Source organism: Poeciliopsis prolifica, unplaced genomic scaffold, assembly GCF_027474105.1.
Source record: "Poeciliopsis prolifica strain line A6 unplaced genomic scaffold, Auburn_PproV2 SCAFFOLD004, whole genome shotgun sequence".
In the NCBI taxonomy this organism is placed as follows: Eukaryota; Metazoa; Chordata; class Actinopteri; order Cyprinodontiformes; family Poeciliidae; genus Poeciliopsis; species Poeciliopsis prolifica.
The window spans coordinates 243,861-388,039 of NW_026562379.1; the positions used below are offsets into that span (position 1 = coordinate 243,861).

General features: G+C 41.1%; 4 protein-coding genes across 7 annotated transcripts; 3 read left to right on the top strand and 1 right to left on the bottom strand.

Annotated features, from left to right (window-relative positions):
- Positions 1-26,219: 26,219 nt before the first annotated feature.
- npas1 (neuronal PAS domain protein 1) lies at positions 26,220-76,854 on the top strand. Of its 3 annotated transcripts, none has more exons than XM_055027994.1 (12): positions 26,220-26,713; positions 37,920-38,089; positions 41,310-41,548; positions 55,723-55,790; positions 58,530-58,619; positions 68,800-68,974; positions 69,116-69,231; positions 71,240-71,436; positions 71,694-71,800; positions 71,947-72,094; positions 73,634-73,746; positions 74,895-76,854. In XM_055027994.1, the coding sequence occupies exons 2-12, from the start codon at positions 37,995-37,997 to the stop codon at positions 75,962-75,964; spliced, it is 2,418 nt and encodes an 805-aa protein (XP_054883969.1). In that variant the 5' UTR covers positions 26,220-26,713; positions 37,920-37,994; the 3' UTR covers positions 75,965-76,854. The 3 variants fall into 3 exon arrangements, with proteins under 3 accessions (XP_054883969.1, XP_054883970.1, XP_054883971.1); XM_055027995.1 differs by having other exon boundaries at positions 69,119-69,231; XM_055027996.1 differs by having other exon boundaries at positions 68,800-68,959.
- A 7,363-nt stretch (positions 76,855-84,217) lies between these two features.
- tmem160 (transmembrane protein 160) lies at positions 84,218-89,697 on the bottom strand. 2 transcript variants are annotated; one of them, XM_055027998.1, is made up of 4 exons: positions 89,188-89,692; positions 89,048-89,072; positions 86,882-86,974; positions 84,218-85,577 (listed from the first exon to the last, which is right to left on the bottom strand). In XM_055027998.1, the coding sequence occupies exons 1-4, from the start codon at positions 89,401-89,403 to the stop codon at positions 85,261-85,263; spliced, it is 651 nt and encodes a 216-aa protein (XP_054883973.1). In that variant the 5' UTR covers positions 89,404-89,692; the 3' UTR covers positions 84,218-85,260. The 2 variants fall into 2 exon arrangements, with proteins under 2 accessions (XP_054883973.1, XP_054883975.1); XM_055028000.1 differs by lacking the exon at positions 86,882-86,974 and having other exon boundaries at positions 89,188-89,697.
- Positions 89,698-96,031: 6,334 nt separating this feature from the next.
- Positions 96,032-115,506, top strand: egln2 (egl-9 family hypoxia-inducible factor 2). The gene is made up of 6 exons (XM_055027997.1): positions 96,032-96,387; positions 97,994-99,394; positions 111,173-111,292; positions 111,488-111,624; positions 113,225-113,292; positions 113,372-115,506. The coding sequence occupies exons 2-6, from the start codon at positions 98,195-98,197 to the stop codon at positions 113,422-113,424; spliced, it is 1,578 nt and encodes a 525-aa protein (XP_054883972.1). The 5' UTR covers positions 96,032-96,387; positions 97,994-98,194; the 3' UTR covers positions 113,425-115,506.
- A 15,683-nt stretch (positions 115,507-131,189) lies between these two features.
- On the top strand, positions 131,190-141,661 carry slc1a5 (solute carrier family 1 member 5). The gene is made up of 8 exons (XM_055028497.1): positions 131,190-131,930; positions 135,941-135,983; positions 136,085-136,132; positions 136,248-136,414; positions 136,964-137,197; positions 137,284-137,478; positions 137,613-137,747; positions 138,734-141,661. Exons 1-8 carry the CDS (start codon positions 131,389-131,391, stop codon positions 138,960-138,962), a joined length of 1,593 nt encoding a protein of 530 aa, XP_054884472.1. The 5' UTR covers positions 131,190-131,388; the 3' UTR covers positions 138,963-141,661.
- The last annotated feature ends 2,518 nt before the right edge of the window (positions 141,662-144,179 follow it).

A 144,179-nucleotide genomic window follows, 5' to 3' on the forward strand; every position in this document is an offset into this window, starting at 1 on the left:
GACCTGCCTACGTGTCAATCACGCGCCGGGCATCCGCGCGCCTGTTTACTGTCAGATCCCATCTCTGTCTGTCAGGCTGCACTGCAACCGTCGCCCAGGGAGGGGGGGAGGAGGACGGCGGTGGGAGATGGTAAGAGGATGGCGTGGAGGGACGGAGGAGATCTGATCAGAATTAACTATGCTTTCCCCAGCAGACCGGCCGCGCTATTAATTCATGAAAGGGATGAGAGCAAAGTGGGAAGAGAGAGGGAGTGATGGAGGGACGAGAGCATTTAAAACCCAGAGCAGGGTCTCCTTTAGAAGTTTTCAGAGTGATGTTTCTTCTCTCGCTGACAATCACTATTCTTCTCCTGCTAACTTTCTTTCCTACTTTGACTCCTTTTCGAAGGTGTGTGCTTTATGTTATCAGCAACCTCCCTCTCCCCTCAAACAGTTTTTGACCCTTTTTTCTTCTTTCCTCCGGTATTGTTTTTAAAGTCGCACATTCATGTTTTTGTGTACTTTCAGTTCGAGCGTTAAGGTCAATTTATTTAGTTCTGCACATGCTCATGCAAATCTGTGTCTCTGTTCCAGTAGGTGTCTGGGGGTTTGTCTCCGCACCTACAGTGTGTGAATACATAATTCTGTTCTGACACCAAAGCTGCATCCTACCTTCACACAATGCTAATGGCTGTGTGATTGTGTGTATTTCTAAGTCTTTTTTTCCCCCCTTCTTCTTCTTTTCGCTAGACTCCCAGGTGGTGGGCCAACTTTGACCTTGGTGCCCCCGCTCTAATCCTTCAGCAAATGAGGGCTGTGCGGGGCTGAATAGGTGGTGTTTGGGGGTCTGCGCCGAGCCGCAGTTTTAGGATTAGAGGGACGGAGTGGAGGTCCAGGGGTTATGAGGGATGAAGAGGAGCCAAACAATGGATTGTAGGCGAGGGAACGGAGGGATATTGTCAGCACTGTGTCGGTCACCAGTGGTCTCATTACTTCAGCAAAGGAGGTTATCTTGTCTGCCGCTTTGTCTTACTTTTACTTTGCAGGATCAAAAAGTGCGTACTGGTCACAATATGCGGAAAGTTTGCATTTTCCCTTGTACGTTGTCTTTGCAGAAACAGTCATACTCTTTGCATTTTCCACATTATATCACCGTACAATTTCAAACGCTCATACAATTACTGCTGGAGGTGTCTCAACTGAGTTTCAAAATTATTCTTTGCAGGCTAGCTTATGTTCCAAAAGACTGCATTGAGAATGTATAGAACCCCAGTTTTCAAATCCTGCTACAGTTTCTCAATAAGATTTAAGGCCCGACATTAACAGGGTCACTCTAACATGAATATGCTTTGATCTAAATCAGTCTATTGTGGCTCTGACTGAGTGTTTGGGTTCTTGAAGCTCTGCCCACATCTCAAGGTTTTTTGTGGTATTAAATAGGTTTTCTTCCAAGATCATTCTGTATTTGGCTCCATCCATCAATCTCCCCGTTAACGCAGATACTCCCCCAGCATGATTCTGCCACCACCATGTTTCACCTTTGTAAGGATTTTTCTTTTTTTTTGTCTCACTGTATTTTAAACGTAGGCCAAAAGTTTCATTGCGATCTATTTTGATCAGAGCACCGTGGTCCTTTATGATTTTGTTTCTTTTCAAAAATATCTTTCTTCTTGCCATTATTCAGTGAAGTTCTACTACTCTTTCTTGTTTTAGAGTATAATTTAAACAGTGCTGCATAAGTTTTATTCCTAACTCTGCTATAAATTTCTCCATTACTATATCCCTGACCTTTCCAACATGTTTCTTGGTCTCTGTGATGCTGTTTGTTGACTAATGTTCTCTTATAAGCCTCAAAGGGCTTCACAGAACAGACATGTTTATATTGACGTTAGATTAAACACAGGTGGGCTCTGTATACTGACTTAGCAGGTTGCTGTAGATTTTTTTTAGGGGCGTCAGAGTAAAGTAGGCTGAACGCAAGCAAACAACCCACTTTCACATTATTACTCGTACAATATTTTAGGAGCCATGTACATCTGAAACTCTCTTGCAGGACATGTCTTTAAATCATCCATAACCCAGCAGCGCAGCCTGACTTCATTATATTTTATTCTTGTCTTCTGATTCCTAAACACGTCATTTACATTGTGTCTATATGATTGTCAGGTCGAATTAATAAATGTCAGTTTTTCCTCCACAAAAAACGTTTGTCAGCTTTCACCCAACACGTCGCTGACAGGCATACGTGTACCGTGTCATTCCCACTGATACCTGCGCCTTCCCTGCACTTGTCGGTACCAGACATATGTGAGTCGAACACGCCTCGTGTTTGTGTTTGCATTAGCGATGCGTTGCAGGGTTGTGTCTGAGACGCAGCTCAGGTGTCTGCTGAAACGACCTCGCTGCAGGGAACAGGCTATCAGGCTGAGAGGGAGGCTATCATGTTAATTACTTTACACACACCCTGCCAGCCAAGCGTGCAACACAACCGCTGAGCTCACTCACTCACTCACTCACTCACTCGCTCGCTCACTCACTCACTCGCTCGCTCACTCACTCACTCACTCACACACACACACGCTTCAGCCGTCTTTCTTTCATTTTGCCGTCTCTCTGTCTTCCTGCTCTCTCTGTTTGAAGGCCTTGGACATCAATTCCCCTTTGCTTTCAAGAAAGATTGTTTTATATTCTAATAAATTCAACTTCGTCCCGTGAAATTAATTGACATTCATTCAATGATTTTTAAATTCCTCTGAGGCCGTTCTTTTGTTTCGGGCTGTCAGTGAGCTGCAAAGTGAGATCGGACTAAATGTTTTGTCATCTCACACTCCAGGGTAAGCTGCTCCAAAGCGCCGGCGCCTGAGGTCAACTTAACCTCCTCTCTCATTCTCTGTAGAGCACTGGGAGGAAGGGATGGGAGCGGCGGAGGGAAAGAATCATGATCAGGAACTTTGGTAAAGGAAATTCTTCTCCGGCAGCCTTCATATGTTTCGTTTGGATCATTCTTTAAAGTGTCAGAGTCAGGAAAAGTCCGACGCTCTCAGGCCGGAGAGGCAGGGGAGCCGTATTGGCTGGGGCAGGCTGCTGCCGTTAGTTAAATGATGCTGGCACGCAGAGGGATTGCTTTGGGAAGTTGTCATCCATCATGATTTTTAGAATGACTCTAAGCAGCGCTCTGCATTTGGGGTTACGGTCTGGGATCTTTGATTGATGCATGAGGGTTGTTGTGTGTGTTGGGAGGGAGGAGTGAAAAGGAGACAGCATGTGCGCTTCTTGGCTGAAAATAAGTAATGATCGGCCTGCAGTGAAGACTCGTCCTCTGGAGAAGTTTGCTTAATTCTCCCTCGTCTTGTGGAAGCTAATGAACAATCTGCAGATTAAAGTCCACTTGGCATTACTGACCAGCGTTTGTGGGTTTTGCATGGGGGTAGATATTTGTACTCGTTTATCTTCAAACCTAGATTTCTCACAAGTAACTGCATGCATCCATTTTGTTTAGTTCAGCTTGCTGTTTCCACTAAGTACTCATGAAAGCTCACGGAGGAGCCATTTACAATCAAGGATTGCTGTTGCAATGAGAACATTTCTCAGAACTCCGGCTCTTTAACAAAACTAGTACTTTCCTTAAGAACCCACTACATCAAATCCTATGCTTGTCTTCTGCCGTGTGCAGGAGGATCGAAGTACTACATGTAGCCGATGCCAAATTCATTCGTCATAAAAGACGGCCTCAGACACCTCCTAAGAAGCAAATGTTTTCATAGATTTCCAAGTTCTACTTTTTGATTAGTTACAGGAAGTTTTAAGAAAAAAATAAATGTTTCAAAATTTGTTCTACAACGTATCATTATTCTCATTCATTTTCAAGTATTCACAATGTCTAGGTTTGACTTGTATTGTATGTTACAAAATAAAGACTGCAAAACATAAATGCCTGAACTCAGACTTGCCTGTATGAGAAAGAAGAAACTATTTTGATCAGGATATGTGAGCTCAAGGTCATGAAATGATGGTCCATCTGTCCAGCTGTTTTAAATGAAAATGTGTGACCAGATTGCCCACTTTTATCTCAGTACTTTGAATATTTTTCTTGACGTTGAACCATGCACCTTGACCTTATGTTAGGCCAGGCAATCCTGGGAATGTTCACCACTGTTCTGTTTGCTCCATCTTGCTATGGTTTGTTAGAGAAACAGCATTAGAAATGACATTGTAACCCTGCCCCCACAGAGATGTGTTTCTGCCCCATCTGTTCTGATTTTCTTTTCACTCAGGGCAGGAAGTGTTGCCTTTTGAGCACTCTCAGCCTACTTCACGTTGTCAAACTGGTGCTATTTAGATCGTTCCGTGCTTCTACGCATCTGGTGAACTTGAACTCATCTATGAAATGTGGTTTAATTCATCATTTACCAAAACTTTTTTTAAGTTTTTCCACAGAAGGCCAGTTTGATTTGATTATCAGTTTTTCTGTAATAAATGAAATAATCATTTAAATATTGCCTGTTGTATTTACCCTCAGTATGATTGATTGCAAAATTAGCTTGACAATTTGAAACATTGAAATGAGACAAAAAAAAAACACTTGAACACAGGCAATGAAGCAAATATTTTCCACAAACGTGTATATTCAACACATTCTCTGGAAAAATACAAATTTAGACAGTCCTAAAAACCGTTTTACTATACAGTTTTTATTTTTTACGATGCTAAATATTTTTGCTCTGCGAAGTTTGGCATATGAAATATATCAAAAAGTAAAAAACATTTTCAAGAATTAGTTGTTTGATGAAAGAGTCCATTTAAAAAGTTTAATTGTTAAATAACAGAATTATTACACCTTCATTTCCTGTATCAAGTGTTAAAGGATTAGAGCAACAGATGGAGGTGAGAGATGAAAAGACGGCAGCGAGAGAGAAGCCGGGGCCTTGAAGTCGGTGGACGTGAGCAGGGAGTGTCCGGGTCCGAGGAGGTGGGGCGTCGGTGTCACATGCTCAATCAAGCCGTGTGAGGACGGTGTAATTAATCCATTGAAGATGTCTGATTGCAGATGACTTTGGGAATACCATAGTGAGGGGCCGGGACCTGAGGGGAAAGCAGGGGGGGCAGAAGGGGAGGAGGGCAGCCAGGAACAAGATGGATGCAGGGAAGCAAGGAGAAGGAAAAGCAGGAAGGGCGAATGGAGGGAGAAAGTGAGATTAATTGAGACAAGGGAGATGCAGTACCTTTTAAATGAGAAGAATGAATTTCAGTGACAATGTTGGGGAAAAAGAAAGAAAAAAAAAAAAAGAAACGGGGGGCGAAAGCAGAAGAATTGATCGTGCCCAGGTTAGGTCGGACCATCCCTCACAGCGCCGTGGGGATAAAGACCACCAGCAGAAATTATAACATGATGCTGCTAAGTCATCCTCTAGTTAAAACACTTCCCTGCTAGATAAATGGCTGCCTAAGCTGCTCTAATGCTAACATGCTTTTAAGGCTCTATCAGCTGGCTGAGGTTTGCCTTTATTTAATGGACTATTAATTTGTTTGAATGCATTTGCTCCCTTTTGAAGCTACAGTAGAGCTTTGTTGTGGCTCCACCTCAGCTCCGGGACTCTGGGATCTTTTTTTTCTTTTTCTACAGTTTTGGAGGATAATCATTAACAATCTAATTAAATTTGATGAAGCCAATCACTCATCAGGGCATTTAGGGACATACTCATCAGATGATACTGTGATTTATTTGGATTATTTTCTTCTTTTTTTTTCTGTTGGTGAAGTTTTATTCACTTTGTTGCTGTGGGTGTTTTTGATAGCAATTCGACAGTTTGTATTTTTTCCTGGAGGAAAGTAAACGGCATCAGGCTTTCACAGGGTGTCGCGTCTCACACATGCAGGTGAAAACTGCTGACAATAGTTTGACTCCTTAAACGTTTCACTTCTTTCATGGTAGAGAAGTCAGGCGATGGAGACAAAAAAGCGCTTTTCCTCTTTTTGTAGCTCAATTCATATGGGTGAGCTCTCCCTTTTGAAAGGGAACAGTTTTGGCAACTTGCTTCTTTTTATTTGCATGTCTCTTCCTTGCTTTTAATGTAAAGCACCTTCTGATGTCTGGATGGAGAAGGGCCAAATTACACATACTTGATTGAGCAAAGTGGATTCTGAATAAGAACAATTATGATCTGATTAAAACCTGCTTTCACGTTCAATGTAAGTGTTTACATTCATAATGTATAAAACCGTCTGACAATTACAATTATTATAAATGCAAGTCTACATGATTACATATTGAGAGACAGAAGGAGAATAAAGATAATTAGAACCGCATTTTTGCAGTTCGTTTTTTAATTGAAGAAGTTCAATCATCTTGTAATTACTACGGTTTTTGGTGTTTCCTCTTGGTTTAGAGCTTTGGTGATGGGGAGTGTTAAACATTTAAATGTTTTTATTTAAGCCACAAAAGGCCAAGTAAATGTTTTTTACTCAAAATAACCTAACATGTTGATTATTGTCTTGTTATAATAAGGTGTTGTAAAAAACATTAATAAAACACATTGATAGTCACTGTTTAAAGTGAGAATCACTCATGACAGATATGATCCTGGTGTAGATTTTAGTGTTAGTTCAATCCTTAGTTTATTCTCTTATATCACTGTTACTCATTTACCCCTGAAATTGTACTTTCCTTTGTGTCGAGTTTAGTTCCCTCTGTGTTTGCTCTCCTCCACAGCTGTTCCTGATCCCCTGATTAGCTCACCTTGCGCCAACGTCCTTCTCCACTTTTATAACCTCAGTGGTTTTCATTTTTCCTTCACTGGTTCCTCTGCTGCGCTGCCTTTGCTAAACGTCCTGCTCTTCCAACGATTCGCTCTTTAGTCTTCATTGCTAAATGACTGTGACATTTAATGTTTAGACGACGTTTAGAAAAATCAAGAATTAAATCAACTTCATTCAAAAGCAGTGACACAAATTTGAAAAAAGAAAAACTACTATCCTGGTATGGAGTGTTATTGCCATGCTAAGAAAAAAAAGTAAAGCAAAATTGTAGCAGCAAAGTGATAAAATTGTGAGAATAAAGTCAAAAAATTAAGTGAATAAAGTTAAAATATTGTAAGAATAAACTTCTACGAGAATAAAGTCGAAATAATATGAGAATAAAGTCATAGTATAACAAGAATAAACTCGTAATATTACAAAAATAACAAAAATAAAGTCATAATATCTGAATAAAGTTGTGATATTATGTGGTGATGTGGTAATCATATGATTTTATTTTTGTATTAGTTTCACTCATACAGGTTTATTCTCGTATGAGATCTACCATGACTTTATTCTCGTAATTTGACTATAGTTTTTTCTTAGCCTGGCTCTATACTCTGCTGTAAAAAATAGTCGATATTTAAAAAATTTTTATTAGGTGAACACAAGGGTTGTAATCTAAAGCAAATTATATGGTATCTGCTGAATTTAGAAAATGTAAATGTGTTTGTTACTCAGAACATTATTGCATTTTGTCCCCTTTGTATTTATGGAGTAGTACTGGGAGCTCAACAAATTAATATAAGCAGGCCATTTTAATATTTAATATGTGATTTAAAAACACACGCTTAGGTATTCCAATAGCAGCGGGGGCCGTGTTCGGTGTTCTGATGGCCTCAGGGTAAAAACTGTGCTTCAGACGGTTAGTTCTGCTTCTCAGAGACCTGAGCGTCTTCCCTGATGGTACGAGGTTCCAAAGCAGCTGGCCAGGGTGGGAGGTGTCTGTGCAGATGTGCAGAGCTCTGGGCAGCTGATGATCTTCTCTGCAATCCCCGTTACCCTTTGCAGAGCTTTCCTGTCAGCTGCTGTGAAACAGTGACTAGTGAAAAGAACCCCAGCAGTTTCTCTCTAGCTGGTTCCTCCACAGCACCCAGAGGAAGCAGTGTCTCTGCCAGACCTTTTTCACCTACTCTGTTGTATTGGTCATCCAGGTGAGGTCCTCTGTTGAACTCAAAGGAAGCATTCTCACCTCACGTGCCCCACAATTGGTCAGTAAAGCCCGGTTCCCTTCTGAGATCAGTGACCATCCTTCTGGTCTTTGATGTGTCTGGCATAAGATTGTTCTTGGTGCTCGACTCTGCCGGCTTCTATTGTTCCGATCTCTATGTCATCTCGTTTTCACATAAATATATTTTTTTAGCAGTGTTGCTTTGCCAGGTGTGCACCTTGGAGATGGCTTTGGATTTCATAAAACACCAGTGGACCAACACCAGTAAATGACATGATCCACCAAATTATCACCGACAGTGAAAACTCATCACTGAACATCAAACAGCTCAATTCATTCAGGCCTTGATTTTTAAATGGAGTCACTGACTTTGCAGCAATCCCTCTTCGCCTTGAACAAACTTGGATCCGGCAAAGAGCTGACGAAACTAAGAGGTATTGAAGAAGGGGCCATCATCACCTGATAAGGAGCAAGTAACTGGCTGCAGCTTAGCATAAAGAACCAGGACACAGAATGTCACCAAATGAATACAGGCGTAAAAGGAAAGCTAAGTCGATTGAGCTCAAAACGATTTGCTAAACGTAAAACTCAACCAAACAGAAGGGAAGCACTGGGGGAAATAATTATTGAACACTAAGGTTATGTGAAAACAAAACATTTCTTAAATTACACCCTGTTTATTTCAAACACCCTTGAAAGCTCAGAGCTGAAGGTCAACACTTGGACCTAATTTAAAATCCAATTTACAGAACAGATCCAAACCAATGTAGTCACTGTCTGATTACTTATGAACTGCGCAGTACATTTGTCCACTCTCTGTCATCTTCCAGTAAAGATAAGGCAGAGAATGAACATCTTTCCTTTCCACTAAGATAAAAGTTAGAGGTTTGCTGTGCGCCTGCATTTCCCTTCCTCGATTCATTTACAGCATGAATTAGGATTAATAATTGATGCAAAAATGCAACCTTTAATACATTCAATGAATAATTGAGAATGAATATGATACGATTTAGAGTTCCCTTTTTATGCATCTGCATGCAAGGAACGGTCAAGGTGTATTGAAATTACCATGAGGGGAGAGTGCAAAAGCGTAACTGTAATATGGACTTGCATAGCAAAACTTAAGCTCCTGTAACTTGCTGCAAAAGTCACAAAGGTGCGAGATGACACGTTCCAATCACAATCCAATCACATTCAAATTGGATTGTTTCATCTCAATTTTCAGTATTTATTTGTGAATGTAAATGATTTTGTATGAAAATGAGATTTTGAGATTTATGAATCTCAGCAATGTAGTGAAAAATTTATACTTATATTGAGAATTGAATCAATCAGTAAAAAGTTACAGCAGCAATATACAACAAGTGATTTAGGGATTTGATTCAAATGTGTTGGATAGGGACCCAACCCGCAAAGCAAGGACAGGAGTCAACAGCTACGGATCTGATGGTTGGGTGAAATGGAAAGAGACTATTTTGAATCACGGTGCCGATTTTAAAAAGAAGAAGGAAAAAAGCTTACTTGAAACAGTCTGGCTCGCTTTAGGCTCAAACCATTTGCAGTTCTCATTTCTGCACCAGGAACTGCTCCACTTTTGCAATTACTAACTTAAGTAATTGAACCGAAGTTGATGACGGTGTCTGTGCAGATGTGCAGAGCACAAAGTCTGTGCAAAGTCCATACAATTAATAGAAATATTGCTTGTTCTTAATTTGACATTCTGATTTTCAAAATGGCCCAAATGTGAGGAGATCAATTTGAACATTTTCATTTAGGAAGTCTGAACATGAAAGTCATCCATAGGACTATGGTTCAGTCGATTACAAAAACTAAACAAAAATACCATGTAGAAGTTTAAAGGGGTTTTTGTATTTAAGAGACATAAAAGTAAACAGAATTGTGCAGAAAGCTTGTTTACTGTGTGACTATAAAGAACTTACAGCCAGTCAAGATTATTTGTGCTTACACAGAAACATTTTGTAGTAATCTGAGGATTTTGTTTCTATTTAAAGTTGTTTTCTCCACTCATACAACATTCTTTACTTGCAACCGATTGATTTGAATCAGGCTTTTGACTCCGTGACTCCAAACTTTCCATCAGTTTAACCGGTGGGCCTGAATTGGCTGTGATAACCTAATTTCTAGACGGGCAGAATTGTAGCCGCATGGGAAACAAAGGTGAACAGAAAGGGGGCAAAATAGAAATTAGCGCGGGGGGGAAGATAAACAGAAAGATGACAGGCGGGAGACGGAGCGATAGAGAGATACGAGTGGTTGCGGAGGAAATTGTTCAGAAAGGAGAAGAAACAGTGACAGGCGAGGAGCGGTGTAGAGTTAGAAATGTAACAGACAGACTTGGGGAGAGGCGTCGGAGAGAGCGAGACAGGCGGAGACAGACAGAGGGAGAGATAGACAGTGACAGAGGGCGAGATAGACGAGCTGTGTGAGGATGCAGAGAGTGTCCCCCTCTTCTCGGCTGCTGCCAGAGGCAAACAGACAGCCTCTCTGCTGGCGGAATGCTAATGCAACAAGCTGCTTCTCTCTTGTCTTCCCGCCCTTCTGTACCTTTCTTCTTCTTAAATCTCCTCTGTGCAGAAAAGTTTAGAGACTGCATAGACTTTGATAATGGAGACCCCGACTCTTTCATGTTATTTGCACTTTGCACTGTTCTGTAAATTGGGGGATTCTTGTCAGCCGATTAAAAAAAATAATTTAAAAAAAATCACACGATTCCGGAGATCAGCTGTGTGCGAATATGAGTGCATGTTTAACAGAATCTGAATTTTATTATCTGCTCCCCTCCAGCCTTTGCCCTGACACTGAGCCTGTTTGTATCTCAGTTGCATCAGATGCCAGCTGTGGGTCAATCAGCCGACCCCACTCTGTCTGTGTCAGAATGGGCCGACTCCTGACCTCAGACTCAAAGCCTCGGCCAAAGCAAGACAAAAAAAAAAAAAAAAAAAAAAAATGCACTTGTTCGGAGTTGATAAATGTCTCCTGACTTTAAAGTCCAGACAGGCCGCTCCTCCATTATACAGGAGCATCAAATGCAGAAATGCCAGCGGGTAAAGACAACGACTATTCTTCCTGCAGCGCTCATTGCTCCAGAGCTTCAGGTAGCCGTGACACAACCTTGAACGGCAAAAAAAACACGCAATCCAACTGCTTGTTTGTCTGTCTGTCTGCGCGCACATGTCAGCCTCTGAGAAATCGCTGCACACTCCTGAGCTGCGATCCATTTAGATAGCAGCAAGGGTTTGCTTCTGCTACACGTTTGTGCGTCCTGAGCCTGACGCAACAAACAGATGCAGGCGGGACTCGACGTGCGCTCGCGAAGACACGAGAGCGTGCTCGTCGGCACCGGGAGACAGAAACGGATCACTCTTTCCTCTCGACAACACACACACACACACACCCACACACGCACACACACACGCACACACACACACACACACACATATGATGCTTCGTCTCTTGGTGCACACTTACTTGGTTGACAAGTCATCTCAGATAAGCCTGAGTGGCAGGTAGGGAGCGTTGACTACTAGTGTGTGGAAGATTCTCCCGGATATCACTACTTTATGATTATTGTGTCATATATTTTTAATCGGATTTGAATTCTTTCTCTTTTTTTTCCAGAAAAAAAACAACAACCCTGAATTGATTTCTAAAAGCTTTGGAGAAACTCTGTTTTTCCACGTTGCGCTTTCTTTTAAGACCATTTCTTTTCAGATCTTCTTATAAGACATTTCTATCCTCCATTTTGTCTCAGTTGTTAATTTTCCTGCCACCGTTCTCTATCTCTGCTCAAATATATTGCACCAGCTCTGTCATCGAGTGGGAATCTCATCAGCTTTTTGGCAGCAGATGTATTCCGAAGCTATATTTTTTTGGGGGGGGAGGATTCAGGCCTTGTATAAACACTCGTTTACACTCAGCTCCTCTCCTTCTATATCCCCAGGCCTCTCCTTGCTCCATTTCTCTATTTTCTTATCTTCTTTCTTCTCCTGCTTGCTCCTCCATGTCATTGCCGAATCTCTCCTGTCTGCTTCTTTTTTTTCCCCCTGCCTTCTCCCCTATTTCTTTCACGCTTCCTTTTCTCTCTATCAGCCTCTCTATTCTGTTACTGCGCCGACTGCCCCCTCCCCAAGTGGCACACCGTGTCGTGTCCCTAATTTATTTATAATTAGTGCTCTTTGTCAGGATGCGCAGGGAATGTTAAAGTACACGCCACCTCGCTCTGGGTACAAATGGGCTGGTGTTCCTTCATCCTTCCCGCGTGCCCCTGCTGCCCGGACGACACGGCCGCTGGGATGGTCGGACCTTACATCTCGAACTCCAGAAATGAAAAATGACTCGATAAAGAAAGAGCCTGGAAATTGAAAAATAAAAAAAAAAATTAAAAAATCATAATTTATGGTAAACAATTTGCTTACAGTTGTTTGCAAAGGCATGCGTTGTAATTGAACTTGCTTTAGCTACAGCTACAACCCAACATTTAATTGAATTTTGTTGGGGTTTTATGAGACAGGCCAGCACAAAGCGTGCCATAATTATGAAGTGGAAGGAAAAGAACATGTGGATTTCAAATTTTTCTGCTCCAAAAAAGTCTTGCATAACCAATCATTCTCATCTATTTAAAAATAATCTACCGTTGTATTATTTATTCAGAGAACAAACACAGCTATGAAGCCCTCAGAAGTTTTGCTTGTGGATGCTGTAATTAATGACAAAGAAACACAGCAGGCAGGTCAGAAGTAACATTTCACAGAATGTCTCCTGCCTAAACCCATAGAGGACAGGTGTCAAACTCCAGGCCTCTCGGTCTGCTGCCCTGCAGTTTTTGGAGGTGCCACAGGTACAAAACCCTGGAATGAAATGGCTTAATTACCTCCTCCTTGTGTAGATCAGATCTCCAGAGCCTTGATAATGACCTAATTATTCTATTCAGGTGTGGTGTATCAGAGACATATCTAAAAGTTGCAGGACACCGGCCCTCGAGGACTGGAGTTTGACATCCTGGCCATAGAGAGACTAGAGGAGGGAAGTCATCAGAGAAACGTCGAAGGGCTCATGGTTTATGTGGCGAACCAACACTGATCTACAACTTAGGTGGAAGAAATGCACTCCACAAATTTGTCTTTATGCAGGAAAATGTGTGACATGTAACACACAAACTCTTGAACTCGTATCTGCAGCGGCGTGCTACGGGGGACGCGCTTCATTAACGGGCACAGGGGAGAAAGTCCCTTACATCTCGGGACGCAAGTGACTCAAGTCCCGAGATGTAAGAGTGGATGGGAACAAATTAAATACATGATGAACTGGAAAAACCTCAAACATATACCGAAGTTCATCCTCCAGCTGGGCAATGATTCTACTTACAATCACACTGAAATGGTTTTGATCAAGTATATCCACGTGTTAGAATTACCCTATCAAAGGAAACCTTTTTACTAGCAGAGGTTTCCACATTTTACCCACTCACTCACAGTATAAAGGTCAGCATAATATTATATCATGTGACCTGTTTTTATTATTTCTAACTGCTCTGTATGTTTTTAGTCTCTGCTATTCTTTCTCAAATCCAATTGAGATTTGCAGTAAGACTTGAAAACTGACCTTCATTATTTAGCAAAGACGACGTCGCAACAATTTCAGTCTATCCACTTTATTCCGAGCCCCCATGAGGCTTTGCGTGATTCATGGGCGCAACTTCCACCGCAAACCGAAACTGCCATTTGTTTACATGTTAGCAACTCGCTAACTGGCTTTCCACAGAGACTTTAGGCTATAAAATATGTGGGCTCACTGCCTGTCAGAGCTTAAATGTGGCAATATTGTTTTACTGCTACCTGCAGCTATTGCGGGGAGGGATGGCGACTTGGAGAAACGGCTACAAGTAACCCGCACTACCATATGTAGCTACTTCACTGACTCAGTTGCGGGAGCAGATGCGGGTTTTCTTGAACCGAGGACACATAAAGGATTTTGGGTTCTCTCTTCAAGTTTTGAGTTTTCAGCCAAATTGATTTTGTTTCCTTATCCGTTGCTTCCCTTTTTTTTAAATAAAAATTTTTCCTGGCCCAAACATTATGGCAAGGATTCAGATCATAAACTTTATCTTTTTTTTTTTTTTTTAATTAAAATGAAAAATAAAATTCACATCACATCAAGCTAATATTGTGGAGCTTGATCCCAGCTGTCGGCACAAACCTGCAGCTCAGATCTCTGACCAGCTTCTCTGTTTCTCTCTTTATTGCTGTCGGTTCTTCAGAGAAACGAGCTGCTAGCAGCGCGGCTATGTTCCTGTCGCTCCCCGTGATTAGACTCCTCTGTACTGAACAGCTCTCTAGCTAGTAGCAGACGTAAACAAGTTTTACTATAAATATATTGTACAATAACTGAAAAGAGATATGTAACTTCTATCATGAATATAGACTAGCAAAAAACCCTTCTAGTTACAGTGAAGTACTGCTACTTCCGGTGGGCGCCGGAAGACCCCTAATTGTTTCCCACTAAGCCTCCCAGGAATACAGAAGTGTAAAACTGTTTGAGACAATACAGCAGAAGACGAGGAGAATCCACACCACACTTTTCAGATTTTTACTTTTAAAGAGTTTTAAAGTTTTTTTTTCTGCCTCCCATTTCACAACCATTATCTACTTTGTGTTTATCTACACATAAACTTCAGAGAAAAAGAGATTGTAGTTTTTGGTCATCACAGGGTGGAAATAAAATCAAGAGTTAGAAATACTTGGCAAGGCGCTTTGAGGCATTACTAGATTATAAATAAATCGGGTTTTCTAAAAAAAAAAAAAAAAAAAAGTAAACTGTCCAAGCAGAGGTATTTCAACACACTTGTTTGAAGAAAATGCAACTAAACGACCACATCTGCTGAGACCCAGCTGTCCCACTTTCGGCTGAGCCGGAACACAGCGCCTAAAGTTAACAGGATGGGACAACCTGTAATCTAAGGGTGTGATTTATTCAACATACTGCTGAATTTTAATGCCCATCACTTATGACAAAGGTTTGTTTTCCAGTTGCAGGAGAAAATATATTTTATTTCTTATCACGCCACCTTTAACGTCAGTTCGGTTGTCATGCATATCGTACATGACCGGGAATGACGCCGCTGACAGAACTCGCATCGAGAGATCAGCGAGGAAGAGCTTTTGTCCTTGGGCTGAGAGGGCACCTGGCTCCTCTTCCTGTCCTTGTGATCTCTCTGTTCCCCTCTCTCTCATGCCGCTCTATCCTTTCTCTATCCATCTCTTCCTCTCTTCTCTCAGCTCAGATCCCTTCATCCCTCCCATCCACCCCCACCACCTTCCCGCGCTCTCCCTCTTCTCTGCCCAAGGCGATGCCGTCCTGCAGGCTTTGATCAGGGGGCCAGGGAGGAGAGAGGAAGTGGGTCAGAAAGTTGTGTTGGAGACTGCAGGAGAACAAGGCTGGAATATCGAGTAGGTGAGGCTGGGAGAGGAGAAGGGGGGTAATCTAAAGTGATAGAGTGAGGGAGGGTGAAATGGGGCAACGAGAACTAAACGAGTGGAGGGAGATAAAAAGAAAATGAAGAAAGCAACAGGAGGAGATAGAGGAGAAGGACGTGGGAAAGAAGAGGAGTCTTCATTTACCAGGAGGAAAAAAAAACAGACAACACATTTGTCTTGGACGTGACGTTCAGCATTTAAACAGCAGGTTGGAGGATAAGGCCCTGTTTTAACTAATCTACACGGCGCAGGACAGATAGTCCAGCTCTGTGGATGTGTGCATTTCTGCAAACGTATGTGTGTATCAAGGCAGTATAGTCCTGGAGGTGGCTCTTTGGGTTTTTTTTTCTCTCTCTCTCTTTTAATACATCATTAAGATGCACAGTTTATTAATATCCAGCCCAAACCATTAATATTCGCGGTGTGTTTTTGCTCTCCTTGTGTCGTCAGCTCACCTGGGACTGAGGAGGGCAGAGGGGGGAAGAACGGATTTGAAAAAAAAAAAGGGGGAAAAAGAGGAGGTGGGATGATGGGGGGGGGGGGGCAGATGTTAGAGGCGAAGGTAAGGGTGAGGGCAAAAAAAAAAAAAGTCAAAGGGGTAAATGAAGGAGGGGAACGACAAGACGAGGGACAAAGTGGAAGCGATGGTGATAATTGAGGAGGACGTTTGAAGATGAGGGGAGCAGAAGGTACGGCGGAGGTCCTGGAGAGGGGTCGGGGCGATTGTGATGGACAATCTGGCGGTGCACAGAGCTGCCGGGGAGGCGCGGGGAGAGGGGGCTGTTTGTACGGTTCACCGCTGGGACCGTGAGGTGAAAGGGGTGAGGGATTTTAGCAGAGAGATGGGGAGCTGTGGGCCTTCGGTTCTGGAGTAATTGGGCCAATGGGAGAGAAACCGTAAACACACACACGTAAATTACAAGCACGAAAACACACATGTCCACTTTGTTTCATTTATATTTTAAAACAAAAATTCCCCTATTTGCATGCACACAGCAAGCTTTTCAGCGCGCTATTAATACCTGCAGATACACCCCTGTGTTTGTGTTTTGGAGCTGAAAATGGTGATTAATTATTCCTTTAATGAGAAAATTACCATTTTTCACGTTAGAAATGTCACAAATCATTGTGCTCTAGTTGTGTTTTTTTCTTCTCGTCCAGACACATTCAGGTACGAACAAAGACAAAGAGCAAATAATCACATTCGACATGCAAGAATCCAGGTCTGTGTGTTTATTTCTGGCTAATAAATTAACAATTAGTTAATTAGCCGCAATTAATTATGCGAAGGCGTCCACATTATTATCTCCACTATGCATACAAGGACCCACGCATGTTGCCAGCACTCCAGTCAGATACACTGAGGCACAAAAGCGGACAGCAAATTAAAGTGGTAATTACTTTTAAGCCCAGAAAGGTGAGGGATTGTGTGGCAGGGAGCAACGGGTCACTGTTGAATGGAGAATAGCAGCGCAGGCAGACAGTGAGAGAGACAGATATGCATCTCAATGAAATATGGAGGAGCACACTCAACAAAAGGGGAAATGGCTCCATAATGGCCACATGCCCTCAAAGAGATATTGTCTGATAGATTTTGGAATATTATCTGCCACTCCTGCCAGTAATCTTTAAACAACCTTTTATGCTTATCGTTCATGTGAGCCACTGTAGGGGCGGACGCGGAAAATGCAAGTTGATAATGTCTTTTAGGTCCAGCAAATGCTTTTCAACGGCGGCGCTCAGGTCTTCATAAGCAGAACGGATGGAAATTTACTGCAAACAAGGACCAGTTATCAAAATAAAAACCCTTCTGATCAAGGTGTCACATTACAGCCAAAAATCTCAATGCATTGCGTTGGACATTTTGGGAATGCAAGCGCCTCTTTGGAGCTACAGCTGTATGTTCTGCTACATGAAAAGGTTAAAGTTCAAACTCCTGCATTGCTTTGCATTCATCTCCATCCAGCTTACCATCAGTTTTCCCTGCTGAAGAATTGAAAAAGCTTCGCACATATTTACTTTCCCTCGATTTATTTTGTACTCGTTACTTATATGTTTTTTTTTCATTATTATTTTAAATCCTTTAAATACCAGGCGTTGCACTGAATTTGATATTTTTATCTATTTAAGTCATTTTTAAATATCTAATTAGTTGTCCTGGCAAAAGTTACTCTGTGCGTAAGAAGCATTTTTTTTTCTTGGAAAGTCACTTTTTACTTTTACTTAAGTAAATATGTGTTGAAATTGTGCTACTTTTAATTGAGGACAGGTTTTGGCTTCTTTACCCACATCTGTTTAAATCCCACATTACTACAGCACATCATCATCCCTCAAGGTCAGCTTGTTGGTTTTAAAATCTACTGTTGCAATACTTTCAGTAGCTTATTTGGTGCATCGGCATCATCTTAAACCCTCCCAATGTCGCTTCCCTTTTAATGGCAACGATTCAATAGCAGGTGTGCTCGAGCCTGTGGAGAGACTTTTTTTTTTTATGTCCTGCCACCCAGAGGCCTGGAAATCAAGCATCCGGCGCCTGTTTTCAGCATTTCCTTTTGCGTAGCAATTTTGATTATTTCATTCTTTTAACCTCTTGAACTACAGTATTTACCCGTGGAGTCTTTAAGAAAGCTCCATATATGTTGGCCAAAGCTGCTTCAAAAGTGATGTCCTTATGAAGCTGCAGCCCTTCACCCTCAGCGATACACACAAGCTGAATAAAGGCGACTCGGTAGCGCATCCGCGTGTGCTTACACACAGCAACCCTGTGTTGAGAAGGCAATAAAAAGACAACAGCTGTGCTGGTTGGAATTGCTTGGGACCCCACTCCTCCCTGTTCACACACTGATGCCAGTTCGGCTCTGTGTATGCTTGTGTTGCTGGCTCCGAGGCACATCAAACAGAGATCAACTTTAATCTGTAATTTTGCCTCTGGACTCTCAGATGCTCTGTTTTTTTGTTTTTTTCTTTCTTTTCTTCTGACTCGTATTCAATTAACCTTCCCAGTTGTGAACTATTTATGTTAATTTGCTGTATTCTCCTACCGTTTTGCTGATGTTTTCCAGTGGGTTATAGTCCGGGTAAATGCAAAAAGCAGTTTTCAAATGATGCTTTAATTTATTGAAAGAAAATAAGCAATCCACACCAATTGGGCCCTATGCAAATAGCAATTGCCACTCTTGTGCCTATCTTGGCAAAAGAAAACTCGCATCAGGCACTCGTGATCGCTGTCTGTTAGTCTTTTTCAGGACTGTGGAGGAATTTTGGCCTGCTCTTCCTTTCGTAATTGCTGGAATTCAGTCCCATTTGAGGAATTTCCAGCACAAATACTCAGTTTAAGGACATGCCACAGCATCACAACTGGATTTAAGTCCAGGCTTGTATATGGCACTTCAAAATCTGTTTTTTCAGCTGTGGAGGTTCTGCAGTGCCTCTGTTCATTGTCATGCTATATAATCCATGTGCATTTGAGCTTAAGATCACAAGCTGTTGAAGGATTTTCTCTTTTAGGATTTTCTGATGAACATCAAAATTAGTGTTTTTCTCACCTCAGGTTTTCGCTTTATGCTTCGTACAACTTGATGTGTACTTTCCAAAAAAATGTCCACTATTGTCTTATTGATCCATTGAATATTTCCTGAAAAGTCTTGGGGATCACCTTAATGTTTTATTTTTTTTCTCAAATGTGATAAGGGCTTTTGTGTTCTTTTTCCAGAGCACCAACCTTAACTAAATGAAACAAGGCCAGTACAGTTTCAGATGTAGGGCTGACTGTGACTGTCCAGTTGTGTCCTCAAAGCACTTTTGGGGTCATTGTAATAGACAGTCACTCTTGGGACGGTTCACCACGGTTCCATGCTTTCTCCACTTGTGGATAACATTTAAGACTGACAAAAAATATATATATACATAACTGAAGAAATTTGTAAGGAAGCACTGTGCTTTCCATGTAGACGTGACGTCTTTCTATACTTAACAGAGCAACTTAATTTTCATTCACTGCTCTAACACTGTTGGTTTTTACTGTAAAAAGTCTGGCATTTTCATTGTGTTTACTTCCCACACGAGATGTGGTGGGTCAGAGGACACATTATAAATTGAATCAGTCTTGAACATAAAACTGCCAGATGCTTCCCCCCTTTGTGTAGTGACTTGTGCCTAAACGGCTCCTATAAATTCTCAGCGTTCTTGTCTTTGAGTAAATAGTCGTCCCCTGTGATCTCAGAGTGAACTTAACTTCAAATGCATGCAGGTCCGGCTGTTGATCTCTCGTTCGGCATTTCTGTTGCGACTGGTGCGTGAACTGTGAGGTTCGCTCCGTCTGTCAGCCATGTGTTTCCCTTTGCCTTGATGCCAAGGCTTTGCATAAGACTTGTTTCATATGGTAGTGTTTTGAACAGATAGCGCTGTTTTTGGTGACTAAGAGGTGCACTCTTTCAACTCTCAAACGGTTGTTGCACAGCCGTCTCATACGGCTGTGCAACTACGTCCTTTAACATCTTGATGCACGATGTAGCGAAGCATCTAGTTTTAGATTTTCTCTTAAGAAAGGCAAGAGGCATTAGTGACCACTGTCAATCAGTCTTTAACATAAACGGTGGAGGGAATTTGGCCTGCCGTTGGTGGATCTTGGTGAATTTTGGTGGTTTCTGCACCTCACTGGGTCCAGTCCTCCAAGCCTTACTTCTCACTTTTCCTCTGGATTCTCTGTGTTCTTCGATTGTTCTCCTCCCACTGGCTTCCTTCAGCTATCTTCCACCTGTCTGCTCTCTGACATACACTGTTCAGGAAAGAAAAGAATCACACACTGGCCACTTACCTCCTTCACACCAAAGTCTCACTGTCGAAGCGTAAAACCATACCACTCATCCAAAGTTCTGCATTCCCGTCATAGCATTACCATTTCTAATTGCTTCTGTCATCCCCTTCAGACAATGCTGAAAGAATTAGAATCCCAGCCTCTTTGTCATTTGGACATTTTTGTTTTGCTCTGTAAATTAAACCTTTTACCTTTTAAGAAATGCCTCCAACTTTTATTGCGCAAACGGCGTCAAGAAAATTCCTGAACTCATGATGCCATCAGTATTTCCTCCTACAGAACAAAATTCATGTTTCCATCAATTGCTGCAAGTCGTCCAGATCCTGAAGCAGCAAAGTCACCCTGAGCAAAGTCATCACAACACTATTCTACCGCATGGCTTTGGTGCTTTTGATGTCTTACTGCAGTAAGTAGCAAAACATCTGTTGGAAAAAAAAGTCAAAAAGTATTACATTCTTGACATGTTATCATTTACAGGTTTTATTGCATTTAAAATGGCTGTGTGTATTATGTTACCTGCTGTTATTGACTGCCACAAGGGGTTTGTGATAAATTGCACAAGATTTCAAATAGTTTTAACGAATATTTCAGGGACGGCGTTGAAATCCAGAAAAGCCCTATGTTCCATGTCTTATGCAGTCTCAAACTTATTCAACCTTCTGAACAGATTTCTTAAGAGCAGACATTTGCAAATCAGGTGTGGTCTTACGCAAACCTGATGTAACCGATCCAGGGCTTCATTAACTGCACCAGGTGCCCTTGAGGGCATGAGCACCCACAATATCTGGACTGTTGACAGTAGCGCTATTCTGCATGTTAGAAAAGCGCCACTAATGTGGCTTTTCTAACATGCAGAAAAGCAGGTAGCTCATCCGCTTTGACAAACAACGCTAAGGTCAATTATGACCTACGCTATGAATCTCTATAGGTTTTGCGGCCCTAAACTAGCGCGCTGCTTGAGGATGAGGACGTTTCTCCTTCCTCCGGTGTGTTTGCATCGCTTCTCGAGGAGCGCAGCGTCCCGTCACGACATCGGACTGACCACAGTCGATAGCATGTGTAGACAGGCGGAGAAACAAGGTCAGACATGGGTGTGACTGTCCTGCTGACTGCAACAGACAGTTACGAGCAACTTCAGGAGAGTGTGTGCGCATGCACACAAACACACACCCGTAGAAATAAACTGACTCATGATTTTATCTAACCATTGGGTTTAATTACATTACTTATTCATTAAGCTGGGTGATTTTTTTCCAGCTCTGTGGGGTTTTTTTTTGTTACTTGAGGAGCGCCGTGGCTTGTGAAGGGAACACCTGTAGTACAGCTCCGCGAGGCAAGCCTCGGGTACTGAACTGAGCCCGCGTGAGCTCAAACAATGTCTGACGCACGCACGCACGCACACGCCGAAGCACGCGCGGAGTCAAATATTCTCCGTAAGTCTCCTTCAAGGACGCCTGGGGAAGACTTGGAGGACAAAATCACACACTCCCTCTCCCGGCGTCTCAGACGTGCTGCTACTTCTATTGTAGGCAGAAAGCCTCCTCCAAAGAGACTATAGTCACACACACTTACCCGCACTTAAATACACAAACAAGAAAAAAAAAAGGCCCTGCCACCTTTCCGTCAGAGTGAGAAAAGTGAGGCGTTTCTGCTTGTGTTTGTTTGTCTCGTTCTCGCTCACTCCTTGCTCTCAAACATCGCGGGGTTTATTCAGTGTGCGCGTGCGTGTGGAAGTGTGTGTAAAAGTAAAGGGGGGCTCACTGGGATTCTTTGACAACCTCATTCACTTCCTTCTTACCCCCAGCTCCACCCCCCAGTCTGTGGCAATGGCTCACAATGGGGCTGAAGGGGTGGAAATCGGACCCCAAAAAAAAAAAAAAAACAGTCACTGTGTCTTCATTTGCCTCCACTTTTCACACATCGTTTCCCTTTTTGTCGCTGGCTGCCAGTTCACCACCGCGCTACAAGCACTCCGGCCAGTTTCCGCTGGCAAGACTTTTCCTCCTCCCCTCATTCCCTCCTTTCCACAATGTTAAGCCCATTTTTAGCTTGACATAATCTGAAATGCTACTTAAGTGAATTTATGTCTACCTCAGTGCATTAACTTCTGCTATTTCTTCCTTTATGTTGCTGGGGCTTTTTTTTTGTGTGGTGTGTATAGCGAGTGTAGCGTCACAGGGAGCAAAGAGGGAGGGAGAGATTTGAAACTCAGACCACGAAGTAGACAGCCTATCAGTATTCAGCAGAGAAAGTGAGTGATGGAGGGAGAGAGAGACGGAGACAGGAGAGAGAAAGGAGGAGGGGGGTGATGTATCAATATTCTGAGTAGTGTTTGAGGGCAAGGGGAACGAATAGAGGAGAGGGGGGATGGATGGATGGAGGGAGGGAGAGAGAGAGTACTTGAATGTGTCTCTGAGTGTGATTATTTGTTCACGTATAAGCCAGCATGTGTGTGCATCCTTGATCTCGTCCATGCGTTACATTTCGTACTTTTGGCTGTGGAAAATACCAAAGCGCATTTATTTAGGTTCATGCACAACCGGAAGCGCCTTTCAAACCAATTTAAAGCGGGACGTGCTGCAGCTCCTGAAGGGTCTCCAGCAGAAGTCGTTTCATCTTAAAAAAGCTGCGCCATAAATTGAATCACCTCGTTAACAGGAGTGAAACTGTTTTGTTGTTTCCGGAAGCCAGAGATACCTAAAAGGAAAACTCAGTTTTGCTCACGTTTCACCATAGACTGATGGTCTGTTCTGTTTTTTTTTTCTTTTTAATCTAGTTCTTTTTCCATTATAAATCTGTTTGACTGCAGATTATTTTTCTAAATCTTCAAATTCAGCATTAAACCAGTAGAAAGCGACTTGCTGGATTATGTGCCTGAATGGCAGGTGCAGGCCCTCTCAGTGAGAGCCTCTCAATTGCAATCCCTCTGGTGGCTGGTGGACAAAATGCACATTCAGTCATTTTACTGGTGTCAGAGAGTGAAGGAAAATGTCATCTTGTACGCGATGTAGCAGATATCTACTATTACTGTCTATTAAAACAGATGAATTAAAAGACAAAAAACATGAGACAAAAATAAAGTGCTTTTTTTTTTCTACAAGACAAACAATTCCGATTCTCAGCTGCATGCAACCTGTATTGGAAAGCAATCAAAGAAAATGCTTTTTTGTTTAAAAAAAAAGGTAAAGTATTAAGAATTAAAAGACAATAATTTCTATACATCTCACAAGTATCCAAACTAATTAATCTAATTCAGACTTTTATGACCCCTTTAAATCGTAGAAAAGGGATTAAACCCCAAACTCTAGAGTTTTTCTCTGGAAAGATTATTCACAATAATTTTGCTATCAGAAACACACAAATCATCAACCAAATAAAAACCATAAGCTGAACAGTTTTTACGTCTTACCTAATTGAAATATAAGTCTTACTAAAAAAAAAAAAACATATAAAATATATATGTATGTGGATGTGCTTCAGTTTAATCAATGGATATCAGAACATCTTCTCTGTAGATTAGCAGGGCAGTGCTGTTCTTGCTTCAAATTTCACAAAAAAAGGATTCTCTTTGACCATGAAAATGTTATTGAATGCCCTTGGTTTACGTCTTACATGAGAAAACATCAAAATGTGAAACTGCACGTCTACTGAGCTTATCATGCAATCTCAGTCCAACTGTTTTAAGCAGCGTGATGGGAAGCTGTGTTGAGATGCCGTTCTGAAAGGTGGCGTGTCGGAAAGAGTAGGAGTCATTTAACACCAGCACCAAGGCCTTAAATTACAAAGTCTAATTTCTTTGAAGTCACGTTAAATGTTCAGCATTTTTATTGCAACTGCAGGTAACATAGATACTTGATTGTGCTATGAAGTGGCACTGTGTGAAAATACATAAACAATTTGTTTGCTGCATTGCTTTCCGTAACATTTGGTCACTAGAAACTTTTCTAGCTGTGTAACCATAAGACTGAGATCCGTTTTGGCAAAAGAGATCCCGAATCCTATTTGAACGTAATGAATAATTCATCTATTTTAAGCACTGATCATAAGTTTTTTTTTTTTTTTTCTACTTGTTAAAGTTGATTACTTTTTGAACGTTTCTGTTAAACTTTCACTGCACTTGGCAATGGTGTGCTCTGCAGGCTGTGCAGACACGACATTTTCTAATTTCTAATTTCTGGTAACCTACGTTAGTTCAGCTCTGAACAGTGTTCTTGTCTGACCGCATGAATATCCATTTTGGCCACAGTCCCCCGTCTGGGCATGATTGGCTGGTCGCAGACTTTGCGGACACAGATTGCTCAGAGCTATGGGCATTAATGTGATTGGCAGTGGAGGAGCACGGTGAATTACAAACAGCAGAACCAATCAACAGCAGTTAAAAAGTTGGGCACATAATGAAACTGTTTGACAGGGATGCTACCTTTTTGTCCCTGAAGATGGCACGTAACAAAATTACTTAGATTTTCAACATAAGGGTTTAATACTAAAACGAAATATACAGAGACCTGCAAAATTCCTATTGGACATTTCCACAGTGATTAGCCGTAAACTCTGAAGTGTTTTGTTGGGGTTTTGTGTGATAGGACAACACAAAGTGGAACATAATTGTTAAGTGTAAGGAGAAATATACATAATCCATTTAACTTTAGTCACATTGGATGGAAGGTGTACATGTAGTTTCAAGTCTTGCTTCACATTCGACTGCGGCACTGTAACACAAGAAGATGTTTTTATCTGAGCTATATGCTTTGTGTCACTAATGTCTGTCCCAGTCCTAAGACTTTTGCAGCCCTGACCAATTTTCTTTCTAAATTTATTTCATTAATCTTCCAATCAAGTCATTCCCACGTCATGATGCTACCACCGCCATGTTTCACAGTGGGGATGTTGTGTTCAGGGTACGCTGCAGTGTCAGTTTTCTTTCAGACGTAGCATTTTGCTCTGAAATGATTCATTTTTGTCTCATAAGCCTGTCATACTTTTTCAGATTTGTATTTGAGCCATTCCCGACCTAAGAAAAATGCAAATCGTTTAGTTGTGGCTGTAGCTTTGTGATAAGATGTGGAAAAAAATGAAGAACATCTGAACATTTTTCAAGTCTGGCACTTTTTTTTCACAAAAATTTTGAACTGAAACAGGGATCAAAAATCGGAAAAACAAATGACCCATTCTCATTTCTCGAATTTCTCGAATTTCAAAGTAGTCAAAACCGATAGCAGACCCTCAGAAAAAGTTTTAGATGAGAAGATTTTGACACTGGAAACTGTTGAAATACAATAAAGCAATTTCAATTCAGAATCTTTTTTGACGTTGGATTGAAATGTTGGATGCAGTTAAGTTTCCAAAGAGAGTGAATCTTAAATTTTCAGAGCAAAATGTCCTTGTAATTCATTTTGATGCTCTAGCAAGTGTCCAGTGAGTGTGGAAGCCCCCCTACAGTGACAAAAACAAGTGTTTACAGAACGCCAGTCACATTGTGCAATCTGTTTGAATGTGATGGAATCTCCCACTTGTTTCAGGCATCCTCTCTCCTTCCTTGTGTGTCTCTCTCTCTCTCTCTCTCTCGCTCTCTTTTTTTTTGTGCTGCTAATCAGCATTTGAAAGGCAGCTTTGACAGTGAGAAAGAAACTGAGAAAGGGGAAAAGAAGAGGGGGGGGGAGCTTGTGGAGGTGGGGGTAAACGAAAGCATGAGACACAGCGAGTTAGGGAGGGAGAGTCAGAGGGAAGCCGAGGCGAGGGGCTGTACAAGCATGCCTTTTATATTTACTAGTGACTGAGAGGGAGGGAGGCAGGGAGCAGCTGAAGGCAGAGACAACTGGTGTGCACGGCTTTCCCAAGAGGAAATGAAAAGAAAGAAGCTCAGCGAGGAGAGTGAATGAGTGAGCGGCAGAGAGGAAGGGTGGGAGGGAGCGCGCCGGCTGGAAGAAGGGAGGGTGGGAGGGAGTTAGACAGAGAGAAAGAGATTCTCACACTGGCTGTGTCCTAATCCGAGTCCATCTCCAAGACGCAGCGGAGCAGAGTGTTAGTGAAGTGATTCCGAGAGCCGGGGAGAGCCGCATCAGACACACACACACGCACACACACACACGCACGCATCCACACAGTCTCCGCTGTCACAGGCACACACTCTTGCAACAGGATGCGTCCGGCTGCGCGGCCACGGCTTTTGTGAAAGTGAGGGGATTGGCGGTGCCCACCCCTTCCTGACTGTCCCAGCCGGCCCCCCCTTTTGGCTCACACACACCGCGTCTGTTTGCTGTGTCTAAGCTCGGGGCGCCGCTGCTGCTTCTGCTGCCGGAGGAGGAGGTGGAGGAGGTGGCGGTGTCGGAGGTGGGGTGGGCACTGCCAGGGCAGAGAAGGGGGCACCTTAGAGGAGAGGAGGAGGGGAAGGAGGAGGAGAAAGAGGAAGACAACAAAGTGGATCAGATCAACCGCACGCGGACTGGAAATGCCCGTCAGGTGAGTAGATAATGGATCTAACAACTTACAGTCCACACACACACACGCACACACACACACACGCATGCAGGCGTGCGGCTGTGCGCACACCGTTGCCGGATGCGCGCAGTTGGACACACTTGCAAAGTTATTCTCATCCTTAAACTTTCAGTTTCAGTCAGAAATGTGTTTCGATCTATTGATTTGTTGTTCAATGCAAGTAGACTGAGGCTCATGAAAACTTTCAGGCATCAACAAACTTCTTTTTTTTATTCTCAAATGAGAAAAACTTGTGAGCACAGAACTTTTTTTAATGGATTTTTATGAATAAATTGTAGAAATTTCAACAACTATGACCTTCATGTTAAAAAGTTTGATGTTCTTTCCATATAACTGAGTGAGAGGATGGGGCTCATTGGGCACACATGTAATCAGAAAAAGGCTTAAAGTAATAAATTAACATGAATGCATCATTTGATGAAATTTAACCAAACTGTTGTCCCTTGGAGGCACAACATCCATTTTTCTTTTCTTCACTCTCTATTTTAATTTATTTTTTATTTTTTCACATGAACTTCTTTGTGCGTTTCATCAGTTTAAACGAGCACACCAAATTCATTGCTGTTCAGATAAGCCAAATAATCGTGTGCGTTTATGTTCGGCGTGCTTGTTTGAATGCGTCTGCTGTTTGGAGATAGGAAGGCTGAGAGTGAACGGCATGTGTGCCCGTCTCCACCTGCAGAGGCTGAATTGGTCACAGCTTACTGGCTCGGTAGCATTCGCTGCCTTCAGGGTGTTTTGCAGCAGGTGGTCCAAATTGGCAGAATGACTGTGACAAACAGGCAGCATTTCACTGCTGCTGTAAAGTAAATAAGAGCATCAAGCCATCACATAGAAAACCCATGTTTTCATTTCCCCCACCCACCTCTCTCTATGCCTTTTTTTTAAATATTATTTCTCTTTGATAAGTGAAGCAAAAGTCAAACTCGATTACATTTTGGTAACGTTTCCAATTCGATCCTGTTTAAACCTATGCGTCGATCTAAATGTAAATATGTGCACGCCCATCCGAAAATTAATGTTGTGGGTTTTGTGTAAATTGTGCTCTATTTCAAGCACCGCCGACAAGTTCATTTGCATCCACACCTGCTGAGGATGCAGGTGCCTTGCAGATCCATTCCCCCCACAACATAAACTCGCTCAGACGTATGTGGATGAGGTGTCAAAAAAAGTGTTTGGGGAAATAAAAAGGCATTTCAGGACAAGTTTCCTTTTATTTTATTTTTATTTTTGCGGTGCCTGACCTCGTCGTAGAAATATGTACTTTAAGATTCATTACACCGTGAATGTTTCCACTTTAAGGATTGTAATTGCTTGAGCACAGATTGGCTTCAAAAGGAGCCAGAGTCCAAAGCGAATCATTGCATGGTACGCTTTATACCCCAGCCTCCTGAGCCTCCTGAGCCGCTGAGCCTCTCCATCCGTTTCAGAAACTGCATGTGCAGGATGTTTTGCTTGCGACCTCTCTTTAGGCCCTTTTTATGAGACCCAGACACAAGTTTATTTCCTTAGCTTTTTTTGTATTTAAGGAGGTGCAGGTTTGTGCCAAAGGCAGAAGAAGTGAACTCGGGTTAAGCTCGCGGAAGATAAAATATATCCTGACTACGCATGGAGTATGAGAATCACATGGGATGATGGCCTTGAATAAAAACACAAAAGCCTGACAGTACAAAACTGAAAAAAAACAGGATGTTTGACATGATGTGTTCCTGCTACTTTATTTTTGATCATAGGTATAATAATGATATGCATGACATTATCCAGAGTGATGCATTGTACTCCTTTCGTTTCAATGTCATGACTTGTTTTTGTAAGCAAGAGAAATGTGTAAAAGTAATCTTTTAGCCAGCTGATCGGCAGTGTGCAGCAACAGGTGAAGGAGGGACAGGACTGTTCTCCACCCACTTTTTCTGGAATTCGATTAAAAGGACTTTAACAAGAAAGGGAAGGGGTATGATGGAAGATTGTCGCTGTTTTAGAAAAGTAACTTTTTTTGTTTGAGGTAATTGGTCTTCAACAGTTACCTGCTGCGGCCGTTACGACTTGAAATGGGATTTAGTGCCATTTGTAAGTTTGTTTCTTTCTTTTCTGGCCTAATTTTTCAACTGCTCGCTTTTTGTGACTTATAATCGGCGTCTTCAGCTCGGCAGGTAAACACCCCATCTTCTGCTCGCCTTCTGTTTCTTTTATCTCTTGATATTTTCTCCTCTCTCTGCTGCTCTCTTAGAAACACACACTCTGAGGTGGTCAGTGTGTTGACAGACAGTCGCTCGCACACTTCTTTGCTCTGGCCGTGCAAGAGATTGTGTGTGTGTGTGTGTGTGTGTGTGTGTGTGTGTGTGTGTGTGTGTGTGTGTGTGTGTGTGTGTGTGTGTGTGTGTGTGTGTGTGTGGGTGTGTGTGTGTGTGTGTGTGTGTGTGTGTGTGTGAAGAGCGCTGACAGACAGTGTGTGGGTCTGTGACAGAGGGTGTCAGCGCGGTGTCAGGGAGATGTGTTTAGTGTCACACTCTGCTGACCTGATCTCCGGTTGGACTGTCCACTCCGGCCCCGCTGTGGCTCCTTACATAACCCCCGCTGTCATTCACACAGATGCCTGAAGGGATCTGTGCACGCTCAAACACACGCATGCTTTTGGAGATTACAGGAAATGTAAAGGCATGCAGATTCCCCCTTTTAAGTCCAATATCAGTTTTGCGGCTTGTTTGAGTTTTCAGCATTTCTGGGATTCCGGAGCATAAAGCAGAAATTAAAATATTCAAACAAAGCAACAAGTTTCAAACGCTTTTCTTTCAAAGTCGGTTTTGCTTTCCAGAAGTGAACACCCACACAGCTTGTGCAACTATCATCAGGCTTTCTGACATGTTTACCACACTCATCAGCATGTTCACTTAAGCATGTGTGCTTCTTCACAGTGTGTACTTTTAGTCCTGAGTCAGTGACCCCAGGCCGTTCTTTGGCCTGTGGTTATTTGGAGGTCAGCGCTGATATAGTGAAGTCTTGCAAGAGTGGATTTACAATCTACTGCGCTGGATAGAGGATTGAATCCATTTGGCTGACTCCTTCACATACCAGCAAGGAGACTTTTCTGTCAACTTTCTTATTTTTTTTCCATGTTTGTTTGCTTTTACAGAAGCTCTGAAATGTACTTAACCTCTCATTATTGTCACATGTCATGACATATTTTTATTTTATGGCTGAGTAAGTTCGACCAGACCTCATCATTTTTGTTGCCCAGACAAAAAAAAATGTTTTTGAAAATCAGTTTTCGTTTTTGTTTTTATCAGTCCTATCCAAATGTGTCTCAACAAAGACAATGAACGTCCAACTTTAAGAAACCCATAAAGTCAGCCCTAGCCTCCTTCGATTTACTTGCAGATGTCGGCGGATTTCTTTATCCAGCACTATTTTTGCGTTTCACTTTTACATTGCTTAGGCCTGGGGTAAAATAATTATTCTTATGTCTGGGCAATGAAACATTTGTGGGTTGATGTCATCTTTTACATGTGTTCTCTTTTAACAATGCAGCATTTTCATTAGTAAGCAAAGAGCTCTTAGACGCTACTTGAACTCATGATGAAATATTTAACGGAGCAGCTCTTCATAAGGTTTAACCAGAGTGTGTGCACCTCCTTAAAAAGTCTTAAATTCAAGTATCTAAAATGAAGCCCCTAAAAAAGTTTGCCTTTAATATGTTAATTACACACCTTAAATTTTATCTTGGAAGAACAATTCAGTCTCATATTTTCTATACGTTATTTTTCTTCTTTTTTTTTTTCTTGCAGGGCTTTTTTGTTTGAATAGCACACGCGCATCTTCATTGCTTTTTTTTGACTTGAGGTTACTGGTGACTCATTGCTAAAATACCTTCACTGGCTAGTTAGATTTTTTTTGTGTCTGTAGCAGTTAAGTGCAGATTTATCTCCAGTCGTCTGGATGAAATTTGTACATTTCTGTGGAAATGCAGGTCTTAAATTTCATTCATAATAGTTTCAAAAAGTCTTACATTTGAGTTGGTAAAACCTGCAAAACTCTATCAAAACCTTAATCATTACATATTGACAAACAGCCTAATAAATTGTTTTGTAAGTTGAATGTTGAGAAGTCTTTGCAGCCAGCTGACTGGCAGTGTATGGCATCAGGTGGGGGGAAAAGGCAGGCAGCCACCAAACCACCAAAGAAGACTTTTGTCACTGTTAGTTTCTCTTTAACCCACTGAAAGGACTGTAAACAAACAGCATGACTCGTGAAATGTAGTCATACCATTATTAACCGTGCAACTCTTATTTCCCTCAAACATCCATCGTGAGACAAAGTCCACCCATTTTTAGTCCACTTCTTTTTAAGTTTTGAAAGACGTGAGGGATTTTTTTTTTTTTAGATGACTTAAGACAAAAAAAAAAACTATTCTGCACACTTCTTGTTTCGGCATCGTAGTTTACGTGTGCAGGTACAGCTGGGGATTTCTTGTGTGTGTCCTGGGCTGTAGAGGACGATAATTATGACATTCTGTGTTGCTGCACGCCTGTGAGGAGCGGACATCAAAGCATGCACACCAAAGCTCTCCGTAATAAAAGAAGAGGCGGGAATAGATATTGATTACAGAAGGTGAACATTAGCAAATCCCTTTCTCTCTTCTTATTTGCCAGCGTCCTCATCTGTTCATCATTTCCTTTCCTGTGTTTCTCTTTTCTCCTTATGCTTCCCCCCGTCCCCTGTGTGCTCTCCGTCCGCCCCTCTACCCCTCTTTAATCATTTATTTATTTGCTGATCTCTTTATTCTGCGCTCCTTCAGTTTTAGGGATGCGGCTCCCTGTGCTGGCTGATATCATCGTTCCTTCACGCCCAGCCCAGAGCAGCTCCTCCTTTGCTCATCACTGCAGAGATACCTGGGGGCGGGCGGGGTCACGCTGGTCAAATCTAACGGCGTATTGATTCCATTAGATAATTAATGACCCAAGCAAGGGCCGCGGAGGAGCAAAAAAAAAAAAAAAAAAGAGGGGAAGAGGGGATGCGGATTGTAGATGATGGGAGAGCGAGATATTCTTCTGGGGAGGGGGTGGCGGACACCCGGGCCCCTGGGAGTTGGAGAGAACCTTGGGTTGGGAATCAACCAGAACTGTCAAGGTCAAGAGCAGCCGTAGCTTCACGACGGAAGCGGAATGCCGAGCGAGTCGGAATAGCGGGAGGGAAGGTGGAAGGAGGGGGGGGGGTTAGATCTTCATGTCCAGCAGCTGTCGATTGATCAGCGGCTGAAAAATTGTACATTAAAAAGTGTTTTGACTTCCAAATCCTCAGGTCCAACCGCGGCCGTAATGCATGATAAGTAGTTTTCAAGCCCTCCAACCAGAATACCAAACTTCATCTCCCCGGACGCTCCAGACACTCATTTACAAGCACTCAACAACATGAAAGGCAAAGATAGAAAACTAAGTACATCAAATATTCTGCTCGTGTTACAGCCAACCATGTTTTCAACATCTTCCATGATATTGAGCGCTCTGTATTTGATAAGAAATTATTCAAAGGAATATCTCACACTGCTGTTGCATGTGTGTGCCGTTTTCACTTTTTACGTTTGATGTAATTAAAGAGGAATGGGCAGCAGAGAACCAGGGGAGAACTGTCTGCAGACCCTCAGCAGTGAAATGTTTCTATGATGATGAGAATTTGAACAATGCTATTTTTTACTTTATTTATGCTGGTAAAGAAACAAAGAAAAAGTACCACTACATCAACCACAATTAACCACTGTTTTGAAAAGAAAATAGAAGTTCGTGTCACCCATACATAGACAGCATAGAATATTTTTGATGAATAATTCTGGAGAATTTTTGACAAAAAAATTAAAAGCAAAAACCTTCAGGAGCAAAATCGTTGCTGTTTTCTGCAAACTATTGGCTTGCACAGACTTGTTTCTGCTCTTCACCTTTGCATGACTGCAGTGTGCATGTAATCTCTAGTGGGCAATGAGAGCTCCTGTGCCTCTGCATTCGCAGTCTTGGCCAGACTCTGTATTGGGCCCCAGGGGTTGTGGAGATGAGGCATAAAACAACCATGCCCCTACCTAGGGGAGCTGGTGGCAAGGCGGCGGGGCTGTTGTCTGTCGGCGTGCTGTTTGACTTAAATGTGTTCATTTGCCTTAACTCCTGACTCCCTATGGGGAGGGGCAGCTTGGGGAAGAGGAGGGGCGCGCTAACGAACCTCTGACAGCTGGAGGCCCTAATTAAACGTCCCAGCTGAAAATAAACAGAGCCGGAGCCAAGCGGGCAGCAAAGAGCGGCTTGCGAGCGAGCGTTCGCTCGCGGTGCGCTCCTCTCTGTTGCTGTTGACACTTTGCCAAGAGAGCATGACTTTATAGGGCGGGGGTCTCAAAGGCACCCTCACATATACACACATACGCAATACTAACAAGTATATAGCACAGCAGCAACACATTTCGAGCACCTGCGGTCACACTTGATGGAAGTTGATCTCCACAGCTGTGAACACAGTATGTATATATTTTTTTTACTCCTGGTGGTTACAGGAATCGCACCTTGCTTGACCTATATGTTTCCTGCTGCGCAGCGGCAGAGTAAAGCAGCCCGGCTCCATTGGGGGGGGCTTTCACACGCCGTCTAGCTGGATGACATGTCTGACATTCAGCCTGTTGTGCTGCAACGGCTAGCCTGAGCATTAGCAGTCAATGTGGCGGGGTCCATTTGAGCGAGTGCATTAATGGGCCGCCCAACCTGCGACAAGGTTATGAGGCTGATTGAATAATTACTGTGGAGGCTCCTGTCCATTACGGCCCCGTGTCCGCTCAGATAGAGGCAGACTCAGTGAGAGATGCGCAGATAGTTTGAGACAGAAAGATGGGGAGGGCAGATTAGATAAGCACAGATAGGGTCAATTAAGAGATAAACACACAGGTATGGGCTCGAGGCTGGCTGCGTATGTGTGTGTGTGTGTGAGCGTGAGGCTGTGAAAACGGTTTCCTGTCTGTGTCTCCTTTTGATCCCTCCGTCCAGCCCCACACAGCCTAATTTGGCATGAAGAGCATTTATCCAGGTGAGGCAGAAAAGGTGACAAAGGTGAAGTTGTTAGACAGAGGTGCCCTGCCCACCGCTTGACCCTGTCGACTCTCCCAGATTCCCAAGGAAGAGATTTGTCGGCTTTCCACTTATGGGATTAAAATATATAGGTTCGCTGTAGGTGAATGAATATGATGGCAGTGGGAATACTTTGGAAAGGGGCTTAACATCAGGCTGGAAAATGAACCACGTTTATCAAACAATTGTACCAACATGACATAGGCCATTGTGAAATTGGTTTATAGTACTTTTTATGCCTTAGAACCAACCAAAAAATGTGGGATCAAACACTAAATCAATCGAGTAAGTTAATTTCCAGTGTTTATTGTGCAGAACATTTCATTTTATTTTCTAAAACTTTGCAAGCATGCCAAGATGTTATCAACTGAGGTATAATAGGAGTGATTGGTTTCACTGCTTTAGCTTCTAGTCTATGCCTATCTCTGTTTTTATCATTGTCACATTTTTTCCAAACAGTAAAATTGAGTTTTTCTTGTAAGCGAGGGAATAGTGAAGCACTGGCAGGACCCAGCAGCAGATGACGGCTTCCTCACTGTAAACTCCACAAAGTTGTAGAAAACTTGATCTGGTCGGTCTGCCTCTCTTTTTGGCAACTCACCGAAAGGCATTTCAGTCGGCTTTTCAAAGCCTTAGTATACCTTGGTTCTGAACCGGACACAATTAAATTTTATAAATTTTTTACAAGATACTGAATGTAATTTCAAAGAGAAACAGCACAAACACCAATCAATTATCATTCAACTTCAAAAATATCTGAAGAATATCGCGATTACTTTGCAGAGCTTTTTCATGATTTTCGAAACTTGAATTAATTATTAGTTTAAATTACAACAGGTACTAGACGTTATGAGATTTTCTCTGGATGCTAATGGTGAAATTAACAGTTTCATATTATTTACAAAAAAAGCTCAATGTATAATACTGATCAGCTTAATTTGCTAGTCGTTTTCACATCTTTTTGTGATTCTGCTCTTCACAGAGTAACTTAGCTCTAATCAGCTGGTTAATTGGTTGAGCTATCTGCTGTGGTAGTCAGCCTGCAGTCCCTCCACCCATCAGTTGGAGTGATTGGTGGTGGAGCCAGAAACATTTGCAAACTACTAATTCTTTCTTTCTCACAAAGAGCTAAACGTGTAAGATTGTTGTTCCTGCCAGCTGGGTGCCAGTGCACAGCAACAAGTAGAGGAGGGGCATGCCACCCCAATGAACTCCAGAAGTTTCTCCATTATCTAGATGTTGCCATTTCTCTTTTCTTATGTGTAGTTGTGTGCCACAGATATGCAGGTTTATTATGCAACGTTTTCATACACAGCAGGTCTCTTCAATGTGAAATAACCAAACTAAAGTCAGGAAAAACTGAATACCCCGCTCAGGTAGTTCACTTCTCTCTGTATTTTGTGGATTATTAAGCTCTGTTACTGTATGTCGTTCATACGCTGAAGATTTTAAATATTCATGTGAATGCATGCAACATCTGTGCCCACAAAGGCCAGCTTTTACATGGCTGACCTCGGATCGTGTTAGAAACAGCACATCCTACTTTTCTGCTCTCCGCTTTAGCTGCTTAAAGACAGAATAAAACAATGAAAGATGACCCCATCTCTGTCTTTCTTTGTGAAACTGATTATTGACTTGTCTGCCTTTGAAATCTGTCCAAGCAGATTTCTCGCTTGCATTTAATGTTGGCTGCTTAAGGTCAGATTTGTGACATGATATCTGCCAAACCTGCCCGGCTTCTGCTGACCCCTCTTAGCCGAGGTCAGCATAGCCATGCTTGAACTCAAGACATAATCCATTTTCCTTTGCCCTGGCAAAGCTCTACTGGCGTGATTGTGCTGACCCAGCCAGCCTGAAGGAAGAGGGAGATAGAGGCAGAGAGAGAGAGAGAACGAGAGAGAGAGAACGAGAGAGAGAGGGGGCATGTGAGGCCCAAGGGCATGACACCGAGGTGCTGGGGGCCACAGCAGCCCTTTAAATGTCAACACAGCACAGAGGGGAGGCCAACTTTTGAGGAGCAGAGCGGTGTTTGAGGACCGCGGAGAAAACTGTCAGATTCTGTGACAGAAGTTTTGAACGTTGGCACAATACAGCAAACGGAGGAAGTGGACAATGTGTTTTGTCCGTAGAGATATGTGGTTGAAACCACAGTCACTAGTTTGGAAACTTTTTTTCTGTGAATGGGGCATTTAGTGAGGTCATTCTATGCATATTTGTGAACGCTTTTGTCGCTTTGGAAATGTATACCTATTCTATTTTCCTTTAGAGTTGATAAATCAACACAAAGTGGTGCGTAAATGTGAAGTGGGAGGAAAATTATGCTTTTTTGGCCACGTTTTTTTACAATTAAAACTGTGGAAAAGAGTTGAAGACAAAATCTATTTTTGAAAGAAAGACAATAAGTCCAATTTTCACTTTGTCATGAGCCAGGAAAAAGGGCAAACACATGGAAGAAGGTGCTCTCGTCAGATAAGAGTGTGTTGGCCTACATGCAAAATGCTACGTGTAGCAGAAAACCAACACCAGACTTTACCCTGAACGCACCATAATGATGGGAAACATGGTGGTGGTAGCATCCTAGTGTGGAGATAAATTTTCTTAAGCATAGACAAAAACATCGTTTATAGTTTATGCAATGTGCAACTGTTACATTTCTGTCTCTCTCTTTTTTTTCCTCTTTTTATCTCTCGTTCTCTCTTTCTTGTCCAAGATTATCCCCATACATCATTTCCATCAAATGACAATACCCTTTATCTGATGTTTATAAAATTCAAAACACCAAGAACATTCTGCATGAAGATCCAAACACAGAGCGAATAAAGTATGTGTTCGTTTTCCGATTGCATTTGATAAAAATGTGGAAAATAAATGTTCATTTTATTATTCCACTTCCAGAACAACAGCTAGAACTGATGAGAGTAAAACCCATCTCTAATCACTGATCAATTGTAAACTGTAAGAAGTTTTGTCGACCGGCTGCCCATAACCTTCAGATGTTTATTAGCTGATTAGACACAAGCATGTGTACATGAATAAAGTATCGCTTCAAGTCGATATAGCCACTGTGCTTTTTGAGAAAAAAAATGAAAATACATGTATTTTGATAGAATATTTCCAAAAGTAAAGACAAAGTTCTCTTTTTTGTTATGTCATTTGTTGCACAAGCCTTCTGACATTGTTTCAGCCTGTTTGTTTGTTTAAATGTACAGATGTGCAGTCAAGTTCTTGAACATCTTAAAGAAAACCTGTTATGTTTCTGTGAACAAATTAGGATAGGTCTATTCACTGAACAAGACATGTTCGTCACCTTTGTTTGCTAACATTTCTCAGATCCTGTTTGGTGCTGTGACTCTTTCCAGTAGCACTAAAGACCCAAATAAAAGTACAAGAATATGCAAAAATAAACATTTTGCATAAGAGGTCCCCTTTGAAATAGTTAATGCAAACATGACGAATCTTGGGAGATCTTGCAATAACTTCCAGGAAAAATAACCCCCCCCCAAAAAAAAGAAAAGAAAAGAAAAAGGGGAAAACATCAGGCCTAGAAAAGATTGTCTGCAGCAGACGAACTGTATTTTAAAAAGATTTCCCGAAGGAATATCTGGGAAAAAATATAGTGAAGACCTGAGACAGGACCTAAGACATGCACCTGGCCCTTCACTTCATCCATCTACTGTATGCCAAGTTTCCAGCAAAGAGTCCTTCGGGAATCACCATGTAGGTGCAAAAATCCAACCTCCACGTCTGTCAAAGTGTTATTTTGAGTATTTTCTGTAGACTCAGCAATAATAATTAAGACAAAATATATGTTTTTGTTATTCGTAACATGCCAAAAGATCCAAGTAAGTGTCAGCTCTTCCCTGGATTGATACTGATTTGGAGTAATTTCAGTACTTTTGCATTTTTAGACAAAAACACAAAAGCTTACAGTATGTAATACATTTCAGATCCTCAAACTCGAACGTGTGCTCTCTGCTCATAAACTTTAAGTAGATCATGAGGATTTTATGGCAAATATCGATGACTGAACCAAGGGCACCTGGTTCATTTACTTCTTACATTTGACCCGTTTCCAGGTCTGAGTCTGTCGCAATCCGAACCGATCGCAGCCTTCGTTAAGGAGCAGCGCCAGGCGCTGGATTGGAGCAAGCATGGCGAGCATGCCGTTTGTCAGCGAGGGGAAATGTGTGAGTGTGGAGTGGGATTTCCTTCAAGGACTTCTCGCCAAACCTCCTACGCTACCCTGGTAAGATCCTCCAACTCTCACTAACACACACATAGCAGCTCTATCTATATATTTCTATCTTCACTCTCTGCAAAAGCATAAGATCTCACCAAGCGTTTCAGTTTCTACTGCAGTTATATATGTAGATTTGAAATAAGATAAAACTAATTTAGAAGTAACTTTTCAGAAGTCACTTCTGAAAAGAAGTGCTTTTGTTGCTTGTTTTAAGTCGATATCTTTTTATATAGATGAGAAAGTATTAGTTCAACTGGCAGATTATTTTTCTTATTATATGTTCGACTGGCTCATAACTAGTACTTTTTCATCTTCATTAAGAAATTATTGACTAAAAACAAACTCCTATATTTTGCAGAAAAGTTACTTGTAAGTTAGTTTTGTCTCAATTTAAGTGTCTCAAGCTATTTGTCCAGAAACTGGACCAGAAGTACTCAGTAATATATTGTGTTTTTGCAGTGAAGGACTTTGCATTGACTTCCACTAATTTTTAATTAATTTCTGTAGCCCAACCCTGGCCCAAGCCCCAAACATCACCTAAACTTAATTTGCACCCGAGTCATAAACCTCACCCCCAACCCAAAAACAGCACCTCGCAATGTAAGTATTTGTCGGACAAATGGGCTTTGCAAGACGAGAAATGCTAACACACACACACACACGTATAAACACGCATACACACCCACACAGACCAATATAAGCCTGGGAGCATGCCCATGAATTAATCTCCACAAGGTGAAATCCATGGGTTGACACCCTTGCACATACTGACAGCCTGATAAAGAGTTCCCCTTCAGTGAAACACAATACAGAAGACGTAAGTCTATTCTGCTCAGCGCCACATTTCACCTGCGCTGGTGCTCACCTGCCAGTCCTGTCAGACACGGGACCCCCTGCACCTTCCCCTTAAAGGAGATTAAGTAAATTTGGCAGGAATTATTAATGGGCAGTCATTTACAGGCGGATATAAAAACTAAGCAGAATCAATGTGTGCGTATTGATTGTTCTCGGTGGCTGGGGTCGAGGCAGTATAATAATGAGATGTTACACGGGCTGGCAGCATGAGTCCACACACACTCGCAGGGAGACACACCGATTTCACTTGTTAGGGCGGGCGAAAAATACAGCAGCTGTGCCACCTGATTAAGATATAACCATATCTGCACACACAGATTTAACACACTTTTTATTGCACACGCACGCTGGAAATCTGGGCGCGAAAACCCCATAGACACAGAAGAGAGTATCACGCCCGTGTACACACAAACACTTTATTCCAGCGCTGCACTGACACAAATTGTGAAGTGGCTGTGACAACATAATTCCACCACTCAGGCCCCATTGAGGAGAGTCAATACCCAATCACAGAGACAGGCTACCTGAGGCCCAGCTCCCTCCACCCAACCCCCCCGCTCTCTGTCACTCTGCCCCTCCCTCCACTATTGATCCCTCAATCACAGCTACAGCTCACTAGCCCGGGACCAGATGAGGGAGAGGCAGAGGATTTAGACGGAGGCAGGGAGGGAGGGGAAAGGAGCGATAGGCAGGGGAGAAATTGTGTGCACAGGTTCACATATGGATTTTAGAGCAAATAGTATTATTAGGACTCTGGTTGAGTGGATAAAAGAAGAGGAGAGTTTGTAATTATCAGGCTCGTCTTCAGGTGATAGTTTCTCTGCAGCAGCTGGATCCAATAAAACTCTATGTATTAATTATTTTTTTTTGAGTACAAATGTGGACATACTGATTCATTCATTCATTAAACTTGTGCCTGTCCTAAACCGAAACCTTGGAAAACTTTAAGATTCTTCAACACTTTTTTTTTCACAACTAATGTTGGTTGATGAGGGTTGACGTCAAAATCTGATTCATCACATCCTTTTATAAAGTTTAATGTGTTTTGTTAGCTAAAACTCGTATTGCAGGGAACTATTTCAGGTTTAAAATGAATATTGCACAACCAGGCTGGAAGTGTTGAATGATCCATAATGCACAGTGTGTATCATAAAACAACTGCTCTAACTAAACACTGACACAGACTGGAAGACATCAGAAAAAAGTGGTCAATTTATGGCACATCTGACTCAAATGACATTCATTTTCTGCGCTGCTTTAGACTTGCAGTCCTACTGTAGTTTTAGCAATAGCAAGATGGAGTGAACAAAACCATGCAGATGATATTGACTTTACATCATCAGTAAGCTACCAGGCCTCGAGCGCATTACCTACGTCACAGACAAACATCAGCGATTGGATAAAATTTAAAACCTCAACACAGTCCACGCCACGAGGAGGCAATCGTTTCTCAACAGCCGAGAGCCCAGACCCTCTGGACGAAGCAAAGTGCACTACAGGGGCAACTGATAAAGTCAATCATCCAAAAATGAAAACAACAACTCCCATAATCCTTATATAAATGTGCAAACAGGAAGAAGAAGTTAGTGTAAAGCACTATATGTGATGAAAATAATAGCTTAAAGTACCCTGAACAGTCCATCCATTGGTGAAAGATTGCTGTAGCTGCATTATGCTGGAGGGATTCTTTTCTTCATCAGGGACACAGAAGCCAGCCAGAGCTAATGGGAAGCTAAATGCAAGACAATTCTTGAAGAAAGCCTTTGAAAGTGGTCAAACAGATTGAGGTTGAAGTTCATTTTCTTGCTGGAGAACAACCCTAGACGCACGACAGATTAAAGTAAATGTGTGTGTTAGAATGGCTGCCCAAAGTCCTGACCTAAAACCAAGTGGATTTCTGCAGGAAGACGTGTTCACAGATAATCTGCATACAATTTACTGAGCTTAGGCTATTTTCCAAAGAAGAATTGATCATAATTTCAGTCTCGCTACAGTATGTTTACAGCTGGTGTAGACATATTGCTAAACACTTGCAGCTGTATTTGCAGAAAAGGGGAATTCTGTAAATTGACTTTGAGAGCCTGTTAAAATGCATACCACACTTATCAGCTTTTGTGTACAATGAAACCAATCTAAGTGTTAATGGACAACGAGTTGAAAAGCCTTATGCTACCAGATCTAGAACTCAAACCATGTGGTTGGAAAACAATATAAATGGACAAAAAGAGATATTCACGCTAGTTGCTCTGATTTTGAACGTCAGTTTATACATTTTTATGTTTTTTTTCCTCTTGATGCATTTATTTGTCCATTGTGTTTTCTTTAGTCTCTTACTCAATCTACTTGTAATACACTCGTGTTTGTTTCTCAGTCTCCAGAACCTGCGTAAAGAGAAATCTCGCAATGCAGCTCGTTCTCGACGGGGAAAGGAGAACTTTGAGTTCTTTGAACTGGCTAAGATGCTGCCTTTGCCAGGGGCCATCACGAGTCAGCTCGACAAAGCGTCAGTCATTCGGCTGACTATCAGCTATCTACACATGCGCACTTTCGCTAGTCAAGGAGACCCACCGTGGAGCCCTCTGCTGGAGGGAGACAACAACTGCAACAAAGGTAAGTTAGAAACCAAGAAACCTAGATTAAACCTAGATTAATACCAGACTCTGTCGTGTTACAGTTGCGAGTTTTGAAACTGAAAGGATTTATTAGTTCATCTAGTGTCACTATCCAGCAACTTTTGGATGTGTCTCCAACACACCTGAATCAAATGAATGGTAAATGACCAGGACTTTGCAAAGCTTGCTGACGTGCTGCAGTTCAGCCCTTTGATTCATGGTTAGAGCAGGAAACGTTACAGGACACTATGCATTTCCATCTACGTTTATTTTATGTGCATTTCAGGAACAGTTGATGGTACAGGCAAAATTGTAAAGATCTTGCTCAATTTTGCAAAAATATTTTTATGGCTGCTCGAGGTGGTTTTAGGCTTTTTCATAAAAAGGTGATGTGCAAAAGGGAAAATGGAAACACATATACCGATTAAGTTCTGACGTAACAAACTTTACCTTCCACTGGTGGGTTTGTGCCCCATAGAGACACAAAACTGTGAGAAATGTCACTCAATGTTTTCTAGATGAGCACTCTCCATTTTTCTGAGATGTGTGATTCATGCTAGTTTACAACTTCTGCGTCTTGCTCATTACACCTAACCGTATCATCAACCTCTGACACAAATGTATGCTCTGCTTAACCTGGCGGATTCGCTCCAAACCAGTAAATGGAAAGACAGCTTATTTGCATTTTCTTTCTTCCGTATTTTGTTCTGTTTTTGACATTTGAAAAGTTTGCATGACAATCTGACGGAAACAAAACTTCCGGCATGCAAAGGCTGGAGTTGCAGACCCCTGACCCAGAAAACTCAAACTCAAGAACAGAACATGCAGTCATACCCCTTTGTTTCATATTTAATGTATTCTTTGTGTAGGGATAAAGATGAGTCAAAGTCGATGTGTTACATTTCGCAGCCAAGGCAGTAAAAAGGTCAAAGTGGCTTATCCTTGTGTGCAAGCCAGAAAAGCAGTCCAAAACATGCAGCTCCAACCAGCAACCGTGTTGCTGCAACTCTGACTGTTAGGAAGGAGACTCCTCTGTTTACAGAAGAGGTCAAAGATTCCTGGTACTGATCATTTCAATTTGTTTTGACTGGACCCCCTAAGAAGATGATTGGGATCGAATCTAGACTTTTACAGTTTTTACTTCACCATACTGAATTAGTGAAAATCTGTTAGTTAATTTGTTTGTGACTGTTGTGAACTCGCTGTAATCAAATCTGATTGCTTATTTTTTGCTAAATTCTCTGCAAGAACTTTCTCATCAGAATTAAATTAGTAATAAGCCGAGCACTAACGAAAACAGCAGTCTGGCCTTCCAGATGTGCAACCTGTGGAGCCTTTGGACCTTGGATGAATTCTGGTTAGTTCCAACCAAAAAAATTGTATAATTTACAAGCACTTTTTTATGAGATGAATAAATTAATTTATCAGCGAGCAGTTGCTAATTTTGCTTCCATAATTGTGAAAGTTTGCACAGTCTCTTTCCTAAAATAAAAAAAAACAGAGACAATTGTGCTAACAGAGAATGCAAATCCTTTTGAGTATGTTTTCTTTGGCTTGAATCTCTCTCTTGGTCAGCTGGTCATTTATTCAGTTTAGCCATTTTAATTACAAACATGCTCCTTTACATGGCTTCAGGAGCACCACATGTGCAAATGAAAATGCATACTTTTCAAAGCAGTGCATGAGTATCAATCTAATTTATGGGTTATATGTTTGAAAGAGGAAAAAAGAGGAAAGCAGATGACATACAGAAAGGGAGGATACGATTGGTGCAAATTGTAATTACAGAAATTAACTACATAACGAGGACAGTGTAATTATACAGCCCATTTAATTGCTACCATTACTGAGGGGAAACGATGTAGCTACAATACAATTAGAAATGTGTGTTTGTGTGTGTTTAAGTGTGGGTCCTCGTCTGATCAAAATTAATTGCAGTATTTGAACAAACGCTATCCGTGTTAGCTTAAGACGTTTTTTTTTTTTTTTTTTTTTTTGCAGAGGCATGTAGGATGTCGTACAACAATCTGTACTGCATTTTTTTTTTTTTGAGTAAAGTCAGTAGAACAGTAACAACCAGCACAGTAGTGCTTCACATCCTGGAGCAGCTTGGAGAAAACAGATTTTTAACATAATTCTATTAATTCTTTTAAAAATATTTCATCGACGTACAAGAAACAAAGCTGATGAATTTTCTATATCTGCACTAATGTTTTGAAAAAGAAAACATTTTTCTGCTCAAGTATAAAAGAGGAAATGTTCTTAATTTGTGCTTCTCCTTTGCTCCTCGGACATTTGACCAGACTTGTCTGAGGCAGTTTTCAAGAAAGCACCCCCGATTAGAATTAAGACTAATCAGGTTCTTGGACCGTAGTTCACTTCATCTACACCCAGTTAATGGCCAATAGAGCAGAAAGTGGCTGCCGCTACAAACTTCATCTGTTGTGACCATTTTATCTTTAATTTCTTGAGTTAGTTTTCTCTTTATCCTACTTTTTTACGGCCCTTTGCGTAAAGTAGCTGTTTTGTAAAATATGCTTTACAAACTCTCTAGACTTGTCCTTGCTGACAAACCAACCTACAGTTGCATTGATATTCCACTTTAAAATAAATATGTATACGAACATAAACAAATGAGTCTCATAATCTTTCAAAAATCAGCCAAAAATCATTGTGCCATTGAACAATCTCCATCACAACTATTTACAGCAAAAATACAGAACAATAACTAACAAGCCCTGATGTTTAGTAACATATTATATTGATGTTAATAATTATTGCTATGCTATAGCTTGTTAGCTTTTGCTGGCTTTGCAAGTATGTTTTGTGAGTTTGCTCAAATGTTCCACATCCACCTATAGCTCATGTCCGAAAAACGTGTTTAATCTATCAGTCACGTTTTCGGAGGGACTGGCTGCGGGAAGAATCGTTGTCTTACAATCACAAAGTTGATGGTCTGATTCCAGCTTCCTCCTCTGGCACATGTCTCTGTACCCCTGGGCAAGGCAATTAGCACCAAGTTGCCCACTGCTCTGCAGATCTCTGTTCTGTTGTGCTAAATGGCAATGCAGTTAGAACCAAGTGCGCCAGCGTGTCAGTATTTACTTTGAAGATCAACTCTGAATCGAGTCAAAACTGCTTGGGAGAAAAAAAAACATTTTCTTTATTATTTTGTTTTCTTTATAGAATTTCAGCATAATCACATCAATAAGTGGCATTAATAACCTGTCCATCAAATATAAGTTTGATGTAAAATTGAACACATATAGATCAATTTAATACATTTGAATACGAGCAAAAATATAATTTATTTTAGGAACTTTATCACTAAGTTGGATGTTTTCAAATGAAGGACAGCATGTCAGACAATGCTACTTGCTAAGGACAAAGCAGCCGTAATTTTGTATGTAAGCTTTCTAAAAACAGGCAAGGGTTTTTTTTGTTGTTTTTTTTAAAGGCTTTATTCTGTTGCTGAGAGGAAATTTTACTACTTGTTTATAATATTTTACAGCATATTTTTCACCTGATGGACATAAAGTGAGACCACAGTTGTAGCCTCAGGACTCTGCACTGTCTTTGCTCATAAGCTGCTGTTCAAAAAAAGAGAGATGAGAAAGAAACTCCTGAAACAAAGTTGACAAACATTTTAGAGTAAATACTGCATAATGCATCTGCCACATGAACGTTATCTGCTGTCAGGGAACTTCTGCAAACAAGATTCCCACTCGGAGTTTCTCTAACGTCCACTGTCTACGTGGCCAGGATCTGATATCTGAAATATGTTTTTTTAATGTTTGAAGAGTATTTCAAGCAGGCTGCCGTGCCATGAGGTCAGCACTAAAAATGGAAAGCTAATTTGGACATGAGTTCCAACAAGTCTACCCAGGATGCATTGGCAGGGTTTTAAGTGTGATGCATGACTTTAATTCCGTTAGTGGAATGTGGTCGGAGATGTGGCTGAAAGGGAAGCGAGGCCGGAGAGGAGGGGAAGGGACAAATGTGGAGGGAATAAAGACAGAAAGAGGCTGGAGGAAAGAGGGGCGGAGGGCGGCGGTGGGGATTGTGAGAATGGAGGTGGTGCGGGAGGATGGGGGGGACGCATTCCTCCACATTCCCTTTCGGATGGATTCTGGATGGACGAGGGCCAGCGGAGAGGGAAGTAAGGTGGAAGGAAGGCTGGAGGAGAGAAGAGGGATGGAGTGGGCAGGAGAGGAGGGGCCAGAGTGGCTTTTGTCTGCTTCCCACGTTTCAAAGCCAGTCTTGAAAAATGAATAGACAGAGGAAAATCAATTGCATGACCTTCACAGAGAGGAAAGACAGAAGGAGAGATTGAGAGAGCGACGGAGGAAGAAAGATGGAGGAGAAGCAGAGTATGGAAGGAGTAAACAAAAAGGAAAGGCTAAAGGCAGGAAAAGTAAAATGACCCTTGATGTACATTCCTGCTGTGTGTGTGTGTGTGTGTGTGTGTGTGTGTGTGTGTGTGTGTGTGTGTGGGTGTGCGTGTGTGCGTGCATGTGTGTGCAGTTGTGACTGCATGTACATGTGTACATTCAAGGACTTGTTGAAATCATTTATATCTCAGTAACACTTTATTGAATAAATTTTGCTTTGGGGGACACTTTTCCTCTATTTCCTGCTTTTTTATAAATGTCCCATTCTAATGAAAGCCAGATTTATTTCAACCAAAACCTTTTCTAATATTTCTGGGGTTATTGAGAGCACAGTAAAGCATCAGCATCAATAACCCATTAGTGGTTCCTACAGAGATCTAAGATTAAAATTAAAGTTTCATTTTCATCCATTTCCCCTTTGACTTTATGTTCAGAAAAAAAAGGTTTTCTAAAAGAGAAACAATCTGGAAAGAAAAATGGTTTCTAAGATATTTTTAAATAATTTCTTCAAATTCAATGAGTTACATGGACTAAGATTACTGTGTGTAAACAATTTGATGATATTGGTTATAAGTTAATATGGTACATTTCGTGATGTTTCTGAAGGAAAGCATCTTAAACGTATTGCTTCCCATTGTGATGTCCTGGAGAAATCTTCAAAAAATCATCCAAGATGTATGAAAGAGGATTAGGGTTCTCCAGATGTTGTTCATCCTGGGGCACAATGTCCAGGAACCTGAAGGTGCAAAGTTCATCAGTTCCAACAATAAACAGCGTGATGATGTCACACCATTATCATGTTCAGGAAGAAAATGGGGATTGAGTTCAAGGGATTTGGTTCAAAATATGTTCTTCAGCCCTAGAACAAAAACAAACCAGTGCAAACATTTGCTTGAAGCTGGTCAGAGAGTTTCATTATCAACAGTGAAACTGATGTGAGCTAGATCAGAAAGGGATATTTTATTACTCCAAAAGCAACATAAAAAGCCAGAGTGGAGATATAAATGTGCTCAGAGAACGTAATTTCTGGAGAAGTGTCCTGTGAACTGATGAAATCAAAATTTCAGTGTTTGGCCATGATGGCCGCTGTTAAGTTCGGAGGACTCACTAAGTAACAACTAACAATTAATAATAATCAATTATTGTTCACAATTAACAATAATCCATAATTTATTGTGAGAGATTTACAGAAAGGCTCCCAAAATATTTGAACCACATCATCCTGACGTGAACGTCTGACGTAGGAGGAAGTGGAGCCAAAAGCTCAAGAAAAATAGACACTTCCTTTTAGCAGTTCCAGTTGAAAAATGAATATGTCAGTGTGACTACACTAATGATATATTTCCACTTATAAATCAGATCTGAAAGATCTGAAGGAAAGTGCTTTGAAATTTCACTTGTTGATATTCCCAATATGAGTTTACTGAAGTGAAACTGAATCCACTGCTGTAGAATGGGAACAGAAGTTTTGTATTTTCTCATACGGTAAATGAAACGGTTTAAGTAATTTTAATAGTTTAAAACACCCCATTAGATAAATGTTGATTTGCATAGGACTCAGATATATATAACTGCATAATCTGAAGCAGTTTTGTGTGCATTTGGTTTGTGTGTGTTTGTGTGCATGATGAAATAATTTGGCGTTGGATTGAAATCTTCAATTAAAAGTAAAAATTCTTTAGAGAAATCTAACTTCAGCTTCAGGCTACATAGTTCCATCTGTGTGACATGTCTCATTAAGAACCTTCCCGAGAAAATTAACAGAAAATAATTTTACTTTTAGCACCATTTGTCCCCTTTACTTTACCCACATAAAATGTTAAGAGAATGGATTCATAATAAGTTGAATAATAAACCCAAATCAGGCTAAAATAAAGAACCGCCCACGGAATAAAAAAAATGGAGATGAATAAAAATAAAACTGGATATCTTGTTTTGACACTAGATGTACAAGGTGACAGTGTTGCAACTTGTTCAGTTTACTTTTTTCTTCTTTTAAACAGTTTAGACATTAAGCATTCAAACATGGTTGTAAATATTACATGTGAGGTTAAGAAGCTTAATCACATATAAAACAAGAATTGTGGTGGTTACTTGGTTTGCTCGCTAAATGCTCCTATGATTTATCCCCAAACTCACAAATAGATACTCTTTTCTATTGAGTCATAAAAGTGTTACTAACATATAAAAACAGAAACGATGAACTAGAAACAGACGGGATGCATTGCAAATCACCCAAATGTGGTGATTGAAAAAGACAGACTTATGTTAGTCTGCAACTAATAGTTGATTATTTTAGTAATTGATTATTCTGACAATTAATCGATTCGCGGGATAAAAAAATTGGCCACTTAAGCCATTTTTTTTACTAGAAAGGCAAGTTTGTACACTCCTGGGACCAATCAATTACTAAATTCCTTGACAATTATTTCACCAATCCATAAGTAACGTTTGCTAATATCGTTTCAGCCTTAATATTGTGTAAATTTGTGTGTAAAATAATTTTTACTTTATCTGACCCATAAATTCTTATGCCGATGCATTGATCCAGGGTAAATAAAGACATTCAATGATATCCGTAGATGGACAACTTGGTGAAAACTCGAGAGAAAAGCACAGGTTTTCACAGTTTGTACATCTTAAATGAAGCAGAAAAAGAAAACAACAGCACAGCAGCAGCTGGAGAATCCCCTCGTCTTTACAAAATACAGTACAGTGACAACTCACTGGCAGCAACAGGGCCGGCTGAAGTGCTTTACTGTCTCCGCCAGTGAGGTCAAACACACCTCTCTGTTGCCTACACTGACGACATTGACTTTCATGCTGTCTCCTCTTACCTCCCTGCGTCTCCCCCAGCCTCTTCAAGATGTCCCTGCGTCTGCCCCCCCCCCCTAATTCACAGTGTTTAAAGCAGCCGGGGCTTTTAAGGGAAGTTAATTGCACTCAAATTATGTTCGACCGCAAACGGAGCGAGGGAGTGATTGAGAAGGGACCGAGAGATAGAGGGGAAGGAGGGAGGAATGGATGGCAGAGCGAGAAGATAATTGTGCCAGAGAAAGACGCCACGATTAGGGTCACTTTCTCTCACTCGTTCTGTCAGTTGGCCTGGAACGTCACATTTGGGTTGTGGCAAACGGCGAGACATGTGATCAGAGCCGTTCGTCTTTGGGAGAAAAAGATGAGTAAGGAGACGGAGAGAAAAACGAAAGACTAGATCAGTGTTTGTTATATGCTTTGTTCCAGTAGTCACTCCCTAACCTGGTTGGAAAAGGTTCACGCTACATGTGTTCACGTTCGTGGAGTGTGTGTTCAGGAGCATGTGCTGCCGATCCTCGTGGACTTAACTGGGACTAAATTATGTATTAGACAGCGATCTAATGAAAATCCTTCAAATTTTTCATTCAGTCATTCAAATCTTCTTCTCGTGGAGCACCGAAGAGACCCGAGAATTGACCTGCGAGTCAGACTATAATTAACGTGTCCAATCACACCCCGACCCTTTCTGTCTCCTATTCCCACAATGAAATTAAACCTCAGAGCCGAGTCCTGGGGAGCTAATGAAAGGGGAGTGTGACAGAACGATCAAAGATCTCAGCTGTACTCGCCCGTCTACGTCCAGTTCTGCACACAAAGGTGTATCTTGTAGATTTACATAGCCGGAAGTACAAAACGTATTAAAGGGAGCCACCTTCAGACATTTATTTTGATTTACATTCTAATTTCTTAAAGGAATTTGAGTATTATACCAATTCTGTTGATTGCTTGGACATAGTTGGACAAAAGCTGCTCTTAAGACATCAGTTTCTGCATTTCAGCTGTGGGAACCTTTTCCACGACTGAATCCCGGAATAAATCAGACATAAGCAGTTAGAAATCGGCCTTGAAAACAGCCCTACCAAGTAGGTGCAGCTGTTTAGGAGAATCCTGAATAAAAATAGGAGCTTCACTGTGGAATAACCTTTGCCATTGGTTGATGATATAAGATTCTCATCCAGTTCCCAGAGAGAACCCACATATACACACATACAAAACTCAACGGAGCATTAAAAGTACACATCAAAAAGAAATTTTATTAAGCCCATATTTAAACTAAACAATCTTCCAAAAAGATTTAGTAGTTTTAATGGTAAATTCAACTTTTATGTTTGAGTTTGAGCTAATTCTGTTCTGAGACAATGATAAACCTTTCACACAGAAGTCTGATTGAAGTCACATTTAATTTGTAGTATGAAAAGTGATCATGCCAAAAAATCAGATCTCAGCAAAAGATTTACGTTGGGCATCATGACCTGCTTAATGAAAGTAGGCTAAGGTTGTTTTCGCACCTGATAGCTTGGTAGGCTCGTTTCGACTGGGGGCCAAAATTGCAACATTTGCTGTATTTCCATTGTACGATTCGTTTTCACACTGCACTCAAACACACCAAACCTCGTCTGAGGTGACGCTGGATCAAGAACCACTGAAGGAAACAGCAAGAAAACATCTGAAGAAGACACTGAGCGCAAGATCCTTCTTCACAAAATGTAAACAAAACTCAAGTGGCGTGAGATTTCAGTGTTTGTAGGATTTCTCTTTTGACTTTGGTATCAGACTAGGAGCCATTTCTCCCGCTAGTGCTGAACTCATGCATTTGTTGGTTGTATTTACGTTGTATATCCGGCCTTATAGTCCACTTCTCCGGTCCGCTTGGCGTTCACATATCCATTTGAACTGCACCAGACACCTAGGTTTGTAGGAGGACCAGAGTTCGCTTGTTTGGTCTGCATCAGAGTTTGATTGCTTGCTCACAGCTGTGCTATAAGACTACACTTTAGAGTTCAAGAATAAAAAAACAGCTTTTTCGAACTTCTCATGAAAAGGATCCCATAACTCAGTGATTCATCCGTTCAAATGGGTTCATGTTCGAGGGTTCAACTCAACATGTTGGTATGCAAATGATGAAAAAAGTTTAACTTCTAAAGACTTAGACTACATATTTTCTTCATGAATTGTTTTTTTTTTTCTATTTTAATTTTTGATATTTGAGTTCAAGGTCAGGCATTTTTCATGGAGTTTTAGAAAAATAGAATACAGTGTACACAGCCAAGCATGTCTTCGGTCCTAACCTAATGCGTGGAGATAAGAAAACGGATCAATGAATACTATAAGCACTATCTAGGCATTAATTGAGAATATAAACAGGTGGAAAACATAACAAAGAATATAATTATAATAAAACCAGCTGGATCTGGCCATTTACCGTTTCACCATTTTGTACTTTTTTATCTTTGTGTCTGGCTTTTTGGGAATGAGAAGAATAAGTCTGCTGAGGAATATTTTGTATGAAGCATGTATCAGTTCATACCTGCCTGCAGCGCTGCTCACCTGGCAACTGAACTCTGCTGATTTTCAGCTTGAACCGACCTGAGTGATGACAGGCAGAACCTCAAAGTGCAAATACGTTTTCAATCAGTGAACGCACCATAGTTTAGCACTATCTGGTTGTGCTAACGACAGCCAGCACTCTATAGTGCGGACGTTTTTATTGGAGGAAGGAGACTCTCTGTCAGCAAGGAGTTTATATGTAACAATACACAGAGAGTCGTACAAATCCCCTCCGCACAGACGTATAAGTTCACAGCACCACTACAGAAGGATCTTTGTTCTCGGGGTGAGATACCAACACTGCTGTGAGTTCACACATGTGTGCAAGAACACACACACCAGGTCCAGTGTTTTGGTTTCCTGGCCAGCCCTATTGTGCCATGGCAGTCTGTAATAAATGGACCTCTGTGTATTTGTCCGCAAGCGTGAGTGTGTATGCGTGTGTGTGTGTGTGTGTGTGTGTGTATGGGTGTAACTCATCTGTCAGCCCTGCCGGCCTCTTGTCACTTCCAACGTTTCCTTCTCCCGGCTGACGCTACTCAGCGCAACTGATCACCCACCATCACCTTCACCCCTTCAGGGATCTGTGGCCTCAAAGTTGACACACTCACACATTCCAAGTATTTTATGCACCAACTCAGATCAGGAAGCGTGTGTCTGTGTGATGCATTGTTTTGAATCTATTCTTATATGGTCACGAATAACCCAGCGCTGCAGCTCCAGATGGGGGCCGGACAGGAGGGGAGGAGAGGCTCGATGGGCTCCTCCAAACACCCCCTCTCTGTCCGTGAAGCAACTGACTAGGCTGAAGGGTCCCAGCACCCAGACCCCCTTTCACAGGCCTGAATGGACTTGCCTTATTTATATTCACACTCTGTTACACAGAGGGGACCCCAATCTCACAATGCCACAGTGGCTTTGTCCAGCAACTCTGTATTTATGTGTGTGAGAGAGAGTTTGCGTGTGCGTGCGTGTGTGTGAGTGGAGGGGACTATTTGTGTTGTTTAATCGCAGATCATGCTGTGTGTATTCCTGAAATGTGTGTGTGTGTGTGTGTGTGTGTGTGTGTGTGTGTGTGTGTGTGTGGTTGGTTGTTCTGCTGCATATCTGTGTGTGTTTATGTGTTCTGAGTCTCCCTCTGTGTTCAGTTGTAACCCAGAGCAGTGCTTTCATTTTCCTGTCATAACGCTTATTGATTTCTCTCAGCCTTGCAGCAATACACACACACACACACACACACACACACACACACACACACACACACACACACATACACACTCACGCATACAGTTATCAGATGATCCTTAAAGCCATGCATACATACACACACTCACACCACACACACACAGACTCACGCCTACACAATCATATGCACACTCACATTCACAGTTTGCCTCTGCTACGTAGGGAATGTTGTGTTCTAAAGCATCCCTGTTGGAGTGAGATTAGTTTTCACATATGGTTCCCACCCTGTGAGGATGTGAGTGTGTGTGCGTGCACCCTTGCAGGTGCTCACACACACGATCCTCCTGCCACACACTCTTTCTGACATAAAACAATAAAGATGCCTGATTGCTAAATTAATCTTCCACGTCACCACAGCCTTCCCTGTCGCCACGTTTGCTTTGGAGAAAGTGATCACTCTCGCCTTATTTAGTGTTTTCTCATTTTCCCTCCCCTCTCACTGCTCTTCTTGCACCTATCCCCCCCAACTCCTCCACCTAACCACCTCCAACTCTATTTGTATTGTAATTGCCTTGGTAAACAGCACCACTTTGGCACTGAAGCAGCTCTGATAGCTTGTATTTGGGATGCATTAAGAGTTGTGATGCAGACACTATGTGTGTGTGTGTGTGTGTGTGTGTGTGTGTGTGCGTGTGTGCGTGCGTGTGTGTCTGGCAGAGATCGAGTGGTGTGCCTCACATCCCACTTTTGGCACATTTTTTCAGGGTTGATTCCTCTCTAATCAGATGGAAATTATTTTCACAAATTGCAGGTTTTTACAATCTCAGGTGAACCAATTCTTACATTCATCTGTAAGGGAAAACTTTCAGTTAAGATTTCTTTTCTTGGATATAAAAATAAATGTATATCTGTATTTTATTTGCTTTTACACATACATCATGTGTTACGTCTAACAAATTCACAAGGATTTCATGCGTTCTGACAGAAGACCAGCTATAGAATATGCTGGGAAATTTGAAAGATATCACTATTTAGATTTCCAGAAAACAAGTAAGATAATCAACCAAGTCTGACTTGAGAGTTATTTATAAAGTATCCAGTTAGGTTAAGACCTTAAAGCCCAGTTCTAGTCTTTTTGGTTTTACTGATATTTTAACTGAATACATGAAACAGTGGAATCATGTGGTTTGAAGTTGGTTTTATTCACAGCTTTTCAGACACTTGGACTAAATTTGTGATCATAACGGGTAATGGGTCTCTGGCAAAAGACGGGATGAAAGTAGTTGCTGGACTTCCTGCTGTTTTGCTCAGAAGTTCACAAGAGTTTGTGATGAATGTAAAAGAAGTTTAGTTATTGAGTCAATAAAGTTACGCATCACTTGCTTTTTGCAGTAGAACAGAAACCTGCCAGTGATTTTACCTGTCAGCAACACATTTTAAAATACTGTTTGCAAAAGTCCAAACACGACAAAATGATTCTCAGGTATTTGTGAACCAGTTCTTATCATGAACATGTATTTTGTTCATGATGCATATACACTGACCGGTCACATATTTAGTTGCTTGAATGCAATCCGATCCACAATCTACATGGTGAAGACAAATTTGCTGAAGTTCAAAGTGAGTATAAAAATAAAAATTGCATCCTTAAAAATAAGGATGAAAGGAGATTTAAGTGACTCTGAATGTAAGGTGGTTGAATACTGCTGATCGTCCAGGGTTTCCACAGGTATCATCTCTCTGTAGATGAGCTGGTGTCTAAGAAGCAGTGGTTGGAAAAGAGAACATATCCAGTGGGCAGCTTTTGTGCAGACGGTCATGTCAGAGTTCAGAGGTCCAGTGTAGGTAGCGAGCTTCACACTAACTAATCTCACGACAGCCCCATTCACCCGGTTACACTGACTACTGCGCACACATTCATGCACCAACCTGTGTTTCGCTGTATAAGTGTTTGCCAGTTCAAGCGTCAAGCATGCAGGTGTGAGGCAGTCTCCATCAGCGGAGAGAGAAGGCTTTTATTGTGTAGCAAATTGCTGCAATATTTTTGCATCGGTCTTTAGTAACTTTTAAAGCAGTGCTGCAGAGTTGTTATATGTTGACATGCACAAAAACTTTCAGGAAGGTTCATTTTGTTAGAGACTACAATCTGTTTGCTTCAGGATCAAATGGTGATGCAGATGAAGTGATTTGCTCAGAGCTGTGCATCTTTATATACTACAGAAAGCAAGACAGATATAAAACGGTCATCACTACAAAAAATCATTTCCCAGCCCTGGTTCATTAAACAACATGATGTGTCCAACCATATTCAGCCAAATTACCTCTTTGATATTGCTCTATGTCTGTGGTTTATATTTTTAAAGCAAGGCCCACAGCTGTGGATATACAGCATTATTTACTGCTTGTTGAAATACAGTCTAAATTGTTTTCTTACATATAGTCACTGTAGGATTGCCTGTCATTTTTACTCAGGAGCTGTATTTCCAAGTTCTAAGTAAAAGAACAAATATATACGTATATAAAACAATTTGGACACCCCAAATGTCAGATTTTCTGCTTTAAAAGTTAAAGGTTTCTCACTAACCAATGTGTATAAAGAGCTCTTCTAATGAAGTGTTTATTTGCACTTCAGAAAATGTCTCTCTTCAAAATACATGGGGTGTTGCTCATGTTTCATCTTGCTATCAGACAATTTGCAAATCTCTGGTTTTCTAATTTACAACAGAATAAACACTAAAGTAAGTATGAAGTTATTCCCATAGTTAAATCCAGTCTTTGAAGTAAATATATAAAAATATGAAAGTCTTTGAAGCTTTTGGACTCCCTGAAGTCATATAGGTCACTTTGTGTTCACAGGATCAAAACTGAACAGGCTGAAATGACTCGAGAGTCAGGAGGTTTCTGGATTGTCGGACAAACACTATAGTGCAGCTACAGCAGTCAGCCCATTAAAGGCAGCACTCTGAACATCCCATTTTATTTTATTACAGTGTAATATTTAGAATACAAACAATATCCAAATGACAATGTGGTAGAATTTGTCATTGTAATTTAAATCTAGATTTTTTTTTTTTTTTTTTTTTGGACTTTATTCATTAAAGCTGGAATTTGTTTCCTCCTGAACAGCAGTGAAAACGCAGCTGGACGTAGAATATTAAGAAAAAAACATCTTTTCTTCATCGTCAAAATGTCAACATTTACACTGATACGTGTTTGTCTTTTTCTTTTGCAGTCAGACGATCATCCCATTCGCTGGCCACTGATATGTTTGAGCAGCACCTTGGGGCTCACCTCCTGCAGGTAACAAGCAAAACAAACTCAAATCGTTTTTGTTTCAACTGCAGTTATCAAAATGTCATTGTACATAAAATAAAAAGAAAAACAGAAATCACTTAGTCCATATTTTCAAAATATGTATCTTACAGTCCCTACATTGCACAATTTACGGTACCTAGAGTACAGAATTTGAACCTTCCTAAGTTTTATTTTGGTGCTACATTCACAGATTTATTGAATTTATTGAAATTGTTTGAGATGCACAAACATAAAGCGCCATCACATGTGTTTGTGAAGTGAAGGGATAAATAAATACATATGGTTAAACATAACAATCTGTAAAGATTTTTATGAATTTTTTAGTTAGCCCCCATTACTGTGATGCTGTTATAGACCTTCCAGCGTAATACAGTGCCTGTGACCAAGTTAATAAACAGTAAGGACTTGTGTGATTTAGTGTCAGTATAAACACAAAGCCTCTAAAAGACTGAATGAGTGAAACATGAGAACCATAAAGATCAAGGAAGGTAATAGAGAGTTTTAAAGCAGGGCTGGGTTGTTAAACAATATTTCAACTTTTGAACGTCTCACAGGGAACTGAAAACAGAAAACACGGCACAGAGGCAAACCTACCAATAAATGAACCTAGAAAAAAATGAAAGAGAAAATCTGTCGGTGAAGCAGCCACTCTGTTCATCCAGTCCAACTGAGCTTCAGCTGTTTTGGTAACTCTGGAGGAGTCGTAACGGTCTCCAGCTCAGGTGGCGGCAGCGTCATGCTGTGGGGATGCTTGTTGGGAGCTGGTCAGAGTTGGTGGAAGACACATGGGGCTAAATTCAAGACAATCCCTGAAGGAAACCTGTCAGAGGTCTTCTTGAAAAATGCAAACAAACACATCCACATGCAAAAAACGCACGTTTTAGAACAAAGCAGTTTTGTGCTAGAATGACCCATTCAAAGGTCAGAGTGGAATTCACAGATCATCCGTGTCAAGACTCAAAATGTAATGTTGAATGATGCTCTCCATCCGAAAGGACTGAGCTTAAACCATCTGCAAAGGTGAATAAGCAAAAGTTTCATTCTTCAGATGTGCAAAGCTGGTGGAGACAAACTCCAGAAGAAATGCTGGTGTAACAGCAGAGAACGGCGGTTCTATTGATCTATTTTATAACGCATGCCTCACTTTTCAGATTTTTTTTTTTTTCACCATGAAATATGTCATCCCCTTTACAGTTCTGCACCACGTTTTGTTGGTTTCTCACCTAAAATCCCACTAAAATACATGCAGGTTTGTAGTTGCAACGTGTCAAAATGTGGAAAAATTTCCAAGGCACCGGAGCGGAGTTTATTTAAATGGCAGGTTTCAGTGTGTTCCTCAATTTAATATTTCCAGGCAGACTCCCAAGTGAATTTGTATACACAGACGCAAACATCTGATAAAGCTCAGGCACTCGGACACTGTTGTTGTCTGCCTCTCTATTGGATCGACTGATGAATGGAGCCTGAGGGGCATTTGGGGCAGGAGGGAGTAGCAGGAGTGATGAAATGCAGAATGTACAAAGACTCAGAGGAAGTGCAAAGAAGGTGGTCCTGCAGCTTTTTGCTTTGGACTAGGAGGGGGTTTGGGGGGAAGGAGGGGTAGAGGAATAAGTGGGAACAGATAAAGAACTGAAATTGGGAATTTAGAAGTGAGGAGGCCGTGTTAAAACAAAGAAAGATCGCATGTGTCTCCCCTCCTCTGGCATTTTAAAGAGGCTCGGGGAACGGTGCTGATAGAAATCAAATTAACACTCCAGAAAAACTGTATGATTTTTTTCCCCCCTCTTCTCTTTCCTCCTCCCAGCCGTCCTCCCTCCCGTAATAGCTTGATAATTGCACTTTAGTTCTCCGACATTCAGACGGCTGGTTTCTCCTCGCTGCGACACATGACGCCCCACACCCTGGCCAGTCATTTGCATACTGGATGTGTCAGTTGTGCATAAATTACCGCTGCCACTTTAAGCGCTTGGGCCGCCAAAACAAGCAATCTTTTTTTTTTTTCCTCCAATCTCCAAGTGGCCCAGGTCTGTTGTGTGCGTCTGTGAGGTGCGTCGGCTCATTCCTGGATGCCTGTTATGACGATTAATATTATTCTCTGAAGCAGTAACCTCTAATGGGCTGGCTGTATACCTTTCAGTTCTCATTAGAGTCATGGCAGCCTATAATGACTCTGGTTCTGTCTGTGTCTGCTTTGGGCTTAGGTGTGTGTGTGTGTGTGTGTGTGTGTGTGTGTGTGTGGGGGTGTGTGTGTGTGTGTGTGTGTGTGTGTGTGTGTGTGTGTGGGGGTGTGTGTGGGGTGTGTGTGGGTGTGTGTGTGTGTGTGGCTGGAGATCAAGGATGAAGCTTTGTCTCTGACTTTATTACAGCTGATTGAAACAGCCCTGGACTATAAGCTCAGTTTCTCTGTTCTAAATTTGTTTATGTATATGTGTGTATATGTAGGTGTGTGCGTGTGTCTGTGTGTGTTTGATAATGCAGATCTTGCTCACAGCTGTTGTGTGTAGCTGTGTAAAGGTGTGCGTGTGTATGCAGTTGTAAATTGAGAGAAGAGGCCGAAGGGTGACGTGTTGTTTGTTCTCTAGCTCCTTGCAATTTGTTCGATACATGCTAATTGCTCTAATTTGTCTGTCTTGTTTCTGTTTACCTTTTTATGTGTGTGTGTGTGTGGGTGTGTGTGTGTGTGTGCGCGTGGGCGTGTGGATGCGTGTGTGTTTCTGTGTGCAGTCTCTGGACGGCTTTGTGTTTGTGGTCAGTCAGGAGGGACGCTTCCTCTACATCTCAGAGACAGTTTCCATCTACCTGGGGCTCTCACAGGTAAGGTTACCTCATCCTCCTCTCCCTCTCCCCCCCCCTCCCCCCCCCCCACACACACACACACACCCACATGCACACGCATGCACAAACGCGTGCAAGGTCTTGTACCACAGACGTACATATCAAAATCTCTGGTTTCCAACCTCAAGTTTTTGTCAATCTTCACCTCCCAACGTTATTGCTTACGTTTCTGTAAACATTTTGCTGTTGCTGTTGATGTTTCATTCAGACATGTGCTAAAAGTATGAACTACTCTCTGCTGTGACTGCAGTTCATTTAGCCTAATGTACAAAAACAAACTCGGGGTTTAGCAGATAGCACTGTGGTCCAACCCAAAGATCCCAACTTTAAATGATCATGATTATACATCCTTCCTTTTTTTTATTACAGTTACTTTATCTGTTTTTTTTTCCTCTGTTAAAGTATTTTTCTCAAGCCTCCCTGCAATAAATAATTGTTAATCATTTACATTAGGAGAAGAGGCATTGTGTGTGAGTGTTCATATTTAAAAACAAAAATGATTAGTGCAGTTCATACAGCTATCGTCACTGAAATCTCACTTTGCATGCAAGTGTGCTGCCAAGAGAACGTTGACTGGACCTGGTTCTGTGGGTCACTCCGGTGCCCTTCAGATCAGGTCAGTGTGTTTTCACTGACCTGCATAAAAACTGCGAATCAAACACGCATTATGTGTTAGTTCTGCATGCGAATTCACATTTAATTCAGAAAAACCTGCTTTTATTTTGAAGGTGAGACTGTTTGTCTCCTGGATTCAGCGGCTGCATCACTGCCTTTGTGCCTCACACATTAATGGGATTTATCTAAGAATGTTATCTTGTGATAAAAAAAAAGGAAAAGTGACTCAAAATGTAGAGTTTTTAAATATACACTTACGTATTTATTTACAAAGTAAAAGTGGTGTACTCAAAGGCATTCAAGCTTGTTCTCTGGGATTAGATGTTTGATTTAAATGATCAGAAAAAGCTGTTCAATATCTCTGTTATCAGTATGGTGGGCACTACAACAGTCAGAAGTTCGTTTTTCAAAACATACTTGGAAATATATTGTTCAGTGAGTGGTTTGCCACCTAACTTGTTTATGCAACACCTAACTTACACAAAAAGTATACATTTTTTTTTGCTCCATTATTAATATTGAGATGTCACCGTTAAGAGTGTTGTTTCAGCGTGACCTGTTAGTGTTAGCATGGTGTGCTAACTCATATGAAAAAGATTTTTAGGTTCTGACCGTCTGGTCAGAGGTCAGGGCCGATCAAGCTGTTTACCTTCTCGTTTGTCTGTACGCACCTGTACTGCATATTTTATTTAATTTTCACACTTTATCCCTATATCCTACCTCTTTTGCTTTTATGTTGCGTCCCCAGCAGTGAGTGTGTGTGTGCGTGCGTGTGTGTGTATGTGTGTGTGTGTGCGTGTGCGCGTGTGTGTGCGTGTGCGTGTGTGTGTGTGCGTGTGCTTGCATGTACCTCTGACTCGAGCTCATTCCCGGGGTGGCTCTCCTTCTTTTGCTCCCTCCCAACTGCTCCAGGTGTTCACCTCTGTTGATTGCCTGTGGCCTCTTGTACTGTGAATGTTAAGTCCTGCCATTTTGCCCAGATGCATAAATAATAACAGTAATTACTGGCCCAGCAATCAAAGTGTCGCCCCAGTGCGCTGGGCCTGTCTAGGGGAACAAATCGATAGGCATCTTAAAAGCCACATTGATTGTAGGGAGGGGGGAAAAACACCAAGGGGGATGGGAAGATAGATAGAGACAGCAAGCGAGAGAAAGAGAGGGGTAGGAAAGGAGAGGAGGTGTGATAAGAGGAAGATGAAGAGGGATGGGTACAACACGAGAAAGGAGGGGAAAGAAAAGTACAATTACAAGAGTAATTGAGTGTATTTTTACATGAAAACTTGCAGTGATTTAGTGTTATTGATGGCAATAAAAAGAATAATGTTGGAGTCTAAACCCTAACGCTGTCCTATTCCAGAGTTTAACATTCACATGGCAACTACACAACGAAAAGCAATTGATCAGCGTTAATCATTCTTTTGTCTGGTGTGACTCTACAGTAAAGCCTTTATGACCTACAGGAGATGCAGGCGAAACTCACAACCTGCAGAACAGACTTAAGCCAAGGCAGACAGTTCAAGTGTTTTCCAGGACGGGGCTAACTTTGTATTGCAATAATTTGGTTTTAGAAGACAGGCCTCTATGCACTAATTGGCGTCCTGGTCCAAGGCGGTTCCTGCATGAACACTACCCTCACCACGCCCGAGGTTCACTGTTCAAATATGTGTTCCAGAAAAACTGCAGTATCTTTATATTTAGGTTTTCAAGCCTGCTTTAGATCCTCTTGATGCTAAACAAAGAAAATAAATGCTTCCTGTGTATCACAACTTGATTTAAAATATGTTCATATATCTCAGACTGAATCCATTTTAGGGCTGTTTTAAACATCAACAAAACATTTAATTGTGATACTATTATCACAATAGTGAAAATAGTATCACACACTGAGGTTTTGGATGAATATATAGACTGAAGGTAATTCTTGGACTCTTCACAATTTTCATTTTTTTGAACAAAACCCAAATCGCATTTTTTGAACTTCAGTTTTTCAGCCTCTGAAAACACAAATCAGAGGCTGACGGTCTTTCCGACACACCGAATATGTTACTAGCATCCAGACAGTCCTTTTGTAACTGCAATATGGCACAATATGGATTCAATACATTGTGTAAATCTAATCTAGTTAACTTTTGGCCCATCTGGATATTTATGCTTCATACTAAAAATCATCAAATGTCATCCTTGATATCCTAAAAACAGTGAATTGGTCCTTTAATTTCGCTCAGAATAGAAATCTGGGGTCGTTGCTGAAATCTCGTTTGGCCATATATTCTTGACTGGACAAGTATGTAATACAATTAATCAATAAAATACATAATTTTAAGTTAAACCTAACAGCTTTTATTTTTTTGTTAATGCCTGTTTTTCCGCCAGGCCAAATTGCCAAAATCATAAACGTTTCACACACTGAAATATGGCCATCTTTAAAAAGATCTTTAGTTTTTGATTTGTATTGTTGCTCACATTTTAGTTCTGAAAACTCTTTCATCCCTCTTATACAGAACCTGCCTTTTCCACCAGAACATGGGCAAACATTATCCTGCTGTTTATATTTAGACGTAATGATTTGATGAATGATACGATGAAAGTGAAAGAAAATCGTACTGAAGGATAACCAGACTCCTTTCATCTCCTTTTAAGTGCCTTGAAATAAATCAAATAAATTCAAATATAAAAAACTCAATAAATTAACCTCTTAGAAGCCTACAAAGCCATAATTTCATCATCATCTGAGTTTGTAGGACTACTAAATTTGAGGAAAGGAATATAAAAAATCCTAACAAACATTTCGTCAGATTTAAAGTGTGGCAAAGATGGTTACGCTGTGCTTTCTTTTAAACAATGTCTAGGTCATTTAGACCTGCTGCGGACCCTTTTTAACATTTTCCCTTTTCAAACAGATGTTAAAGCAAACATCTGCGTGCTCACTTGTAAAAAAATGAACAATGTTAGGCCAGAAAGATGACAGGCTAACAGGCGGAGCAGTGACAGGAGGGACGAAAGAAGGAAGGACCAAAAAGAAAGAACCAGACAGACAATTAACAGACAGAGAGAAAATAAAGTGAGGGAATAAGGGAGGAAAAGAGTGAGACAGTGAGTGTGTAAATAGAGCTTAAACGTGCAGTAGGAATGAAATTCGCCCTGGGATTGCCTAGGTAAACAAGGCAGCCGAGGCTTCTGTGGAGACGCTAATAAAACAGAGCTGTTCTTATCAGCTGAGCAGATGGCCTAACCCATCACATCTACTCAAACAGGGCCTAAGCCATCAGCATTCTAATGAAATTATTTATGATCGAAGATTACATTCGAAACCTTGAACACACAACGCCACAACTACCTGCCTGAAAAGACGTGAGCGGGCGGAGATAGCAGGAGGTTTATGATCGGAGAAAGAGGGTGCGAGGGAACGCGCCAGAGGGAGCGTGTCGAGTGTCAACGGGCGCGAACGGCGAAGACGAAAAACCCATATATAGAGGAAAGAAAGGGAGAAAGAATTGAGGGTAGGAGGGAAAGGACAAAACCATTTTGGTATGCTTTGTTGGCAAGTGGAAGTGGTCGCCGGGGAAAGGGGAAGGACAGACAAACAAACGAGGCTCTGAGTGGAAAAGTAGAAGTGGTGGTTTGTTTTAGAGGGCATGCAGCCCCCCGTGGATCGACCCTCCCGCTCTGCGTCTCGCGTCCCCCTTTTCCCTCCCCACCCCTTCCGCCTGACCCCTCTGCCCCGGCTTACACCCCGGGCCGCTCCCCTGACAGTGGGGTTGCTTAGCCGACTTAGCTTAGGTCAGGCACCTTGACCAAGGGCACAGCCCCGTCTCACCACCCACCCCGACCCCCCCACCCCACTCCACCGACGCCTCTACAGGTATTTATTTATTTGTTTTATTCCCCAGCAATCCTCATATAACATCTCACAGTGGGACAAAGAATGGGGATGAAACAGGAGGAGGAGACAGGAGGCAAGAAAAAGGATGGAGAAGTAAGAATACTGTCCAGTGGAAGGGAAAAAAAAAAGGATAAATAGGCTAAAGAGAAAGGAGGAAGAATGGGAGATGGAGGGAGGAGAGAATTGATCTGCGAATGGTTAGTATGCAGCCCCCCCTCCCCCTTGCCCCCTCCCTCCTTCTTCCCTCTCCCATCAGTCAGTGAAGGCTTCTAGTGTGTTGTGGACCACTGCCCGGATGCCTCATACATATTAAAGCCCCCTGCTATTATTTATATCATGTCTCTCCTCCCCCCACCTTGCTCCATGCCCCTCCACACCACCATACATACATGCACGTGGGTCTCAGTCTGCACACACACACACACACACACACACCCACACACACAATGACAGAAAGAAAAATAAAAAAAAAAACAGACAGTCTGGTCACATACGCAGCGAAACAGAGGCGTATGCGCGCTGTGGGCTCGCATACGCGTCCCACCCGCACGCTTGCACACACACACACACACTCAGAGAAATTTGAATGATCTCGGCGTCTCCTCGAGTCTCTCTCGCTCTCCATCCCATACCTGTTTTTGTGTCTGAGCCCGACTCATCCTCTCGATTGCACCGTCTTTTTCTCATCTTCTAATTTCTGCTTGATCGTTTTTCAATCCCTCCCTCCTGCCTGTGATGGAGTGATATTATTCGGATAGGTCTTAAGCCCCAGAAAAGCCCATAAGGACCTGTTTGTCTCGCTACCTTGTTTTCCAATGCCACAAGGCGGGGAAACTCTGTCTCTTTCATACTGCTTGTCCATTCGGACTCAGGGTTTGTTAAATTTGTCTTTGGCTCGGAATAGATCTTGATTTAATTAAAAGAAAAAGAAAAAAAGAAGTTCAACCTGAGCTAAATCCAAGGAGGGACTGAACAATAATTGTTTTGAAGCATTAATGCCGATATGAAAGAGTTAAATGGAGATGAAACAGGAGGAGAACAAATAAACTTAATCTCAGGACAAAAAGGAGTTGTCGCAGGAAAATAATTAAAGTTTGGATAGTCACAGAGGAGAAAAGGAATCCGAAAAAATAAACACTTTATTGTAACGATGTTAACATGTAGAAAATATTTATTTCATTTACATTTTCAGCATGAAAACATTGTCTGTATTCTGAAGGTTGCAGAACCTGGAACCAAACTCACTTCAAACTTTTTCTTATTTCGATCATCTAAATTCTCTAATGAAGGAGCAAAATGAAGACATTCAATTTGGACAGCAATGTTTGAGCAATGAAATGCAGAATTTTGTCCACTAAAGACTCATAAATGCACATTATACAGCTAGAGGTGAAGGCAACTTACTTAATTCACTGATACACAAAAAAAAGAAAGTCAACCAAATGTTTTTAGGTTTAAAGAGAATTCCTTGTTTCCTTAAGATGTTTTTCCACTCACCATTAGCGTGATTGTCCTAAAAACGACTCATCAGTCTGAAACTTTCAAACCATAATCGGAGCTGCAGAAGCTTCTTCTGAAGAAAAGAAAAATGTTCAGAATAAAGTCACAGAGTAGACCAACAAAATACAACTTTTAATTGTACAAATGAAAAGGAGAGGCAGACCGAGAATGACATCAATTTTCTGCAAACGTTGGCTTCTTTCTGTTTCTCACAGTAACAAGAGGGTAAGCTACGAAAGGTCACTGCTGAAAAAGCTGGTTGTTCACAGAGTTCTGTATCCAAGTGTATTAACAGAAATGCAATTAGTCCTGATAATCTGGTGCACGTTTTCCTTCCACTGAACTTTGGATGAAAACGCTTGGATTCATCACTGTCTGGAGAGCTAGCGTCTTTAGCAATGACATTTTGTGGCTTAACCTTCAATCTACCAATTAAGTTTATTTGTATAGCACAATTCAGCAACAAGGCAGTTTGAAGTTTTTACATCATAACAATGTAAACTAAAATAATGTCAGTGACTTGATATCTGTCAATTCAGCAACCCTCCTCGTGATTATACAGTTTACTGATCCAGACTGTGAGACTCTTGCATATTTTTGAGTTAATTAGTTGATTAGGCATCATTCGCTTCCGATATTTAACTTTTAAACAATCTACATGATGTACAAGTTTCACTATTTAAAAGGCAACAAAAATATGACATTTTTTGACAATATCTATATATATTTTTTAGATGTATTTTTATTCCAAATCATGCGATGTTTATAACTCTGTCTGCAAACAAATGTGAACTTAAAGTCAATTTTTTATTTATTTATGAAGGCTGACATAACTTTAGCATTTATTTTCTCAATCAATGCTCAGAAGGTTGTATTGGTATTTCAAGCTGCTTTTTCCTGATGTGCACTACTCTGCATATTTGTTTTTTGCTTACACTGTATGTTTTGCCATTTGCAAAATGGACAAGACTCATCATCTTTTTCTGGGGGATTTCAAAACTGCAATGAATTTTAGAAGAACATCTATTTTCAAAGAAGCTAAAGATTTTTTTAAACCCTAAAAAAACCTTTTTAGGGTTCAACATTACATGTATGTAGTTTAACATTACATGCATAGTGTTGAAAATAAAGTGCTGACGACACAGCATGGAAACTGCAATACGAAGGTAAAAAAGAAGGGAAAAAAACCCACCCTTCTCATTAAATGAGATAAAATAGGATTACTGCATTGATAATCCTGTTTCTTGAACCACCCTTAAATATCTATTGAAACTCTCCGGAATATTAAAAGTGGTTTTGTCTGTCACAGTAAAAACAATATTCTCCCTGTGAGATGTACAGTCACAGCTGGAAATACTTGAGTGGTGCCAGAGAATAACGTGCAGAAGGCCCAACATGATGCAAACAGTATGCTGAGGAAATAGGAGCGTTTTATTTAAAGCCCTGTGAGGATGCCGGATGTGACTACCCAGACAATCATAATGATTTATGCGAATATCTGTTCTACATATGTGAAAGTAGCATGCAAGCCAACAGGAAGGAACAAGTCATCAGTCGGGTTTGTTGAAATGTTCATGTGCAGAGTTTTACACTAAGGCACTGATGAGATGCTAATCTCAAAAATGTTACGACAGAAACATTTTCATATTTTGTCCTGCTAGAACCATAAAATGCAAAGTGTTTTATTTGTGCCCCAAATAAATGCAATCATGTTACTTTCAGAAGTCACCTAGTTAGTAATTAAAACACACCAGTATGTAAAAGTCTAAAATGCATAATTTTTGCAGTAAAAAAATATAGAAATAAAAAAACCTATAAAACAAGATCACAAAACAGATGAAACCTCTAAGAAACAAATAAAATTTCACTGTCAGACAGTGAAAAAGAAAACATTCTCCATGCTGTATGCATGTCTTGTCACTAGTAGAAATGCCAAAGGAGAACATGTTGAAGATGCAGCCTGATGCCATCAGTGTGCTCAGGGAAAGTGAGTGTTTTATTTGAAGTCTGCTGAGGATGTCGGCTAAGACTACCCAGGTAGCCATAATGATTTATGCTAATATCTGTTCTACATGTGTAAGCATAGACAGTAGAAATAAACAAGTTGAAATCAGCATGCAGTCCAACAGCAAAAAATATAAACAGGTAATCTTATCACTTTGAGTTATTGAATTACACCCTGTTTTTATTACATCTTCCAGAAAAAAAAAGCAAAGTGTGGATGTTCAAGTGGCTCGCAGAACTGGTAATGCTCCATGAACATTTTAACATTTTGTTGATTGCAACCACAAATTTCCCTCCACCTGTGTGTAATTTATTATTGATCCCTGCAGAAATCCTGCGGTTTTGTGACGATCTCAAGAGATCTGTCAGTGTTGTAGAACAAACAGAATCATAAAGACCAAGGAACACAGAAGACGAGTTTTGGGGGAAAAGGTTTGCATGCATTTAAGGAGGCGTATGGGGGGGAAAGATCATACATGACCATCATGCTGAGGGAATGCGTTCCTTCAGCGCGGGAAACTATTCAGGGAAACTAGTTGGAGTTTATTGTAAGACAGATAGACCTAAATCGAAGGCAATCCTGGAAAGAAGAAAGAAAAACTTCAGACCAACACAGATTTTCACCCTTCTTCATGGAAGTTCTGTCACATCGTAACATAACTATCTAAGGCCCAGACTTAAATCTCATCATGAGATTTCCAGTTTGACAAAGGCCAATTTCAGACCAATTTATGTTCTCCATCTCCACATCTGTGACAAGAAAATGAACTTTATCTTTTGATTTTATAAAGGATTCTGGCCATCTCGTCAAACTTCTCTTCCTTTTTGCAGAGAAGGAAGTGACTGTATCACTAAGTGATCCAGTCACTCTTAGTCTAAACGGTGTGTGATTGCAGATTTTTCTTTAGAGAGAAAAGAAGCAGAATCTGTGTTGATGCTCTTGTCATCATGCGGGTGATAAGTTTCCCCTAATGAAAACATGTTTTAGCCAACTTCTGCATAATCACCCTTTTAGCCTCCATATTTAGATTTAGACACAGTCGCACCATTTTCCACAAAAACAGAAATTCATAGATTGGGTTCTGGGAAGCTCCACGGGACCTTTGGCAGCTCTTCTATTTGGGATTTTTTTTTTTTTTTTTAAATCCAGCCCTTTTCTTCCAACCCCGCTCTCTCTGATGGGGTTTCCTTCTCGCCCTCCTTCACCCTCGTTCCTGCACTCCCTCCTTCTCTACTCTTCTTCCGCTCTTCCCTGGTTGTGATGTCCTTGAGGACCAGCTGAAGCTCCCATAAAGCCTGCAGTAAATGGCTCTAATCCGGTAATAAATGGCTGTGTCCTACAGACAAGGGTGTGAGGCTGCTGTGGCCGTGGGTTTTATCAGATGGAATGGTTTTGCCACACAGACACACACGTTGCAGAAACACACAAACATTCACAGATGTAACAGAAGCTGCATACCATAATAGAAGGCCTTTACACCCCGATATTGTTTCCTTCTCTCTCTCTCACACACACACACACACACACACACACACACACACACACACACACACACACACACACACACACACACACGTGCACACTCATTTATACACCTTCAGATGGAATCACAGCGTCTTAGATTGTGCAACTTTTATGGATGCCATGCAACAGCAGCACCATTATTACCTTTAAATGATTAGAGATGCGACTGTGATGTATTATGATGATAGCATCGCATGGAGCTGTTGCACCACTCTTTATGCCGGCTGGGGAAGACTGTAACTGAAAGAAGGAGCAGGGAGGGACACAATAGGAAGAATAGTAATGTGACCTTTTGAGATAGTTGGAGTTCACCTGTATTTAATCAACACATACAATTGATTTTTATCTCTCCGGGTTTTATTTGTGTACCACTGTAGTGACATAGCCCTCAGAGGCTGGATTGTGTTGCGTGGGCGTGCGTGTGTTTGTGTGTGTGTAAGATGGGTGGGGGGATTGTCTTACAACCTCCTCATTCCTTGTTGAGTAGTAACCCAGAGCGGTGCTTTCATTTTCCTGTCATAACATATATTGATTTCCTCCCCCCCATCCAAGTGTGTGAGCTGTACCTGCACACGCAGAGGTGTTTGTGCTCTAAGCATTAGACTCTGATGGGTGGCTGTGCCTCCGTTCAGGTGGAGCTGACGGGCAGCAGCGTGTTCGACTACATCCACCCGGCGGACCACGTGGAGATGGCCGAGCGGCTGGGGATCAAACCGCATCTGCGGGCCGAAGCTGGCTGCCACATTGCCCCGGACAGCGCCTCCAGCACCGCCTCCACCTCTTCACTAGCCGGTACCCCTGAGCCTGGTACTTTTTGTCCCGTAATAAGCAGCTAAATTTAGATTTTTGCCGTTTCCCATAAGCAAAGTCTCTGGCCACATGATATAGTAGTGGTAGTTTTTTTCTTTTGTTTACCAGTCATTAAAATGGTGTTTTTGTCTTTGACAGCAGGTCCCTCCAGTCCTCATTCTGCTGCTGACGATCCACCAGAACGTGGCTTTTTCATCCGAATGAAGTCCACACTCACCAAAAGAGGCCTGCATGTCAAATCCTCCGGATACAAGGTAATTCACCATAATCTCATAATATTAATTCAGTAACTTTAGGTAGAGGTTAGAGTTTCATACCAATCATGATATGCTTATTGTCTGAAATAGAGGAGGTGCTGTGAGTTTTTGAACAAGATTTTTTTGACTTGTTTCCAGTTTTATTTTTCATATTTTGTTTAATTTTACATCTGCCAATGCCAGTTTTTTTGTTTGTTTGTTTATTTTTTTTTACCAATTCTGATATGTTCAAGGATTATAACAAGTAAAAAAAGCAAAATGTTGCAGCTTATTTTATAGATGTATTAGTATTGTATTCAAGATTAAATTACAAATAGCCGCATTGAAGTGCATGAAAGTACATTCTGTTGGTCGATGTGGTTGTAGACTGAAAATAGTCGGAGATCTTAGTTTTAATACTTTCTATTTTGATTTTTCATTGTTCAACCTGCATATCAATCAGAGCCAATCTCTGGCAATGTTTTTTTTTTTTTTTTGTTCAGCTTCCATAGCATTTTCTTCAGCTATATGGAGCATAGAGGCCTCTGGGTAACTTTGCCCCCTCACCAATTTGTGCTCTCATTTTTACCCATGAGTTGCCATTTTGCCCCTTCCTAATTGCGTTTTGTACCTACAATAATTTCACACCCAGCTTACTCAAAGCATTGTGAAAAAATGCATTGACAGTCATAAAATGCTCACACAGTATGCATAATTTAACTCAATACTTTATTATTTTCAGCCTAGTTGCATTTATTTTGTTCAGGTGACGAAATAACCCAGGAAAATATTCTACGGGTAAAATGTGAAACACACTAGTTCCGTTTGTTTGGTTCTCATGTCCATTTGACCTTGTGAGTGTTATGAACTATGACAGATTGTGTCCCCGGATTAAGAAAAAGCAGACTTCCCGATGACAGAAATATTTTTTGTCCTACCGTCCAATAACTATGAGATAATTACAGAAGACTGGTGCCCAACTTCCTTTCAAAAGTAGATTCAGCTATGACACAATGAAAATTAATGTTAAACAAAACAAGCCTTAGGGTGAAATGAGTAGCACACATCATATAATCCAGCTTCTTCTGTCCTACCTGTTGCTGCACACAACTGGTCAGCTGGCTGAAATAAGGCAACTACAGATTTCCCTCCCTTTGAAATTCAAATTTGTCTTCTTGGAAATATTTTTTTTGGGGGAAAAAACAGCCAAGTTGTAAAAAAATTAAAAAAGCATTGCCCATCACACTTTTTAGTTGATATTGTCATAAGCATGATTTCTGTTTAGTTGTCGACCACACGGTCCTTATTCACTTAATTAATATTCAAACAAAGACTATGGACAACTTTTCTTATAACTATAATTATCATTAAGTCACTTTATCTTAACAAAAAAGGAAAACATTTTTCTGTTTTAAGACAAAACAGTAAGTTAATCTTGTACATTTTCAGAAAAGATTTTTTTATGAAAATGAAAACGTTACCTCAGACAATCTCATTGTATCCAGAGAACAAACAGCAGAGATGGAAAGAGTATAAAATAGTGTTGTCAAGTAAAAGTACAATTACTTTGATAAAATGTTAACACGTAAAAGTTTAATTTGAATAAAAGTTAGCTTTAGTGAATACAAATTATAATCACAAGCAGCAGATAAAACTATTGACATCTGATGTTTAAATATTGCACAGAGTATTTATTTGGTCAAAGCACTGATTCATTTCCACCACTGCTAAACAGTAACATCATGTTGGATCAAAAAAGTCTCTAGATGTTGTTTCTTGCTGCCCAGAGTTTCACAGCAGTCTGGTTTCATGGCTCTGACCTTATCACACACTAAAGCAACTCGCCTCACAGAGTAGACCGCTCCCGAAGCTGTAATGTCAGACCGGCTCCATTCTTGTTTTGGTATTTTGTTCACAGCATTCACCCCGTCCAATTATTCACTTCGATCTCCACTCCGATGTGTCGATGTGTTAGTTTGTGCTCCTACCTGGCTTTGTTTTTTAAGGACCACGCTCTGCTTGTCAGGTCATCCATGTGACCGGTCGGATCCGCTGCCGCCCAGCACTCGTCCCGGGTTCCACGCGCTCAGTCCGCCGCCCGATGGGCTTGGTGGCTCTCGCACACACGCTCCCGCCCTCCACGCTCAACGAAGTCCGCATGGAGAGCAACATGTTTGTCTTCCGAGTGAACATGGACTTGCAGGTCACATACTGTGAAAACAGGTAGCTTATTTTATTATCATAATTTTTGTGCGGACAATAAGTGCCGCCACACATTTGTCCAATAAACAAAAAAAAATTGTTTTATGTAGGTTTTTTTTTCTTTCTTTCTGGAATGTGCCCACATTCATGTTTTTTCATGAGCGGCTGGCAGAATCCCCAGCCAGCTGGTGGTTTTTAGAAAATACATCTGCTTCTGTTTAGTTGACAAATTAGTTTTTTTTTTGTTGTTTGTTTTTTTTTTATCCATTGCTCCACAGGATCTCAGAGTATATGGATCTGACCCCAGCGGAAGTGGTGGGACATACCTGTTATCATTTCGTCCATGTGGAAGATCTGGAAAATATCCGGCAGAGCCACGAGGACCGTGAGTCTCACACACACATTTTCACATGCAGACAGCTTTTCACTGGTGACATTGGGACGCCATAGGTGTGCATTGTCTGGTTGTGCAAGGCGCCCTCTACTGCCACATTTCTGAACTAACCAACCTCCCTGCTTTCTCACCGTTAGTGCTGAGGAAAGGCCAAGTGGTGACAGGCTACTACCGCTGGCTTCAGAGGAGAGGAGGTTACCTGTGGATCCAGTCCACTGCCACCGTCTCCATCAATCACAAAGCCCCCCATGAGCGCAATGTCATCTGGGTGAACTACGTCCTGAGGTCGGTCCAGCAGCTGCACATTCGCAGGCTCTTATCAAATAAAGCTGTTGTTACATGCGGACAATATTCTGCCTGTGTGCAGAAATCCTTTCGGAGGGGGAATAGGTGATGAAACATGCAGGGATTATTGGTGGAGATTTGGAGGTTACTGAGAAAGTACTGACTTCAAAGCATATTATTTTTGAGCTTGTTAATTCTGACAGCCTTAGCCCAAACTGTTGAAATACAGCATGACTTAGAAATATAAGTGCTTTCATTATTTTTAAGGATACCTGACGAGGAGAGCGAGAAAGGGCAAAGTGTTGGCGAAACCAGGAGTAGGCAGCTTACCATGTTGAATCAACAAAGTTCATTAGATTTTAACAAGCGCAGGTTATTGTGCAATACACACGCAGCTCTGCACTGCTTCCCGCTCCTATCAATCACACATCTCAGCTGATTTGCACTTGACTCACCCTGTGGCTACAAGCAGCAAAATGGTTATACTGCTAAAACGTAATTAAAATAATATGTCGGGTCTACTTGGGGCTCTGGCCTATCCACCTAAAGAATTAATCAAATCACCGTTTGAAAACTGTGTTTGCTTCATTCTTGTCTGAATGACAAAAGCAATGTATATTACTTTGTGGGGGATGTTTAGAGTTAAGGTTTAGGGGCTTGTCACAAACAGATCGGAATCTGATTTTATCGTCATTGTCACATTTGTTTCTTCTTTTAAAAGTTCTGTTTTGAAAATACAGAAGAGATTATTTTAAAAGTTACTTTGAATCAGTTAGCAAGCTGTTTGAAAGTCCTCGTATTTTCTGTGGTGCGATCCAACATTATTAGTATGCAGCAATATAACAATGCCTTCTTGTTATTCAGCTCTGTTGCTCTGAATTAGCAGATATGATCCTATTGAAAAGCTTTTAGGCTGAAACGCAACATTTCAAATGTCTTCACCTTGTTTTTAAATATAAATTACCTTTTAAATGTTGCATTACTCTTGTTTATGTCTTAATGTATTTTTATACATACACACAAACGCATGCAGAGTAGCTAAATGCTGGCTGCACAACGAAGCAGTCAGACAAAAACAAGAGGAGGAGGCTGAATTTCAATGCTAATTAGACTAAAGCTATATAATTAGTACAAATGGATGTCAGAATTTTAGGTCTGAATGGTGTTTTAGTTAATTAGTGTTGTAATTACAAGAGCTCATTAACTTCTCGAACAACCTCCCCTCCTTGTTGGAGCTTAACTTTGTATAGGTGGGCTGCTAAATGGGACACGGTGTGCGTTTTTGTGTGTGTGTTCATGCGTATGTTTGTTTATTGAGGGCTGTTTAAGGGGCTGGGGGTGTGTTAGGCAGAGGTTAGAAGCAGCTGAGGTAGTTTTGCTATTGGAGGCTGTTATTTGCCTGATTATATGTTGTTTCTGCCTCTAAGTATTCACTCAAACTAGAGCTGCTGCTTTTGTTTTTTTTTTGTTTTTTTTTTACATAAGTGGATTTAAGTGGTCGATCAGTTGTTTATCTCTCTCTCCTCTCTTTCCACCCAGTCGAACTGAGATGCCCGACACTCCGTTGGATCTTCTGCAGCTACCGGAGAGCATAAGAGCGGAGAGACTTCGAGTCAGCTCGTCCCCCACCGACGGCTCCCCGCAGGCCCGAGGTACTGCACGTTACTTGTCATGCCAGTCAATACCAGTTCCCTTCCAAAGTATTCACACTTTTGAGCTTTTTAGCTATTTTTCACGTTAAAGTCACAAATGTGAAGGAGTTTTAATGGAATTTTATGTAATAGAGAAGCAAAAAATAGTACAAATTTGTGACATGGGCAGGAAATAAGTCTGAATTTGTGTTCAGCCTCCGTCTTATACCACTAAAAATCAAGTCCAGAATCCAGGAATTGCTAAAATCTGATGCCACACCTTGTTTGTTAACATAATGCGAAGAAGAAAATTGTCTTCTTCAGAGCATGTGCATAGTGCTATTTTATAGGTCATTTTATTTATTTATTTAAGGTAATTTTATTTATATGGCACATTTTCAGCAACAAAGCATTTCAAAGACAAGATAAGTAATCAGTTAACTATCTTATCTTCAGTTGTTAATAAAAATGCTGTCAAACATTTGACTTTGCAATTTAGCATTTTTTAAATGGGGCCTCTGTCTCTTTAAGAAGTTTCCCGCTCTTTCTGACACGCCGCCTTCGGCATGATAACGTTTCTCAATCTTTGGCAACATCGTCAGCAGCGTTGTACTCAAAAGCAGTTTGAACGACGAGCTCAACACTTTAATAAGCAAGGAACACTTGGCACATGGAAGTGGCAGTGTCATGATGTGGGGGGATCTATTTCTTCAGCAGGGACAGGAATGATTTTGGACATAGCTGATGGAGGCTTCAACCCACTTGACTCTGTGGTGAAGGTTCGTTTCCAGCAGGACAATGATCCCAAAGCCAAACACAAAAGTACAGTTTAGATGAAAGTGGATTCATTTGTCAGGAGAAACCAGATAAAGTCCAAACCTAAATCTGACTGAATCTGTGGCAGGATTTGATTCCCCATCAAATCTGAATGAGCTTGTTTTTTTTTTGCAATGAACAGATGAAGCAGTAATAAGAATGCAAACATATAAAAACTATGTGTCTTTTTTCTTCAGTCATTGCTGTTATGCACTACTTTACATTGGTTTGTTGCATAAAATCCTGAAAACGTTCACAAAGGATTGTGGTTGTTGCCTGTCAGATATGAGCTGTGAGTAAATTAGTGAAGAACAGTGTCTACTCTCTTCATTGAAATTTCTTTTCCTGCTCAGGTCAACCACCGGTGAAGACAGTCGGAAAGAGTGACACTGACAGCAAAGGTAGAGAGAAATTTGCTGCCCCTGCCGTCCAATCAGAGGAAAGGAGGAAGCGCCTGCTAAGGTCCGACCACGAGGGAGCGCCTCCTGAGAGCCGCCGTCGCCTGGAGGAACTTCGGCACACGGAGGAAGTGGTGTCAGCCTCCTCAGACCTCGCAAGCGAAAGCGAGGGCGATGAGGAGGAAGAGGCGGAGTGGGAGCAGGGGGGCGACAGCGACAGACTGAAGCAGGAAGACAGCGGGGGAGGGGGCAAACAGGGCAGAGGAGGGGACGCCCCGACGGGAGGGGACAGGGCGGGCCGGGTGCACAATGGCCGGGCCGTCATCCAGCAGCTGAAAAGCGTGGTGGCTCCGTCCACTCTGCCGCAAAGTCCCACCATCAAGACTGAACACGAAGTCCTGTCCACCGGAGGGCGCTGGGGGTCCCACTCGCACGCCTCACAGCCCCAGCCGACGCACGCGCACACACCGTCCAGCAGCCTAAACGGCGACAGCCCCACCACCCCAATCCCAGACTCCTCGTCCAGCAGCGAGGCGCCACCGAAGGGCCTGTTCACCCCTCCGTCTCCCGCCCTGTCCCCTGCCATGTCCGTGTCCTCCCCACAGCCCCGCGAGGACAGGGTCGTCTCCGGGTTAGTGAGCCGCGGCGCCGCGGGCGGCGGAACCGGAAACGGCCCCGACTTCGAGCTGCTCCAAAGACTGGCGGGCGGCGCGGCGGGACGGGTCCTCTTCCACCCCCTCGCCCTCGGCCCGCAGGGCCCTCAGAGTCTCTACGCCCCCAGCACCATCCGCTACGCTCCACCGGAGCTGCCTCCCTCCCACCACCACGGTGGAGGCCACGGCGACAGCCTGCAGCTACGCTCGGACCACCACAAGGGACCCCCGCCGACCTTCTTCCCGCACTTGCAGCGGCTGGCCGGGCTGCCACCCTTCAGCGGTTTCTCGCCGTCTGACAGCCCTTTCTCCTCCGGCCTGCCTTTCTGTATGAACGGACTGAGGGGGGCCGCGGGCACGGAGGAAGACTGAACCTCACCGGGGGAGAAGGAGAGAGGAGAAAATCAAAAATGAAGTGACATGACAGACCGAGAGGCACAGCAAAAGGGCATGAAAGACAGAAATGGCCTCTAAGGACGCTACTAATTGGACAATGAGCTGAGTTACTCCAGTCTTGGAAGAATGCGATACAAAAATCCACGGTGAACCAGTGACAGCAGCTCTCAGAGAAAACCGAACACGGACACTTTTGATCGGCTGTCCCTGAAGACGTCTCATCTCCGCAACAGTACAGAACTCTGCTCAGTCCTCCTCAAGACGACCGCGTTGCTTTCTGTGTCTCTTCCACTTGGAGAAGCCATACTGTACATAGCTACGAACGAAACCACGAAAACCCTCAGCTTACATCCATGTCACTTTTACTCCAGTTAAACCAGTAGGAGGAGGACTCTCGCCAGTGGGGGGATGAAAAGAGACATTTGGAGTCAAATGTTTTTATCATTGCAGTATTATAAAAGTATCTCTTCCACTGGGTTTCCCTTAATATAGATAGAGGTGACCTTTTGATGTTTTATATCGGATCTCTGAAGGATATTACAGGAGTGTTCATCAGTCAGCCATACTTAAAGCACAGTGTTGGGACAGAGCCGTGAGTCACGCGGTCCCAGACATTCCAGTATATAAAGAGTGGAAAATTGCATCACAGACAGTTGTTGTTTGAATATAAGATGGTAATTTGTTTGACTAAGTGTTAGTCATAGTATATTCTTTATGGAGATGGGGTTGTGTTTGTGTATGAAAGCCATACTGTTTTTTTCTTTTCTTTTCTTATCTTTTTTTTTTACATTAATTAATTGATGTAGAATCTTTGTTTCCAGAGAAATTAACATAGTTTTATTGTTTGTTTTTTTTTGTTTGTTTGTTTGTTTTTTTCTGGGAAGTAGGTGGACGTGGTGACGTGGTGCAGGACAGGAATGTTTTTGTCACCTGGACCTCTTTGTGTTTTTTATGAGCACTTACTGAAATTTGTTCCGGTGTGAACTCAATGCACTTGGTGACTCGGATGTTTGATCCTGTTAAAACAGAAAAACAACAGAAGTGGTCGTTAATAATATAGACTGACCGCAGAGCACTGAGAGGGGAGGGGCGGCGGCGGTATTTGTGTTAAAAAAAAAATTATTAAGAAAAAGAACAAAAAAAAAAAAGGACAGGTCGATAAATAGACCCTTGTGGTCATTAAAATATGACCATTTGGGGTCGATAAAATAAAGCTGTCAACTCGGTGTAGGGTTTTAAATTAAAATAGAGAAACGGGGCTCTCGACGTTAATTAGCATCTCGGGTAAAGATGTGCATGTGAAGTCGTCTTTTATTGCAGCAGCGTAATGCCACAATAAATACCTACTTTTAATTTGAATGCTAATATTCAGAGAGTATTAAAAGCAAAACGCTTGACGTAAAGAAGTAGTCGTTTACCATAATTAGTGATCGCTTGAAATAAATGCAAGAAAAGCAGCAAACAAAAATGTTTTCTCCCCTTTTTGAAATTTATAAGATCACCAAGTGACTGCTGGGTTTGGTGCACTCAATACAATTATGCTCTTGTTGCTGCACACTGCTGGTCAGCTGTCTGAAAGTGCCGCTGCTACACTTTACTCACCATGACAGGGATGACAAATTCAGCTGGTCATAATTATTCATAAAGTAAGAAAAGATCGCTCAGATGGAATGCCGAGAAAGTTGCAGTATAAGATATAGTAATGCGCATGAGAATATAAGTGGAGAAAGATGGACAATCATCATTCTGTATGAACGAAACAATCGTCACTCATGACTAATATTAAAGCAAATCTACTGAAATTGGAGTCACAAAAAGGTTGAATAAATGCTTCATAGTGAGAAAAAATGGTTAAATATTCTGTGCAGCGAGCACATAAAAACTAACACTAAATGTTTATTCTTTCAATTTGCTTTAGTTTACGTATCAAAATTGGAGTACAAAAATACATTTTGTGGATACCATGGCTAGAATTTAAATATCAGTGGATTGCATAAAATTAAAGGGGTTAGGCATAATTGTTGCTTTTCTGTTTTATATAAAAGCTCTGAAATTAATCAGTGTTTTATGTATTCTCATGCCGGCCCGCATGTCCAAGGGATTTATGTAAATTATGACGCCGTAGTGTTAGTTTTCATCTTTTTCTGGAAGGGATCTGGAGATGAATCTCCAGAGAGAAGAGCCGATCAGGTAGATGCGCTATAAAAAGACGCGTAAACGCTGGATCATCAAGATAGAAAAAGAAAGTTTGAAAAAGAAAAAGGTGGTTCAGAATTACATACTGGCCCATTCTGACTAAGTCGTTTGAAGTCATAATCTATAGTCTATTCCTAGGGCATACATACAATGCAACATTGAGACCCAATTTCTCTTTGCTACTTCCTAAAAGGGAAAAGACAGGAGAAAGAAACTTTCCCATAGTCAGAGCCAGGATTAAAAGGTTTACCTGAAGCAAAAGTCACTAAGCTCACCTTGCCACCATGTACAGTTAGCAGGATGCTAAACGGGGAGAAATATATTTCCAAAGTTTTTCAGTTTTGCAATGAAAGATGAATTCGTTTTGAGCCTTTTTGCACATCTTTATCAAGGATGCCAATAAATGTCGTGGGTGCAAAACAAAAAAAATGTTTGCTTTCTACTAATTGAAATGCTTTTCAAGGTCGAGAAGAAGGCATTTTCTGCTTTTCAATTTGTGCTCGTACCAGACGAGGCACTAGAGATCGAAGGGTACGTCATTTGAAAACATTGAAATCCTAAAGTTTGACATTTTTCACAAAAAAATCTCTGCAATGACGCATCCAGTACTTAATGCATTAAGTAGTCCATAAATTATATATATATAAAAAAAAAAGATATGAACTAAAAATTGTTTCTTAGCACTTTGGAATGAGGTCTTTTGCACCTAAAACACAGGGGGGGAATGTCAAAAGTTTATAATCTTGGGGGCTTTATTTTTTTTGTTTTTTTGCCTTCACAATGAGATTATAGTTTAGTTTCTGCTGAGGATTTAGTTCACACACAAACCTGATGTTGGGGAGGGAGAGACCGTTCAACCTGCTGTGTGCAATACGCGCATATGTTGTAGCCGTCACAAATGCCGAGTGTGGGAGCGCACTTGTTCTCGGATGTTTACCGGTGTAAAACTGCGAGTGTGGATGCGGTTCTGAGTGTGTGTGTGTTTGTTTGCGTGCCTGTCTGCGTGTGTGTGTGTCTTTTTGTTTTGGTCTTTTGTTCTCGTTGTTGCCAAATTTAAGAAGAAAAAAAAAAAAGAAAGAAAAAAAAAAAGCTAACCCCTATGCCCATCACTGTGAATCTAACATTATCCTTCTCACATGTTTGTGAATATGTCAGCCGCCACCCATCGACGAAAATGAACAAATGTAAAGAGCGAAAAAATAAATAAAAAATGATGCAGATGACGATAACAATAAAATATTCCAGTAGAGGAGCACAAGTATAGATTTTGTTGTATTTTCTTCCACTCTTGCGCATATTTCAACCTAATTAGAGTGTGAAATATATTAAAGCCTGGCTGACACTTTAAAGATAAGCATGCTTGTTCCTCATTCATATTTGCATTTTGCAAATTTGTCATTTTTCAACACACATCTTCATGAAGTATTTAACAGAATACACGATGCTGCTCTTAAGCACATTTTCTCTCCTTTGAAGTGTTTATTTTCTGTCAGTTTTTTTTACATTTTATGTTACATCCTTGACCATATTATATTTTCATTTGATATTGGCAGGGACACAAAAACACATGATGCACATTTTCTAACCATGCAGAGCAGGGAAAGTTTTTCCATGGTTTTTAAATTGTTCATTTTTTTTTTACTATTACAAATCAAAAATAAATTGGTGTGCACTGGGATTCGCAATGTTTTCACTATATTTCTGTAGAATAACCACTCGCAAAATTACAGCTGCAAGTATTTTTAGGGTGATTTTCTTTTTGCTTCAGCATCTTCAGACTTTTTTGTTAAACATTGCTTCTTCCTCTTACAGCAGTTCAAGCTTCGGTCATTTATGAAGTTTGGTTTCCAATAATTCTTATTTTGATTCAGGTCTAAGACGTCCTGTTTCTGCTAAAGAAGAACATCCCTAAAGCATGATGCTGCCATCTTTTATAACTTAGTAAAGTTTACCAATTTAAATTCAGACCAGAAAGTTTCATTTTAGCCCCTTGGTTCACCTGCTTGCTGCATCTCCGACACAACTTGTGGGAAACTGATGATGTTGGCTTTCAAGTCACCGAAAAGCAACAATCAGTTGTTACTTTGCAACACGAATCATCAGAGTAAAGTTTCTCATAAAGGCCTTCACAGAACAGCAGTTTTTATAATAATGACACACTGACTATTTACTAATTAACTGACTTCTGAAGGTGATTAGATTTTCTTTTAAGGAGTCAGAGTAAAGGAGGGTTGAACATGAATCCCCATCAAACTTTTCTCAGTGCTATTTGTAAAAAGCCATGCGTCATTTTCCTGACATTTCCAGTAATGCTTGATAAAATCCTCTGTGAGGTTTTTAGTTATTTAACAAAATGTGAGAAAGCACAAAACGCTAATAACAAATGCAAATAAACAAGAGGGCGGGGAAAGAAACGTATATACGAAGAATATTTGTGTTACTGAATATGCATGACCGCGTATTATCAAAAGACAAAAGTGGACAATCTTTTTATTTCCCTAAAGTGGACAAAACAATATAAATCCTTAATAAAAGGGCAGCATGTGGAGCAGGTGGGAGCAAACCCCCCCCGTCCCCCGGCAGGGCATCACCCGAGCGCTCCGGATTCAGGAAACACTCGGCCATAAATTGGTTTGAAATGAACACAAAGGCGTCTCACTTATGAGAAACTATATATGCAGGCACGCGTCGCAATGTATGCATGCGTGCGCGTGCGGCTGCGCGCACACTCTGCCTGCGCCGTGCTGAATGCGTATGTGTGTGTTGTCTGAAGCAGCCCCAGGGAGGGGCTCTGACATTGAAGACGGGTTAAATCCTGTTTTACATTCAAGTGGCAGGCCCTAGTTCATTAGAGTGAGGATCATTCCTCCTCAAGACCAAAGGAAGCGCATACTAAACAAGAGCAGTTGTTGGGGAGAAAATGCCATTGTACGTGCAGAAGTGTATGCACTGTGTGTGTGTGTGGGTGTGTGTGTGTGCGTGTAGGGTTGCAAAACAACTTTTCCTCTTTGTCTTATAGCGCCTTTAGAAATTGAGGAAAAGGTGTGGTTTGTGCGACTGAAGCCGCTGCGTGTTGTTTGCGTGCGTGCACACGCCGGCGTAAGTTGTGACAGCCTCTCCTCCCCCTCCGACCCCCCTGCCCCCGACTCGTCTTCAGCTCAGGCTGTCATTGAGTCACCCGTACGCCCTCTCTGTCACTAACTTTGATGGCTTATCTTACCCCCTGAATTAGAGTCGTGCTCCCGGGGGAAATACCTCAGCACATGTAAATGCATTTGAAAAAGTAAAAATATGAGAGGGAATAATAAAGTGAGGCATTGCGGGGAGTTTTTTGCCTTGCATGGGAGTTACATTCCTTGTCCTTCATTCTTTCTCTCTCTCTCTATACATATATATTTATATTACTCGTAAGATTTTCATCTTTGTCACCGTTTCCCCCAACCAGCCTCTCCTCACACGGGTTTAAACTTCACTCCATCTAAAGCCAGATCCTTTGATCCGTGTGTATGATATTTAACACCTGAGAGCAGATGAGCCGGCTGCTTTTTTGAAAAAAAGCAAAGGTGATGAACCCAACTTTTCAGGGCTGAGGGGGCCGTCGATGTGAAATTGCGGGTTTTGGAAATTGCATGAGGCCGGGACTCGTGGCCGGCTGTGTTTGGCTGTTCAGGGTCTCGGATAGATGGTGTTTGTCAGTGAGGCCGCGTCTCCTGCCTCTGGGCACCCTGCCCTTTAGACGCGCCAGGCCTCAGGAGCCTCCTGCATGCCAAACAGACCTGTGCAGTCAGATGCAGCCGCAGAAGGGAGAGGAGGAGGAGGAAGAGGAAGAGGAAGAGGAGGGGTGGCGGACGATCGGACGTGAGGAGAGACAAGTCCAGGGCGAAAAGGGTACGGAGGAGAGATCTGAGGAGGAGCGGCCGGCAGAGGAGTCGAGGCGGTGGTCATCCCACAGCAGAGCCTTCAAGGCGGACCTCGAATGTGAAACCCAGCAACACTGAAAACACTTAGCAGAGGAAGGAATAGGTGAGAGGAAGACAGGGCGCCTGTGGGGTGAGTCTAAACAGCAACGCTGTGTGTCGATGGCTGGGAGATTTCACAAACCTTTGCCCTAACCCAGTCAGAGATATTTATCACAGTCAAAGCCCACCCTGCCCAACTCCCAGGACTCTCCCACACACACAGCCACACGCTGCTCATTTTGTCTCATATACATGCGTGCAGATGAGGAGCTCGTTATAAGAATTATGCATGTACAGAAAACACAGTTTGTACATCTTTTGACTCCCACTGCAGCAGGAGCATCTACTGACTCTGCATTTACCCATTATCTCCAGCCTCATTTGTGAAACAAAAAAAAAAGAGGAAAAAAAAAAAAACACGACAACCCCTTATGTTGCATTGATTTTGAGCAGCGTGGGCAATTCGATATGTTTTATTTCTCGTGCTTTAAAGAACTTTTCAAAACAGCGTTTCTCGAGACGTTTACGTGTCTTTGGCATCAGCTCATTTTCAGTGATTGCTAACAAAATAGAAATATTACGAAGACACTATTTCTGCTGATTAATAAATCAGGATATTCCAACATTTATTCCCACTTAAAATGGTGTAAATTACGCAATCACATCATGTGGCATCAGATTAGACACACATGATGAGATGATTGTTATGGATTTTTTTTAGGTTTGGCAGGAATCACTAGTAGTGTTGTAATTGTAACAATAATTCCCCATTGTACTGTTTTCTTTTAGGGGGAGTTTCTCTTCCAAATAAAAATAATAATAACACATGTACCTATCTGAACATGGTGGCGGCAGGATCATGCTTTGGACTTTGTGTGCTTTTTAGGAGTTTGATTTAGATTCACTGTGGACAACTAAACAGAAAAAGCAATTAAATCGAGAGAGAAAAAAGAAAGAAAAGCCGGAAATTTTAGCAGCAATCTCCAACTGGCTGTGAGACAGGGGTTTTCAAACAGCCCTTAATGCCTTGGGAAATACCTTTTTATTTTTTATTTTTAAGGATGAGAAAAGCAGTTACCTGAATAAACAGAAGATGAAATGACTGAATGCTGGAGGCTCTCAGAGAGGCTTAGAGGAGTCTGCTGGTGGAGTTAATGGCTGGATTAGGCTGGTGCTGGGGAGGAGGGCCACGCTAATGCATTCACTCCGCTTCCCTGCAGCAAAATGTGAGTGCAGTGATCAAGAAGGTTAATTAAATAATTATACTAATTAAATATAAAGCGGTATAATTGTTCTGATAATAGACTAATCTGCCATCAGTTTTGTCAGCCAGGTTTCTGGATTGTAAAAAAAAAGAAAACATATCAAAAGTCTAATCCCAAAAAATATTTAGTCTATTCTTTAATATTTCAGTTGTGATTCTATGAATTTTTAACAGAATACGTCACTGTAATTTATTTGGAACGTTTTCGTATTTGACAACGTAGCGGCTAAAGCTAGCTATGTCTTTAGCTATCTCTATTCATAATTTCTGCTCGTCTTTAACTCCACCGACTGGAGCAACAGTGCAAACTTTAAAGCATTCGTGACACCTGTTCTTATCTCAGCAAACACAGGCAGTTTTTACACTCTTCTACTCAGGACCTAACTCGTTAGACACTTCAAGTGAAACCAACGTTTACTGTAGCTAACGCTAAGCTAACAGCGATTCAGCCAAATTTTCTACTTGTGAAAAGTTATTTTTACTGCTTTGAGTGGAGAATATAGCGTGGACTGGTATAAAGCTTTAAACCAATCTTTTTTTTACAGCAGCTGTACAAATTATTTCATAGTATTTATTATGAGCACATTAGCTAACGTAGCTTAAAGCCACGTTAGCTAATGTAGCTTAAAGTCACTTTAGCTAATGTAGCTTAATGCCACGTTAGCTAAATGTAGTTTAATGCTACATTAGCTAATGTAGTTTAATGCTACATTAGCTAATGTAGCTTTTGCTAATGCTACATTAGCTAAAATAAAAAAGGAAGGAGGATATGTTGGGGTCAAGAGAAGAGAATAAAAAGCCTAGGCTGGACATGCTAACATCAGGGTTTATATTAGACAAGATAGATGAAAAATAAGGTTTACAAAATGTTGAGATCCGCTAAAATGTTGGTTTTGATCACCTAAGAAATCAACCATCATTCAAAAGAAGAGCTTATACCTCAAATGTGAATATCCCACTGGGGATTTATTATCAGGAAAAAAAAAATCAAACAATGATGCTGGGTCTCAACAATAAAACCAGTTTCCTCTGGTTTTATTGTTGTGCACACTGTGGTGCGCAAAAGTAAACAATAGTAAACCCCCGTTTTCCACAAACAAATGCAATATAATTACCAACATGAACTCCTTGCATCCATTAAAACTGAACTTATAGAAAACCTGAAAACAGAAGTTTTTGGATATAGTTTGGTACTGTACATGATTTTAACCGAAAACATAAACACAGAACGAACTGTGAAAAATATCTGGTTTCCAAACAGTTTTAAGGAAGTACAGTGACAAAAGACAAAGCTTGACAAAAGTGCTGCTGCAGTGGTAAAATAGTAATAAAAACCTGAGCCCTCAGTGTCATTTTCTCTGATTAAAAAAAAAAACTTTTGAGACAGAGCAACTGTTATCCCGTAATTTTGAAGACTTAAAGTGAAGGGTCAGCCTTGATCCTACCGATCAGGTTGATAAGACAAACAGTCTCCCAAGAAGAGAGGAGACTGACACTGACTACAGTGGCACAAAAAGACAATCATAAGCATCAAATAAAAAAAGTTTAAAAAAATCAACAAAAAAAAATACCAGATGAACATTTTTAGATGAACTAAAGACATTTTTAGAAAAAACATGTTTATTCAGCAAATAAACGGATTTTTCTCAATTTTCAGCATCTTTAAACTGTTTAAAAACCTGAATAATTTTTTCTAACAATAAAAAATGACAGGTTTGCATTTTTTTTTAAAGCTCACAAGCTGCACATGGACACATATCCATTTTGCACAAACATTCAAATAACAGAAACCCTGAATCACAGCATCAAAAAAAAAAAAACAACACACACATACACACACTATTGGAAGATCGCTATTTGTTTTGGCCCTTGCCGCCACTGTCCTCACTGTCCTGGGAGCCTCTGTGACCTCGCTGCTCCTGCCTCTCGCGGCACTCCCGGCACTCTCCCTTGTCCTCCTCCTCGTCGTCGTCGTGGATGATCTCCACCTCCAGGCGGCCGATGTACAGCGATACGGCGCAGAGCCAGAAGAGGGCGACGCTGCCCACCACGGTGCCCTGGAGCAGCAGAGCTGGCACCGACAGCAGCATCAGCCTCCGCAGGGCGAAGAGGCTGCCAACGTAGGAGGCGCCGCCAAACGACACGCAGACGCCTCCCAGGATGAAGAAAGCTGCGTGGAAACACATCGGCATGCTGTTACTGGACTCGGTCAGGGAGTGTCTGCAACGGTTTTGTTTTTGAAACCTGAGTGAACCCGATGATGAAGAATCAAAAACAGTTGAATGATTTAAAAAAGAAAAAGATCTGCGAGTAATACTGAATCCCAGAAATGCACATCAGTGATTAATACTGAAAACCACAAGGCCTTGACTCCGTTTCACTACTGATGATTTTTGTCAGAAATCCTTGAGAAATGATATAAAGACCGAAAACTCCAGCAAATATCTGACACAATGTTTCATCTGAACACCATTGATTTTACAGCAGAGAGAGAAAAGCTGCTTTTTTTCCCCTCATTAACAACAATTTTCAAAGGGGATTATTTATTTTTAATAAACCACAGCCCAGTTAGATCTATTGGTTTTGAAGAATTTAATACTGCAGCAACCTTCCGTTTCTACAAACATGATTTAGATAGAGACTGCGTAAAGCAGTAGATAGAAATTAATGGCAAGTAAATCATTTATGCCATGTGTTTTAACTTAAGACAAAGTACACTATTACTGCCACTCCTGGAAAAGACATGAAGGTTTCCACACAATCTGGAAAAGTCAACGATTTGATCCAGGTCTGGATGAATGCATTTAAAGCCTTCTCGTCGTCTAAATACGGGTTCTTTAGGTCCTTTCTTCTCTATCTTACTTTCTTTCCTTGATTTCTTTCTGCTTTGTTTCCTTCTGTCCTTCTTTGTGTCCTTCCTACCTTTCCTTGCCCTTCACTTCTCCAAACAGTTATCACCTTACATTCACATTTTATACAGAATACTTTCATGAAATTCAAACAAAAGCACCACACAGCAAAGCTCCCACCAGAGCTTGTGATGCGATTTCATATCAGAAGCACTTTGCCGCCTTCTGGTGGTCACAGTTATACCTGATTTAGGTCATTTAGAGGGTTAGATACGTCACCTTTGGCTATATGTATGTTTTACAGGCCTTTTTTTTTGACAAATTTGTTGGTCTTTCAAAAACACTTTGTCAAGTTTGTTTTTGGGACAGTGAGCAGCATCGGGACAAAACGCCTCCAAACAACGTTAGCTTTGCATTTTCCTCTAATTGGGGTTGCAAAGTTTCTTCTCTGAATGTCCTCCTGTTATGGGAGCTTAACGCCTCCAGCACCAGCTCACCGTTTGGACCGTCAGCCATGATGGTTCAGTTTCTGCAGGGGGGGGGCGGAAACAGGCTTTTCTTTTCCTTCTCGTTCTCTTTACTACTCCCTCGATACTCTACGATTTAAGCTTGAGTAAACTCGTACCATATCCTGCTTCCCGTCCCACTTCGCTCTGGACAAAAGCAATGACTCCGATCCCCGTCGCCAGCAAGCCGTTCCTGAACCACGACAGGAACCCTGCGAAACCATGAAGAGACGTTACAGACCGGCAGCCCGTCACACAGGCTGCCGTTGTTTTCACACACCGAGCAGGGCTGGCTGTTCTGAGACCACAATTTAAACGAGTTTTTGAAAAGCTCAAGAACATTGAAGTTTTGCACAGAGAGTTCCTACACACACAAATTTTAGATTTGTAATTTCTTTTTATTTTACAGATTTAAATTTAATCACCTGTAGGTTCAATAACTCTGATCAGTCCAGTCTAGTTGTGGGGTTGTTGTTGTTGTTATTAGTATTTTTTGGCTAGGTTAATAAGCCCTAGATTAATGCATAACACAGAATTATTCAACAATAAATGGATTGAAATGTTCATGGGTCTAGATGTCAAATAACAGAAATTGTCCCATTTGTTTTAACTAGTGTCTATTTATGGGTTCTTTCACTTAGTAGCTCCAAAACTACTCAATTTATATTATTGTTTTTGAAACTATTTTATTGTTCAGTCCTAGTATTTCTATCTAAATATTTTTTCTTCATTTGCTAATAAATGTGGTTACCTAAAAAAATACTGAATTTTATGTTTTTGGGGGTGTTTTTTTTAGAACCAAAGCAGTCAATGTTCTTTGTCAAACTCGTGGAAAATAAAAGGCAAAGGGTCCACATTCATTAGATATTAATGCATTCTTTGGAAAAATTCAGATTTTTATAATCAAACAGAAAACAGAATAAAGACTGGAAGCTTCTTTTTCCTCCCCGCAACTTATTCAGCTCTTCCTGAGCTTGTCAGACTGCGTAGAAACACGACGCATGCGAACCCGGACAGCCAGTTCCACGTCACGTTAAGGCGAATTTCTGACTGAACTATAGACGCTTTGCGACCAACGTAAGAGATGGATAAAGTCTCTTAAGAAAAAGACTCAGATCTTACCGATCTGAGTTTCCAAATAAATGGAAAGAGACACAGTCACAATCAAAAAAGCGAGATAGAAATACATATGTTGAAAGAGTCTGAGGATTGCTGAAGTGACATACATTTCCACGAGAATCGCTATCCTTGCAAAACCAAACACTCAATAAAATTACTGAGCCTCAACACACTTACATTTGCACACAACTCTACTTTTGACAATCTGTGACTTATTTCTCTATATCTAAAACTCACAAGATAAGAGTTATCTGTTACTAGATTTATGACAAGTTTGGGATTGGGAAGCCAAAAGGTTTTAATGTGTCACAAATGCACATAAAAACACAAGCAGATGACATAAACCCTACAGCCAGAAAAGAAATCATGAATAAGTTCTTCATGATTCAACTAATCATGGTATTAAAATATGGTTTGAATGTTTTAAATACACTCAACAGATCAGATGATGTCATTTTCATTGGCACTTAATTTATGTTTTAATGGTGCGTCTGAAACCCTCTGGACACATTTAGGAATAATCATACGACATAAACTGCAAGGAATTCTAAAAACGAGATTCGTAGACACAAGTTTTAATGTCTTGTGAAATTTCCAGAATTGTTATCTTGTTTCAAATTAAACACACACTCCCGCGAACGTTGGATAAATGACAAAAGACGCAAAGAAACCAAGAGATCAGATGCTAGTGTGACTCCTGTTGGCTAATAAACACTCTCCATATCATTTCAACAGTATTGGAGTCAGCAGTTTTAAGTCTTGTGCATTTTGCAAAACTGTTTTGTTTAAACACCCAAAGGTGTTTTAAACGTCTGAGCAAAGCTGCCATCCTGAGACAGAGGGGAAATGCACAGACGCACCGAAGGCTTTCTGGTCAGACAAGTTGGACACAATGACGAGATGTACGTTTACAGGAGTCAAGGTGAGGCTTTCAAATAGAGGAGAACGTTTTCAACTATCAGGCACGGTGGTGGCGGCATCATGCTGAAGGTACATTTGGCCTCAGGTGGCAGTTTTCCCATTTCACTGAAGTGGGTGAAGTAACGAGTCAGTTTCACCTAACCTAAAAGCTATAACCTGAAAAACGCTCCACAGATACATCTATTTTTGTCTGCTTCTGCAAAAACTCAAGTCCTGCAACAGCGTGTGGGTGTAGAATGAGATACCTGTCTCATGTGACTTCCTTAGCATCTGCAGAACACAAGAAAACACATCGACACACTTGAAGTTTATCTTCAGAAGCAAAAACAAATCTTAAGCACAAGATTTAAAGCTCGGCATTTCTCCTTCTGAATTTAAATCCTACCAAAGCGTCCGCCTTGTCGAGGTCTGTGAGGTGGTACTGCTGCAGCGGCTGCTCCGGACCCCGCTGGCTTTTGCCCCACGGCCCCTTCTCGCCGACCCGCTGCCGCGCCGAGCCGTGCAGCCTCCGCAGCGGGGCTCCGCCGCGGCCCGGCCGGCCCAGGAAGTAGCTGGCGGCCCGCGGCAGCTGCCTTCTCACGAAGAGCGTCAGGAAAGCCATCACGTCACCAGAACCGACTGGCTTGAAAACAAACTAACATGTAGGAAAGGAGGAGAAGCACAACACGACCTCTGCATGCCCTTTGAACTGTCACGTGCTCGCACTCAACCCCGGAAGCGCTTCTTGGTAAAGCGTGGTGAGGAATCACCACAGCGCCATCTGCTGGCATGTCAGAGGAAAAACTTAGATGTGTCACATGGAGGTCGAATTTAAGCACTATTTTTTCCCAAAAATACTTCAAATTAATATTTGTACCTCAACTTGAGCTGATGTTTATCTTCTTGGTCTCAGAATTGTGGGAAATCGATGTCTGCACAAATTGCAACAACATGGTAAAGCCACACGAGGGCGCCAGAGTACAGGATAATGAAACATCATAGCCTAGCAAGGGTCTCAGCCTGTCAGCCGCCATAGTCCTAACCCCTGATCTAATCAAATGTAACCATCTATTTATATCTACCTCCACATTTTCAGCTCCACTGTGACGTCCAACATTATTTATATGTAGTGTCACATTTATGTTACTTGGATGTTAGCATGAGGCCTTTTTGCAGCCCAGATCACACAGAGGAAAACATTCATAGTTTGTAATGAACTCAAAGGGACAAACTTCCCTTTTCCAATTTGCATACTGCGATTTATTTCATTAATAGTGTGAGCAGGAATTGTGGCCCTCCACATGCCTTTAAAACAAGTCACAAATGAACTAATCATCCAAGAATATCGCTCTGTTTTATAGCAAAATAACGTCATAAACTGCAGAAACATTCACTGCCATTAAGCTATTAATAAAAACAGAAGTGGTGAAACTGACCAGTCAAAATATAATCTGTTATACATTCATTTTTAATGGATAGATGATAAATAGCAATTTCCTCTTTGCATAAAGTGAAATGATCAAAATTGTAAACACTTTATAAGTACTTGGTTGTTATCTGACATTAGTAATTTCATTTACTTGCAAAAAATGTCTAGCTATAATAACTTTTAAAAGAATGCATTTTTTGCTGTAAATATGCCACAGATATTATATAAAATGAGTGATTTTTTTGTATATCTCCCTACTTACTCGAGTTAATGTTTAATTAAGTGAGTTACAAATTGAACCCAATGAACCTAACTTATAAATAAATCAAATTTACCATAGTATCACTTACGCCCAGGGATAAATGATACTTAACCCTTACATCTGCTATGTATTTAATGTCACACTTTATACACTGATATGCTGCTGTAAATTCAAGAATATTTAACAACTCATTAAAGATTTTCAGAACATTAATGTATACATACATAGAAACTTAATTCAGGTCATGAAGAAGCTTCTCTGAGTAGTGTTGTTTTATTTAAGATTTCAAAAATACGCATGAAATACTGTTATTTTTCACATGACATGTGTGGTGACCCCTAGTTCTCCAATAAGGTTCCTCTTTTCCACTTATCTCAAAAAGTTCCTTAAATTTCGCATACATTTCCACACTCTGTGAAATTGTGCCTTTGTGTGTATTTGTGTGTGTATTTGCAGAAGGATCAGTGCGCCGACATGCACTCGCCGAGGATGAGCGAGCAGCCTCTTCCGGACCGTCTTTTGTCTTCTCGGATCCGCTGGGACTCAGAAACACTCCACCTATCATCACATCAGATTGTTTCAGGGTGAGGAGCAAAGTGAGCCGCGCAGCCGGAGTTTGTATTTGTGTTCCTGTGTGCTTTTTTTTTTTTTTTTTACGATGCATGGTCTTTAAAGACAAATGTTTGATGTAATATTGCAGCTGACCTACTGTCCACTCTCACGCTACAGTTCCCAACACAATGGGAGAATGTAAGTGTACGCCCATACTTAGGAAAAAAAAACTGATTCACACAGGGTAACGCTTAGAATGGTTTTCTCTGGAACAGCTAGACTTGAAGTTGAAACTAGACATTTTAAAGAGAAACATAACCTTCTTTATTCAATAAAGGCCACTCAGAATCCATAAAAAGATTTTCTCTTCTTTGCTGCAGTATAAAAAAATAGTAATTTCATTAAAATCCAACATGGCATAATTTGCTAATCCTATTTGACCTAAAAGAAAAAAAAGTTCGCTCTGATTTGAAATCAAAAGTTATGTGTTGCTAAATATCAGGTATTCAAAAGTATTTGAACAAACCCTTGACGAAATGCTAAGTTGGGTTTACAATCCATACCAACTCATTCCTGACACATGTGGTTCTGGGACAGCAGTTCACAGACCCGTGGCCCAGAACATCACTTTGATTCAATTCAGTTCAAAAATACTTTATCTCAAAGTGAAACTGGATGTTATTGTACCTCATATCACTCAAGTGTCTTGAAAGAGTCATGGACAGTTTGTTTTTATTCAGGTTGCGAGGAAAACCTGACACCAGAGGTACTGGACGTTGATGCTCCAGTAGCAGTCTTGCAACAAATCTGAAGAAGCCTCTGACTGAAGAGATTTTTGCTGTCATGACTACCTAACAGCTCAAAATCCGGGCAGTAGAGACAATATTTTATAATAACAAGTCTTGAATGACAACATCAGTCGTTGACAAGCACAGCTCATCCACCTCATTTGCTTTTGCTTTTAAATCTCTGTCTGGCCATTTGGTTAAAAAGCAGGGCAGAGCAATGTTGGAGTTGCCCAATATGATCAATGGAAGAGAGGTTTTTAACTTCCTCCTGCACTTCGATTCTGAAGCCCTCTTTACAAGAACTCTGGGATCGGTGGGGTCATAGGTCAGGCACTATTTGAGTATCGCCAATTCCTCCTGGTTATTGCAAATATGCATCACAACCACTGTCTGAAATTAAAAACATAACAGCAAAAATCCTTCCAGCTACTCAACTTCCTCTTTGTATGACAGAAGTCATACAAAAAGAACAAATCAGAATTAAGAGAGCAACGCCAACATGCGTGAGGGGCATGATTCCAGAATGGACCGATGGAAACACAGTGGCTCATTTTAAATTAAGCCTGATCAAGATAAGACCAGTGTTCTGGCTACAGATACGCTGCCACTTGATTTTGCACCGGATCATAGGAAAATCTGAAATTCTGTAACTTTCGTTCCTTGAAAAGGGCACAAATCTTTTAGATTCATCCGGCGAGATGTTTTCGGCTTTTATGTTTTCCACACACTCAGTGCTGTGGAAAACCATGCAAAGCATATGCATGGTCAGCATATGTTTTCAGGATGCGTCATCCAGTTCGATGTCATTTTCCTGAGCGCGCCGTCTCATTAGTATCTCTGTTGTCAGGTTTTCCTCACTATCTAAAAACAAACTGTCCACGACACCCGAGTGCTTCCATCTATTTTTGAAGTGGGGGCCTTCTGAGCTGACCTTCATCATCTGCGCACCAAGCATGATGATTTTTCGGTTTTGCCAATTGCCACGACTAGAAGACGAAGCTCAAAGTTGCCCGGATTAATAAACAATAAGTCATCTATGTGTGTTGATTTAACTGACGTATTTTAAACACTGATTAGATAAAAGATTGGCTTTTGTTGTTTTAGCCACATTTCGATTAAACAACGTGTGCTGCTTAACACACCCAGAAAAATTAGCAAAAAATTAAAGTAAGCGAGCAAGCAGCTGCAGGAGTCTACCTTATGTTAACTCTTTGGTATCCGTGCTCGAGTCTTGTTGCATCAACAAACAGGAGGAAGTAGCAGGAGAGACAGATAGAGCGAGGGACAGAGGAGGAGATGTGTATACGTGCAGAGCTGCACTAATCTGCGATACACAGTCTGGGGGATTCCAGCCAGCTGCACAGGGAGCGCTGACCTTGGCAAAGAGCATGCAGTTTATCTGCCCCTGGAACAAACAAGTGTTAGATTCAAGTGTCGACCGGTCAGCAGATAAATGATTGACTCACATTAATGAAGCCAGAAAGATTACAGTTTAACAAGACAGCGTGTTGCTTTGCAACAAATTCCTCGTTGCACATCCTGGGAAGATGGCATTTTGAAAGCGTTTACTTTCAAACTCATTTTATTCATGTGACTTTGGGTTTCAGAAAGATTTATTGGGTTCATTGTGTAACTGTCTCTTTCTGCTGGAATGAAATCAAGACTAATTTCTGGTTGGGGCTGCGTGTGCTGTTTCAGCACGTCGGGCAGGAGAGGTGAAGAAACTCGCTTCTCTTCCTCGCAATCAAATCCGAACAATAACTGATTATCCATCTCTCACTGCTGTTGAGATGAATGCATCTTGCTAAGAGTAATAGCTGAAGGCTCGGGTTGTTTTGCTCCGACAAGACCCGGGACTTAGAAATGAACTTACTCTCTGCGCTCGTTCCTCTGCCCATAATGAAAGTTACCTTTGGCCAGCATCATGAAATGTTTCCAGTCTAACATTCCCATCATATCTTGCTTTTAAGTGTATACCCAATAAACCCAAAAGTCACACATTTAGCACTCTGCACCTTTGCAGCTCTGCTCACATTTTTTTAGTGGATCTAAATCGATTTCTGCGATGACCTCTCCAAAACACTGACAATGTTGTCCTTTGTAGCCAATTTCTAAGATTACAGTCGTTGCGCATGTGAGGAGAAATGACCTTTCTTGAAAAGAGTTGAAGTCAACTCTGTTTCTTTGTTGTCGTGGTAAACGCGAAAACCTTTTTGCATGGTTTTACCTCAAACTGAAAAGGAGACGCAAGGAGAAATCCTCTAGGATTGTTTTTGACACATTGTTGAAGCTGGCATGATTTGAGCAACAGCTGAGCCCAATAGCAGAGTCCTTTTCACAGACACACCTGGACGTGTCCGTCTGGGGTACCAGAAGCTCAAAGCAAGAGTAAAGAGCGGGATATGCCACTTCTCCACATTCTCAACTCTATGCTAAATTCACAAATGTACTTTTCTTACAAATGTGGCACCATCTGGCAGTTTTGTCCTGTGACTTTGGTCTCAAAACACCTTTTTACAAACAAAGATATGTGACATGAAGGGACTAGAAGTACATATGCATTTGTTTATGGCACATATACCACCTTACTACACTGTAGATTTTAATTAAGTTTTCATTCCGCTATACATGCAACATTTGTAACAGGTGTTACTGCAATAGTCAGAAGGCATCTTTTTCTTTTTAAATCAAGTTTATGTCAATAATTATATTGATTGAAACATTCACATCCTGGCACATCCTTTGAATTTCCTCCTACAATCATGTCAGTCAGTAAACTGAAGTCCAGTTGATCAGGTCAAAAGGCCACGAGGAAATGACTTTACTGATACATCTAATCAGGGCCAAAGGTCATATAGGAATAAATGACCAGGACAGATAAAGGGGAAAAGATGTAAGATTTAAGAGCATTTCTATATATTTACATATTAAACTTATGTATTTCCATGCTTGCATGTGTTCCTATTGTAGGACCCACAACAGAACCTAAGCTTTTATCCTAAGGTTACACTGAAATGAGAGGTGAGAGATGTGGGCTTGCTTGGTCTGTGTCATCACCCTGTGTCCCTAATCCTCCAGGGTGAGGCATTAATCCCAGGCGCTAACCCCTGGCCTGGCTGCATAGCAGCACATTACCTAATTTCCTCCAGCAAAGCAAATTTAGACGTGAACATGAAAACGGCCAGTCTACAAGCAAAGATTTATAGCCCTGAGGTCAGAGACAGTTCAGCTTTGTGGGTGGAACAATAAAATGTGGAGTTGTTTGGTTATTTAGGATAGAAGCAATTTGTATTTACTATGTAGATAATCTATTTACAGATGTTCACAAAAGAAGAAATTACACAAAATGAACAAAATAGTTAAGAAAATAACTTTCAGATGAAACAGTTTGGATTCAATGTCCTAAGGCTCTGCAAAAACACAGGCGTGGATGAAAACAAATTGTAGTGACCACTTATGGTCACTTTTTTTTTATTTTACTTTAAGATTATTGTCTATGTTATGACGATGTCAAAAATTTAAATGCAGGAAACTTATGTTGCAGATTTAAATTAAGTAATTTAAATAATAATTGTAGTTTAATTCAAAATTCAGAACTTGTTATTTTAGCTATTTAAAAGAAAAATAATTATTCCCATTTTTTCAAGCACAAATCAGTTTTGATGTTTGCTAACAATTCGTTCCCAACTATTTTCATGTTTCCTTATTTTATGTCTTAGTTTTCAAATCTGAAAAATGACTAGATATCCAACTATCACGTTATTATATAACCGTATGGGTAAAGGTTTAAAATTAGGTCCAAATAATCATTGTGTTAGTAATTCTATTTCTTACATCTAACCTGGTCTATTATATTACATATTTGGTGGCAGGAAGCAGATGGGGGGGTAAATGTCCGATCTTTGCCCGGGACCCCAGTCATGTAACCACCGCCCCTGACTTTACGGTTCATTATCTGGACTTTTATTTATTTTTTTTGTTTTTGCAACTCCAGGGACGAGTTTACGACTCAACACTGTCATTTCAGAAAACGCTCTAACGCATCATTTTCAAGTTGTCTCAATGTGTCTCTTTACTTCCTGCGTTCAATAGAGGACAACGCTCGTGCGACCGAACGTCGGCTGTAGCAGCGGGTCACGTGGTTCGTTTGCATGCAAATGGCAGGCGGGACTCGACGCAGAGAGCCGCGGTAGGAGGGGAGGGGAGGGGAGGGAGGAGAAGAGTCCGAGGAGGACGGGGGAGGGAGGCAGACAGAAACTCGGGGAGCTCCTCGACACATCGGGGGGAGCGCTGGCTGTGGCTGTCTACGGGAAGCTTGTCCGGCTCGGAGCATCTCTCCCCCCACACGCCCCCTCCTCCTGCTCCCTCCGTCTCCCGGTAACGGTTTAACGTGTCAGATTCCCGTCGCCACCTGGCCTTGTTTATAACCGCCGCAAAAAAAAAAAAGGAAAGAAACTCGGATGGGACGAACCACAGAGCCGAGCCGAGCCGAGCAGAGACACTCCCGGAAATAACATGCGTACTCTCAGCCCGTCACGTAGGCTCGCCGAGGATTTGCTTTGCCGGAGGAGGAGGGTGAGTGTAACGAGACGGTTTTATTCATCTCTTTGTTTGAAAAATGTCAAACACACTTCTTTAAAAAAAAAATAATAATAAAAAAAATAAAATATTTTAATGTTCATTTAATATTCTGTGAAATGTATTCCTGTCTTGTATGGAGCTGTTAAGTTGGTGATTACAACCAGACAAAGACGCAAAAATACATTATTTTTATGTTTGCGTAAGCGAAAATCCTTCTAAATTTCATTCGTAAACGCGTACTTTTTTTTGAAAACGACAATAGCGCCAGTTGTTTTTTACGCTGATGTTGTTTAATCAAAGTATAAGTGTTAGGCATATTTTTTATGACTAATATACAAAATAAGACTTGTACTTGTTTGCAGTGCCATTTTGTTTTTAAAGTGTTCAGATGAAATCCAAAGACATCCAAGAATGCAGGCCTTTTTGTGGCACCAGTAAACGCTCAGGGTTTCTCACTGTCAGGGCCGAATCGAGAATGTTTGGGGTTCCGAGCAGATGTCGATTTGGGCTCCCATTGAGACCACGCCCACCAGCCACCATCCCTAAACCTGTATAAGTTATTTTTCTCTCTCCTCTGCTCTCCACTTGCTGTTATTCCATTAAGAAATCCCTCATCCTTGTTTCAAGGCATAAAATAGTTTATTGCACTTTTTAATGGTGAAAATATCACATGGACATCTATTTTGACGTGCAACTGTAATAATTTGCTTACTTCCTGTGCAGGTGATGATTTAAATAAATTACTAACAAATATTTGAAGAAGCTAAATAAGACAATTCGACTCAAATAATTGCAATTGTGTTACGTTTTGCAAATGATGTATTACAGTCAATAACAATAGCAGCAATTCCCTGCTCTCTTACTTTAATATATCAGACAGATGACGAATCCATATCATAAACCATAAAAGATAAATAATGAAATACAGTAATACTTAATTATGATAGCTTATAATTATAGCAAATTATTTACGCTTATAGATGTATTAAGTAATTGAAATGATGAGTGTGTTTATTTGCTTAATGTATGAATTTACCATTTTGTGTAAATTTAATATATAAAAGGTATTTAACTTACTGATGTTCTGAATTTGTAATCTAAAATAAAGCCTAATTTAAGCCTTTATGAATTTTAAATTGTAACAAAATTGAAGTTATAAGAAACACAAGTTAATTGAAATAATTGTCAAACTTTGTTTCAGTATGGACTTAGAATCCCTTATCTGATTTTGTCCATCATGAAATAATTTAAGGTGACAATACTTCTCATCTGACAGACCGCAACATCAGATAGTGCAACTCAATTAAAAAAATAAATTAATTAATACAATTTTAGTTGAATGTTTTTAATCAGTTAACGTAATTAAATCTTTATTTAAATTAAAACTATGATCCTAAATGGATATTATGCAAACATTTATAAATCTGAAATTAAGTCCTTATTGATGTCTTGAACTGTAGCACCTTAAACAGTTTATACCACACAGCAACATGTTGCATCACAGAAACTTGGCGTTTTATTTTACTAATGCTCTCCGTAACAGATGGTCTGCACTCCACCTATATATAGACCTAAAAACGTATCATTTTACTCTCCACAGATTTCCGTCGCTGCCTGAATATGTTTAAGAGGCGCACTGAAACAAACGCAGAGACGCAGAGTGACTGCTGAAACCAGAGCAGACGAAGGACTGGGGACATGATACTTGCAGTGCTCCTCTCCGAAAGAGGAAGCAGCGGCTCAGTTGGAAAATGAAGGGAGGACGTGAGGTACGTGTGCACCCAGCAGACGACGAGATCAAATGGAGAGTTTGGGGCTGAAGGAGCTCTTGAAGACAAACTCTCGCCTTGGACCAACAGTCTTTTCAGAGTCGCTGGAGAGAAGAAGCCAGCAGACAGAGATCTACAGCTCATACCAGGCAGACATGGGTCTGAACGGTTTCTGCGCAGGGCCCACTGGGACTCAGACGGCCGCCGAGCTGCTCGCCGACATGGCTTCGCAGACAAACTCCCCGGGCATCACTAGCCCAACAAAGCAGTCCAAAAGCGGCGTTCCGCTCTACAACGGTGGCGTGGTGTCCCCGTCAGCCACCGTGGAGGCCAGCCAGGCCGAGGCTTTGGCCCACACGCCCCATAGTTACCCGGCTCAAGTGAACGGGATGGGAGCAAAAACAGGTGGCTCCGTCTGCACTTTTAACAGCAGAGGCCTCACGATGGAGGATGGGGACAGAACGGCTCATGACATATGCTCTTTAGGAGCGAGGAGAATCAATGAGGACCTGAAAGTCAGGCAGGCACAGCAGCAGCAGAAGAGGAGGAACGGAGAGAATTGGGATGGTGGATCAGAAATCCTCAATGGCCATGTCATGGGCTCGCCAGGGTTGGGATGCTCAGCAGACCCGGATTGTGGAGCAGGGGAGTCAGATTTAAAGCGGCGGAAGTTGGCTGATGGAACTGTTGCTAGCAAATCATCCGAACCGCGCAGAGTGGCCCGAGCAGTCGCCCCGATTAGAGTCACCGTCAACAGCAGCAGCTCTCACAACCATCCAAACTGCTCTCCTGAAAATGCCAACTTGCGAAATGGACATTACACAGCATCCCCAGATCCTGCAGCTGTACCAAATTTGCCCTCCATCCCTGGCCTCCTGCCTCCTGCAGGGACCGGCTGGTCAGCGGAGCGCATCGCCAAGCAGTACATTATCCCCTGCATGAAGTACTACGGTATTTGTGTGAAGGATAACTTCCTCGGTGTGCAGCTGGGAGACAGTGTCCTGAAGGAGGTGGAGGCTCTGAACCAGAGTGGGAAGTTCCGGGGCGGACAGCTGGTGAGCCAGGCGGACATTCCCTCCCGGAACATCCGAGGCGACCAGATCGCCTGGGTGAAGGGGCAGGAGCGGGAGTGCCAAAGCATCGGGACACTGATGGCTCACATTGATGAGGCCATATTGTACAGCGCTGCCAATGGACAGCTGGGGAACTGTGTCATCAATGGACGCACTAAGGTGAGAGACGGTTTTAGGAGGGTGAGGACTCTGGAGCAAATTTAATAATCACAGGATTTTAAAAAAAAAATCTTGGAAGAAAACTGGGTGGGGGGGAAGTTACTGCTGATTACATACCAGAATCATTAGGGAACCTTCAAATGTATCTGAAACATTACGCATGAAGGCCAAACTAGATTAATTAACAATATTACTGTCATTCAAATGCAGCATACAAACTAAAAATGCATTTAACATAACCTTCTTTAGGTACCTTTCTTTTGCCTTTTCTCTCCTTCTACGTTGGACTGGCACCTCTAGTTTTCCTCTAGTTTTCCTTCACTCCTGAGAGCAGAACGGCACATAGTGGCCAAATGGAAAGTATCAGGCAGTGTTGGTTTTTTAAAAAAAAAAAACGAAATTTGAACGTTCATAAATTTGTTCAGATATATGTGTGCAGAACCTTCATTCTGAAAATATGGAGGCTTTCATTCTGTCTTGGCATTGTGCCGCGATCAATTGCATGTAGAGCATTCTCTGATTTATCATCGTCCTGATGTTGGTCAGACTGTGGTCTTTTCTTCAGTTTCCATAACACAACTGGCATGTTTTTCAGGGCCAGAAATGTCTCAGCTTGCTGAGGTTGAGCAAACCCTCAAGTCTGGCCCGGACGAGAGCAGCTCCAGAGACATCCAGGGCGAATATTATTCCCCTGCCTCTCAGGATAAATACCGGCAACAAAATAACCCCCAGTGTTTGCGTGACGTCTTTTGACGTTGTTGTTTATTGGTTGGACGCCTTTTCTGCTCCGCGCTATCTCTGCGTTTGTAACGCCGACATGTGGGCATACGCACACAAGCGAACACACTTGCTCCACAGGTAGCGTGTCAGGGTGAGCCATGTGATTTTCCAGCACATGGAGACGGATAAGTTAGTGCCCTTGTTTTTGTCTTCATTCTACAGCAACCTGGAAGAAGAAAGTAAAAAAAAAGAAAAAGTCTATCTCCTCTGCCATCACTTTATCTCTGACAGCATTTTCTACCATCACTTTGACCACACAAACGTGATGCTTGCATGGCAGAAGGGAGACGTTCTTGTTTATTTTTCTTCCCCTTATCTGATCTCTTATTCCATGTGAGCTGCACGAAAAAGCTCGAGTGCAAACCCCCTTCAGAAATAATCTCAGTCAGACTTTCTTCTCATGCATCAGCCTCTCTTGTAACTTTAATTTTTACTGCTGACAGTTTTCCAGGATCTGCTGTTGCGCTGTAAGAGAGACTTGCCTGCTCCCAGCTGCGCGGCGCTCACAGTCTCGGCAGGATTCACATTGTAACACCTCCAGACAATGCGAATCAAAATTGTTTTCGTAAAAGCCTGGCAGAAAGATCAAAACCTGCCGATGTCAAGTCTTGGCCTTAGATTATTCTGCTCGCAGTGAACCATGTAAACTGTTATGTCCCATTAGGAAATGGATCCAGAAGACGTACTGGCACATGCGATCTGGCAAGTAGGCACATTACTACTCCCTGGGGAGGAATTAGGAAAAGGTGACACCTGAATGCATGCAGCCAAAGGCCCATTCCCACAGCTATTGCCTAATCAACAGGGCTATAAAAGAGATGTTTAAGATAATGAAGTGAAATAGGTATGGAGCAAAGTAATTTCTTCTCCTATGTACAGTGATTAGTGTGTCTTCTTTCTGGCCTTCCTATCCTTAGAAGTACACTTGTCTGTACTTCTAAAGTATTTGATCTGTAACCTTGTTCATCCCATGTTTACCATCAGACTTTGCCCTCAGTACATGCACACTGCTATTTACATAAGCATGAGACAAGGGCAAGTTGGTGGCCTTTACTTCCTTGGACGTGCAATGACTTTGCTGTTTTCAGACCTGAGTCATAGCTATAGTTGCTAAATGGCGCGTATGAGGTTCACGGTGGATGAAGCCTTTTGAGGAAGGTTACCTGAAAACTTTGCGCACAAAACGCACAAGATCTTATTGGTTATTCTTAAAGCAGAAAAGTAGAATTTATTCACTGCTTGTGCTACAATAACATTTTATACAGTTATATTTAGCAACATTTATTTTTTACTTTTGTTTTTTTTTTTCTTGCGAGGGACAGATTTTTGATCTGCTTAAGACGCTTCAATCAATCAATTAGAATTGAAACTAACGACTCCCTCGGTTTACAATATTTAAGTGTATCATCAAAACTTCTCTCTTAAATCTTTTTGGTTTAATCCAATCGAATAAATTGAAATAATCTTTACATGTTTCCTTTTGAGTCAAAACTGTATCAAATAACTGCAACACATTTTTCTATGTATTAAGTTCCTTTACGGTGGGGAATCGTTTCTGGTCTGTATAGGGAAACACGGAGGGGTCGAAATGAGGAGGTTGACTTGTTGGGACATTAACTTTGGTAGCCAGCATGCAGTTGGCAGCCATACAGACATATTTAATAGAGAAAAGCTGAATTTTGCTTTCTTGCTTTCACTAAGTCATATCCGATAATGAAGCGAAAGCTCGTCTTCCAGCGTCGTTTTATTTCTGTGCCCCATAAAGCTGAAAAAAACTCTGATGGTCGCTCTGCCATTTTCTCTGGCACCTCATTGGAAAGCCTTAAAACTGCAGCAACAACATGACCTAAAATGGTTTTGTGACTTTGAAGCTGTAACTTCATAGATCTTTTGAATGGCTTTATATCAGTAACCTATGTCTTGTCACGACTAAGGAGAAGAAAAATGTCTTACATTTTCCTCACCGTTTGATAGTTTAAGCACTCAAATTCTTTCCTGACTGAAATGGACGTACTCAGTAAAACTGTGTTTACTCTGCGGATGATAGAGTTTCATTCGGCTTCATTAGCCTCTGGCTTCGTTAATTTGGATTGAAAACCTCTTCTGTACATTATGTTGTTTATGTGCACACGGCTGCTTTCTGCATAATGTATTCCTTCTGTCTTGTTTGGCAGAAATAACAAAGGATTCCCTTGATAAAAACGTTAGTCTGTTAATAAGGTTATGGGGTGTGTGGGGTACAAACTGCTCCAACACAACACAGCGCAGAGATAGGTGCAGCGGTGGCGTGTACACGACAGGAAGTTGTTGGAAAGGAGAGGAGGAGGATCTGGCTGGAGTGCAGCTAAGTGAAAGGTCACTGCAGCTTTTCCATCCAGCAAGCCGACGTCGTCGTCGTCGTCTTTTTTTTTAATTCGGGACCTCCCATTTCCTTCACTCTGCCATTTACTTCACTCTCTTCCTCTCCTATCTTATCAACCCCGCTCGCTTCACGCACAAAATATTTGCCTGCCGTCGCCTTGGTAACAGGCCCCATAAAGAGTAGAGTGGAGCGGTATGTTGTGTATGAAAGAGAGACGGAGGGGAAAATGGACTGGCTAGCTGAATACGGCCTTGCCAGGGAGCGAGTTTGCGTTTCTGACTCCTTTCATCTGCGAGCAGGCAGGACCGAGGGACGCGTAACCGACTGTAAGGTCAACCGAAGGCAGAGACGCAACTGAGACTCTTGTGTTACGATGGAGTAGAAAGCCGTGGCACATCCAGGCGTTTTCCAAGCAGTGGGTGGGGATGGACTGGAAGTGAGAGGCAAAGGGGGAACAGTGAGCAAAGAGTTTAGCCAGTAGAGCGGGGGGTGGAGGCGATGCAGTGGAAGCTTCGGCATTATGTCAGCTACTGCAGTGCGCACATAGACGGCCCCTCTCTGACGCTTAACGGGTTCGCCATGTAGGCGGCAGCGAGAAGTCGTGCTTTCACGGGGCAACCACACAGCTGGAGCTTGGGTGGGTAGATGGATTATTTGTAGAGCAGAAGGACACAGATTTAAGAAAATGCTATAAGCATGGCTAGCTTTGTCAACCACGGTTTCTCTGGATGTGCAATAGGCTTTATATATTCAGAGTGCTTTTCTGGACTGGACAGGTACGCTCCCTGTGTCCTACTGATTTCAAGATTTCAGTTCATATCATAAAATGTTATGTATATTTTAGCTTTTTATATGTAGTTCTCTCCGCTTGGTTGAAGTTAGGCCTGTCACACGGCTGGGATTTAACAGTAATTATTGTAATAAACTATATGATGTCTTGAGGCCATTGTCCAGTAATATATTCATCATGGTGGAATAATAATGCAATTTCGCCCTTTATTACACCAATAACATTTTTTTTTGTAAAAAGCATTTAGCAATGAAACCGGAAGATATTTTAAATATCCAAAATAAAACATGATATTTAAACCACACCCAGTAAATAAAACAGTAGTAAAACCACACGCAACCAAAAACATAAATAATATGGATTATAATAAACAAAATTACCCTTCAAATTAAAATGACCAGGCTTGTTTAATTTATCATAGGATTAATATTCTATGTATTGCTTATTGCATCAGGCTTAGTTGAAGTGTCAACTTAAAAAAAAAAAAAGCAATATAGTGCATAGTTTTTCATAACCATTTAATATGATCCGACTACAGTGAACCCCCAGCTCTCCCCTCTTGAACACCACAGTGTTTTCTTTCCTGCTCCGTCTTAATGTTCCGCTGTGACTCACACATAATGAGCGCCGCCGTGGCCACAGTGACCCTGACTCATGGGCAGAGTGCATTTTCTCACCTCTTTGTGCTAAGATAACCGCAGAGAGGTATCGATGTTGATTGAAATCCGTTTCCCGTTTATCTCATGATAAGTATGCAGACAAAGTCAAAATGTGATGGCAGGCAAAAGTGCCAGCGAGTGAGTAGCGGTGCGTTTGTGAGGCCTGAAGAGACGAAGCTGGCGGGTGTTAGTTCAGCTGGTGTAAACCTGAGAGTTGGAGGGGAGGGGATTTTTGAACTGAGTAAACTTGAGTGATTTCAGAAGTTCCCCAGCAGTGACTCTGTATTTTTGGAGCAGGTTATGACTCCACATTTTATTTTAAAGCATTTGTTTTGTTTGTGTGACAACACAGCTATATTAGTTCGCTAATTTTTAAAATTTTTTTGATTTGTGACAGTTGTGTTCAACGTTTTACCCCGACATTGTCAGACATCATTTCTCACTAGAGACCTCCCAACAATGGGAAAATGATTGGAGTCAAACATTTTTTTCTTTTAAATGGCCCTGTACAAAAGTCAAAAATCTGATTTTGTGCTTCTCATATTTATTGAATTCATTCAAACATTTTTAATCCTCTACTGTGTCTAATTCCAAAGGAAAGAGAAAAAGAATCAGAAGTCAAACTTTGGCGTTTTCAATAAGACGTTTTTGAGCTGGGTCAGTTTGGCTGCCTTCAAACTTTGGTGTTTTGTTGACGACAGCGACGGCCGCTTCCACCGGTTTGGGGAACCAAGCATTTGTTATTAACTGTGAGTGTAACACAGTGTGGCAAGGGAAAATATCACCGAGATGGCGGAGGTGGCTCAGATGTCCACGTTCCCTGTTTGTGTATCGTCCTCTAATTTACCAATCTTCAGACTCTTCAACCTTGAATTTCTGAGAACACCAGTACACTGTCCTCTCTTACTGCACATAACAGAGAGACTAATGTCAGGCACTGCACATTCTTCGCTGCCATGCTTGTTTATTGTCTCTTTGTTCAGTTGACTGGCCTTTTTCTCCAGCTGTTGACCGGTCCGCGGGGGACGTTACGGTTCGCGCAGAAAAATCGGCTACTCTGTGGTGCCGAAGTTGAACCACATTTGTGCAGTGGAGCTTTTTTCCACGTGTGAAAACACGGTTTGAAAACATCTGTGGGAGCTGGCTCCGAACCGCGTTGGTAGAAAACGCCTGCAAGGGAACCAGAAATCGGTCCCAGCCCTGCAAAGGCCTGATTGGTGCTTCTCCAGTTCTCTCCAGTTCTCAGTGGCAGTGTTGTGAATATTAATATTCACAACACCTTTCACAGCAAATATCCAATGACGTACCGTGATCACACTGTAATATCTTCTGACTTTCCTAAATTAGCATAGCTCAACAATTATGGAGCTCTGTGAGCCAAGACTACTGTTTTAGAGGAGTCACCGTCTTGTTGATTATAATTGAAAGGACAGTTTAAAACAGAATCTGAGCTTCATAGGCATGCTGTTTAATTCATATCTTACTTCCTTTTTATCTTAATTAAGTAATTAAATACACATAAAGCAACATTTATGAGTTTTCCTTGGAGAAATTCTTTGTTGTGCTGAGATATGCAGAGCATTATAGCCATCAAGGCTTTGCAGCTCCAGACGAATTGAAGTTTATTTTTGAACAAAAGAGAAATGACTCTTTAGATTGTAAAAGATGTTTACCTTTGCTCCGAGATCTGGAGAAAAATCTGGTCCCTCAGGCATTTCACATAAAAGGGCTTTGAAGTTTTGGAACAGTGTGCAAAAACATGTAATTTATTTTTTAATAAGTCTCCTGCTGAAACCATGATATCCCTTCATACTGCTGACTGACTCATGCCCAATTTTGCTGACAAAAGACGTTACTTCTTCTAAGAGGTGGAACACACAGCTGTTATTCTGCCAGGATTTTGCTTTAGCTCAGGCAAAGTCTCCTTAGAGGCAATAAGTTCTTGCATTTCTTGCTAAGTTGCACTTATGACACCTTTTTTTTTTTTTGCTTGTGCTTTATTGCGCTGCGTACGTAACGTAAAGTAAAAGGTAACGATGCACTTGAAAAGTCAGATAGAGGCGATTGTAAAGATAACGAGTCACCATGCGGTGCAACGCATTCAGCCCGAATGCATCGACGTGTCGCAACCTTTCCACAGCAGCATTTGTGGAGCGTCAGACGCAGCGTGATGCAGGTTGAAAATGTCAAACGGACGGTTACCTGCAGCCACCCTGGAATGATTTAAGCTTCCAGTTATCCCAATCGGCGCTCAACCTCTCTCACGCAATCGCAGTTCAGGCCTGTATTTGTTCAGCCTCATCAAGTCCCTCACGGCTCTCTCCACCGTCATTCCTCTTATCTCGATAAGCGCTCACCACTGGCCACTCTCTTCCAGAACAGCAGGTTCTGCCTGCTTTGCCGTCACTACATTCAGTGTTGTTGTTTTTTTTTTTCCTTTTCCTGTCGTGCCAGCGGACCGGGGCTCTGGTGTTGGCGTTAAAAGGTTGTACCTGCCAGGCAGGTGGTAATTTATGCTCAAACTTGACGTGGGCGCAGTTCTCAGCAGACATAAGTCAGACAGGAAGCAGCGAAGGGCAGACAGGATGCACTATTTCAAGCTCCGTGAATGGTTATTTGACAGAAAAGATGAGATAAAAAAAGAAATGCATGAAGCTTCCTTTTGTTAGTGCTATTAGGTCCAGTAAAGGGTTTGGTTGAGTTGTCTGTGGTCTATTTACTGCAGCCGTTCCATTTGCAGTCAAACACTCGTTGGCAGAAATAGACTGACTTAAATGTACATGCTCTCCAAAAATACACACTTTGCTTGTTGTTTGCTGAACAAAACAGATTGTAGTCTTTCACAGTATATGTTTGGTAAAAAAAAAAAAACAGAGAATCTCAATTGTGCCAATGTATTTACCACAGAACAAAACACACTGAGTATTTGCATTCTCATGTAGTTTTTTTATAGAATTTTCTGGCTGATATTTGGGGCACATGTCATCAGAAGATGAAGGAAGACGTTCCAAATTATCTCTTGCCGTCCTGCCGTAAGTGGCCATTAATTATTTATTTTAGGCGTGAAATCGTTTACTATTTTAAAACGATGACGACATGGCTGCGACCTTTGACTCTGTTTTTAGCATCTGATGATTAGTGATTAGTGCAGCTGGCAGTACTAAAACACTGTTACTAAATGTAGCTCTGCACCTTGACCCTGAGATTTTGGATAAAGATCAAGCATTTCCAAATCTGTCATGTTTTATGGCTGGTAGAGAGTGTTACAATGTCTTAGTTTTTAAACACCCCACTCTCTCCTTCACTCAGTTACGTCCTACAACATGTGGTTTAAAAACGAAGTCAGTCACTACTCAGTTAAATCTGTCAAACTAAAAAAAAAAAGAAATCCTCCAATTATTGACACCAACTGGTTTCTCAGCAGATCTTCAGTAGATTTTGATCATCTCTGTGAAACACACAAGCTGAACGCGTATGAACCGTTCGGCGCCGTATCAATTTTGGATGTTGATCGGAAGCAAAAAGTGATATCTGAACTTGAAAATGGCAGCACCGTCTAAAGTCAAACCCCTTAATTTTCTTAAGACAACATCTGATGTTGTCTGCACTTTTTACTCTATAAGCACCAATGGTTTGATTACAAGTGCTGCAATACACACAATCTGTAGAGAAAATGCCTTTCAAAACATCTTCCAGTGACTGTTGTGTAAGCTGCCAGCAAAAACAGGAACAGCCGTTTCTAAACATCTCTGCATAATGTCATTATCATTAGCCAAAAGTCCCAAAGGGTCACTCTAAGATGGCCGTAATTGACATAATTTACAAAAGCAACACAAGTGCTGCCCTCCATCTTTGAATTCAAAGTTCTTGCATTTCTTGCTGATGTAATGACGGTCATTTAGATTATTTTAAAGTAAACTGATTCAAAACAATAATAAACTGAACGTCGACAAATGTAGCAACTAACTGACAAATGTAGCAACTAATAGGCGGCGAAATTACATTAGTAGCAGAGTTTCCCGAAGAGAGGACAAAAAATTAGATTGATTTGCATTTTAGTGAAATGTGACATAAGCATAAGAACGACGTGAGGTTTCCTGTCGCAGATAAGTAGATTTAGACTAGAGCTGCACATTACATTGAATTGAATCAGTCATAGCAAAATAAGTGCAATATTTTGTATTATATAATTTTGGTATAATTATTTAATTTCCCTTTGGGATCAGTGAAGCATTTTTGAATTTTAAGTGAATTGAATTTGGTGTGCCGATGCAGGTACATTTCAAATCTATTCAAATTCATTGAGAAGTTGTTTTTTCATTTAATTTCACAAAGTGAAGCATATTATGTAGTCAAGCCTATATTGCTGTTAATCTTGACAATTTTCTGCTTACAGCTAATTTCCTAACAGAGAAATAGTTCATTGTATATTTAATATCTGCTTAAAGGTTATTTCCACAACCTCAGAAGGAGACAAACGAGCCTCTTCAGAACACATCTTCAATTTACTGAGATGTTCATGTGTGTTTCAAGTGCCATGCATTCATACACTGGACTGCAACAGTCTGCTCCTCGCGTGAATAAGCAGTGATTGTAAAGATTTAGCTTCAAGATGCTGACCCGTCCATCTCTCCTTATTGTAAGTTGCTACAAATGAGCAAATGCAAACGATCGCCCATCAGAGAAAGCATGAAAATAAAAACAAAAGCACCTGTTCGCCACTGGTGCTCTCGTGAAAACTATCCCGAAGACGGGCTCCCGAGACACTTTATGCATCTTTCCCGAATGGTATTTTGCAAGATGAGAAATATGTCAGGGTTCATTCAGCCGTTTTCCCAGCTCAGAAACGATCTGCAGATACAGTACGCATTCTCTCAAACAATGGCCTCACGCTGGTATTTCCCCCGCTTGACGTCTCGGCGTTGGGAGGCCTTCGGGGGGCCGGAGCGCACCGCTTTCTCCTGGGACCCGGAGGGAACCGAGGCTTGCGTGAAAAGCTGTTTGGGGTCGGTTCCAGACCAGGGTCACCACGAGACTTGACTCTGTAAATGCACTGGAAGTTAAGTGACGGCGGTGTGTGTGCCACGGCTTTGTGAATGGAACATGGTCGCGTTTCAGGCCCTCAGTAAATACTTTGCAAGCTGTTTCCTCAGACTGAAACAAGCCTCTAGGTTCTTGGAACAACTCGAGTGAGACTGAAATATTATGTTCCCAAGGTGCATCACCTCAGCTTGACTGAGACGCCATCACTCATGACTGGCCGGTTCTGCACCGCTGCGGTATTGATTTAACCTTTAGGTAAGACAGTTGCACTTGTCCCCGTTGTTTTGCCACTGCTCAAATGTAGGCGATGGCTCCTGAGGCGTTTTAGTGAGCGTGTGTGTGTGTCGCCTTTCTCTCATTCACAGCCAAGCGAGTTTGGGTTGTGCTCTACTTAGCCGGCCATTGTCGGCCCTCATTAGCAGCTCACGCCCGCAGCCAGAGCTCATTAACCTCGGCAGGTTTTCACTGCTCCAACCAGCCAGAGGAGCTTTGGTGTCGGGCCGTAAATAAACGTCCGAACTTTTGAAGACTTGAAAAGGTTGCTTTTAAGAGTGATCACTCTGAGGGTGATGACCTCTCGCCATTGAGTGATGTGTCAAGTGTCACTTTTATGTCAGGAAGCTGCATTGTTTAATTCAAGTGAAGTTAATTGGTGATGCTTGTTCGTCTACACCGCAGGTCCTTCAGTATTTGACTCGGGCTTTGGTTCAAATATTCACTCCTTTAGGAATGAAAATCAAATGAAAACAGAGTTAATATTCATTGTATTTTTTATACTTAAAACAAATTGAATTACACAATTAACACACAGAACTAGACCTTGTGATGTGTTTTGTTTCTGTTCTTGCAGTAACATGCATGGTTTAAACTCTGACACTGACATTGAACAAAAACAATAATATGTACAAAAAGAGACATCATGATTGTTGTTGAGGTGGTCAAATATTCACATAATAATTCTTGTTTATACTACAATACAAGTAGAGATTCTTTTTCATTTTTCAATTTTGTGGCCAATACCTGTATTTTTTATGCTTGTCTTGCTGACAGAGATTGCATCACATTTTCACACATTAACCTTTTAATATTAGAGCCTGAGATGTTGTTAGGTATTTTCCTCGAACCTACAATAAAATAACCACAGACAACGTATATGAATTAAATATGGTCAGGCTTCTGCAGAAGGAGAAATCCCGATCAACAGCTCCTCCGAGCTGCTCAATAGAGAATTCTGATCTGCTTTCACGTGAGCTCCCTCTTTATTGTCAAAGAACATCAAACAACAGAGGTCGTAAAACATTTAACACAAACAGACCAACAACTCAGTTCCAGGTGTGATATCTAATTTACAATCTGAGCCCAGTTCAGCTCTGGGTCAAACTGTCACCTAAGACCGGGCAGATAAACACCAGAGAAGAAGATCTGAGAACCATAAAGTTTTACTATCTCGCATGAAGACAATCGTAACCTCCAAGTCAGCCCATACACACATAAGGAAGAGAACACTTTAACAAAATGATAATATCAAAAAATCTCTAACAGATGTTGTCACAATATGCATTTCTAAACTTCCATTATTGTTTGTGGAAAATATGAAAATAGGGGTATGTAGATCTATTTTCTAATGCTGAGATAAAAAAAAATAATAGTCCAAACATTCCCAAATCCACCATCCGTAGTGATAAAGGTTGGAAGCTCAAGCACATAAAGCATGTTTTCCCTTCTTGTTATTTGCTGAAGGTTTTGCTCTCACTCGCTCTCTCGCAGCCGAAATGAACTGCAGAAATGTATCGGCATTTCGGAGAAAATTGTTTGAATGGCCACTCAGATCTCGGGTTTTCTCAGTACTCACAATCTCACTGACCCTGAAAATAGCTAACTACTAAATCCTTTTTCCTCAGTACCAACTCCCACACTGAAGAGTGTTGTTGTCAGTTTAAACATGTTGTACATGTGGGTTCAATGATCAGGAAAATGAAGGATTTGGTCAACCCGTCATGTCCAGCTTTGATTAATCAGGGCTTTGTCTTTTGCGTATTTTGTTAAAACTCTTGGCATGTTTGCATGTGATGATAAAGCTGTTGTTATTGTACTAAAATGCATAAGATTTTAATTATTTTTTGTTGTTTGTTCTTTTGTCTTAGGCCATGGTTGCTTGTTATCCAGGGAATGGGGCTGGCTACGTCCGCCATGTTGATAACCCGAACGGCGATGGACGCTGCCTCACATGCATCTACTATCTTAACAAGAACTGGGACGTTAAGGTGCTTTGACTGTTCTCTTTTTTTAAATTGAAAAACTCAGTCGCTAGTTGTCAATTCCCTCTTTGCTCGGGTTTCTTAGCTAAAATGTGATCGATTCTAACATTTTTTTTTCTCACTTTATTGGAATCTTATATTCTCAACTTGCACATGTTCCCTGCAGACATGTGACTAATCTGTGCACATTCCAATTTGTAGACGCACGGAGGTTTGTTGCAGATCTACCCCGAGGGTAAAAACGTGGTGGCCAATATCGAGCCTTTGTTTGACCGGCTGCTCATCTTCTGGTCTGACCGCAGAAACCCACATGAAGTCAAGCCATCTCACGCCACTCGGTGAGTAGCAGCCTCTGGAACATGCGGTGCATCCTCACAAATAAATAAAAGAAAAGCCTGCTGGGTAAATACTAATTTCATTTTTTTTTTTTTAATTAATAAAAATAGAATGTGTAGCTCAGTTTTCTGTCGTTGACCCTCTGGGCTCCTCGGTTTTGCCAGTCGCCCTTCAATTGTTGAAGTTTCAATCTGTCAAAATGTGAAATAAACCTCCTAATTGTGTTGTGAGATTAGGATTAGCAACCGTTTACTTTGCGCTGATGCTGATATGCGATAGAACCGCTCCGCGCATAAACACGCCAGTGTCAACGGGGGCTTTATTTACATCGTTGCATAAATTTAGTTTTGTCCTCGGCGATCACGTGAAGCCTCCCCTTCCCCTTTCTTCTGCCGGTTCGACTGCTGAGGGGGCAGGGGGGGCGAGGTGGGGCCACAGGCAGGAAGTATATGTTTCCTGAGGAGGTCGGTGGGAGGGAGAGGAGAGGAAGGTTCGATGGCAGGACTCGTGCTGAAGAGGCACACACATGAGAGACAGGAATAAACAACAAAGCCCCACAGGAGAGATGAGAAACCTCGCGCTGCCTGAGACATCCTTTTCCCAGGATGGTCGCTCCAAAGTGGTTTGAGTTTGTTGTCTTTGTGATAATTGGTGAACTTTTTTAGCAACGTTCACAATGGGTTTATTTCTGTTTTATCACGTTTTGTTGTTGTTTTGGGGGGTTTGGCCTGTAGAAGACAGCGCTGAGATATGAAGCTCATGTCAAGGGAAATGGACAGAAAGGTTTCCAATGTGCTGAAAGTAAACTGTTTATCAAACACATCGTGTCTGGAGTTTTTCCAAAACATAATTTCACCAATATTTGAAACGAAAAGAAAATGACTAGAGTGTCGGCATTTCAGACTGTTTGTTCCGTCTTTTGTTGGTAATTCGCATGAATGGCATTACAAAGACAGCAACCTCCCAATGTACTTCTATTCTAGATTATATGGATCTGTACCTTAACTCTGAGGCTAACATTTTCATAATCGGCAGTGATTGACGGATGAAAAGGATGAAGCAGGCCTGATGATGTCTGCTGAAAATGTTGCTCTCTCTCGTTGCATGACTGAATCCTAATCATGTTGAAGGAAATAGTTCCTGGAAACACATTTTGCATGCATTTAAACAAAATGAAATCTACAATACTAGATGTCATTTTGACTTTCTATGACATGATGTTTCACTTCACTGCCCGATATTTCAATGACTCCCAATTCGAAATTTCAAATGAAAGGTCAAAGGGAATTTAAGTATTAATCAGGTACAATTTTCAATGCTCTTAGATGGTAATAATTTGCTTTAAATGGGTCGTGTTCTGAGTCGTGGTAGGATTAGCTCTTTTATAAAAATTTTGGTTTGATTCTACATAAATGATGCTGTGACTGCTGTCTATTATTGCAGGTTAGATACTAACTCCAGGACACTACCCCACACGACCCTCTTAATATACAATACGAAGCATACAATAATGAATTAGGCAAAAATAAATCAGCATGATGTTTTAATGTGAACTTGATGTGCTTTAGTATTTATTTATACATAGATCTATTTCGTAACCAGGTATGCCATCACAGTCTGGTACTTTGATGCCAAGGAGAGGTCGGAGGCTAAAGAGAAGTACAAACTGGGTAAGCTTCCTCATATCAGTTTGGCACAATATAACGTCGCTATTTCCTAATATTTCACTTTTTTATTTTTTATTCACAGCAACAGGACAGAAGGGCATTCAAGTGCCTGTCACTCAAAACAGCAGGTCATAAAATAGAAGAAGAAAAAAAAAACCTCTCCCGAGTGTCCAGAGAGCACTCTCAAAAGTATTATGTGCCTTCCTCTACTGCTAACGGACACCGCGGTCGCAAAGGGAGGCGCAGTGAAACCGTCAGCAAGAGTCCAGCTGTTTGGTCCGCAGGGTGAGGATCGGGCTGCCGATCGAACACCCGGCAGAAACAACAGGAACACAGAGGACTGGCCCGGACGGCAATGGCCGCTTCAGAAGATTTGAGGCTGGATGAAAAAAAACAACAACAAAGACTTTGACATCTCGAAGGCGTCGCCACTGCAAAACAAAATGACTGACTGTTGTTGTTTTTTTGTTGCAGGTCTGCTTCTTCAGTTATCAGAGATGTTTTAACATATCAATGAAAGAGTCCTAAGTTCCTTTATCTCACTTGTATGTGACGGTGGCCTCGTCTCTGGGCAGAGTGTGTGTGTGTGTGTAACACAAAACAAGGCCCGAGTATTGTCTTCAGACTCAGCATTTCAGCAGTTTTATTCTCATCAAGTGCATCTCAATCAATTAAAATAATTTGATTCAGAACGTGAACCCCATATTGCAGATTCCTTAACGTGTTTACTTCTCTCGGTGTGGACAAGGGCCACGTTCTGCTGGAAACATGAATGTGAATCTTTGCAAGATTTCCCAGCAGATGGAAGGGTGAAGCAGAGTACTTCCTTCTTGCTTTAAATTTGAAGAGTTTTGCTTCAGAGTCCTCTGCAGGCTGCAGTTGTTCCTGTTGCTTGTGAAACATTTTCCTTCCACTCAACTTTTTATTAATATGATGAATGAAAAGTTGCATACAGACTTACGAATGCCCTTAACTTCACAGTACTCTCAAGTCCACAGTTCTTCCTGATGCTTGTGCTAAATTGCTTCCACTCAACTTTATATGATTTGAAACAGCACAACTTCTTTTGCAGTCACTTTAAATAAAAAGTTACTGCTAAAGTCACTTTAAATAAAATGCGACTTTACTGTTTTTGCAGTGAGTGTCAACAACTGCTCGGTGAATAGCTACTGTCAAGTCAGCAGTTTGTCTTTTGTCCACCTGATTTTACCAAAGTTTTGCCTTCCACTCAATTTTCCAGAAATATGCAGTGAAAAGTGATGTTATAGTTCAATTTTCTGAGAAGCTGAATTGTAAGTTTTCTTTCATCACAATCACCTAAACGAACAGAAATACGGAAAATACTTGAAGATTTTACCATCTTGTGCAAGGAATCAGTATAAAATATCGCTTCTTGACTGGATTTACTGAAAGAAGAAAACTTTTCAACAAATTTTCTAATTAATTGAGATGCACCTGGAGAGCACAAACTTTTCCAGGTCGTTTTGCTTCTCGTAGCGTTGAATGAATTTTTCCATCCAGACTCAAAAACGCAGCTCGACATAACGCCCAGGAGTCCACGGCGGATGTATATCTCGGGGATTCGTCCGCGTCGATCTCTGCACACAGTTCACACCTGAGACAAGAGGCAGGCTGACCTGCTGACGGCACACGAGACGGCGAACAAGTCCGCTGCATGAGTTCATGTTGCCTTTCTATGTGTTCAGACCGAGACGGACCAGAGTGGAACTAATCTGCCCGAGAAAATTCCCCCCACAGAAAAAGGACAACATGGCAGCAGCTTCATGCAGCAAAGTATTTTTTTTTTTTTCATAATCTTATGACTGAAAATCTGTTGGTGTCTAAACTTAAGACAATTGGAGTTTAAAGCACAGATTAATTTTTACAACTAAACACCGTGGGTGAAATATTTCCCTGCTCAAATGTGGGATTGAGTATTTCTGAGTGTGTGTGTGTGTGACGATTTCCACTGCACCCGCAGAGTGGTCGCTGGAATTGTCTCTGTGTTTTCTTTTTGTTTTTTGGCTTGTTTTGTTGAACAGAAGGTTAAAAAAAATTAAAAGCACTTTATTGTTTAAATAAATGCCATGTGTGAATGATATAAATAGTGTAAAGATTTAGGTTAATGCCATTTAATGCTGTGGATGATGTGGTATTCGAATGCAATACAAACTTAAACAGTGAGTTCAAATAAATGTTTTGCCTTGTTTTGAAGTATTTAATGGAAAGTGTGATTCTTTTTTTTTTTTTTTCTACCCAAACTGTTGTTATTGATTTACTAGAAGAGGGAAATCGGTTTAAAAGCTTAATGTGCCTGTCTTATTAGACAATCAAATAAGCTGATTTATTTCAGATTCAATAATCATCTAAACTTGTCATAGCTACCAATACAGGTTACTGTAACACCTGTTTGTTATACCGATATCTTATCTATAGAGTTCGAATACTTGTAAAATTGATCTGGAAACATAAAGATTTTTAGTCTGTAAAATAATCTTTTAGAATAAATTATAAACTAATCAACAATTGACTGTATTGTACGGTTTTCGTACATAAAATAAGCCTTACGAATACATTTTAAAGCATAATGCAACTGTTGCATTGACATGCACCTCAAAAACGGGCCTTACAAAGACGGAACAGCACTAACTTTTTGATGTGGACTTATTTTCATAACTCCATAATTTAACATTTTTTATTGTATTATTTTTTGTAGATTTGTTCAAGTTCAGTCAGCAAATAACCAATGATGCTCTCTGAAGTCTGAGATTATGGACGAACTCTAGTCACCTCGAAAAATGTCAAGAACACAACAGCAGCTGACCCAAATATTTTACACTTGTGCCAGCGTCACGTTTGCTGGTATATTTAGTGTAAAAGTAATGTCTGGAGGTGCACTGACCTGCGATCCTTTTGTACAGCACATGCTGGGAAAGGAACGCATAAAACATTTCTGAGCCTTACTGATATAAAGGTAAAAAAAAATTTAAAATGTGGGGATTGGAGCGTTTGATATTTTATAGACTTTTTTTTCTTTCTATTGTTGGATCAATTGAGCTCAGACTGATAACATATTTACAAAATACAAAACTCATGTCAGAACATGAACAACCAAAGACGATGCTTAACATTTCCCTTAAATGAAGTCTCTTTTTTCTTGTTTTCTTGAGAACTCAGAGTCTGGTGGCACCACATCAATACGTGGAGGTTATATTTAGCGGCTGATAAAACACCTACCCCCATGACTCATAGGGTAAACGGTTACTAATAGCTTCACAGGAACGAATATGGATGTGATATTTTCGAGGTGGGTGCACCTGATGCAGCATTGCCTATCAAAGCTTCACTACATGTGGTCAAAAGTTTGCTTTTCCATTAGATTTCATCGGGAATATTTGACGGCGCAAATGTGGAAAAAAAAACCTATTCCGAACTCAAAGAAACTCCCCGCTCTCCTTTTCTAATTTTTCCTTAACAAAGCGATTCGCTGAAGCATTTCACACATGTTCATATGTCACAACCCAAAACCGTAAGTTGTTTTATCGAAAAGACTGATGGTTTTTAATTTTGTCTTTTGTTTTTTTACAAATATAAATTGGAAATGGGGCATGCTTTTGTGTTTGGCCCCATTTGCTTTTGGAATTCAAAGCAAATGCTGTTTTAAAAAAAAAACAACAAAAAAAAAAAACATCCAATTTACACTCATAGTCGGTTCAGTCCAATCAAATAAACCGATTCAAAGACAATCGATTCAAATTCTTCATGTGAAAGACCAGGCTTTGGTTAGACCCTGTTACGTAAAAAGATGTTCAAACCTTTGACTTTAAATTCTGCACTACTTTATGTCGCTTTAGGACATAAAACCCCAATGAAAGATTTAATGTTTGTGAGTTAAAGAGCGTCAAAATGTAGAAAATGATCTGAACACTCAGACCTGACCTCCAGAATGACCAGAGGTCAATCTTTTATGATTGCTACTTTGTGTTAAAAAAAAACAAAAAAAAAAAACAACACTGACTTTAATACTTAATCATGACCAAAAAGGAAATTGTAAAGGCCGTTTTTCTTTTCACCTGCCTGAATTGAAAATCTTTGCTCTATGATCTGTCCCCCACACACAACAAATCTACAATTTTACCATCTCAGTTTCTGACTAACTTTGGGCATTTAACCATCTCGTGTTACTGTTTACTTCCCTTGATGATTCTTTAAATATTTAAAACCACAGTCTGCTTTCAGCTCATTTTATTTGTCTTCACGCAGTCTGACGTTAACAGAAAAATAAAAAAAAAATGTAAAAACTCAGGATCCTAAAATGCCCAGCTCACTTTGTTTGGTGCAGACACAAAACAAATGCAGGCCACACTTGATGGTTCGTTTTCACATGCATCACTCTGCCCCGCTCTGTTTGCACCGTCATGTCATCGCAGCCCAGACATGACTCATCAAAACAAGCAGAAAACAATGTTCATGAACACTCAGTGACAAACACATCGTCTGGCCCTGCGTTGGCTGTTAAGCACACAGAAATCACAGAAATATTTCTAGTTCATTGAGTAAATGAGGAGTCAGGTTAAAAAGTAAAAAGTAAAAAAAAAAACCCAAAGAAACATACAAATCTGTACTTAAAATTACAAAAGAAATATGGAGGGAGCTGCATATGGCGATGTTTCAACATATGTAACTTTATGGTATTTTGCTTTGAGAGTACATGTTCTGCATGACACTAAATAAAAGTTTTGATGACATTTGTTGAAAAAGTGCAAAGGGCCAAACATCCCAGTTACTCCTAGTAAACCCTCAGAAAGAGCAGCTTTCTGAGATTTTGATGTCATAAAACACTTTCTCATGTGAAAGAGTCACAATATTCCTTCTAGCTGGAAGCAATTTAAACAACTTCGTGTGAAGCACAAGTTTATGGCGTTCATAAACCGCCATCTAGTGGGGCGATGTGTGGTTGCGCAACTTTGTGCAGCTCTAACCTCAATTTCCTTTCCTTTAATTTTACTTTCCAGTCGTATTCAAAGACCTACAAGGTTTTTTAAAGAACAGAATGAGATCTATAAGAGAGACGAAAACAAAACGTAGTTTTTGTTTTTAAAATCAATGCATAATTGTAAAGTTAAACAGACAAAAGTGATAACAAAAAATTTCTTGTGACATCTCGAAATGTGAAAAAACACTGTCAGTTTTACTATTGAGTTAATATTTGATTAATGTGAAAATGCATACTTTTCAACAAAGATTATTTCAACTGCAGTCAGTGGTTTCAATTTAAATAAAAACATCAAAATTTTCTTATCTGTGAAAGGAAAGAATGTCTACTCTTAACCAAAAACATGCTGTCATAGTTAAATACACGTTGGTTCACAACCATCCCATCACATTCACGATCTGCTTGTTTTAAATGCATGAATAAAAATCACTTTAAACATTTCGCATCTCCCGACAAATTTTCTAGAAGGCGAAAACACAACACGTTCCCGTTTTACCGTGGAGGTTGGAGGTCTTCTGGTGTTTTACGTCCGCCACTAAAACTGGTGACAACTAGAGGGCGGCACACAACATCAGACAAACAGGAAAGCATCAGCTTTCTCAAGGGGCATTTGCTCGCTTCATCAGGGTGACAGGCAGCCTGCAGTTGAGCGTATGCATGTATTTTGACAGTGTCACAATAACTCCCACACAAGTCCAATCTGACTTCAAATTAAAACACGTCTGTCCAGGAAATCCTCTGTGTCCTCACAATGAATGTCAACAGAACAAAGTCCCAGAGACATAAGCAAGACAAACCTGTTCAAGAAAGAAAGACAAAAAACACATGATATGTAAACAAATATGTGCACTCATGTAATGAAAGGACAGTCTGCACTTGCCTAAACTCCTGCAGCTCCACCACATCCATAACATCCTATTTTACCCACTCTAATATCGTTATTCATCTTGATTTTAACACGTTTTCTTACAGTTTCCATATGTGGTTGAAAAAAAAAAAGAAAAAAAAATATTTAACTTGCCATCTGGGGTTTGGATTTTATTTTTGGTGTCCGAACAAAATGATGCAATTTTTCACAGCCATTGCGCTCGCCATAAATAGTTTTGTTGCCTATGGTTCGTTCGGCAGGGCGTGTAAAGAAAGGTTGTTTGTTTAGCCAGCGTGTGTCCGTCACATCCGCCTAGGTCCTGTTAAGAAGGTTTTATATAATGGTTCCTCTGTGGCCGACTGTTTTCTTCAAGCCACTCTTTCCTCTGTCAAAATAAAAACAAATCTCCAAAATGTGCTCAGAGCACCACCACCAAACGTCTCAGTTAAAACGCAGGAAGGTTGAAGTGATTTTTGTTTTATTTAGATCCTCTTAACTTTTTTTTTTTTTTTTAACAAAGTTTCCTGGGTCAAATTCACAGCCATGAAGTTCTGCTCAAGTATCAGTGTTAAATGTTTCTTTTTCTTCTTTCTTCTTGTGTGTATTCCAGAAATGAAACGAGGCCGGGCTGTTGCATCAGAACATGTGAAGCGGACGACATGGCGCTTTCAAGTCACAAAGTTTGAACGTACCAAAGCCAATCAGCTAACAGTGAAAGTGGTTCCACACCTGCTTTCTAACGGAGGATTGCTGCAAAGCGTGTTTTCGTTGGCCTGTTTCATCTCTTGCCCTCTGGAAGTTACTTTTTTGGTTTTGACTTTTAGTTGGACAACAATTGGCTTAGTTGCTGATTAAGACATGATTCAATGTTATATCGTCGGTGCACAACTCTTCTATTTGAAGTAAACTCTTCATTGTGAACGAAGACCACTTTGCTTAAAGAGGGCTGGGAGGCAGAAAGAAAAGACAGATGCAACAAAAGTGCGTTGGAAAAAAGAACTGTGGTAAAACTGAAAACCAAAAAAACAAAATCGAAACGCTGAGAAGATAAACAGCAACCACCAGAGAGGCAGGAAGCTGTAAAACTGGGAGTGAAACCAAACAGGATGTACACCTAACAGGAAGTTTAAAAAAGAAGCATCTGCCCTGGGAGGAGCGACTACTGAAATGGGAATAGTAAAATTTCCTTTCCGCCCTCAATTGCTACTGGCGTTAAAACAAAGCGGAAGCAGTGGGGAACAGCAGCTTTCCAGCTGCCACAAAGTCCAAGGCTATACAAGTTGCATGTTCATAGGATGCTGAAGCAAGTATTACTCAGTGGTCATTAGGTCAAGAACTACAAATGTTTTTAAGTTCGGTGCTGTGAAGATAATGGTGTGGGACTACTTTTTTTTATGTGTATGGCTCTTTCATTCCAGTGAAAGAGACTCTATTTCTAACATCATTGTACGAAGACAAACTGGAGAATTTGATGTTTCCAGCTTTGTGGGGTCAGTTTGTGCACCATTTGGCAAAACAAGGTCAATTAATGCAAGGTTGAGCAAGTTTAGTGAGAAAGATGGAGCCTGCACCAAATCCTGAGCTCAACCTGATATGACGCCTTGAGAATGAATTAGACCAGAAACCGCCACTGTGTCCAACATCAGTGCTTGACCTCACAAATGAGCCTCAGGAAGATTGACAAAAATCCCTGTAAATATGCTCATAAATCTTGTGAAGACAAAAATAACAAAGGAAGATGAAATACAAACACATCTAATTCAATTGTGCTATGCTGGATGAGTCAAAAGAAAAGTTACATAGACTACATTCTTGTCCCATATCTTCCTTAGCAGCAGCAGCTTGTCGCAATACGTAAACAGATCAAAGCCAAGAACAGGTGTTTTATTGTGGATTTAAATCACCAAATACAAAAATGATTTAAAACGTAAAGTGGGTGTAGAAATTTATCATTAATATTTTTTTTCCACTTCCAGTGTGCCAGAAGTTTGAGTGCTAAGTTTAAGCGATTGAGTGTCTTTTTTTTGTATAAGGATGCAGCAGGTTTTCTCAAAAATGATTTTCTCACAGTCTTTTAGTCTTGAGATGTTTTTTTTTTTTTTTTGCTTTAATGTGTTGTCAAAAGTGACAATTAGCAGAAAAGTTCTCTCTTCTGGTCTGCAGAGACGCTATGTACCTCTCCTTCAGAAAAAAAAAAAAAACATGTCATTATGGGTTATTGTTTTCCTTCAACACAGCCAAGCATTGTTGGAATTTCACCTTTCTCTAGATAAATGAGCTGTTGTTCTTCCAAAACAGGGTGGGAAACTTAAACTCTGCAACAGAGCTCCTTCGACGCAAAGGTAATAATGATTCAGTCTCTTATTAACCCTCTCAGGCTCAAATTACTTGAAAAGACTGTTTAAGTTGTTGCAAATCTGCAACACCTGCCTGGAGAGGGTTGAGACAGCAAACCTACCCCACAAAGTAAACTATTTCTGTACGGAATTAGACGTATTATCCATTTACTTGTGTATACATTTCTTAAAAGAGAATTTGTGCAACGTGTGTCTTTGCTGTATTTCTTGTGGATGCCTACATTGATGATTCCCCTGTTCATAGGTGTGTGTATATTGACTCGGGCTCACATGTGCACGTAAATCCCCGTTCCAGAGAGCTTTGCAGAAGAGATGTTCTCACGGGATGGGGTGTGTCGGAGCACCTACTCCAGAGCCATCTCTGACACAGAGGGAGCTTTAGACTGTCTGACCTTTTGCTGATGCTCTCCCCCCCGACCCCAGGGGCTCAATGAACCTCCATTCTCCTGGCCACTGTTTGCTTAGGCGGGATTCTTTCAGGTCTGGCTTTTAAAGAAACAGCGGGACAATCACGGCATATCAAAACGAGCGCTTTTGAGTCCGAGCAATAAGGTCGAGCTTTCGTGGAAATGAAAATGGTCGCTGTCTCAGACTGATGCTACGCATGCTAAAGCCTGCAAAAGTGGCATTTGAGGCATATCCAAATTATAAGTGTGTCTGACAAAACTAAAAACACTGAAGCTTTTTTATGGTATTTTTAATCCAACTTTAGCTTATATGTACAGGTTCTGCTCCGCGTAAAGAAATCGGCGAGTTTGCAGTATGCAAAAGTCAAATGCTTCCAGTTCACATCGGGTCAATTTAGTCTGTTTACATCACAACAATTTACTACAAATGTCATCTGAAGGCACTTTACAAAAAGCAAAACTGAATCAAGAGAAGGATGGAAAATAAAAGAACCAAGAAATTATAATTATTATTGTTATCAATTTTTAAAGGTGGTCAACCGTAGGTTATCTGAATATTCTCCCACCAAAAACGAAAGTTTATGAAAAAAAAGTGTCACTTGGATTTAATCCAGACCTGCAGGATTAGGTCAGTAAGAACTGACAGCAGAGGGAGAAGATAATGCTTCTTAATGAGCTTCCACTGGAAAAGAACCTACAGCAAGTATCAGTCACACCACAGATGGTGAGATCTGCAAGAAGTCCGTTTTCAGGACACAGTTGGGCCGCGGAGGGTGTCAGTGAGTGCAGGAACAGTTTTGCCAACCGTCCCATGCTTTAATCTGTTGCAGCACGCAGCTCAGGACAGCGGGCATTATCGGCTACTGTAAGGGGATTACAGGCAGGCATGTGATTCGCACACTGTGGGGCAGCAGGAGGGGCAGGGCGAGAGGCGCATCGCAAATCTGGACATGCAGACAGATGAGATTAGGATGCATGTCTTTCACAATCTCTGTTTAGGCCTTCTGAACTCGACGTTCATTATTTCAGATCAAGCGCACAGAACTTTGCCTGTGGTTTAATTTTCTCAAAGCCTTTGGCTCCTGAGACCACATTAAACCCACTTATCCAGCGGAGTCCTTGGATTTGTAATGTTAATATCGAAGGCCTGGGATCCTGGATGTTTTCATGAAGAAAAATATTTGTTCATTACGAAGGCAATGAACGAGAATGAGAAAGTATTCCATTTATTAAAAGTCCAGGGGGAGGAAGGAGGGAGATATTTGTCTCATCTGGCCTCCTGCTCCTGCAGGAACGCTTCGTCAGAAGGAATATAATCGACACACCTAAAGAATTTATGATTGTTGTGTCAACACACACCGTCATGGACCATCCTCCATGCTAACAAAAGATCACCCAGTGGATGGGGATTGTAGAATAGTCGCCAGGGCAGCAATAAGTCTCTAAAGCGAGAGACCTGAACCACAGAGGTCAGAGGGGTCATGTCCTGAAAGAAAAAAAGTTTCAAACGCAGGGAATTCGTTTCTCTGCACTTCGCTGCTTTTGCTAGTCACTTACAGACAACGAAATTGTGAAAGGGACATGACACGACTCCCTTTGCAAACAGGGAAAAAGACAAAAAAAAAAAAAAAAAAGCAGAAAATGTAGATCCACGTGGTTCTGCAGACAGGGGGAGGGCGGACCACTGAAAAGAGGAGATTCTGAGCGCCTTCATGCAGTGCTGTATCGCATGTCTGCCAAAACAGGAGCGCGGGCAAAGGAGCAGGGGAAGAGTGGGCTGGGAGCGTGGCAAGAAGGGCGTGTTGATCTCAGCAAATCAGAGTCCTTACTTGTTCAGGCTGGTTTATACTGCCTCTGCCTTGAATGTTCCCTGCAAATATCCTGTGGGAAGATTGTGTTCTGGCTCGCGTTTTCAGTCTCCGGGCTGCCTGCTCTCCAGATGCTTACTCGGCTACTTTTACCTCAGCTGCTTTTGGTGAAAGATCACGTATCTCAAATTCAACAGGCCAGGTCAACCATCTATCCACCCAGAAGAGCTTTCCCCAGAAATGAGTAAAAGACATCCAGCTCAGACATGAATCTGAGCGCATGTCAGGATTTGGTCGGCAATTACATTCGCACTCCTTACGAGGAAATTCCTTTTTTTTTTAGGATATTTATTTTTTACACTGATTCAGGCTGCATAGTCCTCCATTTTGCCCCTTTTCCGTCAAAAATTCAAGAAATGTCTGATGATTATAGAATGATTTCAGCTGCTGACACGGTTTTGAGTTCTTTGTCATGACAAAAACAATTCATCAGCCATGACAGATTGAAGCGTTCAAAGCTTTACTTTATCTCAGTCAACTTGAGAAGAACAGTGCAAAGAGAAAACCTGACAACATTTAGAGGTTGAACTCGTTTCGGATCCTGAAACCTTTTCTGAAACCCTGTGGAAATCTGCATTTACGTTACCGTTGAAAAGACCGTTTTCCTTCTAAAATTTAAAACTAAACCATAAAAATCACGTTTGCTTGAGAGGCCAGCCGCAAGGGGCCCTGAGTGAAGTGGACTATTACCTGCTGAGTCATTCCCGACCAGCTACAGGGCCTGTAATCTGTTTCCCCAGATAAAGAACAGCCTGCTCATAATATTGAATTAGCTTGAAATGTTGAATATCTTAACATTCAAGCAAATCCTGTCAATTATTATTGATGGGAATTATCTCTGGCTGCACATGTAAAGTCCTGCTGGAGATTAAGTAGTGGTGCATGACACGCAACCACACTCTGCCCATTGTGTGCTTCTTCTGGGCCTGACTATAAATCAAACGAAGAAGAAGAAGAAAAACAGCGGGTGAAAGAGCAAAAGGATTTCCATTAGTGCTCAACAAAAAGAGTGTCAAAAGCTGAATAAGAAAGAAACATTATTTGGAAAAACATTGCCTCATATCCTGCTGTTGATTAGCACCATGTAAATAAGGATGAGAGTTCAACACATTCCGATTGAACTGAGCTCTGTGGAGCATTGACTGACCTCGGCCTCTTGTTGGTTGTTTATTCAGATCCACACAGTGACGCAAACCTTCACGCCACGTACGACACACCAAGACCATCACTGTGGTGTTTGTGGATTGATCCCGCTGCACAACGCAGCAGGGCGAAGGTCTCGGCGCTTCTGTGAATGTGTTTCCAACCAAACGGCTTTAATAATGCTGCTTTGACCTCTGGCAGGTAACCGACTCTCTGCCAAATGCAGAGACAGCAATGCAGGGGGATCCGGTTACGAAACCCGCCCGAGAGGCGGAGGAGGAGAAATGATTTCCATTTGCTGTGGTCCTTCACTGCTAATGTGAGAGCGAGTCGACTGAAAACCACAAAAGGAGCAATGAGGGAATATGAAGGTTCTGGTGCCTTGCGTTAACTGTTCATCTGCAGATGAACAGCTAACTCAATGAAACATATCAGGTCAAATACATCACTTAAATACATCCTGGGAATGCTGACACTTATGTGTCAAAAATAATTACACTTGTGTGTCAGCATTCCCAGGCACAATTACTCTTTCAAACAAAGAAAAGATGACTGTTCAAAAGTGACGCGACAAAACTTAGTTACACATTACAAAAGAAGGTTTTCTGCTCTCACTGAAGTTTGTTCATTTGCCTTCAGATCGAAGAATAAAGAGCTGAAGTGTTCGTACCCCTTCGTCCCTCCTCCCATTAGTCACCTGCTTGTATATAAGCCATTTTATGGGGCTTTTACGTGACAGACCAACACGATTTTGAATACATGTCTCACCTCATCAAGGTTTCTGACCTCGATGTCAGAAATCTTCACAGGAAAAGGATTCTCTGTTTAGGTCAAAATGCACTTGGATGAGTCTGTTCGCGAATTACGTGAACGTTGAAGTGAACAAATTGCACTGGATTTTATTTACATTTGTATCAGGGTTAGATACAAATGCTCGACATGCTTTGCAGATTTTTCTTTGTCCTTTCTCGCGGGGTCATTTATCCTTCTACTTCTTGACATAAATGTGCTTCTGCGATGGTTAAACAGAGAGAGTTCCAACAAAATATGTTAAAGCTTGTCTTAATGTGGCAAAAAAAAAGAAAAGAGGGAAAAGGTTCAGGGGCTGCGAAAAGTTTGCACATTTCTCTATATTTCTAATACTGTATGGAACTGCAAAAAAAAAAAACAACAACAACATTTGCATTCATGAGAAGTAAAGACAAAATGAACTGATGATTCGGAATATAAAGACCTACTGGCCTGTTCTCGGGATGGGAAAGACAGAACTATGATCTAAATCGTACACCTATTATGAGATTACATATATAAAAATTCAATTTAGTTCGCAAAACCATGGATGAAGTGTTGGATGTCATCCAAGTTTCTTGACCATGAAGCAACACCGTGAACCAGGCTGGATTTAAATGTAAGCATATGGTCAAAAATAATTACATATTTGGGCTCTGAGCATTTAGTAAGAACTGAGCTGTTTTTACAAGAAAGCTGACCGAGTGGCTTAGGGACTATGGCACATATCCCCTGGACATAAATGCTCTTAGCAGCTTTGTGCTGTTTATTGCCATTGTTGCTAAACCAGAAATAAATCGGCAGTCCACCTGCAACTGTTATGAAACGGCTCTAATAGTCTGAGTTATTAATCATCCACAGGCTGCAACAGACACAGGGCATGGTTGCATGAGAGCGTGGCGACAAAGTGCAAATGTGTAAATCGGTACGGAAAACCTTTCATGCTCATGTAATGATCCAAGAGATCAACTGGGTTTACTGGCCCTGAGATCACATCCTGGGCTGAATGTGGGGAAACTAAGACAGGAATAAACGAAATAAAGCATAATACATGCATGTGCATTAGTTTGGATATTTGCATGCTTCTCTAGAAGATTTGGTAAAAAGAAAAAAAGAAATCCTGATCAACCTTTTCCTTACTTAACAGAAATATCGTCATTTTATATTAGGAAAAGTATCACCATGAGAATGTTGAAACTATGAAGTGTAAAATAACTATAATAAAATCAATAAATATTTGGCTAAAGTTTACAACTCGGAAATAGGTTTATCCACCAGAACTTCTGCTTCTGTCATGCTTTGATCTCCCGGGCCCTGCAATACTACTAATTTGCATAACTGTTAATCCCCATTTTAATACATGACACAAATAAATCCAAAGTTAATAAGCTGTTCAGGTCTCCCCGATTAATTAGTATGTGACCGGCTGGAAGTGGGGAAGTTCTAAACATGAGCGCAAACACATGTTTGAAGCAGAAACATTTCCACCGTGCCGAGCAGGCCGGTTAATGGACCAAGACTACAGCATGACACAGCATTATATCTGGCTCTGGTTTACGTAACAGGGCTCTGACGTGAGCGGACTCTGTCGTTTACACGTATAAACAAAGCACACACAATCTACTTTGATTCATTACTTTACTCATGAGGATGTGTGCACAAAAGCCATTCAGCATATTTCTCTTCCTTTCTCCGCTCTCCTAATGGATTTCCACTCTGCGGTGCACTGTCACCATGACTCAGCAATCTCCTACATCCACCAAAGGCAGTTTTTTTTTTTTTTTTTTTTTTAACAATGGTTTTTGTAACAGTTTTGTGCTTCCAGAATGAGTTTGCAAAAAATAAAAAAATAAATGTATCCTTCAGTATCTGTTGCTGGTAAAATGAAAGCCTTTTTGTAAACGACTTCCCTGAAACTTATAACTGGTTGTGCTGAACTGATCCTTCAAGAATAAGAGATACATTTTCTTGTTACTAAAGGAGTAAAGCAGCCATTGATCATCAGACTCCCTCCACTGTGTTTCAGTTTAGATACGCAGTTTTTCTGAAATACTTTGTTAGTTTCATGCCAGATCTAACAACGGATATTTCATTCAGATGACCAGAGGTTTTTTCTGCGTCTAAATTAAGTTTATCATGTAAAGCATATCAACATTTAAGCTTTAAATTCCTCCAGGTAGATCAGAGGAGGCGGCTTCTAATGATGGATAGCTTTGAACAATATCCGGAAGAATACTGACATTTACAACAGACCGGCCACAAATGTCAGGGGCACAATGAAATTACTTTGTATATATAGATTAGAAATTATCTTATTAATTATGACCGTTTTTTTTCTTTTTTCTTTTCTCTTTTTTTCAAAATGGCTTGACAGATTTTATAATTATCAAAATATATTCTAAATCCAAGTTTATATTAACTTAATTGTAATAATTAAACCCTAAACATCAAACCAGAGCTCTATTTGTGCATCAGAATGGCCTAGTCAAAGTGCAAACTTAAATCCAATTGAGAATTTGAAAAGTGATATGACATGTTCTTAATCCACTTTCGCAACTTTGAACATTTTTTTTGATAAAAAACCTTTAGCTGTGCAAAGTTTGAACAGACATATCTCAGAGGCTTCAAGTTGTTCTTCTAGGAAATTCGTCCTCAAACATTCATCTAAAAAAAGAAATCAAATTGAATTAAATTGAAAAATAAACTGAGATAAAAGTTTGGTTCTGAAAAGAATTTGTCATAAATAAATGTGAAATTTTGCCAAATTCAGGGACATCACATAACTTTTTACATGTGTAGATAAGAAAACATCTGAGGAGATATCATCATGGCCGATGCATGGGAGAAAATATGCAGGTCACCTTGCACACACACCGCTTGTTTTTATAGATGGGGCTCTGCTCTAGAAAAACTCCACGCTGGCATGTTCCTGTGGATTCAGCCATTAAGGTTGTCCTTTCTCACACGGTAACGCTCTGCTTCACGAAATCACCGTGATTCCTTGCCATCATTCAGACAGGCAGCGGGAACAAAGGAACCAGCTTGATATAACAGACGGGCTGCTGTGAGGACAGCTCCCTACCAGCCTGAGTTCTGGTCCTGTGGGCTTTCTTTGGAGTTAAAGGTGCTTTTCCCACCAATTTCTACCAGTGGGACCCGTTGAAAAACCAACAAAAAAGTGATAAAAAAAACAACATTTGGCTTGTTGTTAGAGTGTAAGGTGACTCCAGGCTCCATTCTGAGCCTTGGATCAGAATGTAAGCACATTTTTCTGCTATTGGACTGTAGGCCTCTGTATCCCAGACAATGAGAGCCTCTCTCAAGTTACAGTTTAAACGACATCCTGCCAAAGATTGCACGGCGGCCGCCAGGACGCCTTCTTCTCAGGGAAACGTGAAACCCTTACACCAGTCTTTCCCTCTCACTCATTCATTTTTGCGTTTCCCTTTCATTCAGACCCTTTTAATCACACATGTTAGAGGTTTATCACAGCTATCTTCAAATAAGAAAGTTCGCAGTTGGAAAGCGGACATCTTTGACCCCCACCCCTCGCCGATGTTAGGTTACTGCCATCGCTGTCTGACTTTTCATGATGTTTGATGTTTCAAGTGCAAAACAAACTCAATGCGCATTTCGATTTGACCCTCGGGAGGAGAGGAAATAAACACCCAAAGGAGGGAGGTCGCGTCAAAGTCCAGTGGCAGAACTCCTCCGCCTCTCTTCGCCTCATGCGCCTTAGTTTGGCTGCCACTCCAATAAAACGGACTAATCCGGGACGGGATTAGTCCATGTGGCTTCAATTTGAATGCAAAACACCTTGAAGGCATTTGGGATTACATAAACTGATTGTAACATTTGGATCAGAGATTCTTTTGGGAGCAATTTTATCTTGAAGATTTTGAAAACTGCATTAGAAGAGCATAATGGAGCATGGAAACATACAAAGAGAGAATTAAACTGAACAGCCAAGGATAACATAATTCAGAGAAGCAGATAGGAGGTCCCTGGTCACTCTGGAGGAGCTGCAAAAGGAGTCTTTCAAAGGGATATTTGTGCACAAATCTAGCCTAAAGCTGTTGAAAGAAAATCATGACGTCCTCTTTTCAGTTTGCCACAAGCTATCAGACGCAAACCAGCCTCACACATCTTCCTGTTTCTGCGTGTTACCAAATGAAATAAAAATAAACACTTTCTCCTCTCTCTGTTACATTTAAGAAAAAGTTTTCCATTCGCACAAAATAAAGGAGCGCACCTAACCGCACCGTAGCAGGGCGGCACACAGAGGGTGTTCTGCACACATGGGGCCAAAATGGTGGTCGATATATCTGGTGTAAAATAAACAATGCACACTTCACTGACACATGGAAGTGGCAGCTTTATTTTGTGGCAATTGTCTTCAGCAGGGACAGGGAAGCTGGTCAGAGTAAATCAGTGGCAAGATGGGTGGAAGTTGCATCGTACAGTTGTGTGATTTAGATCAGAGCATGTGTTAGAATGGCCCAGTCAAAGACCAGACCTGAATTCAACAGAGAATTTATGGAAAAACTCGAAGAGTGATAAGAGATGCTCTCAATCCAGTCTGACTCAGATTAGACTTTTTTCACTGTTGATCAGTGGAATGCAAAACATTAGAGGTTGTGCAGGGCAACTGCATTTACGTCAAGATTCTACGAGACGTAGGGGCAGGTTAGTCCAGGAAGCAGTTTTATCTTAATAATCGTCCCATTAATAATAATAATAATAATAATAATAATAATAATAATAATAATAATAATAATAATAATAATAATAATAATAATAATAATAATAATAATAAAGAAAATAACAAATTAAACACAGCCTTTTATATTTACTTAGATTATCTTTGGCGTTCAAATGTGCTTGAGGATCTGAAACATTTAAACCAGGAAAATGCTGTTGATTGTTTCCTTAATTTCTATGGTTCCACTGAGATATGTCGTGGAGGCATGCTGCTTCCTTCTGTTGCATCCTATTTAGAATTCAATAGAAGAAAATATGCACACATATGCATGCATTCTCATTAGTTATGGATCTGTAAGCACACTTGTTATATTTGCATAATGCAGAGCCACGTTTGTAGCATGATGCAACAGATGTTACAGGTTTCATCTGATCAAACATTAACTAAATATGTTTTTAAATATTTTAAGTTATTTGCTTTTAGTTTCTCCTGCCAAAAAAAAAATGTGAATCTGGTATGATATTGTTTATGAATCTACTTTATAAGAATATTTAAATGGTCATACATTAAATGAAAGGCTGCTTCTCAAAGTTTCCAGACGGCCGCTGTAGAAATGTACTTTCGCAGCAAGTTTTCAAACGTCAAAGTAAAAATTCTTAAGGTGAACAACGAGCACACTAATGGCACACAGGCCAAAAGGTTTCTCTCTTTTTGTTTTTTAACGACTGCTCGTCAACAAGCTCCTCCTCCCGGACAGACCACGCCCAGGCCGCTTACGTAAAAGGGGCGGAGTCGGAGGTTTATAACGCCGGTCCAACGTGCGGCTGCAACGTATGCGACGGAACACCCCGAAGAGGAGGAAGTGGGTCGTAAACCACGCTGACGCTCCCGCGTAATTTAGAGCCACGATAAAAACACGAAGTTCTTCTTAAAGTTTCCTTTTAAAAAGTCGAGTCATTTTTCAGCAACATGGCGGAGAAGGTTGACCTGGAGGAAGCGAAGGCGTCCAACGGCGAGGCGCACCGCGACGGGCCGCTCGCCAACGGCTTTACCGGGCAGCGGAAGGGCAGCCCGGAGCCGATGTCCGAGCGGGTGAAGAGGATCGTCAGGGCGAATCTGCTGGTGATCCTGACCGTGGCCGGGGTCATCGTGGGGGTCTTCATCGGGCTCGGCGTGCGCACCGCGTCGCCGACCCTCACCCAGAAGATCTACATCGGCTTCCCCGGCGAGATCCTCATCCGGCTGTTGAAGATGATCATCATCCCCCTGGTGGTGTGCAGCCTGGTGTCCGGGGCGGCGAGCATCGACCCCAAAGCTCTGGGAAAACTGGGTGGCTGGGCCATGCTGTTCTTCTTGGTGACCACCTTGATAGCCTCGAGCATCGGGGTGGCGATGGCGTTCATCATCCAGCCGGGAAACGTGGAAGTGAACACCACCGCGAGCGCCGAAGACATGGACGACGCGATCCCGGCGAACAAAGAAGTTATTGACTCCTTCTTAGACCTGATAAGGTGAGTTGGACAGTTGTTCGCGTTAACCCACGACATATATGTCACTACAGCCATTACGCACGAGACCAGAGCTCACCTGGCGGAGGGCTCGCGCTTCTTGTAACAACAACAAGCAGTTGCATCAGCTTCTGTTTCCTCGTGCGGGTTAAAACCCCTACAGCGCAAGACGCGCTTCTTTGCCGCTCTTTACGCGCGCGCACTAACTCCACTGTTTATAACGAAGTGAAAACTGGATAATTTTTGATGAAATAAATCGCCTAATCGTTGCCGTCAACTGTCTATCTTAAAAGCAACCAACAGAGTCGATGTTTGACTTATTTTTTAATAATGCCCCTTTTTGAATGACTTCCTGACCCTATAAATTGGGTCAAGACGTGAACGTGGTTTACATACAGTGAACTCTTAAGGTCACCAATGTGTAAGTCTGTTCTGCTGAGGTTCTTTTCAGCTCCCCCAGAGTACCTGAATGCACCATGAGGTTCTTGCCTACACTTCTTTATTAAACTTTGAAGAAGTGTAATAATCTCACTATTGCCCTCAAACACACCAGAGTATTAGTAATTTTTTTATTTATTTATTTTTTAACAAGTGGTGATGGCTTCGTCACATGATGTCATGGTTTTTCTTTTGTACTCACACCTCTTCCTGTTCCAGTCAAGTCAGAGGGTTTCCGTTCACAGAAAGCAGAGTACCGCACTGAACTAGACTGCAGCTGGCTGATGTCTGGTTGGATTATATTTAGACTCAAGTCGTACATGTACACACAGCGAAATCTGCTCTTGTTTGTCCTAACTCAAGAAACCTGCTGCCTGAACCTGTGTTTCCAACTTGGCAGCATTACTTTTTTTTTAATGCATGCGTCATACTCATGGGGCGTATGTTTCTTCGCCTTACTTTTGAGGATGTGCTTCCACTATAGAATAAGGGTTGAGTGGGATCTTGGTATGTTTTGACAAATTATCAGTTTACTTGTTCTGAAGGCAGGAAAAAACACTAAGTTGTATTTTTGTATTATTTACTTTGTGAATGGCATCTCACTAAAATGACTTTTAATCAGTTTCATAGAAATATATTTGTAGTTTTATAACTTTTTTTTTTTTTAATATCGTAATGCCAGAAACTGGCCTATGTTTCACAAGAGTCCTTGGAGTTTGCGTTTCCTAGAAAAGACAAAATATTTACCTAAACAAACACAAAAAAAAGCATCAGAAACAACTTGACATCCCCCATCAGGAAGTGTGCTCACATCCAGTAAAGCTGTTGCATAATGTTATTTTCAAGGCAGCTTTTAGTAATTATGGATGTATTTTCCACATCTCCTGCTTTTTCCTTTCCCTCTTCCTGCAGTGCCATCTAGTCACAAATATCCACTTACTGGAAAAAAACGGCTTCTATTTTTAAGAAAACTGCACGGTGCAGTCATACCAACGCTTGGATCATTTCTCACAAAGAGTTTCAAGCAACCTGTTTACTAAAAGATTAACAGTGTTGCCTCCGAATTTTTATCAAGGCATGTCGCAAAACCCGCTGCGCAACACAATCACCTAATTTTAAGGACGCAGAACTTCGTATGTAGGTTCATGGGGAGTAAAGTAAGCACACCCTCCTTCTTTTGTAGGGTGTGGAACACCAGGGCATAATTAGAAAATCTGTCAGTGTTTATTAGAATGCATTTTTCATGCAGAATGAGGACAAAACAGCAGGCCTGAGACGACAGAAGAGGTTATCAAGAACCGAGCAACAATTAAACATGACATCTTGAGTAGAGTGAGTTAAAGCATAAGAATTAAAAACACAGAGATATGGGCAGGTAATTGAGATGCATTTGTTCACTAAAAATAGACATGTCAGACCTCAAGAGGACAAAAAAAGAAAAAAAAAACTGTTTGTATCTGAGTTTTACTGAGGTGGCTGAGTTCAGCATTTGACTACAGTAATCATTTGTTTCCAGCCTGACAAGACGTTTATCTCATGTTGGCCACATGCAGTGTGCTTCCACACTATCCTAATCACACAGCTGGTCTCTCATTAGAAGGAGCCGCCCCCCACTCTCCGTCTGGCTCTGTGTTTGGGTGGCATCACAGCCCAGTGGGTCTGAGCTGTTGGAGAAACAGCAGCCTGGCTCACAGATCCAGGTTGGGTTTAATGTTCAATGTCGCCGTTTCAAACTGATCACGCCGCTGGCAGGTTCAGACGGACCCAGTTTTGCAGGCACTCCTATGAATCCGTGTTGACATTTCTTATCTCCTGCTTTGTCCTTTCACACATAAACCAAATGTTTACAGTAGACATTTGGTCACCCGTTGGATTTACATGCAATCAGTGATGTTTATATAGAGCAGCATAAAAATGTGATAGTAAATATGGCTGTTTACTATATACTTCACTTAGGTTGGCGAACTTGGCTGATTTAAAAAAAAATAAAATTATCTTCATATCAAAAATAAATACTAAAATCATTTTTGCGCATTAGGCATTCATGAATCACCGATATTAACAGCTTCAAAGCCAAACATTTCTTCTTCCTTGTCGACATGTCCTGAATCGGGGGAGGCAACAAAACTCCAAGCCGACGTCAGATTGAAACAAAAGGACACACCTTCGTAGCAGCATGTGTGTCCCAGCCAGCGTTGGCATGACAATGACACCTTTGTGTTTTATCTCACAATTTGCGCAGCAATGTCACACTGTGCCTCGTAGGCGACCTTACCCTCTCAGAATGTGACGCGCTCTGAATAAAGCGATCAGCCGAGGACGATTCACTGGGAAGCTGGTATTCATGATGGAGTTTCACATGAACATGTACGACAAAGACGGCACCAAAACAGGGAAGAGGGACTGGACTGCTTAGGTTACAGTAGTTTCATTGGTGTAAAGTACTGTATGTTCCAAGTTTCAGTGGACGGTGCCATGCAGGCATTTTGTATTGTACAGTCATGATGACCCCATCTAAATATATTGGATAACAATAGGAAAGTTTCTTTATTTCAGAAATGTAATTAAAAAAATAAATTACTCTCAAGGTGCTTTAATTCAGGTGTTTGTTGCTGTGGGTCTAAACTAGTAAAAGGCCTCAGAAAATATCAATATTATACGACCAATAAAAAAGGGTTTTAATCCAGAAATCTTTAGTTATGGCCAAAACGATCGACATTGCTAATCTTAAACTACTTCCACATAAATGCAGGTGAGACCCAAAAGTATACTTTGCTAAACACTGAGTGCTGTATCCAAGGGCCTCAAGGGAAAGTTGAGTGGAAGGAAAAAAATTGTCAGCAAAAGGTGAAATCCATTTTTCAGGATGTGACCATGCTGGTCATCTATACGAGCCGGTCGAAGGAAGACGCTCCAATATCTGACGGAGTGATAGGAGCGTCTGTAATAAATATGGAGCTATATTACTGCTTTCATCGCAAATGTATTTTTTTTCCTCCTCCATTTTAGAATATCAATTAACCGTAAGAATAGTACATTCAGTAGTCCAAAGCTTGCATTCTTGGAAGTCTTTTTCAGCCTTTGTTTTCAGTTGCGTGCCACCTCATCACATGACTTCTAAGCCTGATGTTTCCAATTATTGGCTGACAAGAAGGAGCTTGTGAAGTTAAAGTCTTACTGATCTAAATCCACTGCAGACGGCTGAGAGCAGGGGTATCGAGTACACAAGGCTTTACGAGTTCTTCAGGGGTGATATAATTTGCAGTTGGACTTATTGTACTAGTTGGTGCAGACTTATCTCCATGGCATTAAATAATAGGAGCACAAAGGAGGGAGAAAAGAGGTTTAATAGTTTAGTTCTCTGTGGGAGGTTCTCTGAGACATAGTGCTGCAAAACTACATAAACTGCTTCAATTAGGCTCAAGGATTTGGCTATAATACACTGATCCATCTTACAGATCTTGTAAGACATGGGCTTAAACATTTCTGCTCCACTGTTTTGTTAACTTTGGGGTTTTTTCCTCATGTATGTGGGAAGTGAAATAATTATGCGTTGTTTTCATTTCTTTTCACAGAAACATTTTCCCCTCCAACCTGGTGTCTGCTGCCTTTCAGTCGGTGAGCATTAGACCTTAAGGCTGTGATAACAACCTTACATAACAAACGCTGCTTTTGTACTTCTAAATAAATAATTTATTTTTTTTATTCTTCCCCACCAGTATGGAACCTCTTACAAGATAATGAACAAGACCGGAATCGCAGAGAAGGTGAGGGATTTATTTGGTTATCAACAAAACTCCACACAACATAATTTCAAGATGTTTTGCTTCCTCTCAACAGTTTCTTTTCTTTCCTAAACAAATCCACACTTTTTTTTTTCAGGTTCCCGTTGGAACGGATCAAGACGGGATGAACATTCTTGGACTGGTGGTGTTCGCCATCGTTTTCGGTGTGGCTCTGAGGAAGCTGGGCGAAGAAGGAGAAATCCTCATCAAGTTCTTCAACTCCTTCAACGAGGCCACCATGGTGCTGGTGTCCTGGATCATGTGGTAAGAAAACGCCCCTGTTAATGTTTGGTTGTTTTGCGGGTTTGTAAAAGTAAGTAAGGAGGACAGAAAAAAAACTGCAACAAATTTCAAATTTGAACAACCTACTAATAAATAGAACACTAGAAGATTTCATTACTCAATAATCACATTTTAAATGATTAATTTTAAATAATTAGGATGCTTATGTTTTTTTTTTTTTATCTCTGCTACTACTGGTGACACTTGAATTTTTTCTCTACTGAAAAGAAAAAATTCACTCAACCTAAAGCTTTTTTCTTTCTAAAATTTCCTAAAATCACGTAGTAGCATCATTTTGAAATAGTACTGAAATGAAAGATTTAATTTCTATTCTCTAGATATTTTTATTAAGGATGTTGACACGTCTAGAGGGTGCTACTAGTTTGAGTCCTTTCAGAAAATGTTTTTCCTCAAACAAAGCGTTGTAAGTCTGTTAAGTAACCTTTACCAGTGAGGTAGATTTCCTTTGTGCCGTGTTCCAGAAACCTGACCTGCAGTATTGTGCTGGTCTTTTCTCTCGTCTGGCTGCAGGTACGCCCCTATAGGTATCATGTTCCTCGTCGCCGGTAAGATTGTGGAGATGGACGACGTCGCCAAGCTGTTTGCCAGCCTGGGAAAATACATCGCCTGCTGCATGATTGGCCACGCCATTCACGGCGGGCTGGTGCTGCCCCTCATCTACTTCATTTTTACCAGGAAGAACCCCTACACCTTCCTGTGGGGCATCTTCACAGCCTTGGCCACGGCGTTTGGAACGAGCTCCAGGTATTTCACCTCAAACTCGCCTCTGTTTGCTCTGTTGGGGTTGCTGAATATCCACAAACTGAGGCTCTCCTGTTTCCTGTTTCCAGCTCTGCCACCCTGCCCCTCATGATGAAGTGCGTGGAGGAGAAAAACGGCGTCTCCAAGCACATAAGCCGCTTCATCCTGCCCATCGGCGCCACGGTCAACATGGACGGGGCCGCGCTCTTCCAGTGTGTGGCGGCGGTTTTCATCGCCCAGCTTAACGACACCAGTCTCAACTTTATCCAAGTCATAACCATCCTGTACGTCTGACGTCTGCGGTGACGCGACTCCATTTAAGCGGGTTGCTTTAAAACTAAATGTGATGATACATTTGCAGCTCCTTTTTTTGTGTGGACAGTTTGGTAATTGAATTTGGGGACTTTGTGTTTGTCAGTGTGACGGCGACGGCGTCCAGTGTTGGAGCTGCAGGTATCCCTGCAGGCGGGGTGCTGACCCTGGCTATCATCCTGGAGGCAATTGGACTGCCCACCAGTGACATCTCTCTCATCCTGGCTGTTGACTGGCTTGTGTGAGTAGAAAATATATTTCCATAAACTTCAGCGAACAGGATCAACGTTAGCCCCGCCCGCTAGCTAACGTCAGCTAACACTCTCCTGTGAACTTTTTAGAGATATTTCAGATCAAACTGAGAGATTCGGGGGCTAAAGTTGCTTAACTTGTTGCAATTTGTGTAAATAAATTGCAACAAGTTAATCATGCTGTTCAAGTTATTGCTGCACTTTTAATGGAAGACATTGTCCTCAGAGTCAGCGAAGTTGGGGGGGTAAAGTTGTCTTGACCTGCTGTTTTAAGCAGCCAATCAGACTTCAGGGTCTTAATAGAAGCTGCCCTGCTAGTCCCGCCCACTGAGTTTGATGTGAGTTTGATGGGTACAGTTGACATGTAAAGTTGAAATTTAAATTAATTCGTTTTTAAATGAAATTGAATTGAGGCACATTTAAATAATTATGCCATAACTTATTTATGTATTGTCATCTGGCACTCTTTGCTCTCCATGTAACTGGAAAAAGACAAATGGCTTTCCAACATCTTTTAGAAATACAAAAGTGTGATTTTAGACTTGCATTAATCTGATAACCCTGAAAAAAATAGATCCATTTCTACTACGGTACCTGCCTTCAAGACTCCTTACTAGTTAAATGGAGACCATATGTGTGATATTTTTTATCTCTGTTCAAACCACCATCTGAAAACAGAGTAAGGCACAACGTCAAACCTGTCAAAGACATCTACCTGAAATGACTGGGCAAATAGAGCATTTATAGACAAATGACAAAATGATGGCATTACCAAAGCAAATTTGGCTAACAAATTTTGAAAGAGGTCACATTTTAAAATCCAAAGCAATCCACATGGGGGAGGCAGCAAACATTTGGAAAATCAAAAAGTATTGACATTCTGGTCGGCATGTAATTCAAGGCTCGTATCGCTTCAATACGTAATCCGCATCATAAAGTTAACTCTCTCTCCTCATCCCGTTTTATCCCTCTTTAGTGACCGCACCTGCACGGTGCTGAATGTGGAGGGCGACGCCTTTGGCGCGGGGCTCCTGCAGCACTTTGTGGACAAAACCTCCAAACACGAAGGCGTGGAGGAGCTCAGCGAGGTCAGGATGGGCGGAGATGCGTCCGCCGCCATGCCCGAGCACTCGCCGCTCATCGATAAACGAGGCTCGGAGGGCGCAAAAAGAGACCTCTCCTCCGAGAAAGAGTCGTCCATGTAACGCAGATGGCGACTTCTACCGCAAACCCTCCTAGAAACACAAAACTTAAGCTCCCACTGTTAAGATGAGAGTCCAAGGAGAGACATGCACACTACAATGCAAAGCAACGCTCTCAGACCTCAAATGCTTTTCCGGACGGGGTGCAGCTAACGTCTTATGGGATACATAGAAACCATGATACACTCAGTGGGTTATTTAATTTTTTTAGGGGAATATGAGACTGATTTTTTTTTTTTTTTTTTACATCTCCCTTTTGTTTGTTTGATGTATTCGGTTGGTCTTCTCTGAAATCAGATTGAAAGGTTTCGTAAGCCACTTAAAAGAAAACAGACCATTTCCATCGAGGAGCGCATATTCATGCCGGACAAATGAATATGAATGTCTGTTTCTAAAGCGTTCTTCTACCGTCATTGTGCGTCATTGTTCTTCTGAAAAACTGTCTTTTTGTACATATATTTAAAAAACACACCACAAAATAGCGTCCATAGTTACATTTTTCAATTTAAACGTGTCAGGTTTTGTAATGCCGCATGTAAAACTAAAGCAATAAGAACAATATATTTTTTTTCCGAATGGGATCCAGATTAGAAAATTGAAAAAAATAAATAATAAATATAGCCACTTTCATGCAGGTTTCTTCCAGTGGAGAGTTTCATAGATTTGCATCGATGCAGCGGTGCTCAAGTGTTACAAGCTGTGCAGTGGATAACAGTCCTGTTCTTGTTTTTGTTTGACTTCGCATTGTTAAAATTAAGAGTCCTTAAGCCTTTTTGATTTAGAACTGTGACCAATCATTCGTGACCAATCGTTTTATCGGCTCTTTCAGGTGTTTCGATTGAAGTAGACACTTTGAAGAGATAAACGATCTACAACACGCTGCTGTAATCTGTAGTCGTTGCCCTAAACAAGATGATCTCTGAGCAAAATGCTACTTACTGTACATGTGGAGGAGGCAGTTTTGCTCCATGCTGCTCACGGTGAAGCACACACAGCTGCTCAGTAGTAGAGGCTTTGCTTTCTCATTTGCTTTGACTATCTGAAACTGTTTTGGCTAACTTTGCTGGAACACGCGGAAGCCTGACTGGCGGACAGATTGAAAGTAAAGTCCAGTCCGATTTTAATTCACGATATTAGAAAAGCACAATCAAAGGCACAATCTGTAATTATCTGCTCTATTATTGGAAGCATGCTTTTGTACTGTAACTGGTTCCTTTACATCTTTTATTTTAGTATCCCATCCTTTGCAGAGAGCACAATGATTCCTTCACCTTGGTGATGGAGATCCACCTCCCCATGCTGCAAGGACGTAGTTCATCTATCCGCCTTACACCTGCTTTGAAACGGCCAAGATGATATTTGGAAAAGATGTTTTACAGTTAGTTTAGTTTAGTTTTTGTCTTGTTGCTTGGAGGGTGTTTATAGAAGGCTTATTTTTTGGTCTTTTATAATTGTGGTTATTCATAACCAAATGTTCTCTTACTGTATGTTTTCCCCATGCTTTTTAAGGGGCGGGAGGACAAATATAGTTGTTATTGTATTCCAAAGGCTACTAGATGAAATATTAGCTGTGGTATTGTCCCAAAGGAAAATGAAGGAGCACAAACGTTCTGACTCGTCTCTCGAGACGGACTTTACCTTCTTAAAAAGACAACGGAGCCTCAGGTTTGACGTTCGCCTTGTTCTTCAGGTACTGTAAGACCAAAAAATCAAAGTCGGCTTAATGAAGGAGACGCCTGGACTTTTTTTTTATTATCAATTATTATCTCTACTAATTTTGGATTTCTCTCTTGTCGCCTCCCCTGACTGCCCCACACGCTGCTGCTTCTGTGCAGGCTGCAGCTTTTTACCAGAGTATAAATAGAGTGATGACTCCAGTTACTTGCATAATGTATGGTATGCATACTGTGTCCGCCTTGTCCGTTCTCAAGTTGCCTTCGACTGCCGACGCGTCTACATTTTTAGTATGGCAGCAGGACCGGACGGGCTGATTTTACCGTTAAGCTGAAGACATAATGAACTTTGCAAAAGGATGTCTTTTTGGGAGTTATTTATGTTTCGGATATTACAGCCACAAGAGGAAACACTTCTTCTTTGAATGTCCATTTGTAATAGTTTATATTTATTTTTAGTCCAAATCTAAAGGATTTTTTTTTTGCCAATGTGCCGTGACATAATAATAGATCTGATTTTGGTTTTTCTTTCTCCCAGATGGATGGTTGTAGATTTGTTAGATTTTGTCGCGCTTGTGTCTGAAGCGCATGACTGACGTGTACGCTGAAGAAGTCCTTCTAGTTTAAAACAATTTTTGGTATGATTGATATTTTATGATGTTTTAAGTGGGAATGATAGCAGCAGAATTAAATTTTTTTTTATTTTATTTTTTTTAAAGCAAAATTTTGCCTTCGACGTATGAATATATGTAGTAGACCTGAAATCTCATCATTTGTCCCGTATGTTGTGGAAATCTGATGAAATGTTCTGCATTTTTCCAGCACGGCTGTTCAGCTGTTCCTCCATTGAGATTTCAATGCCGTTTTCTTTTTCTCTTCTAAACATCATGCGGCGGTTTTGTTCAATCACATTATTTTTGTTGCAATGAAGTTCACTGTGACGAGGCTATACTTTGAAAAAACACAAACTAATTTGTACTGCCAGACTGTAGTCATTTGGTTAAAAACAGTAAACTGTTCTTTCTTAAATTGCTCGTGTCTCTGAACTGTTTTTTAAAAAAAGTTTCTTTGTTTTTCTTTTTTTTTTTAACTGTTTAAAATTACCACTTGCACATAAAATGAAGTTTACAAAGGCTGCAGTCACATTCTAGGTGAATTCCATGTAGGGTTGTTTCTGACAGGAATCCTAAAAATATAGTCACTTAAAAAAATAAATATACCTGACTGTTTTCATGGCGTGTCAAAAATATTCTCAAAAATCAGAGACAAAATGTCTTTTCGGAGGTCCTCGGTTAATTGAGACGATTTGTCTTTGGCAACGAACTGTTGGAAAATCTCAGCCCAGTTCTTTAGCTCCTTCAAACTCCAAAATGAAATTATTACTTTAATCCTAAATCTGCCAGGAGTATAAAAAATGTTGGGCTTCACTGAACATCCCCATCAGTTAAGTTGCACAGAAACAGAATTTTCTTTTGTGGCCACAAAAATTCATGATTTGAACGTCGTTTGGCAGAGTTCATTTCAAGCATTGGATTGTTTTGTTGCACAAAATGCTTAACAAGGTTTTAGGTGAAAGTCATGGCCGAAGCTTCACTGAATCCAAAACCATCAAGCGGTTGCGTTGAGGCGAAATTAATGAGCTGGAGGTAGTCCTCTACTGTAATTTCCTCCAATTTATGCAAAGCCCTTACCAATACAAGTTCATTTAATCCCTCAGCATAATTCTTCCACCGTCATGTATTACCTCATATCTGATAAATTCAGCAAACCTAACGAGGTGAGGCAATCTTAAGTCTGTAGTTGGGTTGCATTGTGTCCTGCATTCAGGTGTGTGATGTCACAAATATGGAAAGACAAAAACTTTTGTTTCAGTGCTCACATCATCCAGCGAGATGGATGATGTCGACCAGTCTGAGAATTTTTTTTAAAGACTTTATTGTCTTTTTGTTCTACCGTGAGAACAACTTCTCAAAGGCCTGAAACACTCGAGATAAGTCACGGTGTTCCCAGGAACTGTGTGCTCGAAGGTTCACCTCAAAGCCAGTCTGTTTGAGACCGGGGAAAACAGAAACATTAAGCATGTTAAAGGTTGAAGCTAATGACGGTGCTGCTACTGAAAGACCAAACAAAGTCACCAGATGAGAATCTTCCAAACGTTGGCCACACAGGTTTGGCTTGCAAAGGTGGATCTGAACTAGAGCTTCCCCAAAGTGCACTTCTTTACTCCCTAAACATTTGACCAAAATCAACATTTATATTTAAATGCCAGCAGCAAATGCTTTTTTAATTCTGCTTTTGTGCATTTTAGACACAAACAATGACATCAGGGGTGCAAAAAGAGAAGCAGGTTTGGCTGCATCATACGTTTACCTGTGACAGAATATTTTCTGCAACATACATGGACCACACTGATTTTCAGGGGGTTTTCGTGGCTTTGGCTAAACATGATGGCTACAACTGTAGTTTTGTGAATGTCTAAAAAAAACATTCGCTTAAACTCCTGTGTCTTTGGTTTCTCATTCAGAAACAGAAGAGAGCTTCTAATGAAGGCAGTAAAAGTTAAACCCGTCCCTCCCCACCCCGTCTTTTTTTGCTGTTTAATATTCAGCAAATATGATTTGTTTTGATGAATGTCTGATTCATTTCTATTTTTTCCAAAAATTCCATAACATTTGTGTCGAAGAGAAAAGATTGAAAATCAGTCTTTGGCATAAAATCAGCAGACAGACATAATAATAAAAAGATTTACTCCCTCCTAAAAAAAAAAAAAACAGTTGTTGCTTTTCAATCTGTTGAGTGCAACTTTATATAAAAATATAATGGATGATAAAGCATTCATTTCAATTGGGAATTAAAAAAAAATTTAAAGTCCTGTCAAAGTTAACTAAATACATGTAACACATGCTGTGCTGTTTATCTGAGCCTCGACCTGATTATGTTTGTAAGGACTGAATGACTCATCAGAATATAATGAAAAGCTTTAGCAATCTTACATATGTGACGAGGACGCCACACCCATCCGAGTGGCTGTCAAGAGCAGAATCCTTCCAACAATGTAAACACATTTCTAGGAAGAATTGGAGTGAAAAGTGGCGCTCTCTGCGTGGGATCAAAAGGTGTTACTGTCAGCAGACCGTAAGTTTTTCCCGTACAGTCACATTCCTGTTTGAGGAGTCAGGAACAGAAACGGCCTCCGACTACGGTACTTCTTTCAAAGGCGTTGTGCCATCTAGTGTTCATGAAGAAGCAGTGGAGGTTCTGTGTTAACAAAACATAAAAATGTAAGCAACAATCTATATATTTGCAGTTCATGAGTGAACCTGTATTACATGAAGGATTGGAGTTGGTTCTACAGAAATGTGTGAGTAAGAGATGGATCAACATGTACTGAAAGAAATGATGTATTTCACAGTTGAGTCCATTATATTTTATAGTAAGGCTGGAGGTATAATTTATTTATTATAGCATACAAATCTTGGAGTGATGGAAAACTCATTTTCACAAATAAAAGCTTGCTCATCGCATCAGACCTGAAAGTCAAGATGGC

Excerpts from the sequence above, each read along its gene's own strand:
- egln2 (XM_055027997.1), top strand. The coding sequence starts at position 98,195 with ATGGAGAGTTTGGGGCTGAAGGAGCTCTTGAAGACAAACTCTCGCCTT. Across the intron at positions 111,625-113,224 it reads AAGCCATCTCACGCCACTCG|GTATGCCATCACAGTCTGGT; the intron begins GTGAGTAGCAGC and ends TTTCGTAACCAG. Across the intron at positions 113,293-113,371 it reads TAAAGAGAAGTACAAACTGG|CAACAGGACAGAAGGGCATT; the intron begins GTAAGCTTCCTC and ends TTTTATTCACAG.
- tmem160 (XM_055027998.1), bottom strand. The coding sequence starts at position 89,403 with ATGGCTTTCCTGACGCTCTTCGTGAGAAGGCAGCTGCCGCGGGCCGCC. Across the intron at positions 89,073-89,187 it reads TCGACAAGGCGGACGCTTTG|ATGCTAAGGAAGTCACATGA; the intron begins GTAGGATTTAAA and ends TGTGTTCTGCAG. Across the intron at positions 86,975-89,047 it reads AAGGAAGTCACATGAGACAG|GGTTCCTGTCGTGGTTCAGG; the intron begins GTATCTCATTCT and ends ATGGTTTCGCAG.
- slc1a5 (XM_055028497.1), top strand. The coding sequence starts at position 131,389 with ATGGCGGAGAAGGTTGACCTGGAGGAAGCGAAGGCGTCCAACGGCGAG. Across the intron at positions 131,931-135,940 it reads TCCTTCTTAGACCTGATAAG|AAACATTTTCCCCTCCAACC; the intron begins GTGAGTTGGACA and ends TTCTTTTCACAG. Across the intron at positions 136,133-136,247 it reads AGACCGGAATCGCAGAGAAG|GTTCCCGTTGGAACGGATCA; the intron begins GTGAGGGATTTA and ends TTTTTTTTTCAG.
- npas1 (XM_055027994.1), top strand. The coding sequence starts at position 37,995 with ATGGCGAGCATGCCGTTTGTCAGCGAGGGGAAATGTGTGAGTGTGGAG. Across the intron at positions 71,437-71,693 it reads GTCACATACTGTGAAAACAG|GATCTCAGAGTATATGGATC; the intron begins GTAGCTTATTTT and ends ATTGCTCCACAG. Across the intron at positions 73,747-74,894 it reads CGGCTCCCCGCAGGCCCGAG|GTCAACCACCGGTGAAGACA; the intron begins GTACTGCACGTT and ends TTTCCTGCTCAG.